The following is a 144179-nucleotide window of genomic DNA, read 5'->3' on the forward strand; positions in this document are numbered from 1 at the left end:
TCAACTATGTATTTCTCTTATAAAAAATTTGTATTGTAAAATGTTTTAGTAATTAGCGCCCTGAATAAATTTACTTATAAGGTTTTACTCCATTGAATTATAGCTCCAACTCATGTTAATATACATCATGAGCACATTACAGTGTCAAGTTGTTGATATAACAAAAAGAGTGAAAATGCTGATCAAAGAGCACAGAATGGAAACGTCACTGGCATAACCTATTAAACAAATCATGGAGGAGTCTGAAGGATAGAATAGAGTCCACTTCGTCCTCTTGGATATATGAATTAGTACCTTGAGGAGTCCTTCCCCTCTCTCTTCTTTTCTACTCCTTACTTCTCATACACTAACCCCCTTCTGCCTTTGAGAAATCTAGAGAGTAATTTTAGAAAGGTTCCTGACATTTTTATAACTAAAAATATTAGGCTTCAAGATGATGCTGAATGTATCACTTTTCATAAGTGCTTTTGATATTAGACAATGGGCAGCTAACTTTAACAGAAAGATAAGAAATTAGGACCCACCAAGATTATTTGTCTTCTCCAATCAGTTCGTTTGAATGGAAAAGCCTGTTATCTTTAATGGTTTCACAACTGATATATGTAAAGATAAGCTAATTAAACTCTAGAGGTTTGCAAACAGTTATTATTACTATCAGCCTGTTTAATTCTTATAAAAATGATGTGAGAAACCATGATCATTATCCCCATTTTACTCGTGAAAAAGAAATTACCAGTTCACTCTTCCTAAGATATTACATTATAAAACTAGAGGCTTTATAAAACTAAAGCCTCTTTTTAATATGTCAACCCTTATTAAAATACTGGTTGGCAACAAATTCAAAGAAAAGATCATTTTTCCGTGATAAGGACATCAATATATTAAAACAGCACCTCACATATTTTCTTCTAAGATGATCTTTCCAATGATGTTACCATTACACTTTTTGCTGTTTTCCCATGGCAATGTATATATTTTGTTTGTTTTATTTTTATTTTGAAATTTTTATACAATTTTAAAGATTACTTTCCACTTACAGTTATTACAAAATATTGGCTATATTCCCCGTGCTGTAAAAGACATCCTTGAGTCTTACATCCAATAGTTTGTACTTCCCATTCCCCAACCCCTATATTGCCCCTCCTCCCCACTCCACTGGTAACCACTAGTTTGTTCTTTATATCTGTGAGTCTGATTCTTATTTGTTATATTCACTAGTTTGTTGTATTCTTTAGATTCCACATATAACTGATATCATACAGTATATGTCTTTCTCTGTCTGACTCATTTCACTTAGCATGATGTCCTCCAAGTCCATCCATGTTGCTTAAATGGCAAAATTCTGTCCCTTTTTGTGGACAAGCAGTATTCCATCATATATATATATATATATATATATATATATATATATATATATATATACCACATCTTTTGTACTCATCTGTTGATGGACACTTAGGTTGCTTCCATATCTTGGCAATTGTAAATAATGCTGCTATGAACATTGGGGTGCATGTATCCTTTTAAATTAGTGTTGTTTTTTTTTGGGGGGGGTATATACCCAGGAGTGGAATTGCTGGGTCAAATTGTAGTTCTATTTTTAGTTTTCTGAGAAGCCTCCATATTGTTTTCCACAGTGGCTGCACCAAATCACACTCCCACCAGCAGTGTATAAAGGTTCCCTTTTCCCCACATCCTCGCCAATATTCATTTGTGTTCTTTTTGATGATAGCCATTCTGACAGGTGTGAGATGATATCTCATTGTGGTTTTAATTTGCATTTCCCTGGTGATTAGGGATGTTTAACATCTTTTCATGTGCCTGTTGGCCATCTGCATTTCCTCTTTGGAAAAATGTCTATTCAGGGCTTCTGCCTAGTTTTTAATCGAGTTGTTTCTTTTTTTGATGTTGAGTTATACTAGCTATTTATATATTTTGGATATTAATTCTTTATCAGTCATATCATTTGCAAATATTTTCCCCCATTCAGCTGGTTGTCTTTTTGTTTTGTCGATGGTTTCCTTTGCTGTACAAAAGCTTGCTTTTAAACTTAATTAGGTTCCATTTGTTTATTTGCTTTTATTTCCTTTGCTTTAGGAGATGGATCCAAAATATATTGCTGCAATTTATGTCAAAGAGTGTTCTGCCTATGTTTTCCTCTAGGAGTTTTATAGTATCTGGTCTTACATTTAGGCCTTTAATCTATTTTGAGCTAATTTTTGTACATGGTGTTAGAGAATGTTTTAACTTCATTCTTCTCCGTGTAGCTGTTCAGTTTTCCTAGTACCACTTGCAATGTACATATTTTTAATTCACCCTAGTTGGGAATATTTCTTTAAGGAGAAGGTGTCATTGATTGTTTTTTCTCCCCTTTGGAGGTAATACCCTTTCATTTGTCATCTTTTCTCATTTTAACAAAAGCTGAGAAGTTGATAAAACGTGAAACAAATTCTCACTTTTTTTTCCCTTGCATTCAATCTTTGTAATGCACACTTAATGAATGTCTGCCTACGGTTTAGTTTAAAAAAATAAAATAAAAGGGAAAACTTGAGCACGTTGTTCACCTTTAGCTTGCCAATTGATAATGGAGGCTATCAAAGTGGTGTTGGTTTCTTTGAGAGTGTCTTTCTGCTGTGAGATCATTGTGACAGTATGTTTCATACAGGGGCCCAAAAAGCCCATGGGAGTTTGAGAAGGTAGAACAAGAGACAATTTGAGTTTCTGAAAGACAAAATTGTCTTTCCACTCTTCTCCTTCTCTTACAGATGCTATTTTGTACATGAGATAGTCACAAACCCCTTTGGCATCAAATATAACCCTACCCAGCAAGAGAGTCTTCACACTCATTCTCAGATAGATGTAACTCTGATGAAGCCAACCATGGGACAAGAATGATCCCATAGCACAATCTTGTAAACTGAAAGAAAGTGTAGCAGATACAGAAAAATAAAATTACAAAGTACATGAAAATTTCGACTCCCTAATTCTGTATGTGTGTGTGGAAGTGTGGTAGTGAAGGTTGACTGAGAAATTAAATGCATTTGAGTCACCTCAATTTATACAGGAAAATAAAAAAAGTATGTTTTGAGGATAAGACACTTTAAAATCTTTTCATCTGTCCTTGTGTGCTAGCATAGTATTGGTGATAAAAGTAGTATAACTACTTATCCTCATGAAACATTTTCTGATTTATATAGATAGTTCATACTCCTTTGTGCACCACAGTTATTAAAAATAGACAAGAATAAAAATATGCCTAAGATTTTCCTGTTTATATGAAAAACAATTCTCAGGAAGAATTAAGTTAATTAGTGTACATTATATCATTTTGATTTATTCTATGCAATACCATAATACAATGCCATAACAAAGAGTGGGGATCATTTTTTTACACAAATAAAATAGCAAAAGGAAGGAAAATATATTAAATATTTGTTACCAAATAATCAAACTTCTACTTCATTTTTTCTCAAATTTTAGCTATTACAATTCAGTGACTTTGGAAAAATATAAAATGAGTGGCAGGTGGCAGTGAGAAATGGGTTTTCTATTTTCTTGAGCCATAAATCAGAATAAGAAATTTCCAAGGGAAGAACATTTTAGCTGTTTCATCTCCTCCATCCCGTACACACTCTTTTGTCTTAAGTAAGATAATAGGTTAAAAAAAAATGAAAATGATGCTTCTATGGAGGAATATTATTTACATTATGGACTGAGTGATAAATACCTAGGCTGGTTGACCCTTGAAAATATTGAGAAAGTTACCTTTCAATGATTTTTAACCAATTCAATCTTTTACAATTTTTCATACAATATTAGACTACAATTCTAAAATTTTCCCAGGCTGTTTCATAAAAGAAGAGGTAACTGATCTCAATAGGCATAGGTTCCTTGCCTGGAACCTGAAAGTTGTAAAATGCATGGATGGAATAATTGAGACCTTCTTTTTCCTTTCAAGCACAGACATTAAATGAGTGCCTGCTATGTGCCAAGCATTAGTACTGAACATGCAATGGCACTGACAGTATAAGGTTTCCACTCTAGTTCTTTATTCTGAGACTATCTTATTTCTGCTTTATATTTTCCACTCTTTTACTATTGTTTTGAGAGTATAGATGTCAAGAAAACTTAATTCAAAAAGCCAGTGAGTTGAGTTAATCAGATGATGCAGAAATTACCTAGGTTGCTGGAAAAATAGGTTTGACATTAGAGTAAACAATGTAGCTGCCTCTAAAATGAAACCCCACAATCTTAATGATATAACACAAAACTGTGTAGTTTTTGCTCATACCATAGTCAGATGTAGGTGTTGGGGCTTTCTTGTAGCTCTACGATATGGAACATATTGCTTCTAAGATTGTCTCAGAAGGACAGGAGAGGACTGTTAAGATCATACCTAAGGTTTTTTTTTTGTTTGTTTGTTTGTTTGTTTTTAATATCCTACAGCTTGGCTTGGGTTGTTATTCTTTTTAAATTTATTTATTTATTTATTTATTTTTGACTGTGTTGGGTCTTCGTTTCTGTGTGAGGGCTTTCTCTAGTTGTGACAAGCTGGGGCCACTCTTCATCGCAGTGCGTGGGCTTCTCACCATTGCGGCCTCTCTTGTTGCGGAGCACAGGCTCAACAGTTGCGGCTCATGGGCCCAGTTGCTCTGCGGCACGTGGGATCTTCCCAGACCAGGGCTTGAACCTGTGTCCCCTGCATTGGCAGGCGGATTCTCAACCACTGTGCCACCAGGGAAGCCCCAAGATCATACCTAATGTTTTTAATGGCCAGTTCTGAAAGTGTTTTGCACTATCTCCATGCAAGTTCCATCGGCTAAAATTTGTGAACTGGTCCCCACCTAACTGCAAAGGAGGCTGGGGAACCCAGATTTTTAGTGAATAGTAAAAGGCTCTGTAATAGTATATCCTTCTGCTCATCAAGTTTTCTTTTACTCCTTGCTTTTTCTGCCCAAAGTTCCATCCATTGACTGCAATCAGCTCAAGATCAAATCTCTTTGGGTGAAACGTAGTCTTCTCCATCAGATTTGCCTGTGGTTCTTCTTGGTGAAATGATTTACTGGCTAATAAAATTGATAGGTTATCCGTACTTTTCTTATGCACACACATACGCACATACATACTGAGTGGCGGAGTAGGGACTGAATAACTACAACTAAATCTCAGCATTAGATATAGAAAGGAAAGCAGACACATAATAGGCATTGCATAATGGTTATGTGAAAGTCATATAGTGCAGAAATAGAATGATTTTCTTCCATAGCAGTGGAGGAGTCTCGATGGTTTGATTCTTTGGTTAATAGTCCCTTTGAATTTGCTCCCATGTGCCCCCATGTGACATTTGTCGTTGTTTCTGTTGCAGGTGTCTTTTTGCTCAGGGAAGATATTTCTCACTAACTAGTTACATTATATATTTTGAATGACCAAATTTCACAGTTAGTGCAAATAAAGATAGCTTCCAAACAGTAGGGTATGTCTTCCATTCCTACAACTCCTTATTTTAATAATGGGGAAAAGCAATTATTCTGTGTTCAAAGATTTGAGGAATCGCTCTTGGAAACACCTGACTGCCTTTTGAATAAAGGATCACAGAAGCATCCCATTCATAACACATTCACCTCTGGGCAAGATGTCTACCAGACACTCTCCAACACAGGCTGTGACTTCTTGCCTTCATTTTTTGCAGCTTTATTCCCAGTGACCTATCCACCAGTTCCTAAATCTTTTCTCAGTGTGATCCAAGGCAATGGAGAACTTGAATCGAAGGGTTGTAGTAACCGCCAAGAAGGTCACAGAGATTTTGGACTAGGTAAACTGCAGTCACACTCTACTGGAGAGGAGGCATCTAAAGTCAGTGCCAAAGCAATCATCATATATTGGTGAAATTACCCTTGGGATATCTCTTAGAAAACCTTGTTGGAGGCTGACAATTTAGTGAGTCCAATGAAGCAATTTCTCTTCAGTTTTGAATTAGATCATTGTTTCATTGGTCTAACATCAGGTATAGTAGCTGGATTAAGATTAGGATATATGAAAAACTATATGTATCTTTAAACACTAGAAGCCTATTAAGGCAGTTTAAGATTCTATCCCTGTAAATGGTGAAAAAAAACAAGGTGGATTAAAGGAAGGCAAATTGGCATCCTCAACCCAGCCTCACTCAGGGAGAGAGAACAGCCGACAGAATGGCTTGCATGATTTAAATTTTTATTTATTTTTCTCTCTGTCTCACTTTGCAAAGCATATATAGTTGACTTTATGGGAGTTAAGTGAACATAGAATGGGACTTCATACAGATTAGGCTTCCTGCTTCAGAATGATTGCTCATTTAGAGACCATTTTGAAACATACAATATTCCTGTGATGCAACTACCATTCCATACCCCAAGTCATCTCGCAGTTGCCTTCTGAGCCTCTGCAAAATTTCAGGAAATATATATAATTTCTGGTTATATAAAGAATCAAGAAAAACAGATAACATTATATATATATAGATATAGATATAGATAGATAGATAGATAGATAATGCACACACATATATAGCTTGCTGTATTTAACCATAAGCACAATTGAATTGGAAAATGAGGATATAATGGCTCTATGGAAGAAAAGTGCTATATAAATCAGAGGCTATAAATGCACTACATGTAAAATGTCCTAGTGCAACTTTAAAATTTAATAACCTTGGATTAACCTATGGCAGAAGCAAATGGCAAGCATCATGTGAAATCATATTTCATAGACTCTAATGTGAATATTTAATACCCTTTTATTCGGTGCTTACTGGGCTCTCAGAAAGCAATGCATTATTGACCCATTACTTTTCATAAAAGCAGTGGTCAATGTTAAATTTACCTTCTTGTAGTTTTGTAGCATTGCATTTTTCCTGTTCTTTGATGGTGCCAATTTCTATTAGTGCTTTCTTCCAGTATAATGCTGCTTTTGCTACTTTGTTTGGAATACTTGACAATTGTGGGCAATTTCATTTTCAGGTCAGTTTTCATGTTGACCAGTTTCTTGCCATCTCATGCACCTATTCCCATGGAAATGTTTTATTTTGTTTGTTTTTGTTTTTGTTTTTTTTGCGGGACGCGGGACTCTCACTGTCGTGGCCTCTCCCGTTGCGGAGCACAGGCTCCGGACATCCAGGCTCAGCGGGCATGGCTCACGGGACTAGCCGATCCGCGGCATGTGGGATCTTCCTGCACCGGGGCACGAACCCGTATGCCCTGCATCAGCAGGTGGACTCTCAACCACTGCACCACCAGGGAAGCCCCCATGGAAATGTTTTTGGCCTTTAGTAGAACTTCACTTTGCTCATCAGACTGTATTATTTAGCATGTGTTGAGTATACCCCAGAACTAGAAACCACACTGATGACAAATCTTATCTTCATTTGTCCTATCCCATTATAAATTTTCATGAAGTTATTCTTTTTCTTGAAATTTAAGTGGAAATGGGTATCTTCTTAATCAATACTCAACTTTCTGGTAATCCATCTAGTGTTTTGTTTTGGTTTTGTGCATTGTAATTTGTTTCACACTAATCAATCTAATTCCTGTGGCCAGAACAGATGCTCATTGTACACATCTTTTAGCCTAACATACGAGGGGTAAAGAATAAAATATATTGGTAATAGAAAGCAAAAGAAAGATTTATCTTTTGTGTTTCCATGTGAACAATAGAAACATTAATAAAAGTCTACTTTACAGAGGTGTGGGTAGCATTAAGAGAACAAACAAAAATTGGTGAGGAACCAACGAATTAGCAACAGAGGGAAGTAATCACCACCTCATAGCTGAAGAGACAATGGAAGGAAATAGAATTACCAGAGTCTGGTGAGAACAGGACATTTGGAAGATGGAGCTGTAGCCATGTAGGAATGTAGCTACTGCTAAATATGTAACTTTGATGTAGCAAGGGAACAAGGAAGAAATGGTCCTCCTCTGTCTTTCCTCACCTTCCTGTGTCATACTGGTGCTTTTCAGTGTCCACTGTCCACTCTACCTTCAGAATATGCCCAAGATCGGTTAATAATCCCCATCACCTCTACATTTACCTCTCTGGTTCAAGCCATTATCACCATTTCTTTGTATTATTGCAGTAGCCTATGTGTGTGCACCAAATAGAAACCAGCCAGCAAGGGTATCTGAGGGCTGCAATCTGCAAGGCTCATCCCCCTATGTACTGAACAAGACAGAGAATTGTGGAGAAGACTCTAGAGGGACAAGATACTTACCTGGCAGTAACAGGGACTCCAGTGGTTATCTTTTCATCAGGGAAGTGTTACAATAATTATATGAGCTTATAATGTTCACATGAGACTACTTATGTACCTCACAAAGATTCATGACTAATGGATGGATTTTAGCCAATGGCTGAACCACACACAGCTATTAATTGGAAGAATAATTTAGGTCAACAAAGTATATATTCTGTTGTCATTTACTTATGATTATTATTTTATGTCAGTCAGTAATGATGTAGTTGAATTGCAACACTGTGCATATTTTACAGTTGTATTCAATATTTTTATAATTTTTCTGTCACTCAAAAGGATAGCATCTTATAAGAAATTACCCTTCATAATAGAATTATAGACATGACTTGAGAGTATGGAGCTAATAATAATTGTTACCCGTTTCAGGATTCCTCTTAAATGGCAGGTGGTAGTCATTGTGTACTTTTCCTTCATATCATCTGATGTGGTTATATCCATTCATTGCAGGATGATTGTTCCATCCACAAAACTTTAGGTTAAATACTACCCTACAGTTTTCGGATTTAGGTAGAGTACACACTCATAACTCTGTTCTCATTCTTTCATTCAACAAATATTTACTGAGCTGGTGTCAACTACTGTGTCAATTTGCCTGGACCACAGAGGTTTTCTGTGACAGGTAATTTTCAGTACTAAAATTGGACAAGTTTCAGGCAACCTGGAATGAGTTCGTTACCCTAAGCACCTATTATATGGCTGTTATAAGAAAAGTCTTATTCTTGGAGAGCCATGTGCTAGTAGGAGACAATAGTATGTTGGATTGTGCTAGGTGCTAAGTAAAAATATAATAGTTATGGAATGTGTTTCTAATTTGAGATAGGGTGGCTAGAAAGATTCATTGAGAAAGAGGAATTTAAGTAAAAGTATTAGAGAGGTGAGTTAACAAAAATGGTAATACCTGTAAGAAGAGAAAAGAGGTCAAAGAAACAGCAAGCCAGAGTCCCTGAGGTTAAGGTGTGCCTGGTGTGTTCTAGGAATAGCAAAGAAGGTAACCTGGTATGACTCAAGTGACTGAGGAGATGAAGTCAGAGAGGAGGTCAGAAAAGTAATGAAACCAGAAATTATTTGAGAAAATGGATCACTGTAAGTGCTTGGGCTTTGGAAACTTTTGAGGAGAGAAATAATACGCTTTCACTTATATTTAAGAATTACTGTGCTGCATTATTGAGAATAAATTATGGAAAAGGGACAAGAATTAAGAATAGAAATCCGTTAGGAGGCTACTGCAATAATACAAAGAAATGGTGATAATGACTTGAATCAGAGAGGTAAATGTAGAGGTGATGGGGATTATTAGTCAGATCTTGGACATATTCTGAAGGTAGGGTGGTCAGTGTTTCCTAATGAATCGAACGTAATCTGTGTAGAAAATAGAAGAATCAAACAGGAATCTAATATTTTGACCTAAGCAACTGAAATAATTGAGTTGCTTGTTACTGAGATGGGGAAAATGGAGAGGAATTAGGGCTACAGGGAGTGAGGGAGATCAGAAGTTCAATTTGGGGCACATTATATTTGAAATATCTATTAGACCTCCAAGTGGGTATATTGAATAGGCAGATGGTTATGCACATTTGGAGTTCAAGGGAGAAGGATGAGCTTGTTAGTGTTTAAAGCCATGAGTTCAGGTGAGTGTAGACATGAAAGAAAAGAGACAAGTATTGAGTCCTGGAGCACTCCATGTTTTAGAGGTCCAGGGGGGAAAAAGCAAAAGAGAGAAATAGAAAAGTAGGAGGAAATCTAGGAGCACATGCTGTCCTGGAAGCTAAGGAAGTATTTCAAGGAGGAAAGAGTGATCAATTTTATTGCATGCTGCTTATAGGTGGAGCAAGGGAAGAACTTAAGATAGCTTCATAACGGGCAGGTCACCTCTGTGATGTGGAGGTCGTTGGGGACTTTGAAAAGAGTAGTTTCAATGGAAAAGCCTGATTGAAGTGAACTCAAGAGAGAATGGGAGGAGATATATTGAAGAGAGTGAGGATATATAAAACCCCTAGGAGTTTTGCTGAAACAGGAAAGAGATCATGGAATAAGAAGCTTGATGTGGAAGTGTGGTTAAGACAGAAGAGTTTTTAAGATGGATTAACAATAGCATATATGTGTGCTGCTTAGAAAGATTCAGAAATGGAGAAAAGTTGATGGAGAGGCAAAGAAAAGGGAGAAGTTCTAGGCAAAGTCTTTAAGTAGGGCAGAGAACAGAAGTGTTGAGGTAGTACACCGATGTCCTTAGAAGCCAATGGTAGTACCTACCCTAGTTTGAGACAAAAGGGATTTACATGAGATATAAGGACAGTCATAGAATCTCTAGGCAGTACAGCAGAAACAACATCCAAATTTTAACGCAGGACTCCCCCACAAGAAACCCCACAGGACCCTGTTCCCACCACTGTGCTGGACCTGGATGTGATGGCTGGAACTTTTGCCACTGTGGCCCACAAACTGTCTACTTCTGCCACCACATTTGTGAGAGCGGAATCTGCCTCACTGTTTGAAACAAAGTCTGTTTGGGTGAGTTTGTGTCACATATAGGTCCAAACAACTGGAGAGGACATGAGAGAAATGCTTTTGGCTTCTAAGTTGGAGAGGTGTGGACTACTTAAATGTGGAGAATTCCCCACACATAGGAAGGATGCTCAAATATATCAAGTGGTCAAAAAGACATGACAAATATTTGTTCTTGTGTTGTTCTAATATTTCAAGGCTTAAAAATTCCTTGAATTTTTGAACAGGATAAAAAGAGTTTAAAATATGTTTCTCCAAAACATACATATTCATACAAATAGATTGGCCAATGTTAGAGATCATTTTTTTAAAGCCAGTGATTTGTCCCTCCTTCCCCTCATTTTACATGTATTACAGATATAAATTATATGTATACATAGATTTTATATCTCTCTATATATGTGTATATAGACACACATGCACACACACATGCATATATATGTTCTTATCTTCATAAGGCAGGCAATAGAATCCGCACTCACACATGAATGAATAACAAAGACCTTAGTAAGTTATATCCTGTCAGTCTACATTAATGGACTTAGGTAATTTTGGTTCAAAGTAAGCACACTATGTTAAACATATTTTCAGATTCAATGTTTGTGCTTGTTTGGTTACTTTATCTCTGAATCATGATTCTAGAACAGTTGGAAGAATCTGCAGCCCTGAGAGATGGCTTGCAAAAGCAAATATATATTAAATATTATATATATTTTTTAATTATATAAGTGTATATTTTTAAAAACCTACATGCAACTTAATCAATACCAAATAGCTCATTATTTTACTCAGTAATCCCTCAACATGAAATTCCTTATTTCTATTTAAAGTCTCCACACCAGCAACTGAATTAATATATTTGCATAATAGAATGTCTCTTTTTGGGATAATAAAATCTTATATTTTATGTATTCGAACTTTTAAAAAGTCACCTCTTATTTTTTCCCTCCTAACCTAAAATAAAACTCTAATTAGAATAACAGTGTACTTTTTGGTAGAATATTTAACATGATTTGAGCAGGGGATTTAACAGATCCTCAAATAAAATTTTGAAGAATCAATACAGTATACTATTCTGGGTTCTGACTTCATTGTTAATAACTTTTTTTGTGGACAAATTCACTCAGTAGCTTTGGTTAACTCAGACATTTCTACACAGAAGCAGCTGGGTGCTGTATGATTGAAGGAGTCATGTTAGCTCTGTAATCCCAGGTCTTGTTCCATGGACACATGAGAGTAAATTTGAGCAGGGTTTAGCTACTCTCATATCCAGTCTTCACTGAGGAAATTTCTGTGCTCAAAGACAAACCAACATCCACTGTCCCCCTTTCTCTTAGGGTTTTTGGAGTTTATGTTGTAGTTATGGTTACACCCTAAGCAGGATTAGTGACTTACTCCAGGAAAAAGCCTAGAGTAACAAAGAACAAAAATTAACCATGGGAGATAAATCCCAGCAGAACAAGCACCAAAGTGAGAATTGACCTAGGATGGATACATGAATAATAAAATATGGCATTTGGAATATGAGAAGCTTCATAGTGTCAGTGGTGGAAAAGGGAAATTAAGAAAGGTCCTTTGTGATCACCTAGAGGGATAGGGTGGGATAGGGAGGGTGGGAGGGAGACGTAAGAGGGAGGAGATATGGGGATATATGTATATGTATAACTTATTCACTTTGTTATAAAGCAGAAACTAACACACCATTCTAAAGCAATTATATTCCAATAAAGATGTTTAAAAAATAAAATAAAATAAAATTGATATACCACAAAAAAAAAAAGAAAGATTAGGACGGCCAGTGACCACTCAGAACTCTGAAAATTCCAGAGTCTGAAAAACTACAGAGATACGTTTGTTCACCAGATATTTCTGTTTCTGTATCAATGATAGAAAGGCCCCTATTACCCTCAATTTTTTCTAATACTAACTTACACACATGTACACACACACATTCCACAGATTTATCCATTGATATTTGTTTTTGGTTACCTATATATGTAAAATTGGTTATATATATAGATAGATAGATGGTTGGCTACTACTTGGTGTAAGAAGTAAATGATTTCTATCAGATTGCTTTTGTTTGTTCATTTTTGCCATATTTATTTATTAAATATAAGGTCCCTATTAGGGACTTTGCAGGTTCTTAGGAGTGCAAAAAGTGGCCTTTAGAGACAGAAGTTTCATGTATGAATCATGAGTCCACCAGTTCTTATTTGAGCAAGAGACAATCTCTTTGTGTCTGAAATTCCTTCTCTGAAACATTATGGATAATTACAACTTACCTAGAAAATGGGCAGAAGATGGAATTAGGTTGTGTATGTAAACAAGGTGACTGGGATGTAGTGGCACCAAATAAAAAATCAATTATCTTTCATTCAGTCTGTTCTCTGGATGTGCAAATTGTGGGTATGGGACATGTAATGAAAATATTTAATTACAGCATGATAATGTCTAATAGAGAAGTATGATATGGAAGAGGGGAGAAGTGCACAAAAGTTAGAATGACCATTTTCCCTGGGGAGAACAGAAGTTCATCAGGAGGATGAAGCTTGACGAGATTTTTCATGATTTAGGATTGAAGCAATGTTTGCTTTAATGAGGGATCTAAAGTGCAGGAGGGAAAAATAGTGACCTGAAACATTTTCTAAGTTTCACGAAGAGGCTGGAGTTGGGAGAAGGCATTCTATAAATGGATATCAAGGCTAAGAACATCTTTGCTTGTTCACTCATTCAGTAATTATCTGGCATCTCTCATGGTCAAGCATGTGTTAGAAGCTGGGGTTCTAGGAGAATGAAGCACATTAATGACTCTTGTTTAAGGCAATCAAGTCTGCCTAATGGCCATACATTTGCCCCTTAGAGCTTGGAATCTTGCAGGCGAGCACTGGTTTATGTATATGACTTGTATATACACCCATACAAATCACCCCCACATAACAGACTATTTTTGAATAAAGAAGGGAATCAAGGCATCAATTATAGAATATCAAGTATAGAGCTTTCATTATCTTTGTCTCTATAGGTCTAAGAACCTCAGGAGGTATCAACAGTTAAGAGAAAGTATATATATATATATATATATATATATATAGTCTAGAGTTGGTAGTGAGTCCAAAATAATGTGTTCAATTGAATAGAACAAAGGGAAGGGGCAGATTCTGAGTCCCAGGATGTTTACTCACTCCACACAGATCATAATAAATATACAGGTGAATAGCTAGAATCTCTTGTTAGCTTTTGAGTAACTGTGTTCTACATTCAGGAAAGGACCCCAAAACTGCTTTTAGGTATATTTGAAGGATGCTGTCTTGGCTTAGTCAGAAAGCTCCCAAATAAGATGCTGAAATAAGATGAGGAAAATCTAGTAGCTTAAGGACATAAATAACTTGATTTTGCATGACAACCTGGACCAATATTTCACTTTGCTAGCTATGAAACCATGTTTTCTTTTAACCTATCTCATAGTGAGAAAGTGGCAGTGTTATTTGCAGTAGCATCTTATTCTCTGTGATGACAGTAATGTAGAGGTACGTAAGGGCTATAGGGTACATACGTGAGTCCATAAGTGACAGTGTAAACTCTTCAATAAAGGAAATCATACAAAGAATAAAAGATTATTGACAGAAAAAAAGGGTTAGACAAAGTTAATCTTATATAGACTAACTATCCAGTCTTTTTGTAGTGAGAATAAAAGAAAGTTAGAATGTTCACAGCAAATAAATATTGCCTTACTGAATACACCAATTTGTCCCCAAGACCAACATTATCCAATAGAACCTTCTGCAATGGTGGCTATGTTCTATATCTATGCTACCTAATACAGTAAGACACTAGCCACATATAACTACTGAACCCTTTAAATGTGGTTAGTATGATGGTGGAACTGATTTTTAATTTTATTTAACTTTAATTTAAATATAAATAACTACATGTGGCGAATGGCTACCATTGAACAGCACCAACCTAAACCTTACAAACAGCTGATCAAAGTTTGTGCATGGGATCATTTTGAACACAAACATAGGGCAGCAATGCAGCTGCCTCATAAGTGCTCATGGGACCCAGACTTCAATATCATTTGGTCAAATAGAGAAACCATTATCCTTTGGTCCTAAATGAAAGCTAATCACCTGAATCTATATTTTTAGTTTATTTTATGGAGAAAGTTTAGATACAGAGCTTGCTGTAGTCAAAGAATAAGACAGGGAGAAGAGTGGTAGGTAAGTATAATAGAAGTTTTAAGTTTTATGCGATGATGATATTTGTTAGAACACTGTTTATCTAGAGTTTCATTTCTTTTACCCTTATTTCTGGATTCCTACTGAATCTCATAACTTGCATTTTTACCAAACAGCATGTGACCATTTTCTTTGCCTCTTTAGGCAGATAATACCCACATGGAGATTCTAAGGGTTTTTTCTCCATGCTGTTTAGTTTGTGGCTTTATTGATATTTTCATTATTACAAATAAGAAACCTGCACATCTCATTTTTATTTTTCTTTACAAAATGATGGTTGGCAACATTCATCCTTTGCTGTCTTTTTAAAATATTTTTTTGTGTTTAAGTCAACCGTCATATGAATGGAGCTTGAATTAAATTAGGAAGCATTGGTAAATATTAAAGTAAAAGAAATACACACCGCTGAAATGCAAGCTCTTAACTAATACATAATTAACACTTTACCCGTTGTGTATTTTTTGAATGAAGATGACATATGCTTCAAAGGCTTTGGAAGGAAGTTATTCCTATCCATTCAGTAGCCTAGGAAGTGTAGTGGAGAGAAGCATGCTGATATTCAATAAAAAATTTTCTTAGTAGACCCAGAGGACACCTGTACACTTTCAGATGGGTCTAGCACCTGAAATTTCATTAAGCTCAGATCCATTCATCCTTAAACTCCTCTTGATCATTACCTGTTCAAAGTGTTCTGCTCTTCTTTTCAATTACTTCCGATCAGATCAGGAATGACTTCCTATGTATGCTCTGAAGAAAAGTTGCTGGGGAAACATATGAGCCAATATACTATATGTTCCAATGTACCACACAGACCCACAATGAACTCCTGTTTGATTCATGGAAGAGCATTGTCTATGTAATGCCCAGTGGAGTCTGGGCTACTCAGCCATGATGGCAGGTTATCATAAACTGCTCCTCTGAGAGGCTGTAAACCAGCCTGGGACAATAATCACCAACAAATGAGCATTCTGAAAAGGTGTCTAGATCTGAGGAGTGCAGTTCCTTTGAGTAAATGGACTAGCAGTCATGCCTAGGATATGGTTCTAGCAGTGGCAGCAAATTTCAACACAGTATACTATCCTTGAAGGATAGATTAGTAGCATAGCAGGGCATTTAATGGCAACAATGGGCTTATTTGCAAATGGAAGCTTCTCCCAGTTCCTCTTCAGATTTGTGATATAAATACAATCATTTTTCCCTTCGTAGATGTACTGCTCCATTGGGAAATCACAACCGATGCCATCAAGTGGGTTCTTGCAGGAGGAATTTGAAGATATTCTCCTATATTGCACAGGATCCAAAGTTAGAGAAGGTTCTTCTCCAAGTTAAAATAGGAACTGAAGCAATGCCATACAGACTCCTCTGTTGGAATTTTGGGAAAGCCTGATGCATTTGTTTTAAAAAGTCAGTGGAGTCTGATATTGAAAGATAAGGATCACAATGATGAAGTTAAAGTCTCAAAATTCTAGCAATAACTAGATTTAGAAAATTAGATATCTTGGCATCCAGTCTTCAAGCTTCCAGATGAAAGTAATAAGGAAAATGAAGTAGGGAATTAAACCTTTATATAGCATCCCCTATTATATTACAGGATGGCAGTGAAGTGTTGTGTTAATAGAATTCTAGAGCCAGTTTCCACCTTCAGGTTTAACTAGGTACTAACTCTATGGGGCCCTGGGCATGACTTAATTTATAGAACTCTGTCAAAAAGGGTCTGATAAGAGAAATATCTACTTCAGAAGATAAATGAAATTATTAAATAAGTTAATACATGAAAATGCTTTAAAAATTCCCAGCACACACAATAACATTCAATAAAATATTTGTTATTAATATTGGAAACATATAGCTATACAAAGTCAAAACTGATCCTACTTGGCACTGATTCCAGAAAGTAATAAAGATGTGTAGAAAAAAAATATGATTTACCAATTCCCTGATCGTCTCTGAATGCTTTTGGGTTCTTCATTTAAATGTTTATACCTACTTGAAACATTCTAGAAGATAGCATATTCCTTTTTTTCTTAAATCCCCCATTTGATTCTCTGAAGATCTTGAAACTGACGGAGGTTTCATTAAGTCTTTTCGCAGCTATGGAGCCTCAGTCAACACCCTAGATTTTACATTATCCTTTTGTACAGTAAAGACTTTTGTGTCAGAATGCTATGAGTTGAATTCACATGATTTTCCTTGTTGAATTTGCTTTTCTCCCCACCGATTATACAAGAATGGACATATGTTCCCTAAATTGATTTATTAAAGAATATTTTTTGAAAGGAGGCTCTCAACATAAGATGAACACAGGCATGAAAATAACAAGGATTTTTTTTAATCTTCTTTTCATTGCATTCAGAAAGCAGCAGACTAAGGAAGTGCTGGTGGTGAGGCGGAAGGCAGTCATCGAAGGCAATGAATGCATCATATGGTTTTCAGCTTAGAAAAGCTGTTTTAAAAGACTTTGCAGAAGGAACCCTCATCTGCAGAAAATCAAGAAAACTTCATAGCTTTTATTCTGTGTTCTGTCATTTGAATACAAATGAAATCAATGGAAATATTCTTGCCCGACTAGAAAACTTTGGATCAACCACAGCGACAGTCTGCAGCCCTGGAGTGACAATTTTGAAGAAGGGTTACTGTCTAGGTAACTGTCCTGGGAAGAGTAGTGTGGGAAAGAGAGAAGAGTCAACATGTTCCTGTGGCTTTAAGATATTAAATAAGTACTCTGTCATTACTGAGACCTGGCATTATTTTACAAATGGAGAAAGTGAAGACAAGAAATATGAATGATTTGCCTCATGTCTCAATGCTATTTTATCAGTAGAACTAAAACTAAATCGTTTTGACCCATTAACTTAAAAATTATCTTTCATGAAATTTGCATTTAATTATTTTCAAAATCATTGCCAGCTCTTTATTCCAAGAATTTTTCGTTCTTAATTTTTTGATGCATACCTCAGCTACCAGGAGACTATTTTCTAGTAACATATTCAGGAAATATAATTTATTTTATGACTCTTTCTCCCATATTCTACATGAATACCTGTATATAGACTTCTTTTATCTTCTATCTGTCAAAATTCTAGAGATACTGCTTCATACATTTGTAGTTTTTTATTATTATGAATGTGATTCCTTTGTAGGTATTATGTGTTACTAACCAATGCTTGAAAAATTATTTTTTTCTTTTCCCTTAAAAAAAAAAAAACCTTCAGGCTGTAGATTGATGTTGTTACCGTTGCAATCATATTTAATGATAGTCTAGGATTTTTAAAAATCTGGACACAGTCTTTTCATCAGCTCAGGAAAAAATATGGTTCAATTATAGTTTTGAATAATGCTTCTCTTCCAATTGTCTTTCTTAACTGATGTTTTATTATATTTCCACTTATTTAACCCCTGTTTTGCTTCACACTCTAGAAGAGTCTAAGTTTTCATTTACTTTTTGAAAAGTTTTTCTTCTCTTCTACTTCTATCTTTTGCTGTTGTGGATAAAGATAATAAAAGGTTACTGTATTTTAATTTCCCCTTAATTTTTTCTTAATTCCTTCAAAACAGATTCTGTAATGTCAACTCTCTGCTCTCTCCTCGTAGTTTCTCCAAGTTACTTGATCATATTCTACTGCAACATTTTTCAGGATATCAGGCATATAGCCTCTCAGATTTTCATCACTATCATTTCAAAGACCTAGTGCAGCCTTGTCTTCTGTTTATTCATCCTTGAATGGCAGGAGGTCTGTTCAGCATTTGGCTGAGTGCCCTTAGTCCTCCTCAATGTTTATGTGAAAATCGGGTACTTTATCACCTTCATATTCTAATACTCATCTATTCAGGTTAGTTATCTGATGAATTTTCTCCAGTTTGATTTTTCCAGTCTTCTGAAATTTCCTTTTAGGTAGCTGTAGGTGTTCATTATCTAATATGAACTTTTGCTATGCCTATCTCCACCCCTGATTATAACACTTTCATGAGCCCCTAAGCATCAGAGAATAGTGTGCCTACATCCATTCTTTTCTAATTTTTAGTCTGTGTTGCATATTAAGTGCTATACTCTGGGGAAAGAAGGGAGGAGGTAACTTCAGTTTTGCCTCCTTCTCCCCCACTGATTTAGTTATTCAGTCATTTATATAATATGGTCTCATTATGTTTCTTTTATGCTTGGGTATTACAATACTATGTTATTTATTTTGTTGCTCAAAGTGTTCTAGCTTTACCCATTGGGACCTCTTTCTGTCAGGCTCTTGTGTCCCTTTAATATGTTCCCAACATTTTGTTTCTTTGAGCACTTTTTTACTTTCTGGTTGAAAATTTTCATCAGTTTCCTTTAGTAAATCATTTTTAGTGACAAGCTCTTCAGAGGGACATTCTTTAGTGGAAATATCAGGACACTATTTGTTAGTCCTTTTAGCTCACTATCATTTCAAAGACCTTTACAAAGACCATTCCCAAGACTCTTTTTGTATATTTCTAGCATCAGCCCTAGAATCAGCCATTTCTCCAAGGAGGCCTGGTTCCTTTTATTGGAAAATGCTCTTTAGAAACCAAGATACAAGTGCTAGATATAATCTTTCTTTAAAATAGTAATAATAATAAAAAAATCTATGATGATGAACTGATGCTTATTTTCATGAATATCTGAAACTCAAGTCAGTGCATACACACAGTTCAATGTGCTTTTATGTTAAGCTAGTTAATATTATGTCCTCACAAAGCAAAAATTATGAAAGATATAGCTTTTTTTTTATTTTCCACCAGAATTTGACATTTCACTATTTTATCTAATTCAATTTTTAACATTTCATATTGTGAGAACTTTTTGAACAAAATAACACCTTTAAAATATTTATCCAAACTGAAATGGAAAAGAGCCTAAATTTCACTTTAAAAATTTAATCCAGCAGATGATATAATTTTATTTATGAGATATGTCTCTAAAATATCTTTCTTCCTTAGTTTTGAATAAAAGATCAGAAACAGAATCTTTAAACTGGTAAGAGGTTATTGTTTCTTTGCTTGTTTTTTTTGTTTGTTAATTTGACATCTATAGCCTGACAATTATAACAAAAATAAAATAGCACAGCATTTTGGGTATCTCATAAATCCAATAACAAAATTACTGTAACGGAATTAGACAATAAAGCTCTGGAGAAAAGAATTAAAAGGGAATCAGTAGAGAAAAAGCTACTTCCATATAAACTTTAGAAAAATATATGAAGTTCTAAGGAAAACCATTTTGTGTTTGGAACATGAATATATGGGCTCAATTCTAAATCCATAGACAACTGTCAGTAACCTTGGCCCAGTGACTTAACAGATTTGACCTGCAGTTTTCTTACTGAAAACTGAAGAGAATTTCCCAACTCTGCTTACTTTCCAGCGTTCTTGTGAGATCAAATAACATAATGCACATGAGGACTATTTTTAAATTGCAAAATGCTATGCAATGTAAATTGCTTTTGTTAGTCTTAATGAATATGTGTCATGACATTGTAAATAAGAACTGGAATTCTTGGACTGAAAGGGAAAATATAGATAATGAAGTGATTTTAATGGTATGTCCATGAAACTCACAGCTCATTTTTGTAATCCTAACAGCTACCACGGTACAGCATCTATCCCAGTTAGTAAGTACCTGAATAAAAGTTAAGAACATCAAAAAAAACATGGTATTTCTCTTTCTGTTTCTAGTGCTGGTGCCCTCTTTCAGCATGACCTATTTTGATGGCCTTCAAACCAACCAGCTTCTCTTTGTATTCTAGCCAATTAGCCTAAAGTACTGCAGGAGTTATCTTTCTAAAGCCCAGTATTACCATGTCATTCCAGATCTGTAATAATTTCTCCTCATTACTATAAAAAAATTCTAAATTTTTCAACATAATATCAAAATATCCAACTTAGCTTTCTATACCTATTTCCACTATTCCGTCACACAAAAGTTATGCCTCAACTAAAATCGATTACTGCTTTTTTTCAATGAACATATAGTACTTTTTCCTTTTTTTACTTAAGAATGATAGGTAGTGTTCATTGAAAGCAATGACAAGTGGGTATTTGTCTCTTGCTAAATAGCATTACATTGACAATCTCACATGAAAGAAAAGGAAAGGAAGTTCAAATAAGTATTTTCAAATGACTAACTCTTGGGTTCAGCAGATGACAACTACGCAGAAGGAACAAAAGACTATAGTAATCACTGATAAAATATTGGTTTAGATTGTCAGAGTTATTGGGAATTTAAAGAAAAAGATTGCTGAGTATTGAGAGGAAGTTTTAGAGAATAAACAGGGTTTGAAATGACTCTTGATTGATGACAGGAATATATCTGTATGTCATCTGCATACAAGTGAACATTCTCATTCAGAAGAAAAATTGGAATCTGATGGGTAAAATTATTGTGTGATAAATACCCCAAGGTATTTTATTTATTCATCCTTTTATTTATTCATTAATTCAACAAATATTGATTGAGCACCTACTACGTGCTTGACACTTTCCCACCCCTTAGGAATAAAGCAGTAAACAAACAAGTTCCAGCTCTCAAAGAACTTCTATTTTAGTAGGGGAAGACTCACCAAAACAAAGAAACAAAAAGACATGATATGCCAGGTTATAGTAAGCGCTATGAAGAAAAATAAAGCTGAGGATGGTGTTGAAGAGTGATGGGGACAGAGGCGTAGCTCTTTTATTCAGGGAGTTTAGGGAGGGACTCTCTGATGTGTGTGTATCTGAGAGAGACCCGTGTACTTGAGGGAATGAGCCATGTGCATACCTGGGAGAAGGCCTGTCTGGAGGACAAGAAGTACCAAAGCCCTGAGGCAAGGGCACTCTTGAAAAGTTCTGAAACAGTCACAGGACTCTGTAGCTGTAGCAGAGAGAGCCAGGGAAAAGAGGGTTAAGCGACAAGGCTGGAGAGGAAGCTATGAACATAGCCATCGAAGACGTTAAGGTCAGCAGGTGGACTCCGGATGATATTCTGAGAAAGACAGGATGCTGGTAATTTACTGCGAGCAGACAAGTAACACGATCTGACCTGAGTTTAAATCAATCCCTCTGGCTGCTGCTGAAATAGACCTTGAGAGGGACAAGGAGGGATCAGGGAGCAGTGAAGAGAACAGAGTCATATTCAGGCGAGAGAAGATGGCTTAGGGCAGTAGCTGCAAAGATGGTGAGGCTCGCCCATCCATGATTTCCTGCTGTCTTTGGGATAAAGCAAACGTCTTTCATTTGGCGTAAAGGTGTGTTCCCGTCTTGTGTCGAAAACCACATTTGCCTGCTCTTTTTGTCCCCATCACTGTCCACATTACATTTCTCTGTCCAAACCGTCTTTCAGTGCGTGACCTTTGGAGGTTACTTTCTCTACCATAAATATTCTTCCGATCCTTATTCACCTAGTTGACTATTATCACCTTTTAAATTTCAGTTCTTCAAAAAAGTCCTCTCCAATCTAATACACTGGGTCAAATTCTCTTAACATAGTCTCTCATCACATGTGATATTTACACTTCAAAGCAGTGGCCATAATTATGTTTACATCTATTTATGTGACTTTTAAATTCTTTTTCTGTCTGACTGACTGTGAGTACAATTAGGGTTGCTCTCCATTAACCAGTCCAACACCTAATATATTTAGTGCTTTTACTTGTTGAGAAAGAGGGAGTAAACATCAAATAGGTAGTTGAACCAAAGTCTCATGCAAAGAGAACTGTGTTTGACATGTGAATACATGGGTTAATATCAGTTTCTCATGTTAAAACCAAAGGGCTTTGGTTTCTCCATGTATAAAATTCAGAGTTTGGGGATGACTAGGATAATAGACTCTAAGTTTTCCTGAGGCTGTAAGATTTAAGACAAATAAGTAGTATTACTGACAACATTAATTTCCTCTTTTGATTACAGCATGGTATTTGCATAACTCTAAGAAATTGAACAAATGCAGTTACATCTTTGTTTTATATTTTTTGTTTTTATGCTTTTACATCTTTGTTTTTAAGTTAAGGAGAATTAGTCTAAAAATACGTTTGCACAGTAGAAGTAGAAGAGGTTACCAATTAAAAATGACATGAACTATACAGAGCAAATTAAATAGGAAAACCTGAGAGAAGATGAATCTCGTGAAAATGTAGCTGGCACTACATACAGGCAGAGGGGACTGGGGCCTCTGTGTGGTGACTTGAGAGATGTGCACTCAGGTACCCGGAACCCCAAACAGTTGTTATTAGATAGAGCCTGAAGAATACACATGAGTTAAACATGTTTCTCAATAGCTGTCCCAAATTGGAGACTAGAACACTCTATTTATGGCATATTTGGTACTTAGGCAAGAAGTCAGTTTAGGAGCTTAATATCAACCCATTTCTTGAGCAGAAATGTCTACCTAGTTGTCATTGAACATATAGGATATCACCCTCAAAATATTTGATCAGAGGGGCTTCCCTGGTGGCGCAGTGGTTGAGAGTCCGCCTGCCAATGCAGGGGACACGGGTTCGTGCCTCAGTCCGGGAAGATCCCACATGCCGCGGAGAGGCTGGGCCCGTGGGCCATGGCCGCTGAGCCTGTGCGTCCGGAGCCTGTGCTCTGCAACGGGAGAGGCCACGACAGTGACAGGCCTGCATACCGGAAAAAAAAAAAAAAATTTGATCAGAGTAAAAACAAGAAGAGGAAAATATACACTGCAGATATTTATCAGATTAACATGCTTGAATAGGTAGTAAGTATTTGCTCTGGAGAGCTAATAAGTATTTGCTCTGAACAAAATTTTGACAAGTGCCAGGGCAATGAGGGCAATGAGAAGAAAAGTACTTGAGAATGCACACAAGCTGATTTTTTTCCTTCTTTCTTATTTAGAAAATAAAATTTTAATTGATGCACACTAATTTATACTCTAACAACATTGGGTAGAAAGAAAACGTTTCTTCTCTGGTATATACATGAGAGAAATTCCCGTCTTATCATTATCTGTCACTCCCAGTACTACCAGAACTTATTGGAAACACATGTAATATGATACTACGTTCCCTCATTTTAAGAAATGATCTGTGAATATGTCTGGGGAAACAAAGACAGGAAATGGGAGCAGAATAATTAAAGATGCATATACATGTATCATGTGTCACATTTGAGGACTAATGTGTATATAGGATATAGGAGAATAATATACATACATGTTACATTTAAAATGTGATAGTTTTGTGAGAAGCATCAAAGTTTAGTCTGAGAGTAGGGAAATCTGTGTATGTATGAATGGTGGTAACCAATCTATTTAAATAAAAGCATGTGAAAAGAAACAAATAACCACCTATTCTGTTCAGTTAGCAATCTTGAGGAGACAGATCACAGTCTTAGCTTGGAATCTGTCATTAGTTGCATCAGGTTTCAAATAAGCCCACCCAGCTTATTTGAAAGGAGTTCTTTTCTCTATTTGCTCCAATACCCAGCCTTTCTGACAAGTTACTTTTGGAAATTCAGCAGCATAAACCTTAGGAACAGTATCAGTGATGTTATTTAAATCCGGAGAAAAATAATCATCTTTGAATAATGCACACGCTCTTTGACATGCTCTCCATTTCCTTTTTTCTCTTTCATCACATGAAATATTTTCAATTCTACTGAATTTCCTGGGAAACAAAAACTCAATGAAATTCTCCATTTGACAGGATAACATTTTAAACTATTAGGAAACAAATCATTTTTAGTTTCCAAGCACATATCTTGTCATTGATGCTTTGCTATTGATAATGATAGTATTAACCACATGAAACAATATTATCCAGTACAATAAGGCAGAGTAAAGGAAGGAAATGTCTTTAGCTAGGGACCAAGGAGGGTTTCCTGTGTTTCTTTATAACCTAGAATCAAGCACATGGCATGCATATTATTGATTCTAGCCAAGGAGACATTTGCCTAGAGTTTTTTGTTTGTTTGTTTGTTTTGTCACAAGACTTTATTTTTACAGAGCCGTGGTGCAGTCTTGGATTCACAGCATATTGAAGGGAAGGTCTAGTGATTTTCCATATACCTTTTGCCCTGACACATGCATAGCCTCTCCCAATATCAACATCTCCTACCAAGTGGTATATTTGTTAACCATATATGAACCTACATTGACATATCATAATCCCCAAAGTCTATAATTTACTTTAAGGTTCACTCTTGTTGTTATACATTCTATGGGTTTGGACAAATGGGTAATGACATGTGTTCAATCACTGTCAGATACAGAGTATTTTCACTGCTTTAAAAATCTTCTGTTTTCTACCTATTTATCCCTCCCCATACCCAACCCCTGGAAATCACCGATCTTTTTTCTGTCTCCATGGATTTGCCTTTTCCAAGAAAGTTAAAAGTTGAAATCCTACAGTAGGTCATCTTTTCAGATTGGTTTGTTTCACTTAGTAATAAACATTTAAATTTTCTTCATGTATTTTTATGGCTTAAGAGCTCATTTCTCCTTAGTGCTGAATAACATTCCATTGTCTAGATATACAAGAGTTCATTTACCCATTCACCTATTGAAGGACATCTTGGTGGCTTCTATGTTTTGTCATATGAACAAAACTGCAATAAACATCCATGTGCATGTTTTTGTTGGACATAAGTTTTCACCTCTCTAGGGTAAATACCAAGGAGTATGATTGCTGGATCATATGTTAAGAGTTGCTTCGTTTATAAGAAACTGCCAAACTCTCTTCCAAAGAGGCTTGTAGTATTTTGCATTTCCACCAGCAATGTCTGAGTTTCTGTTGCTCCTTATCTGTACAAGCACTGGATATTGGCAATGTTCCAGATCTGGGTCATTCTGAGAGGTGTGTGGTGCTATCTTGTTTTAATTTGCATTTCTCTAATGAGATATGATGTTGAGCATCTTTTAATATGCTTATTTGCCATCTGTATATCCTCCATGCTACAGTGTCTGTTAGGGTTTTGGCCAATATTTTGATGAGGTTGTTTATTTTCTACTGTTGAATTTTAAGAGTTCTTTGTACATTTTGCATCAGTTCTTTATCAGATATGTCTTTTGCAAGTATTTTCTCCTAGTCTGTGGCTTGTCTTCTCATTCTCTTGACATTGTAATGGGAAAGTATTTTTATTTTGGAGAGTGCTAGTGTATATAGTATTGTGTTTTTAATTTCAAATTTCTCTTGTTTATTTCTATTATATAGGAAAGCAATTGACTTTTGTATATTAATCTTGTATCTTACAACTTTGATATAAACACTTAATAGTTCCAGGAATATTTTTGCTGTTGTTTATTCTTTTGGGTTTTCTACATAGACAATCATGCCAACTCTGAACAAAGACACTTTTACTTCTTCCTTCCCAATCTGTATGCCTTTTATTTACTTTTCTTGCCTTGTTGCATTAACTAAAACTTCCAGTACAATGTTGAAAAGGAGTGGTGAGAAGGGACATTCTTACTTTATACCTGATCTTAGAGAGAAAGCTTCAAGTACCTCACCATTGAGTATAATGTTAACTACAGAATTTTTTAGATTTCTTTTTTTACCTAGTTGAGGAAATTCCCTTCTATTCCTATTTTACTGAGAGATTTTATCATGAATGTTGGATTTGGCCAAATGCATTTTCTGCATCTATTGATAAGATCATGTGATTTTTCTTTAGTTGATTGATACAGTGAATTACATTAATTGATTATTGAATGTTGAACCAGCCTTACATACATGGAATAAATTCCACTTGGTCATGGTATATAATTATTTTCATACAACGTTGAAATTGATATGCTAATGTTTTGTTGAGGATTTTTGCATCTATGCTTATGTGAGATAATTGATCTGTAGTTTTCTTCTCCTGTAATTTTTGTCTCATTTTGGCATTTGGGTAATTCTAGACTCATATAACTAGTTAGGAAGTATTCCCTCTACTTCTATTCTCTGAAAAGATTGTTAGGGAGTTGGTATAACTTCTTCCTTAACTGTTTGGTAGAATTCAAGAGTGAACCCATCTGGGCCTGGTGCTTTCTTCTTAGAAGGTTATTAATTATTGATGCAGTTCTTTAACAAATATAGGCCTAGTCAGATTGTCTAGTTCTTCCTGTGGGAGTTTTGGAAAATTGGGTCTTTTAAGGAATTTGTCAATTTCATTTAGGTTATCAAATTTGTGGGCACAGTTGTTCATAGTATTTCTTTATTATCCTTTAATGTCCATAAGACTTGTAATGATATTCCCTCTTTCATTTCTGATATTAGCAATTTGTGTCCTCTTTTTTTTTTCTTAGAGGCTTATCAGTGTTATTGATCTTTTCAAAGAACCAGGTTTTATTTTCACAATTTTCTTTTTTGATACCCTATTTCCATTTTCATTTCTTTCTGTTTTACTAATTATTATTTATTTTCTTTTGCTTACTTTGGATTTAATTTGCTGTTCTTTTTCTGGTTTCCAACATAAGAACTTAGATTATTGATTTTAGATCTTTCCTCTTTTCTAATATATCACCCACTGATATAAATTTCCCACTAAGTACTGCTTTTACCTGCATCCTCCAAATTTTGGTATGTTGTGTTTTCATTTTTATTTAGTTCAAAATATTTTGAGATTTTTTTCTTTGACCCATGTGTTATCTAGATGTGTGTTTTTTAATCTCCATATATCTTGGGATTTTGTAGTTATCTGTCTGACATTGATTTCTTATTTAATTCCCTGTAGTCTGAGAACAGATATTGTATGATTTCTTTCCTCTTTTTTTTTTTTTTAATTTGTAAAGGTGTGTTTTATGGTCCATAATGTGATCTATTTTGATGAATGTTCCTTGTGAGCTTGAGAAGAATGTGTGTTCTGCTCTTGTTGGATGAAATATTCTATAGGTGTCCATTATATCCAGTTGATTGATGGTGTTGTTAAGTTCAACTATGTCCTTTCTGATTTTCTGCTCTCTGGATGTGTCCATTCTCTGATAGAGCAATGTTGAAGTCGTCAACTATGATAGTGGATTCATCTATTTCTCCTTGATGTTGTATTAAATTTTTCCTCACATGGTTTGTTGTTATGTGCACACACATTTAAGGATTGTTATGTCTTCTTAGACAATAACCCCTTTATCATTATGCAGTGTCCTTCTTTATCCCTGATAACTTTCTTTGTTTCAAAGTCTTCTGTATCTAAAATTATTATAGCTTCTCATGCTTTTTTTTGATTTTTGTTAGTGTGGAATATTTTTATCCATTCATTTACTTTTAATCTTCATGTGTCTTTATACTTAAAGTAGTTTCTTGTAGACAGCATATAGTTGGGTCTTGTTTTTTGATCCAATCTGACAATTTCTGTCTTTTAATTGGTGCATTTAGACCACTAATATTCAAAGCGATTATTGTTTATAGTTGGATTAATATCTATCATAGTCATTACTGTTTCCTATTTGTTACCCTTGTTCTTTGTTCCTATTTTTGTCTTCCACTTTTCTTCTGCCCCTTGCGGTTTTAATTGAGCATTTTATATGATTCCACTTTCTCTCCTTTCTTAGCATATTGGTTATACTTCTTCTTTTACTTTTCTTTAGTGTTTGCTCTAGTGTTTGCCATGTACATTTGTGAAAATCTAAGTCCACTTTCAAAAGCACTATACTACTTTATGGCTGGCGTGAATACCTTATAATAACAAAATGAATTTAATTCCCCTCTCTTGCCCTTTGTATCATTGTTGTCATTCATCTTACTTATATTTAAGCATACATAAACATATATAAAATAAACATGTATAATAAAAATATGTATATAATAAAATACATTGTTGGTATTATTATTTTGAACAAATTATCTGTTTATTCAATAACAGTAAGAAAAATACATTTTGTTATTTTACCTTCACTTATTGCTTCTTTGATACACTTCTTTACTTTATACTTCCAAGTTTCTGACCTACATTATTTTCCTCCTCTCTAAAGACTTTTTTAACATTTCTTGCAAGGCAGGTCATTTGCCTTGATATTATTCTCTGTAATTTCAGATTACTAGTTGTGAATAACCTATGGCTTGGAAACAGGGCATCATAGAATGTCAAAGTTCAGGAATTGATGTAGCAAAAACAATGGATAGCAATCCAAATGGAAATTAATCCCAGGGTGGTGAATAGAATTTTTTTTTTAATCAGAGGTAGTGGCCAACTACATATGGATCAGATTAGCATAGTGCATAAAGGTTGAATTATGGCTAGTAGTAGGCTGTGTAGGGTAGGCAATTCCATTAATTTATTAACATTGCTCTTATATAAAATCCCTGTGCTTTGGATAGTTAAAAGTTAAATTGAAAACACTAGAGAATCGTGATCTCTAAGGTCCTAAGAAGTAGCTTATGTTCTAGCAAATGAATGGGTTATTTCCCCCAGGATGAAATCCAAAGGGTATTCAGGAGACCCAAGTCTCACTAACATTTGCTGTTGTCAGAGTTTGGGATTTTTCCATTCTAATAGGTATGCAGTGGTATCTCACTGCAGTATTAATTTGTAATTTCCTTAATGAAATATGATATGAAGCATCTTTTTATATGCTTATTTACCATCTGGATATCTTCTTTGGCAAGGTGTATGTACAGATTTTTGGTTGATTTTTTAATCAGGTTGTTCATTATCTTATTGTTGAGTTTTGAAGATTCTTTGTATATTTTGCATAACAGACCTTTCTCAGATATGTTTTTTTGCAAATATTTTCTCCCAGTCTGTGGCTTGTCTTCCACCTCTTGATAATGTCTTTTGCAGAGCAGAAGTTTTATTTTAATGAAGTCCAGCTTATCAGTTATTTCTTTTATAGATGGTTCCTTTGTTGTTATTTCTAAAAAGTCATCATCTTATGTAAGGTCATCTAGATTTTCTCCCATGTTATTTTTTAAGAGTGTTATAGTTTGGTATTTTATATTTAAGTCTGTGATCCACTTTTAATTGATCTTTGTGCAGCCTGTTATGTCTCTAACTTCACTTTTCTGCATATGGATGTCCATTTGTTCCAGAACAATTTGTTGAAAAGACAGTCTTTGCTCTAATGTATTGTCTTTGCTCCTTTGTCAAAGATCAGTTGACTATATTTGTGTGAATCTATTCCTGGGCTCCCTATTTTGTTCCATTGATCTATTTGTTTATTCTTTTGCCAATATTACATTGTCTTGATTACTTTAGCTTTATAGTAAGTCTTGAAGTCAGGCAGTGTCAGTCCTCCAACTGTGTTCTTCTCTTTCAATATTGTGTTGATTATACTGAATCCTTTACATCTCCACTGCAACTTTAGAATCAGTTTGCCAATATCCACAAAATAACTTGCTGGGGTTTTGACTGGGATTGCATTGAATCTATAGATCACATTAAGAAGAATTAACATTTTGAGAATATTGGCTCTTACTATCTGCAAATTTGGACCATCTCTACAAACTGTAGTTTGTCTTACATAGATTTTATATATATTTTGTTAGATTTAAACCTAAATATTTTATTTTGGGGGCTGCTAATGTAAAAAGTATTATATTTTAAAATTTCTAATTCCATTTGCTCATTACTGTTATATATTTTAAAAAGATTGACTTTAATTTAGACACAGTGTTCCTTTATTCTCTGTTTTCGTGAATAGTTTATATAATATAGAAGCTATTTATTTAAGGAAGAAATAAGACTGAATTTTTTACTTGGATCTTGTGTGTAAATTGTTGACTACTGATACAGTCTCTTAAAACCATCAGATGTATCTAGGTGAGTTCTTAGTAATTTTTAGAACTTTATATATGATAATAATATGTATGATGATAATGTTTCCTTTTTTTGCTTTAATCTTTCTCTTTCATCATGTTTAGATGAAACTTTTGTTATTGTTAAAGCTGATTTTTTTTAAAATTTTTCTTTAATTGTCTTTGAAATGGCATGGTAATGTATCAGTTTTTTATTATTCTTATTGACAAATTTTAATATATTCTTCCATGTTAATTTGTTTTATATTTTCCATGTTTTTTCTTTAATTTATACTTATAAGCATATATACATATATATATATACACACACACACATTCAAGAATGAATTGATTTACTCAAGATTTTTTTATACCTCCATTAGATATATGTATTATAGTTCATGTTTTATTACTCATGTTTAAATGTTTAACAAAGACAAACTTTATTCAATATCTCTTCTCCTTACCTGAACAATAATGTGAGATTTGTACATTGGTTTAATCAATTTATCTTCCTTAATTGTTGATTTGTTTAGAGTTTTGCTTACAACTTATTTTGACATTTTCCAATTTATATATTATTATTTGGGTTATCATCAATGCTTACTTAGAGTTACCTAAATATTTGCTGATCTTTTTCTTAACATTGCTGTTTTACACTATCTTTCCATCCTTTAGCAATTATTTTAATAAAATTATGAGTTGAAAATTCAGACTTTTTTCTAATTTGTTTTTATTTTGTTTTCACAACAAGATTTTAACTGGACACAGAGCTAAGACAAACATTTTCTCTCAGCACTTAAAAATATCGTTATTTCCTGGACTCTATTATTTTTGATAAGACACCTCCTTCCATTCAAATTTTTATGATGTTTGTTTTTAACAGATAAACTTTTCTCAGTAGGTTAGTTAATGATTTTCAGTGACTTGGGTATTTCACATTTCAATAAAGTTTGTATAAAAAAGAATATTATTTATACTCCTGTGCACTTAGTGTGATTTGTGATTCTTTGGTATGAACAGTCATGTCTTTCATGATTTCTGGAGTATTTTTAATTGGTTAAATTTTATTTTCAAATGTTTACATTTGCCGATTCTTTTGTATCTCTCTGTATGAAACTAGTTTGGGGATACCCTTTTAAGTGTGTCTTCCATGTCTTTTAATATTTTTTCTATGTTTCAAAACAAAAGAAATCTTTGTAACTTTGTACATCTACATGGGTAATTTTTTCCTATCTATCAGTTCATCAATTCTGTGTTCAGCTAAGTCTAATCTTATCTTTAACTCATCTGTTGAGTTCACGATATCAAAGGCCATGTATTTAGTAAATATTCTAGTATATTTTAAATAATTTTTCTTGTCTTTTTACACTTTTTGTCCACTTTCTTCCAGTCTTGCTTTTACTTTTGGAATTATTTTTCATTTTTTCCAGATTCTCCTGTAATGTAAATTTATTTTGTGTTCTATTTTATGTTACATCTGTTATCCCAGATTCATGTACATTATTTCCTGACATTTTTGTTGTTTGATTTTGAGCTCACTCTTTTTTTCCTGAGTTCTTTTTCTAGGAAGTTTCCATCAACCATAGGTTGTGGAATTATTCCTACATAGTAGCTTTGAACATTTCTTTTTGATCCAGTGTTATCTTTACATGTGTTTTGTGGCTTGGAATTTCCACTTCCTCAGAACAATATAAATCTAGAATTTATACATAAATGTGCAAACCTATCTTTTTTGTTGTTCTCATTAGATACTTCATTTTTTTCTTTTTCCGTCTAGAATCCAAAGCAAATTCTTGTAGATTCAATGGCTTAAGAGCAGAGTTTTTCCTCGCACTCTTCAATGGAGGGGAGAGTAATTCTAGATTTCTAGTTAAGCAGAAATACTGTTTAATTTTGAAGGTCCAAACATATAAGTAATGTTTCTGACTGATCTTCTATATTCAGCTGCAACATTCCCCTACTTCATCATATTATCAGCTCCTGAGCTTATTTTATGAATTTTGTACCTTTTCTATTATGTCTTCATTGAGTGATCTTCCTTTGTTTTCTGGATGCCTATATATATTTTTAATTTATTGTTCTTTTATTTTATCAACTTTATCTGTGTTTCTAGCAGGAGAAAATATCTGTACTTTTTTAGCCCACATGTTGCTGAAACAAGAACTTAAAATAGAACTTTACCTTGGAAAAGTCATTTAATTCCTCTAGCCTTCATTTTCCTTATTTTTACAGTAAAAGTTTTGAATTAGTTGTAGTTTAAGAGTCTCTCTGCAAAGATCTATAAATTTATAACTATGTAGAGTATTAACTAACTACTGGAATAAAGAATATATGCCAGAATAAAAACAAAATTATACATTATATTCAGCAATTGGAAGTATATTTTAATGACTTTAATGTCTCTTACCCATGGAGAGAGAGAGAGAGAGAGAGAGAGAGAGATAGCTGATCCTTGAACAAGTTAAGGGTTAGGGACACAGATCCTCCATTTGGTCATAAACTCACATTTATGACCAACTACTTGAATGCCACTTTCAAGCAATTTACTGGGACTGTAACCAGGGAGAAGATTATGTAACCCACATTATTGCCCTATTAAATGTTGTTCCATGCTTCCTTTGTTTCTGTGGTCTTATACAAATAAATAAAAACATGAGCTTGTGCTGTCTCAACTAGTATGACAATTTTGGCTGTATATCTATGAGCAATCACAGCAGTTCAAGGAGCAAAATACTCACCACCCCTGCCCTTTTGTGGCAGTTGTTGTAGGCTGGGTGTTACAACTCTGTGCATTTGAGCCCATCATCAAAAATGCAATGTTGGGCTTCCCTGGTGGCGCAGTGGTTGAGAGTCCGCCTGCCGATGCAGGGGACACGGGTTCGTGCCCCGGTCCGGGAAGATCCCACAGGCCATGGAGCACTGGGCCAGTGAGCCATGGCAGCTAGAGCCTGTGCGTCCAGAGCCTGTGCTTCACAACGGGAGAGGCCACAGCAGTGAGAGGCCCGCATACCGCAAAAAAAAAAAAAAAAAAATGCAGTGTTTAGATCTCTTGAGGTCCTCAAAGATTCATATTTTTGGTGGATAGTTAGAGACACCATTACAATATTTGGCATTGAGTTTAGTAAGGTGCAAAGGGAGTGGAATTCTTTGATTAATTCCTGTACATTTTTGTAAATAATTCCCTCAAGTTGGATATAAATGAGCCAGTCTGTATTCTGGCCCAGGGACAGAAAGCAACTGTCAATTTGTCATACATTTAAGTCAATGATCTAAAGATAATTAAATATATACAAGGAAGAAATAAGTAAGAAGGCTGGTAAGTTAAGTCCAAAATTTGGGGCAGGTTAAAAGTTAGTGGAAAGTGAAACAGGCAGTGCAAAGCCTTTGAAGATTTGTTATACAAATGAACAACATGAATTCTGCTTTAGATATGAGAGATGTCAGTTACACATTGTCCATATTGGCATACAACTAAATATATCAATTACCAGGTGATAAGGGGGTGAGGGAAAAATTGGGAGACTGGGATTGACATAGACACACTACTGTATATAAAATAGATAGCTAGTAAGAACCTACTATATAGCACAGGGAACTCTGCTCAATGCTTTGTAATGGCCTATATTAATGGAAATATGGGAAAGATCTGAAAAAAGAGTGGATATATGTATACGTATAACTGATTCACTGTGCTGTACATCTGAAACTAACACAACATTGTAAATCAACTATACTCAAATAAAAATTTAAAAAAATAACAAATTACTTTTCTATTGTTCAGTTCAGCAAGCCAATAAAGTTCCTTGAACTCTGAAAAGTTATTAGTTACGTTAATAAAAAACTTATTAATATATGTGAAGAACTCAGAAGCTTGAGTGTATGGTAGATCTAGTGATTTTGAGTATGTAGGCATAACCCAGACTTGATTTTAAATGTAAACTTTTTGTTATTTTTGTTTCTATTCCAAGTGTGGAATTTTAATTTTCATCTCTTTTGTTTGTTGTGAAGCTTGGTTAGCATTCTTATCATACATAATTGAAGTGTAAATGTCACAGTATTTCTTTAAAAACAAATGCCAATTAAAGTGAGAGATGTTGGCAACAGGCACAAGCTCACTTCATTTATTGTAACATGTTCTGACCTTTTCATTATTTTGGTGGTAATTATTCCATGTTTTTGGCAACCAACAAAAACTCAGATAGATTCTTTGATACTGTTCTCTCATTTGATTCAGAGTTCACACTTTCCTTTTCCTTGTTCTCCTAAGGATCACTGGTGAATTTCTTAGCTATACTTCTAAGGTTTATTTTACTAACAGTTAATTTATAGGTCTACTCCTTTAATTCCAGAAAAAAAATAACAAGTTTAATGGTTTAAGTTCTCTATCTGAATTACCCATTTACTTCTATTAAAGCTTATTTTGATATTTACATTGTTGCATTTTTATTGGTGATTCTCTTCTCTCTTGTAGCACATGATGAAGAACTCCTTAAGGTAAAAGACAATTTCATATTCGTCTTGCTATCTTCAGCATCTAGTACATTCACTAGGACAGAGAGTTTTTTTTTTTAATTAGTGAACTTATGCTTACATCTGAAAACCTCTATTTAACAGCTTGTACAATGCTACTGGAGGTTACTAGAAAGTAGTCAAGGTTTTTTATAGTTTTTGCATTGCCTACAGCCTTAATGAAGTATTTTGCCTACAAATTTAATTAAAATAGAATTACTTAAAATACTTTTTGATTTTATGCTTGTTCTTAGCCTGACAATGGATAGTTATTTTGATGCGTGTTAGTTTGGGTAGAACTAGTCAGTATATTATATATTTAAAGCAGCAAAACTCAGCAGAACAAACAAACACACATGAGTCAACTCCTAACAAACAATTCTATCGTTTCTGTGTATAGATAAAAGGTTGCTTCAATTTGGTTTACTGATTTAATAGTCACTGTTTAACTGTAAGGAACCTTGGAAATGGGGTCAGTCCAAATCTGGAATAACAACAACAACAACAGCAAACAGTTGGCACAGAGAATTAGTACAATTTGTGATTTCCGCATGCGCTATTTGGGAAAGATGGCACAGAGATATTCATCTCTAAGCCAAGTGGAAAGTCAGTATTTCCAGAAGTCATTAGTTATCCATTCTAATAACAAAGTCCTCAAGGCAAAGCACAGTTAAGTTAAATCAGGAGAGAAGGAAGGAGCAACAGATGATTACATCAGTGGATATAACTGGTAGTGTGTGTGTGTGTGTGTGTGTGTGTCTGTCTGTCTGTCTAGAGATGTGTGTGTGTCTGTATATACTAAATGATGTACCAATGGCTGTAATATTACAGAAGCTGTGAGTAATGAATTGGCAGGTGCTTATCTAATAAGATTTATGCTGTAAATAACTCAGCCACAGAAAAACCACAAGGACTGAGAAATGACACCCAAGGAAGAAACAGAGGTATGGTGCACATGTGGAAAATGCAACTCTCTGATTAGAGCTTAGGAGAAAAAACATGAGATTGTTACCCAGTAAATGATGACTTTCTTAAATCAGTTGGGGAGAAAACTTTGCTATAGTCAAAGATGTGTTTAGAAGCACAGATATGACCTGAGAGGACCCAGAGTCCTATTTAAGGCTGTGACCATCTATGGCCAGTAGGATTGGATCTGAATGATGTTTGGGCTTCCTTTGGCTCTCCTCCACACAAAATGTGGGAAGGACCTCAATAACAGGTAGAGTCCTATAACACTTAGTCTAACAGGGTATTTTCATTTCATTATTCTTTCCTTCTGACTGGGGTAAATCTCACAACTCATCAAAGGAAGACATGGAAATTCATAGAGATCCCAGTTGAGAATCTAAGCCCAGACACTGAATTTTGGTTTTTGCAGCTTTACATCAACCTACTCTTAGAATATGAATGAGTGAACAAAGGATGTTTCAGTGATTCTGGTTTGTTACCATATCTTGGGTCAGTTCATGAACATTTTGACAAGAGTTATTTCATGTTCATTTCATTTTCAACAAACTATTCCCTCCCCTTTAAGCTCAAAGTAAATACAAGTTAAACATCATAGTGATGATGCCATTACCTTACACTGGAGTAGGCAAATGTAATAATGATGTCAATTATTTGCATGATTTAATCATTATCTACATACATTGTTATGTATTTCTAATTTTCAACCAATAATTTAGAAACAATTGGACATTTATAGAATACATATTTCTTTAAAAAGGGAGTTGGAGAACTTTTTACTGTAAAGACACCAATAGTAAATACTTTGGCTTTGTAGCAATATGATCTCCATGGCAACTACTCAACTCCACTATTTTAGTGAGAAAACAGCTATAGAGAAACTGCAAATCAGTCAGAAAGGTGGTGTTAAATTAAAACTTTATTTACAAAAACAGGTGGTGAGCTGGAATTGGCTAAGGGCCATACTTTACCAACCCCTGTCTTAAATAATTACTAAAATAAGCCATTTTCATCCACAGTCTTGAAACCCTTTGCATTTCTATGTAACCTTTCACAACACTGTTTTTTCTAAGGTCATAGCTACTTTTAGGTTAATACTCATTCTCCCAGCACCAGGGAAGGCTTAAGAATAATCACTGAGGCTGTCTACTCCAGACCGTGTGTGTCTTCACAGTTTCCCCATCAGAAGTAAGAAGGAGGGGGATCCCACTCTGGGTCTAATAAGGAAATAAGAAAGGAGAAGGGGCATTCAGACACCACTGCATGTTCCCACTTCTAATGAAACCACCTGATTTAAGTGGAAAGAATTGCCTTTAGTAGTCATAAATACTAGCATAAATTACTATTAAGCTTTCCATCTCTCATTCTTGTAATGTGTTCTGTAACATAAATGTATCACTTAAATAAATAATGATCAAATAACATATAATTTTATTAAAACTAAATTAGTCCATTATTAACAAAAGAGATTTAAGGAAAAATATAGTTTGTAAAAATTCTTCTGGATGGTCCATTTGATCGTGGTTATTAACAGAAACATCCTTGATGATGAGACCCTAAGTATATAATTGCATTTAGCATGCAGACAGATACTCTGCTAAGAGCTAAAGCATATAAGAATTCAAACCACATGAAATTGCTGTTTGTGAGTCACAAAACAAGAAAATATCAGCAATTTCATAAACCTAAAAAAATCAGTGAAGAAGACTGTCATTGACTCTTTCCCCTGGGAGTGGGGACAAGTAATCACAAGTACAATTAATGTGACAAATTAGTGTCACCAGTGGGGAAATGTAGGGTACAATAGAAATTTAGAATGGCAGGATCTAACAAGTGCAGGATATCAGGGAAGGCATCCTGAGTAGGAGCCATTTAAATAGAGACCAACAAGACAAGTAGGATTTAGAAAAACAAAGATGAAGAGAAGAAAGGGCAGGAAGGGCTACAGCAAATATCATAAGCCTTGAGAATCAATTACCTCCAGGCTCAGAGGCAGGAGAGTGTTTGGAAACTTTTGGTAATGGATAATATGATTTCAAGGAATTCCTTCATATGTATGTATGTAATATATATATATATATATATATATATATATATAAAATTTATATATATTTACATATGTATATTTTCCCCCAAAACATCTTAGTGTTTGTAGAGCCAGGTCTGAAAGGCTGCATTAAATCTCCAGCGCTATGAGAAGTGTTGGCCAAAAGCAAAAACTCATAGCCCCTTCTGGTTAATCTAGAAACTTCAAACATGGAAATTGATAGATAAATCTGCAAGGGGATGCACCTCCAAAGTACCCTTCAAAATCTTGGCTTCTGGTCAAGAATTCTATCTCTTCTGCCCTGATCTATTATTACAATATAATGAAAACTTTCTTCTCTGACATTCTGCCAACACTATGTTCATGGCACCACCAATTTACACTTTTCCCCTTCCCTTCTTTTGTCTGAAGAGTATATTTAAATATTCTAGTTTGTAGGTGCACCTGAGAATGAAAGTACATTCAGAATGTGCCCTTATGTGGAACACTCTTTGTGAGTCCTTGTTTCCCTCTTTGTGAAGATCTAATGAGCACTGGAGCATTGAATGCAGTGTTAGTTCTGTCCAGATGTGGGGTCTTCCTCAAGCCTGCAGAACAGCTCTTATGAACTATTTTCATTGTATGTGTTTGCCAATAATTTTCAGAGAGTAAATGCCTATGTGCATAATATAACCTAGTAGTGATGTGTGGATGTGGTTAGCTAATGCTCTCCCACAAAATTTCTGGTAGCTACCATTTACCAACAGTAATCTAAGAGGTGTGCATTAGTAAATTGAATCAAGGGCAGTTGAGAACAGTGTGATACCTGTGATGACAGTGTGCTGTATACTGAAAGTTTGGGCAAAGAAGTATCATACCTCTGTCATCCTTTCAAAAGTAAGCATTGCAAAACATTTTTAAAGCACCTTTACTTTGGAGGAATGAATTATAGCAACTCCTAACTTTTAATTTTCACTTTTACAGTTTCGCAGAGCCCCTTTACACACATTCCTTCATTTGATTCTTGCAGTGAGTGTTGCCATTGTCACAGACTCTGGCATTTAGTTAAGGAAGAGCCATACACAAAGATGCAGTAATTTGCAGTTAACCCCACACCTCTCCTTGACTCCTACTCCTATCCAATCCCCCAAAACCTGTTTAGGAATAAGGGCTTGATGTGAGACACCTCTCTCTTGGCAACAGTACCTATTGACATTGTGTTGCTTTGGGTTAAAAAAAAAATACAGAGAGATGAGACAGGACATCTGTCATCACGTTGCCCACTGATGAAGGGAAGTGATATCCACTCTGAGGTTAAATCAAGGGCAACTTATGTCTATTTGTTTCCAGGAAGTTCAGGCATTGAGGGAGCTGTTAACATCCTATTCTATTAGAATCAAACACCTGCATTTACTTGCCTTGGATAATGAGGAAAAATGGGCTCTCTTAAATATAGCCCTTTGCTATAAATAGACAATCCATCTTAAATTTAATTATTGTCATTGTCAAAGTGTAGACTTGGAGAGGCAGAGCAATGTTGCAGAAATATTCCCTGACTGGACATAGGCACCTGGTTCCAATCACAGCTCTGGTACTCATTAAGTGTGTGGCCCGGGTTGATTAATTTCACATCTTCAGGCCCCTCTGTTCTCTAGAGCATCCATTTTCTACCTTTAAAGTTTTTCAGTGCATCTTGCTTTTCCATTCTTACTGAGGCTGCCTTTACTCCAGACCTCATCTTCTCTTACTTGGATTATTATAAGAAACTTCTTTCTGATCGCCATTTTCCCAGTCTCACCTCTTTAAGCACCCCAACCTCTGCTAAATCTACTTTTTATGTGCTGTCAGCAGCAGCTTATGAAAACCTAAATCTCATACTATCACTCCTTCAATTAAAGTCTTCCAAGGCTTTCCCTTAGTTTTCACATGAAGGTCCAACTCTTTAGCTTGGCATAAAGAGAACTGCAGGAGTGGGGATACCTTTTTATTGCCCATTCTCAGGAAGTTTCCTACAGTCCAATCATTCCAAAACTATGATACTTTCCTGAATATGCCCATTGTATTCAGCTCTGTATTTTATCCTTTTGAGTCTTATATTACCCTCTGACCTCCTTCTGCATTTTCACTTGGCTCACACCTTCTTGTCATTCTCCAACAGGATCAGACATTGCCTCCTTCTGGAAGTCTTCCTTAGCTTTCCCAGTCTGGATCCTGTCCTGCCTATTTGCAGATGTCACACTCTGAGAGACAATCCAGCATAAGCCTTTTCAGTGGACATCGATGATTACTATTTCCCTTTCTGCCCTGAGCCACTCCTAATAAATTGTGAGGTTATCTGAGGGGAAAACCCATGCTTTCATTTCTATTTCTACTGCAAAGCACCTGATAAGTGGCTGGTGTTCAATAAATGAAAACAAGACGAATAGATAAGAAAACTGGACCCTACTAGTGCATCTATTTGTGACATTCCATGAATGTATAATCATTAGAAATCATTTTGCATTCTAGAAAGTCACTGGTATGGTGTTTTATCTTCCCCTTTGATCCAAAAAAACAGAAGTGTGAATTAAATAATCTTTGCAGAATACAGAAAATGCTAAATCGTAAATCTACACCTGATATCAAGTGACAGCCAACACCACTGCCCCACACCTTCCCCCTTGAGTTATATTCAACGTCCAGAAGAGTCACATTGCACAAGGATGTAGGTTAATAGGTGCCAGTTGAAGTTCAGTGAAGATAAAAAGTAGAGAAATGAGCTTGAGAGCAAAGATGAAAATTAGAAACTGATAAATGGAAAATACTTTGGGCTGACCAAAAATTAGATTTATGAACTATCCATTAAACACTTTTTTTCTCAAAGTCAACAATAAACAAAATTTTTAAAAAAGAGAGTGAAAGCATGAAAGATGGTCCCATATTTTAATACAATGTTTGGAAAACAGGGATGTTATAATGTAATCTGTGATAAGAAATAGATTTACACAGTGGTAAGAAGAAGGGAGCAAGTAATTTGGAAGTTAGGCAATGTGATTTCTGTTCCTAGATTTACTGGTAACTGCTGTGTGACTCTGTTGCTTCCTTCATGTCTCTGGGCTTTATTTTTACTTGGCCATGGATTAAGGGGGCTGATTTACGGAATTCTGATTTCCTAATTTCACAGATTATCATTCTGTGAACCTGTAAACACCATGTAGCAGTAAACAATGAATCTAGGCACCTACATAGAGAATGGCTGATTCTCTCTCGTGAAAAGAGATGGAGGAGTCAGGGTAGGACCAGTTACCCCAAAGGATGCTTGGGGAAGAAGATTGAGAATATAAACCACAGTTATTTGGGGATGCAGACAAACTTCTTATGAAGGAAATCTAGCTAGCTTCCAAAAGGAATGGGCTGGGAATTAACAAAGGAAGCCAACACCCAACAAACCCCATCCTCCTTCTAGCCCCTCAGAAGTCATGAGCTTGACCAGAAATCATGAATCTTTCCCTTGCTACAAAATCCTATGATTTGGTAACTGGTAGAAACCTTATAGATCATCTGGTGCAATTCTCTTGTTTGATTCATCTAAGGCTCCAAAAGATAAGTGAATGGCATGATCTCACAAGCAGGCTGGTCTGTTTCCTAAGGGCACCTTTTCTCCTGCCCTCTGCCTGTTCCTACTGGTGGCTATTTTCCCCACCCCATACCTTCCCAAATTACCTTTCCAATACTCCTTCTGAAAGGGAACAGAATGAGTTCTCTGAAATCTTAGATGGTAAATTTAAACTCTATGTCCCCACCTTATCTTATTTAAATTGTTTTGATCAACTCTCTCTCCCTTAAAGGTACCAACTTATACAGCACAGTCTTTACTCAGCATACAGAAGAAATTAATATTTTGCAGAATTAAATTTCTCAGCCCTTTTGTGGCCACCATTTTTATTTGCGAAGACCGTTTTTTTTGTTTTTTAAGAAGGCAATGGATGATTTGATTTGAACATGCCAAAAGACTGATCTTTTTTATTCCCAGGATTGTAGATAAACATTAATTCTCATGTTAAAATCTAAACATAATAATGGAAACTACAGTCATTGGCAGAATAGCATCGTTTGAGCCATCACTAAATTACCTATTTGTGCTACATGTTCTCTTAAATACTTTTTCAGTCTAGCCTATTGTAAGCGTCTCACCATCTGTGGTGCGTGCCTCCCTTTAACAAACTGTTCTCTTTCTGGTTTTCTGCTTTTGAGTATTTGAATGCTGTCAGAGCAAGAAGTTCTGATTTCCCATCAGTTCATCTTCCTACGATAAACAGCTATGAATGAGATGCACAAGCTTTTGTGTGATGTTCCTTGTACTACTAAAAGACATGTTTTCTTGATTCCCACTTTTTATTTATTTATTTATTTATTTAATTTATTTATTTTTTTTGCAGTACGCAGGCCTCTCACTGTTGTGGCCTCTCCCATTGTGGAGGACAGGCTCCGGATGCACAGCCCACTTTTTAATAAAAATGTAAACAAGAACAAATAAATAAGAGTACCTACTTATTATCAAGTTGTTTCATGTTCTAAGCGCATAATAAGAAGAAACAGAGTTGGTGATATGTTCTGTATTTGCCTTAGAATAATAAGTAAATTGAAGTCTAAGATGAAACAAACAAAATGAAAGCAAAAAGGTAATAGAACAAGTAGGAAGAAAGTAAAAGATTAACAAAAGTGTGAATAAAAAATGAAGTTGCTTTATTTCTACAGTTTCTTAGTTATATTTGAGTCCATCTGTTTGTGGCTCTGTAGCACTCTGTTTAGCTCAACACTTAAACACCCATAGAGCTAGGAGAAATGATTTGTAAATAAAGACTTAAATATTTTAACAAGCTACCCCAAAATGCTTCTGAACAAGTGTTACTGTAGTGGGATAGTCATGTAGCAGGCTTTAGTTTTTCATTTGTTAAATGTTAGCATATATTACTTTATGTTATACTGTTAAAGAAGACAGTATAACAATTGAAATTAGACACTGCAATCTAGGGCTGGTTTAAATTTATTTTTAAATTAACTTTATTGCATATTTTTACTAGAACTTTGACAGAATTCACTTCTAGCTGATTCTGAATTATTTTAATAATAAAATCCTATTTAATTGCAAAGCACAAGTTATTTTAAACTTTCCTCTGGAGGAAAGAAATCTCTGCTGCTAAATTAATATTGTTATTACAGAGAATTTTCTGAGAAAGACAATAATGTTGAGGTTTTTACATGGTCTGTGATCACCAAGAAAACTTCATCTCTGGACATCACTACTAAAAACCATCTGACAATTTAGACTGAGCCCACAGGAGATTCATACTTTCATTCTATTCAGGATGCTAAATGAATTAATGACATGCTAATGTTTCAAGGGGAGCATTAGCACTAAGTTAAGGATCAGTGTTGAGGAGTATAATTAATGTGTAATAGTTAAGGATCAGTGTTGAGGAGTATAATTAATGTGTAATGAGTAGTTCCAAATTCATGTTATCAGCTCCCATTTTAAAGAGATCACCCCACATTTGATAGTGTATTTGCTTCTGTATGCAATTGGAAGTAAATGGTGAATACATCTTCCATTTCAGAGATGTTTATGACAACTTTATTGAAAGAATGCAGGAATATTTAAAATTAAATCTTGGCTTCACCAGTTGCAAGTTGTGCTATCTTTGACAAGTTACTTAACATCTGGGAGTCTGAGGTACCATTTGTGAAATGAGATCCAGCACAGCTATTTTGCAGGATTTCTTTGAGAATTAGTGTAAATAAATACAAGGACATAGAACAGTGCTTGAGAGGTAATAGATATTTAAAAAGCCCTATGTCTTTTTCTGTAATTACTATTGTTCTTCCACAGTGCATCTAAATTAGCTTGATTTACATGCATCATATTTTTGTATTGAATTGTATCATTCAGGGGAGAGTATATAATAATAATTTACATTTTTATATTATTATGTGGCTTACAAAGCATTTTCACAATGTTTGTGTAAAGAATTTTACACTCTGTTGCTTATTATTGCTTATTTTGGTAAAGTAAATTTTATATCAGAGGATAGAAAAATCTGAGAGATTTTTAATTTTCCCAAATTAAAACAAAGATATATGAATGTCATTTATTATATGTATTTTATTGATAAAAAAATTACTTCATGCAAATGAAAATATTCACTTATCTTTTTTTTAATGTAGGAAAGATTTGACCTGGGTATTGAAATGTACACATTTCCTAAAACAGCTATTCTCTCAGAACTTTTCTTGAAGATCTAGTACATAGGTAAATAATCAGGCTCTGCCACCTGATAGAAATTTAATCACTTTTAACAAGGAATTTTAAACTTAATTCCACATGTTGTGGTTGATAATAATTATATTTGCACAAAATTACTTTCAATTTTTTATTTCAATGTTTCTAAATATTTTCAATTCTTAAATCCTTAAGTGAAGCCCCTTGTGTTGATGGGCACAACAGGAAGCTTAATTTTCTGTTCCTCCTTTATAGGTGGTTTATTTGGCTCTCAATATATGTACCAACCACCGCTTCCTCCCCTTGAACTAATTTTAATCCTGACCATTTTACACACAAGCATTCCCATATCTCTTCTCACTCAGGGACTACCAACTCCACTGTCAATGCCTTTCAAATGATTATGAAGGGGCTGTAGACCATCATAAATTTTCAAAACTGGAAACATTGACTTAACATTGACACCACTTCAAACCAGCCTTTGTCTTCTTCAAATACTGATACTCTTCTCCCTCTAGCCTGGATTTCTAGTCTTGTATTATCAAGATACTCAGAGCAGAGACATTTTGCAGTGGTTCTCAAATTTTGCAGTGCTGCTTCTAACTACCTGAACTGGAGTTATCTGTGATGCTTTAAAAAAAAAAAAAATTACATTTCTTGATCACACTGCCACCACCTGAATCAGAATCTCTAAGGTAGTTTGAATTTGCATATTTGGTGAGCTCATGTGTTTTTATTATGCACACTCAACTTGGGAACCACTGCAATGAGGGGATGCACTTTGTAAACAACTTTTCACCAACCACAACAAAGTAGGAACCCCTGCTCCTTCTGAAGCTTCCATGAAAAAAATATGAAAAGCCAGGGCTCATGTTAGCATAAATTATAAACTTGTGCAATTCCATACTTCGCCTAGGATAACTGCAAAGTTGCAAGTAGGGCTTAATTTTGAATTAAAAGGATTAAATTTCATTTAAACTTATTTGCTAATTAAAAAATAGGACTGCAGTTTTTGAAGCATTAAACAAATTTATTTAAGCTAATATTTTTATGAATTTTCAGGATTTTCATTATAATCATGTTTTTTCCATTAATTGAAAAATTCCATGTAATTTTCCATTAATGTTATTAAAGAATAATACTTATTAAGCATTTACAACATACTGGAACTTCTCTTAGCATTTTACATATATTAACACACTTGATTCTTCCAACAAACCTATCCCATTGTTCCATATAAAACTGAAGTTTGGTAAGATCCAGTAAATCTTAGATAGTACATGGCAAAGCTAAGACTCTCACTCAATTCCATATAATTTCATGCCATGTTTCGTGTTTTTATGCATTAGATTATTATTTCTTCTTCAAATGGTAAGTTTCTAAAAGCAGGAGCTCTGTCTTCCACAGCTTTGTATCCTCTTTCCGTCATTAATATTAACATCACACATGCCACACAGTAGTAACACCATAACACCAACAAGGCAAACATTTACCAAACCTGTTCAGCATAAACCTCTCCTCAAATCCTACCTTGTAGATATAATCAGATGACAGTTTCAGTTAGTGTAGTTTTGGATCTATAGATTTAGTGTATGGGAACAATGACTGCCAATCTCATCTATTTCCTCTATATAAATAATCCTATAATAATAGTGACAGTAAGATGAAGGCTGATACACTCAATTCACAAACTAGCAATTCTGGTTAAAAGAAATGTCAAGATAAATGCTCATAATACAGTAAAACCTAAGTCAATTGATTCAATATGATTTAATTAATTGTGTGGTTAATGCTCAAAATCCCACATGCTTTCTCTTGTTTAATTTCTATGTTAATACACATTTTAAGTACACAATACATTTTTGTTAACTATAGGCACTATGCTTTACACATTGAACAACATAGCCCTCTTCCTATCTTCTGATAATCACCATTCTATTCTATTCCTATACCTTTGACTACTTTAGATGCCTTATATAAGAGGAACCATGCAGTATTTGTCCTGTGACTCACTTATTTCACTTAGTATAATGTCTTCCAGGTCCATCCATGTTGTCACAAATCATAGAATTTCCTTCTTTTTTAAGGCTGAATGATATTCCGTCATATGTATATATCAAAATTTCTTTATCCATTCATTGCTTGATAGACTTTTGGATTGTTTCCATATCTTGACTATTGTGAAAAATGCTGCAGTAAACTTGGGAACTCTTAGAGATCCTGATTTCAATTCTTTTGGATATACATCCAGAAATGGTATTGCTAGATTATGTGGCAGTTATGTTTTTAATTTTGAGGGGAAGCTCCATATTGTTTTCTGTAGCTGCTGAATCAATTTACATTTCCACCAACAGTGTGCAAGGGTTCCAATTTCTCTGCAACCTTGCCAACAATTAATATCGCTTTTTTTATAATAGTCATCCTAACAGATGTGAGGTTATATCTCATTGTGGATTTGATTTGCATTTCCCTAATGATTGATGATGAACATCTTTTTGTATACCAGTTGGCCATTTGTATGTCTTCTTTGGAGAAATGTCTATTCAAATCCTTTGCCCATTGTTTGATTGGGTTATTTTATTTATTTATTTATTTTGCTATTGAGTTACTGCTATATTTTGGAAATTAATCCCTTTTCAGATACATAGCTTGCAAATATTTTCTCCTATCTCATAGGTTGCCTTTTAACTTTATTAATGGTTTCCTTTATTGTGCACAACTTTTTAGTTTGAGGTAGTCCCACTTAAGTATTTTTTGCTTTTGTTGCCTGTGTTATTGTTGTGTCATGTTCAAGAAACTGTTTGTGAAGAGGGTAGATATCATGTTCAGTGCTTTTAACCACAAAACAAACAAACAAACAACAACACAAAAAACCCCAAAGTGACAGGGAAAAATTTTGGAGGTGATGGATATGTTTATTACCTGGATTGTGGTGATGGAAGTGGGTGTGGATACATATGTCTAAACTCACCAAATTGCATATATTTGTTATGTGCAGTCTTTATATACAAATTATACCTTGATAAAGAAGCTGGGGGAAAAATTAAGAAAATAGCCATTAGAAATTAGTCAATTTTACCTAAAAGTGCTCCTAGTTTTGACATCCTTTTTTCTCTACTCAGATCGTATCTAACCTACCAAGTTGCCATAGGAGTCAATTCATTCAACCTGCTCTAGCTGGTTATTGTAGAGGAGGACATCTTTTCCCTTCTTCCCTTCTAGTTTCTTTGGCTGTACAAATAATTAAATTGACTTAAGACAGAGTAAAAAGAGAAAAATAAATTTAATTTCATACACACAGGAGCTCATAAAAATTTGAGACTCAAGGAAGTGACCAAAGCAGGTAATTTTTATACTTTTAGAGAAGGAAACAATAAATATGCCAAGACACAGGGGTATGAGCTAAAGCATAGTGATTTAGGAAGTAACAAGTTTTGTTTATACAGGCTCCTCAGTCCTAAATTCTCTGTCTCTGGTGGTGAGGTTACCTTCTACCCTCCTGGTACAGGGAGGGTATTTTACACATGGGAGATTTATTTCCTACATTCAGTGGGACAAAAAAGAGTCAGAGTGTCCTTCTTGCATTGGCTGTTTCTTAAGTAACTTTAATTCAAAATAATCAGTATATCAAAGTGGCATAATTTGGGGTGGCATATTTTGCTCTTCATTATATGTGCAGCAATAAGAATAAGGTTATATTGATGACCAGCATTGAATTGCTTAAAAATATTATCAGAATTTAGCCAATAGCATATACATTTTAATTAATCCATCAGATATCTGACATTATCTGGTATAGTACTTGCATTAATGGCCTCCCTGTAATCATAATGTTTATCCTATAAGTTTTGCCCTGTAGTCCCCTGTACTCTGAAGCTGGCTCAACCATGTGACCTGCTTTGGCCAATAGGATATTAGCAGGCTTGACACAGAGACTTGAAAAATCTCTTGCACATTTACACTCCTAGTTCTTGCTTCTCTGCAATCACTGTTAAAACAAGGTTGAACAAACCTGGTAACAGCCTGAGCTAACCTCCTGGAGGATGAAAGAGCATATGGAACACAGGCAAATAATTTTGGCCAAAGCCTTAGACATGTGTGAGAACACAGCCAGGATCAGCAAAGCCACCTAACCAGCCCTCAGCAGATTGTGGACAACAGTTAAGATCTTCTAGCCCTGAGGATCATGAGAAATAGTAAACAGCTGATCATTGAAGCTGCTATGTTTGGGGGAGCTAGCAGCAATAACTAACTGATATACATGAAAGAATATTTTATGAAAGCTATTTAAATTATACTAATTACACAAACTCTCTGTCTTGTTTGTGAATGCAAATGTGGAGGAGGATACCAAAGTGCATATACTTTAATACAAAACTTGAGATTCCCAGTGCACCTAAGGGGTTGTGAAGGGTTGTAAAGCATTATAAATCAGAACAACCAGAGTAACTAAATTGTTGAGATGAATCTCCCCCAGTAGCAATCATAGATATATATATGGATTGAATTTACAAATCAAGTCAGAAAACGATAATTTCATCATTAAATCTGTTCATAATGAAACAATAGCAGCATCAGAGTAGATATTTGTATTACAATTAGCAGTACAAAAATAATTTATGTTCATGCTCAGTTGATAAATGATTTTGCATAATTCTTTCAACCTTAGTAACAGAAATTATAAAAAAATTTGAGTGCTGTCTTTTAGAACCTCCTTAGCCCCTGTCCGCTACTGAAAACAGTTACTGGAATTTTTTTTCCTTCTAGTTTTAACCCAAGTTGAAAGCAGATATTTAATTATGCTTTTGCAGTTTCCTATGTCTTGTAGCCAAAAGCAAATATGGCATCAGATTTGTTATGAATTATTTTAGCCACAGCTAACAAAGTTTTCTTTTGCCTCAGTTACTTCTCTTTTTTTTACTTGAAGTATAGTTGATTTACAATGTTGTGCCCATCTCTGCTGTACAGCAAAGTGACTCAGTTATACACATATAGACATTCTTTTTTTATATTCTTTTCCTTTATGGTTTATCACAGGATATTGAATATAATTCCCTGTGCTATACATTAGGACCTTGTTGTTTATCCATTTTAAATGTAATATGCTTCAGTTACTTCTTGATTACAAATTTATAGAAGACAAGTGCAGAAACCCAGTTGCAAGCCTTGATATAATCAAAGATGAGCTGCATGACCTTGGGCAATTAACTTCATTTCCACTTGATGCTATTCCTCATCAGGGAGATGAGAGAGCAAGAACAAATAATCTTTTAACTCAGTGACTTTAAGAAGCAGATTGCAGATTTAAGACTATGGGACTTATAGATAGGCAGACCCTGTTCAAAGCCTAGCTCTACCATTTACTATGTGGCATTCAGCATTTTAATTATAAAGCTTCTGATTTCTCATTTGTAAAATGAGAATAATAGATATTTTAAGAGCTACTGAATGGATTAAATGGATTAAGACACTCTTCAATGTTGTAAACCTCGAGTCTTCAAAAAGACCCTTGATGAAAAACATTTCTCTTCTCTACTAGCTTCTGATATTTTGAGAAATAAGACAAGGAGTAGATATGGAGACCAAAATATACTTAATGTGAATGGAAAGAAGGTAGCTTTGAGAGACAGCCAAATGAGTCTCCTAAGTAAACCCCCAAATTGGGCAAAGTTTACCCACCAATCACAGCCAGAGTTGGAGTGGAGTATGAGGTAATCACAAATGAGGGTCCAGATAACATTAGCACAGGGTGGAGCAGAAGGAAACTCATGCTTTCTGGGAGCAATCTTGCTCCCATATAAAATAAAGGGCAGAGCTGAGCCAAACATGGACACTTCACAAATTACTAATCAGAGAAGTCACATTCTCTCTCCTTGGTCAGGATGAGGAAAACAGCAGAGAGACCAATGATTGTAATCACCAAATTCTCTATCCAGGAGGAAAGATTTAGCATGGGTTAGAAGTATGGCCAGCCAATAACAAGAGATCCGCATCCAGTAGTTATTGTGATGATTTTTTTGAAATGTTACACTAGTGTTTTTAGATCACCAGAATTTTATTTAGATCATTTTGATCTGCAGTTACTTTCATTTACATGAGGAAATGGTCAGTTGAGTTTTGCTGAGTTAACTTTTATCATGCTGAATTCTGTCTTTCTACATAGACATACTTCTTTCCAGAATACTTGGTAAAGTTCTGTCCAAGGTACTAAAGGTTGCATAATGTATTTCTACACTTCCAATTTTAATTGGAAAAACAGTCATTATGAGACTATTTGTATAGGTATTGTATGCTAGTGTATCTCAAAAATCTATAACGAAAATAGAACCAATGACAAAGGATTGGGATGGTAATGAAATGTGGTCAAGAACAATGGAGTCAAACAGATTAAAGGTTATCAGAATTTAATGTGTGTTATTCTTGCATATGAGACCAAGATTTCCTCAGCTTTTAAATTTTATGAGACATAAAAATTCACAAAAACAAATTCTCACATTCATAAAAATAGTATTTGGAATTGTCATTAGTCACAGTAAATGTAAAATGAATTTGCTCCAGAAGAGTCCTAAAGTTTTTGCATACTTCCTCAACAGAAAAGTCTACCTGAAGTCATTACACTATAGCTATATTCATTATTGTTGGAGAAATGTCTCATTGGATCCCTGACTTAAATTCTCCTTGTTTCATTTCCTGTGAAGTTAAGTAACATCTTCTCTTCCTACTGCAAGAATGTGTCATGAGGCTACATTAAGACAGTGAGTAGGGAAGTGCTTTAAATAGTATCAGTACTAACAGACACTTGAAGCTACTTTTGGATGTGTTTTCAACCTTTTCCTGAACATAAGTCCCAAGTGCCTTGTGCCCTGTATCCTTCACTGACTTTTTCCCTTCATCACTACTTGAGATGATATAAAGACAATCTTATAAACTCATACAAAATGTGATAGGAAAACTGTCTAATGTGAATATTGATGAAGAATCCACATGAACAAGTTAGAAAGGAGCATATAAGGAAGCATCTTTACCTAGTCTACTGGGCATATGTGTGGGGGGGTTGATGGAGTGGGGTGGAGAGACCCTGATTCAACAACACTCAAATCACTGATGTGGGTAGAGAGAGAATAAGTTTATCACTCACGCTCCAATGCCCAAGTGAGCTTCCTTCTTGTGACGTCCTATGAAGGAGGAGAATGCGGCCCCACTTCTTCTGTACCCGATGAACTTGACCTCAAGTCTTACAAAAGCTGTCATAAGAAGAAAGTGAATACTTTAAGAGAAAAGAAAATTGAGTTGTCCTAACAAGAATTATTTTAGCAAGAATACACCAGGGTTTCTAGTCCCACACAACTACAACAGCCCTAGGCAGAAGGGGGAAGGGGGAAATAAAGGTATTTTCTTCCCTACTCTATGTTAAAGCTACAAAGATGCCTTCCGATAGGAGGACATGCTGTAATTTTGTTTTAATGTCTTCAGTAGAATGGTGCCATTTAGTTCAGCTTTTAATGTGGCCTTAAATTGCTATTTTATTACCCTTGTTGACATTCTGGAAGCATGAAATTAGCAAATCACATTAAAGAAGCAAACAAAAAAAGCAAGAAACCTTAGCCTAGTTAAACAATGCCAGCATAAACCACATATTTGAACAATGTTCTTACCTTAAAACATTGAGCATATATTTATTTGAAAGTTTATTTTTTCCATAGCCAATGAATTAGTTTTATGAATAATTGTATATTCCATTATGTTGCAAATGCATGCACTCATGGTGACCTTGAACAATGCTTTGTGCTGTGTGGGAGAAAGAAGATAGTTTGTGATTCTTCTGCTTCCTTCTGAGAAATAGGATTCCTCTTGACTCCACCTGAAGAAAGAATCCTGTTCTTAAAACACTTGTCAATACCTTTGCTGCTCCACCCAGAAGGCACTTCCTTCTGTTATATTACAACACTGATCATTTTATTTCAAACAAAAGCAATTTCACAGTTACAAAGTAAAAACTATTTCAACTGAGATACCTTCATTCTGTTAGAATTTTAAAAAGTAGCTTAATCATGTATTTTTTTTCTTATCAAACTAAAAGTAGTAATATGAAACACATTAGCATGTTTACCTGCTCTTGTCTTACAAAATAAAGAAGACAATGTCATATATTCATTTCAGTGGAGTGTGATGAAGGGCAGGCTTTTTATAGCATTTTGAAAATTTTTGGCTCTTTGACATCCATTTCCCCTTTCTAACCGTGCCCTAATTTCATTACGAGAATTAGCCCTTCCTTATTGGAATTAGGCTGGTGAGACTGTAATTAGGGTTTCTTTTCTGCTAGCCAAAGGATGGAAAGAAGACTCAAACTAGGCTAATCTGATGACCTTATCAGTCAATTTGAATTTTGAGCAGAAAGTCAAAGAGACTGAAAAATCTTGGCGTCCTCTTATAAAAAGTGGCATCAGTGTACTACAGAACATAAGAGCCAGGCTGCCTGGGCTTTCATCCTGACTCTATCACTAACTAGGTGTGTGATATTGGACAGGTAGCTTAACGACTCTCCCTTAGTTTGTTCATTTATTAATGGGGAGAATAACACCAATGTCATAGGATTATGATAATAATTAAATGAGCTAGCAGATATAAACACATAGTAGTTGATGCATGTTGGCTATTAGCGTCATTTTTTTTCATTCCAGCAGTGATTGCCTTGACCATTTTCCTTTTCTGTGGCACATTTTTGTGGGTCCTGCTTCCAGCCTCCAAATCTGCCTTCATGCTCCTCCTTCCCAAGTTGGTTCTTCATCTTCCTGTTGATTCTGAGTCTCCTGTGATCTTCCAATAAATTATTTTGTATTTAACTTATTCAGAATAATTCCCTGATTATTTCTGATACACACTTATATGGAAATGATGTAGCTTATAGACAAATCCAAAACAGATTATTGGTTTTAATAGTTAAAAATTCAAGCTGTAAAAATTGGCAGATTAAAAGATTGATATTCAACCCCTAACAGTAGGGTATAATTGAAGTCCAAATGTTAAAAGTTGGAAGATATTCCTTTAGTTAAATTCTCTCAAAATGAGAAAGTGGTTATAATTCACATTTAATGTTAAATGGTTCTTATGACTTTGAGAATGGTCTGGAGTGTCTGTTTCAGCTGCATCCTGTGGAAAATGGGGATAATAATAAGGGCTTATTCTGCATCACCTTCTTTAGAGAGTTATTGCGAGTAATGAGAATACTGAGGTAGCCAGATCTTTTAGTCTCATACAGCATCCTAAACATCACAGTTAAGATAAATAGTATGCAAAGATACTTTTTAGAATTGAATCCTTATTTGTGCTAATGAAATACTCAAAATTTATAGTCTAGAATAAAGACAGTTCTTTTAAAAATACTTACATAGTATTTCTAGTCACCTTAAAATATTTAATTTAGTCATCACAGCAATCTGTGAGGCAGGTCCTGTTATCACCTGCATCTTACAAATAGCTTATCCAACGGTACACTGATATAATGAGGTGAAGTCAAAGTTGGATCCAGGAATTCTGGCTACAAACTCTGTTCTCATAACCACTACATAGTCTGACTCACTGCATAGAAATTATAACTCCCAAAAAAGGGAAGTTTTAATCCAAAAGATGTAGTAAAGCTTTGACCTAGTGCACATCTTTTCTAGACAGCTTCTAAGATTTCTTTCAGACTGTAATTTTGTGATGCTCTCCAGTTGACAAAGGAGACACTGAAAATACTATACTGGGTGACTGATGTGAGCAAATCATATCCATAAAGCTCTTTGATGGCTTTTTCCTCCAGGAGCTCACAGTACTACTCATACTTCTATCTCCTGGAAAATAACAAAGTCGAGATGGTCTGATATTGGCAGATGAGTATTTGAATTGTCAAGTTGTAAGTGACAAAAGAGGTTCTTTCAGGAAGCCTGTTACAGCTATTGACATACCAAACCAAAAATCCAGGTTGCTGCCCAAGGGTATTCCAGATGCAAGAATCTGAGATTTTTGATATCAAACAGGTATGTATGTAATGGAGATGGAGAAATCAACCAAGGAAATGAGAAGAAGGAAGATGACTCTAGTGGAATGTATCTATTTCTAATGCTAGTGTATAGATAGCAACCTTAGGTGAAAATACAGGATTGAATAAATTCCAACTATAGATGTAGTTATTTGGGTTAAATCACAAAGCACTCTTAAGATGCTTTCCCAATTATTAAGTGCTAATACTCTAAAAAAGGTAAATGTGTGCCAAGTTCTATATTATAAATTTCTGTTTCATAAAGTTATTTTGTACGACCTTGCTGAAAAGGGCCAAGAAAGGTCAAACCATGTTATGAATATATATTTCTGGAAATCTCCCTATCTCAGAAAAATAAGCACCATTATATACCAATAGGGTTGGTTCTGCAAACATATTTAGACCACACTATGAACCAGATACTATTAGGTATTACATCCCCCCCAATGCCCTTCACTCAGGAATTCCTTACTGGAGCTTACAGTCTAAGCAAAGGATATAGGTATTTGAAAGAACTGAAGTTTAATTGAAGAATGGGAGAAAATATTTGTAAATGAAGCAACTAACAAAGGATTAATCTCCAAAATTTAAAAGCAGCTAATGCAGTTCAACATCAAAAAAGCAAACAACCCAGTCCAAAAATGAGCAGAAGACCTAAATAGACATTTCTCCAAAGAAGATATACAGATTGCCAACAAACACATGAAAGAATGTTCAACATCATTAATCATTAGAGAAATACAAATCAAAGCTACAATGAGATATCATTTCACACTGGTCAGAATGGCCATCTTCAAAGAATCTACAAACAATAAATGCTGGAGAGGATGTGTAGAAAATGGAAACCTCTTGCACTGTTAGTGGGAATGTAAATTGATACAGCCACTATGGAGAACAGTATGGAAGTTCCTTAAAAAGCTAAAAATAGAACTACCATATGACCCAGCAATCCCACTACTGGGAATATACTCTGAGAAAACCATAATTCAAAGAGAATCATGTATCAAAATGTTCATTGCAGTTCTATTTACAATAGCCAGGACATGGAAGCAACCTAAGTGTCCATCAACAGATGAATGGATAAAGAAGATGTGGCACATATATAAAATGGAATATTACTCAGCCATAAAAAGAAATGAAATTGAGTTATTTGTAGTGAGGTGGATGGACCTAGCATCTATCATACAGAGTGAAGTAAGTCAGAAAGAGAAAAACAAATACCGCATGCTAACACATATATATGGAATCTGAAAAAAAAAAAAAGGTCAGAAGAACCTAGGGGCAAGACGGGAATAAAGACACAGACCTACTAGAGAATGGACTTGAGAATACGGGGAGGGGGAAGGGTAAGCTGGGACGAAGTGAGAGAGTGGCATGGATATATATACACTACCAAATGTAAGATAGATAGCTAGTGGGAAGCAGCCGCATAGCACAGGGAGATCAGCTTGGTGCTTTGTGACCACCTAGAGGGGTGGGCTAGGGAGGGTGGAAAGGAGGGAGGCACAAGAGGGAAGACATACGGGGACATATGTATATGTATAGCGGATTCACTTTGTTATAAAGGAGAAACTAACACACCATTGTAAAACAATTATACTCCAATAAAGATGTTAAAAAAAAAAGAACTAATGCAGCCAAAAATAAGTAAATTTATTTTAAAAAAAAGTTTAATTGCAAATTTTGAAAAAGTATTACAAAAGAAGGAACAGTGTTCTACTTTGAGAGTAGTTTAGGAAGGGTGGTGATTGAGGACAGAGAAGGCTTTTATCAACAAACAACAGCTTTCTATTCGTGAATATTTCCTAGGTCAGGGATATCCTTACACATAATTAAGCAACACAGTTTAATAGCAGGAACAAAGGCATTAAAATTAAACAGTCAGGAGTTAAAATCAAGCTATGTTAAAATCAACTTATTTCACCTCCTTTATCATCAGTTTCCTTGTCAGTAAAATGGAGTCATTACCACCTTGAAGGTTGTTTGGAGAAGTACAATAATTTCAAGTGCCCGGTACATAGTGGAACTCAAGAAATTATAGAATTATACTTGCTTTCATTGTTATTTATGTTAAATGCAGCAATAAAATATATTTTGTTAAGCTTTGGGCTATTTGCTTCTTTGAGAACGTAAACACGTAAATCTTTAAGCTAACATATGGATTTATACTGGAAAATCGTATTCACTGCCAAATAACTTTAGGGCATACACAAATATGGAAGCTGTCATTGACATAGTCTGTTCATTGTAAAATATGAAAAAAAGGCAGGAAGACTGACAGTCTCATTGGGAAGTTGGAAGACAAAGTAAGTAAATATGATTTCAATGCTTTATTAGGCTCAGTGTTAATTGTCTATGGAAGTGTGGACATGAAAGATAATGTCGTTGTCATCACATAAGTCCCCATGTGATTTCATTGAAATAAAACATTTCAATCAAGTCTCATGCATTGATCTGTGCACAATAGAATCCAAAACAGCTATTCTTTTCTTGAGAATTTCCATCAGAGAAGAAAAGTTCTGGCAACTTCTCTATCATTCAAAGATTAAAATTAGGGATTTTTTAAAAATCAGTATTTTTAAGGGAGAATCTGTAAGTTGCTCTAGTCAAATGTTTACTTTTAGGCTTTAGAAATTAGCTGGAAGGATTAAAAGGAGAGTCAAAATTATTAAATTAGAAGTAGGAACTACCAAATGTCTGATTCCCCTTCCTAGAAGTGATGGAAGACTAGGGACCTGGTGGCAGGTAATCTGGGTATTTGGGCTGATCATGAGGATGGAGATCCTTTGGGGACAATCTTGTAAAAAATTGGAGTATGGGAGCAATTACCAAGGACTAAGTTCTGAGAATTTCTACTTTGCAGGGAGCCTAAGGAGATTTGTCAAACTGTGGTCCATTATAACCTGCTTCAAAATTACTCATAGTGTCTCTTAAAAATTCCAGAACCTCACCGAGAACAATGGAATTTGCCTCTTGGAGATAGATCTCAGAGACCTCTTTTCTAACAGGTTCCCTCAGTCATACATTTGCACACCAAAGTTTGGGTGGCACTTAGGTAGGTGATCTGGGCCTAGGTAACCAAATCCATCCTGTGCAATAAAACATGGCCCAGGGGTCATGGAGAGCACATGTGCATTGGTTTTGGAGCAGGTTTTAGATTTAAAGAGACTGAGTAGATCTTCCTGAATTTGAAACCAAGCAACTTCCTTCAAAATGTATGATGTTCTGTAGTCATGGTCACACATTGAGTGGTTAAGTGTCCAGTCCTAGAAAGACAACAGTAAACTGTATTCATAAAAAGCTTTTCAGCTTTCATCTAAGATGTTTTTCCCTGTCCTGCATATTAAATTCCACCCAAGCAGGATACTAGTGGAGTAAATCATGTCAGTGACTTTTTTTTTCCTGCTAATGTGTAATTTTAAAAGTATCTTGTTTAGAAACATATATACCAAAATTAAATTCTATGTCTGGCATATTCACTGACAATTTTTTTAAATCACAGGTATAGAAACAATGCACCAGATACTTGTTAAAAAACGGCAAGGAAGACTCATACCAAACTACTTCCATAAAGGTCAAGACTATTGCAATAGGGGAGAAAGAATGAGCTCAACTTTGCTGAAACAAAAGGTGAGACAGATTGTAAATGCTGGTCTGTGCAAATAAGAAAGTACAGGATGATTTAGAGGGGAGTGTGGTCCAAGTGATTAGGCTGTCCGTTTTTGCCAGTCAGTTACTTATGGAAGTTAGGCTCCTACCCTCCCACAGAGAATAGGAGACAGGGGCTCTATATTCCTTGCTGATTATATTTCAAAAGGTTGACTCCCACCTCTTTTACCTTGAGAAAGACCTTTCTGGATTATCAGAGATTCGCATTTCAAAAAGGCAGAGAAGGAATTTACAATTACAGGTTTCCTAATGCAAATGCTCCAAGGAAAGAGAGGTCAAGGGCTTGAGGTCAGGAAGAAGCCTGTCCAACATTTAATCAAGCTGAGGGGAAATTTAAGGCCATTTTGGTCACAGAATATAGACTAGGAAATGCTGTTTTCTTAAAGACCCATGGAAGTTCTTCTGCTTTTCAGATTTTTCTGGAATGATCCTGCTTTCAAATAGTATTCCCCCATTTTCCATCTTATGTATCTTTATGCATATCAGAATAGGAACCCCAAATCTATTATCACTACTATTTGTCAGTGATATATGGGAATATGCTAGTTACAATTGCTTCTTCAGTCTGTTTGGGTTCAAAATTATTCAATATAGAGATCAAACCTGATATATTAGCCATCTTAATGTTCAAATAAAATGCATATTTAGCTTTGTATAGACTAGTGATTGAGGTTTTCCATTTTCATCTGGAAGTTTAGTAGGATATGTACACAAGGGATCTTTTCTTTAAGTTTGTGGATGATGATATGTTAAAGTAGATTCTCAGTATTTGATTATTTTTTGTATCTTATACCCTCTAACATGCCAGAGGTGTTATTTTTCTTCAGAAGAATCTAGCACTGAGTGTGGGCATGAGATTGACATTCAGAATTAATGAAAGGTATACCTTAAATAGAAGTCCATCATACTTTACTGACATTAAAATTATGGGTCCTAACTGCATATTTTCTCATATTTTCTGATAGTGTATATCTCACCCATACCACTAACAAATGCTCTGATATGCTCATCTCTTTCTCAAGTGTTTGCATGTTACAACACCTTTGCCACTTAGTGTGAAGTGCTGTCAGTCCTACAATGTGCTCTATGCCTGTTCCAACTTTCTACAACATCCTGCAGAAATCAATACAAAGCCACCAGTTTGTTAATAAATCTGCAATTAAGATGTAATGAATTTTGAATGAGAAATGATTTCTTTTAAGTGTGACTGCAGACTATGCCTTCATAGTGAAATGAGAGAAGGACAGTTAAAAACTTGACTTCAAGCTCTAGCTCTTGGCTTTGCCTCATAGTTTCAGTGACCTTGGAATTTTCAAGTATGAATTTTTACATTTCTTCCTACCCCAGGTTCAGCTAGGCAAGAAATACCTGGTGGATTAAATGCAGCATGCATTTGAGAAAAATTTTAAAGGTCAAAAGGTGTATTTAACTATTAAGAAATGTCTTGGGATAGTTTACAAACCTGAGGGTGTATCACCATCCTAAACAAATCTTAATTAGGGTAATGTTATTCTTGTGTTCCTATAGTACTTTCTCTAGGAACAGAGATCTCAGCCCAGTCTTTAATTAAGGCATCAAATGTTACTGATTATTTTCAGTTTAGTGAGTAACACTTAACATTTATATACTTCTGTAAAGAGGACAGAAGAGAATTTTTATACCTCCAGAGCAGGACATCATTTTATGAGTTCAAGAGTAGCTGTTGTCCTCCTTGGCCACCACATGAAGAGCTACAATGCATCCCATTCCAAGGACCATGTGACATATTCCCAGATTGGTCACTTCATCTCCCACAACATACCAGTTATTAAAGTAATTCAGTTCTGTAATATTAACACATCTAGCTGCCGTCTCTTCTACTTCCTCAGCTCCTCCTCTTATTTCATGAAGACTAAAATATTACCATAATCTCCTCACTAAGCATTTTTACCTTCTTTTTCAGCCAACTCCAACTAACCATGCCATTCATCTTCCCAGAGTGCATTTTCTTTTATTTCCCTATTTAAAACATTCAGTAGCTTCCAATCATTTAATAGATAAAGTGTTGTTAGATAAACCTCTGCCATCTAGTCCAAGCCTATTATTCCAACAGTTTTACCTGCCATTGCCTTCAATTAAACCTTTAAATAAAGAGTGTTCACTGCTATTCCCACCTGTGGCATCCTTCAGAGCATCATCATTTTGTGCAGGTTTAAATTGTAGCTGTCTTTAAATTCTCTATCAAAGCGATAACCTCTGATACCTTCCCTGATGCCTCCGACATGCCATACCAAGCCCAGCTAGAAGTCATCTTTCCCTCCTTTGAACCCCTGTAGAAGTTTAGTTGTCATTTTCTTGATGACACTAGCATATTGTATTGTTTTTAGGAATGTCTTATTTCTCTTAATAAATTATAAACTCCTTAAAAGAAAAACCATGTCAGATTTGTTTTTCTTTTCTGTATTCAGCAAAGTACTGGGCACAGCAACTTTGATATAGAAGGTGTTCAATAAAATTGAGCAACTTTTTGATGGTAAATTACTTTGAAACTTTTCAATACTTTGATAAAATATTGAAAAACAATAAAGTAAATGTAACAAATTTTGGTGTTGTTTTGTAGGGTAATCTTCCTATAATTGCTGATTTTACTTATATGTTAACCCTAACTTATCATTATTTATTTTTTAAGCATTCCTTTTATATTAAAATTTATTTCAATACTAAATCAAATATATTACATTACCTTAATGTATTAAGAATTACCTTTATTCCCCTCAGTCTCAAATCCCAAACTCTTAGTTTCCTGACCAATTTTCAAACTTTGATTAAATTTCCAACATAAACCACTGGAATTACATCACATTTCAAGAATGGCAATACATAATTCTAAAACATTCTCATAACCTTCAATATTATACTAGCACCCAATTATATCAATTTATGAGGACAATAGACAGACTTTATCATTTCCAGAATAGTGTTCTACTCACATAACTCAGAGCATTGACTTCTATCATTCAAAATATTTCCTAATATACAATTAGTGAAAGTTACATTCAAGGAGGAAAAAAAAAAAGAAAAGTAATGCAAGGATACTCAAGTTTCCAGTCATTTAGAAGAAGATGTCAATTTCTTGTGGCTGTGATAGAACATGCACATATGAAGTAGATGATTTATATTGCCTATTGCACAACCATATTGAATCATTTCTAAAATATAATAAACTGTAGTTAAATGCAAACCTAGATTTGCTGACCTCTTTATTACCTGTTTCATTGTGCTACACACACTTTGGAGGGAAAATGAGCTCATCAATCAGATGTTAATGTATACCAGCACAGACCTTTCTTCTGAGCTGATGACTTTCAGTAGCAAAAATACATGAATAGCTTTGTAAGCTTCTTTGGGATAAAGACTTTGCCATTTCCAAATGATTCACTGCAAATAGTCTTTTTATTCTAAACACCTAACCTTTCTGCTAGTCCAATCTGACCAATCACAAATGCAGGGGGACTTGAAAAGGTCTTCAAAGTTATTTGAAGCCTAAACCTCTTGTTGAGGAATTCACCCTGTTCTATTGGTGGAGTGTTCTATACTGAGCTGTGTAATAACTTCCTTTAGAAAAGCATTTCTTTTGAATTAAAGTAGGTGCATGTCTTTGATTTGGAGTATTACTTTTTTGTTACATCTGAAAAAGAAAGTGTTTCTTATGAAAATAAAACCTCTGGAGATATATCCAAGTGCTGGCTGCCCTCAGTTCAGAAAAGGTTCCCATTAGAATGTAACTCTCTGGTAAGAATCAGTTCTAGCCTTCCAGCCCACTCTCTGCTTCTTCTTGTCTTGTACTGCTTCTCTAAAAAACAAACATCACCTAGATTAACATTTGTATTATATTAGTTTTCATATTGCTCCTTCATTCCTTCAGTCCTGCTCAAAAAAGGTTATTAGTATCCTCTTGTTTGAAAAGTGAGGTCCATATTACATATCTTGGCATTCCAGTTTCCCTTAAAACCTTTCTTAACCTTATGTTCAACATCTGTACTGCAAGAACTTGAGCATCTTTCCAAATTAGTTTTCCAAAATTTATATCAATTTTCACCTACCACCATCCTCCCAAATAGACACTTAACCTCTCTTTTATCCCTGTTATGTCTGCCTTCTCTCTATGTGGAGGACCTGCCTCCCCATTTAGACTATAAGCCAAGTCTCACCACCCCCCTCCAGGAACCTCAGCACTGAGCTGAGGGAGACCCTGAATAAATATTCAAGATCATGATTATAGAGTTGTAAGGTCAATTCTTCTTCCAGGAAATGCAAGATGAAATAGTCATTTGGTGCATCATTTAATTTTAGATGCTAGTGTGTATGTGTGTATGGGGGAAGAGGGCAGTGGGAGAATGGGAAGGACATATTAGCTTCTAACTCAATTGAAAATATATAAATCAAATGTTTACACAGGGTCCAGAACTTAGTAAGAATTCAATATATGATGTATCAAACAATGTAGGTTGGCAATGTTACTTTCTTGCTACCTTCCAGTATAGTTGGAAAACATAGAACACTCATTTTTACATCTTGGTACAGTTTTGGAAAAGAATTATGAGGTGAATGTTAAAATAAACAGTAACTATTAACATAGGTCTTGTGTGAGAAATGGGAGGTAACTTATACCCATTTTGTGGTATTAGAGATTCTTTTGAATTATCTCAGCTGAGACTTGAAGGATAAATAGGAACAAGGCAGTCTAAGGGAAAAGTTAAGATCCTTCTCAGTAAGAAGCATAACTCGTGACATTTAAGTGAAAGAGTGGATATAGATAAGATTTAGGAACCAAACTGTAGTAGGACATGGGAGCTTTAATAAAGAATTATTTGTTTATGTGCCTTTTTAAACTAAAAGAAATAGAATTTATTGAAATAAGCTTTAAGTGTCTGAATAACATGATCAGATTTGCATTTTAGAAAGGTCACTTTGGCTTATGGGGTGGCAAATAAATTAGAGAAGCTTGTCTGAAAGCAGCGAAAATTTCTATTTATTTGAGTATCTTTCTCAGGTTAGCCATTCAGAAGCATTTGCAACATCCCATGTGAGAAATGGTGGAGAACACCTGACTTGGATGTGGACAAAATAGTCTGGAAATGCTAGGGTCAATGGTGACCCTGTGTGGTTCCCGGATCTCAGGTTGGCAAGACTTGGAAGATGAACCAGCCATTACCTTTGCCCATTTCAGAAGTGATGCTTTCAGGAAAGTTTTCATACACAGAGGTGGTGGAAATCTTTTATAAAACTTTTGAATATGTGAGGGTGGTGTACTTGTATAATGTGAGTTTAATTGTGTAGGTTGTGAGTATTAGGAAGACAAAAGAAAGAAAAGAGAGAAGCTCAGTAGAGGATGGGTCAAACTGAAATAAATGAATGAATAAACAAACAAACAAACTGCAGTGCTTTGGGAGACGGGAGCCAAAGAGTGTATTGACAGTTTATGGGGCGGGGGTTAGGATTCTGTCTGTGACCTTGGGAATTAGGGGTGAAACTCCTAATAGATTTTTAATTAGGTTATTTGTTTGCTGTATGTTTTTCCTTACTAAAATGTAAATTTATGAGGGTAGGAAGTTGTCTGTTTTGTTCACTACCATATTCCCAGTGTGAAGGAGCTGAAGGAGCTCAATAAATATTTGTTGAGTTATTTAATATATGAATGAATAAATTCTGCTCAAGCTGACTGCTTTGAGTGGAATAATTCTGAGTAGGCAGCAATGGATAGGATCAGATAGATTGTGATAACAGATTCTATAAAAGCTTGGTATCCATTTTCCATGACTTACGAAAGAAAGAACAAATTTCTTTAAATGTGGTAACTTTACCTAATCACTAAACTCCTAAATCAATGGGAATGGTAATTATGCACCATGTTCCAAAGAAAAGATCCCATAAGCACATGTTCACCCCCGGATGACCATATGCCTCGGAATCTCAAATATAATAGAGCAGTTCAGCATATGCTCAATAAACCACAGCAGCAATTCCAAAAGCTGCCAGGCTAAGCAAAAAAGACAAGGAATCAAAACTTCAAATGACCCTGATGTCAACATTTCCTTTGCTGATCTAATTCCCAAGAAATATAGTAAGAACTCGACTAATGATGTGTCTGTAAAGATCGTACCCATATGAAGGGTAAATTCACTTGTTTTTAGTTTTTATTATTGTGTATTTTTTTGCCTTTTCTCCTAGTAACAGGGACTTAGTTATTACATCTCACATCTACTCCAGAAGCTAATGGCATCATAGAATTTTCTCTCAAATATAGGCTATATTTTTAGATATGAGAAAGGGTAAATAGACACAGACACATAGCTAAAATCTAAAAAAATGTTTTTTGTTTTTAATTTCTTGCTACCATATGCAAATAATTGCAGGATAACACTTCCGTAGCTTTACGGAAGTGGCTTTACGGAAGTGTTATTCTACAATTATTTGCATATGGTAGCAAGAAATTAAAAACAAAAAAACCCCACAAAGACTAATTGAAAAATATTAACATTCTCATTTTAGTTTGCTAGTCAGAGTTAAGGAGGTATAGCTTGTTGAAGGGAATAGAGCATCATTGTCAGAAGATGGGGACTCAGGTTCTGACACAGCCAATGATTGGGACCTGACCTGAAGGTCATCCTAACTTCTGTGGATCTCTGTCTCTTCAAACTCCAAGTGAAAGGATGCCTTCAGGCTCTAAAATGCTCATTAATTTCATAAAATAAATAATCTAAATATGATGGATTGTGGAACTGCTACTTTTTGAAGAACATCCTGAATGTCAAAGCTACAATGAGCTAGAGGTAAAAGGATCAGCAGAATGTCCAAATCCTTCCTTGAGGAAATGGAGAATTTCAAGAATAGGACAATTTAATATGTGTCTGAAAACAAATATAGTATTTCCCCCTTATATGCAGGGGATATGTCCCAAAACCCCCAGTAGACGCCTAAAACTGCAGGTAGTATATATACTATGTTCTTTTTTTCTATACATACCTATGATAAAGTTCAATTTATAAATTAGACATGGTAAGAGATGAACAACAATAACTAAAAATAAAATAGAACAATTATAATAATCTACTGTAATAAAAGTTATGTGTTTATTCCAGTCCTGCCCTTAGGTTCTTCATGGCCATTTTTTTTTCTTTTTTTTAGATTCCATATATATGTGTTAGCATACGGTATTTGTTTTCCTCTTTCTGACTTACTTCACTCTGTATGACAGATTCTAGGTGCATCCACCTCACTACAAATAACTCAATTTTGTTTCTTTTTATGGCTAATATTCCATTGTATATATGTGCCACATCTTCTTTATCTATTCATCTGTTGATGGACACTTAGGTTGCTTCCATGTCCTGGCTATTGTAAATAGAGCTTCAGTGAACATTGTGGTACATGACTCTTTTTGAATTATGGCTTTCTCGGGGTATATTCCCAGGAGTGGGATTGCTGGGTCATATGGTAGTTCTATTTTTTTTAAGGAACTTCCATACTGTTCTCCATAGTGGCTGTATCAATTTGCATTCCCACCAACAGTGCAAGAGGGTTCCCTTTTCTCCGCACCCTCTTCAGCATTTATTGTTTGTAGATTTTTTGATGATGGCCATTCTGACTAACACCATTGTAAAGCAATTATACTCCAATGAAGAAGTTAAAAGGAAAAAAAAGTTATGTGAATGTGGTCTCTCTCTTTCTCTCTCAAAATATCTTATTGTACAAACGTAATGCCTTTTCCATCTTAACTAAGCACTCATCATGCACTGTGGTCACAACTTTTGCAGTTTGAGGTATAACAGCAAAATTAACATGAATTTATTTTTCCCTCTTCACAATTTCATGTACAGATGATTCGTTTTTGTCATAGGTCTTAGCAAACTTTGCATACAATTTTTTTTCTTTCCTTATTAAGTCAAGAACTTTCACCTTTTCACTTATAGGAAGCACTTTTTGTCTTCTCTTTGGCATATCTGAGTTGTCAGCATCACTTCTCTTGCACCCTATGTCATTATTAGGTAAAATAAGGGTGACTTGAACATATGCCCTTGGATATCAACAGTCAATGTTATGACCCAGAGGGTTACTAAGTGACTAACACTGGACCAAGGGATGCATCATGTCCCAGGCAGGATGGAGCTGGAGAGCGCGAGATTTCACCACACTATTCAGAATGCCATGCAATTTAAAATTTTTGAGTTGTTTATTTCTGGAATATTCCATTTAATATTTTCAGACTGCCGTTGATCTAGAGTAACTGAAACCAAGAAAAGTGAAATAACATATAAGGCAGGACTACTGCAAATTAGCAGGAGAGCTAAGCTTCCTAGAGGGCCTGGCTTATAAACCAGAGTTCCTTCAATATGTTCTCTTGTTTCCAGAAACAAACATTCATCAATTTATTTCATTCTTTCTAAAACTTTTTTGAATGGCAAAGCTTCATTCCAAGATCTTCAAAATATTTTTAAACAACTTATTTTACAGAAGACCCTCAATTTTTAAATCCTTGGTTGTCAGACTATGACAACTAAAATGGAAAACTGCTAAGAGTCACTTGTAAAAGTGTCAAATGAAATCTGAGTACAGACAAGACTATCAATTCCCATTTGCATATGAACTTATATCTCAGAAATAGTTTTTCAGGAGACATTGTTTCACGCTGAGACTTCTCCTTCTGTACTATTTTCAATTTAAAAATCTAGTTAGTTGTTAGTTACCCAAGCCTATTTCTCCAAAGATGTACAGATTGTCAACAAACACATGAAAGAATGCTCAACATCACTAATCATTAGAGAAATGCAAATCAAAACTACAATGAGGTATCACCTCACACCGGTCAGAATGGCCATCATCAAAATACCTATAAACAGTAAATGCTGGAGTGGGTGTGGAGAAAGGGGAACCCTCTTGCACTATTCATGGGAATGTAAATTGATACAGCCACTATGGAGAACAGTATGGAGGTTCCTTAAAAAGCTAAAAATAGAACTACCATATGACCCAGCAATCCCACTCCTGGGCATATACCCTGAGAAAACCATAATTCAAAAAGAGTCATGTACCACAATGTTCATTGCAGCACTATTTACAATAGCCAGGACATGGAAGCAACCTAAGTGTCCATCAACAGATGAATGGATAAGGAAGATGTGACACATATATACGATGGAATATTACTCAGTCATAAAAAGGAACAAACTTGAGTTATTTGTAGTGAGGTGGATGGACCTAGCGTCTGTCATACAGAGTGAAGTAAGTCAGAAAGAGAAAAATAAATACTGTATGCTAGCACATATATATGGAATCTAAAAAAAAAAAAAGTTTCTGATGTACCTAGGGGCAGGACGGGAATAAAGACGCAGATGTAGAGAATGGAGTTGAGGACACAGGGAGGGGGAAGGGGAAGCTGGGATGAAGTGAGAGAGTAACACTGATATATATACACTACCAAATGTAAAATAGATAGCTAGTGGGAAGCAGCTGCATCGCACAGGGACATCAGCTTGGTGCCTTTTTTTTTTTTTTTTTCGGTACGCAGGCTTCTCACTGTTGTGGTCTCTCCCGTTGCCGAGCACAGGCTCCAGACGCGCAGGCTCAGCGACCATGGCTCATGGGCCTAGCCGCTCCGCAGCATGTGGGATCTTCCCAGACCGGGGCATGAACCCGTGTCCCCTGCGTCGGCAGGTGGACTCTCAACCACTGCGCCACCAGGGGAGCCCAGCTTCGTGCTTTTTGACCACCTAGAGGAGTGGGATAGAGAGGGTGAGAGGGAAACACAAGAGGGAGGGGATAAGGGGATTATATGTATACATATAGCTGATTTACTTTGTTATACAGCTTAAATTAACACAGCATTGTAAAGCAATTATACTCCAACAATGTTGTTAAAAATAATATTAATGTATTTCAAAGGGCTGTTTCTCAAGATTTAACCTAGCTAGTTCAGATACAGTGGAGCACGTGATAGGTTATTTTGTCCAACTGGATAAGAAGAGATGCAATGTTGATTTCATGTATTATGCCACTTAGTGTAATAAAGCCTCTTAAACTTTCGAATGTTGATTTATTACAAAATGTTACTGCAGGAGAAATATTTCAGTATATTAGACTTAAGCCACCCATCTGTCTCACTTCCAATACTAGTTGGCCATGCCTTGTTGCCTGTATGTTGGAATGATTACTTGAAGGCATCTGTATAAGAGCTTACATATTTTAAAGTAGTGCTGCCAACAGAACATGAAAACTATAGCAACACCAATGTACCCAACTAATTATCTTCCTTCTTTCCCCATTAGGCCTCCAGAAAACTTGCACAAAGTTGCTAACATGAAAGACCATCTAAGAAAATTTGAGTAGAAAGTTAAGAGAAGATGAAAGACACAGATATAGACACAGAAGCAAAACTTTGTGGAAAGATTGAAAGAGAAAGCTAGAAAGAACACATTCATTCATTTATCATTTATTCAGTAATTAATATAGGATGAGCACTACACAATAATGGGAATGCGGGAAAGAAACTGTATACCCTCTACCCAAGAGAAGATATGATGGAAGTACTAAACTGGAGCTTAGTAGAAGGAAAAAGCTGTGTCTTCTGGGGAGATCAGTACAAATAGGTTCACAGACAGAGGTGACATATGGACACTTGGCTAATGAAGCAGTAGGTATAGGTAGACAGAGGAGATCTGAGGCCTAAGCGTCTTTGAAAACTAATAGTAAGATTAACAAAGAAGTACTCTTGTTTGTGTGGCACGTTCCTTTTTTTCTTTAATAATAAATGCCAAGTGTTGGATCGGAAGGTAGAAAGGTCCAGGTCTTAAGAGGTGAAGAGTCCGTGGCAGTTGCTGAAGTGACATAATAAGATTTGTTTAAGAACCAAAGACCAAGTATGTGACAGACAGGCAACACAGAGACTAGACGAGAGGATTTTGCAATAGTCCAGGAGTTATTCAAGATGTCAACAAAAGTATGAATAGTGAGCACACAGAGGACACAAAGATGTGGGCAGGCAACTGCACTATTCAAGTGTTGTAGACTATCACCTGTATCACCTGTATGACACACTATGAACGTGTACCAGGACAGAACATTAAGCATGAGTAGCACTTCACTGAGCCAGCATGAAACCCCTCACTAAGGACATCTCGTGAGAACTGGCAGCTCCATGAAACCTGTTCTCTGTCATCCCTCTCCCCCACACCATGCTCATCCCAGCTTTATTTATTTCTCCGTATAAATGAAAATTCCCTTCTGCATAACATTTGCAGGTCTTATAGTCAGAGTGTTCTCCTTGTTGCTATAGTCACCTTTCCCCTATTGCAATAATCCTTTCCAATAAACTCCCTACTTAACTTTACATTTGTTTTTATTTGATAGCTTAGCGATTCTTATTTGTTCAGATTTCATATTCCCCTCCCTTTTTTATTCTCCTAGCTCTTCCATGTACTATATATTATACTTCTGGAATGTGGACTTACTTTAAGGAAAATATTCTCTTTAGCATCTATTTAAAGTACCAACATTTTCAAATAGTACGTCTATGTCAAAGCAGAAGTCAAAAGGCATAAATGAGATGATACACCTAAAGCACTCAGTATAGGGTTTGGCACAGAGTAAACTTTAAATAACTGTTGGCTGGTTGATGTCATTGTTATTATTGTAAATGTTATTATATAATGCACTTCTTAGCTCATCATTTTCTCTGATAAAATTCTCTTTTGTTCCCTAGGCCTAAGATAAAATCTAAACTCCTTAACATAACTCACATGGTCTTTTATGACAATGATCCTATCTATCTATTAGCCCCATGGCTGGAATGAATGCTTCATTTGCTTTGTTAAACTTCCAAGTCCTGTAAATATCAGGGCTTTGTATTCTTGCATATGATATTTCAACTGCCTCAAACCCTCACCATCTCATCCCCCAATTAATATGGAAAAGAATTATTGTATATTATTGATATTCAAAACTATAATGAAGCATCAAGAACAAGTCTAAAATTACTCTTCTTAGAGATCATTATTCTTAACATTTTTTTCAGTATTTCTCTTGTTTGGATCATTTTATCCCATTTTCTTATGAATACAATTCTATTGAATAAGTATTTCTATGTAATTAAAGTATTTTATAAACATACCAGTGGTGGTACAATAGTTCATTTTACAAATAACCTATAATTTATATGACTAATTTAATAGTGTTTAGCTTTTTATGTTTTATCTATTTTCTGGCTATTATTAATAAGATTATGATGAGTATTTATGTACATGTATCAACATTTTTGATAATTACCCTAAGTTTCATTATGTTCTTAGAATCATTTACCAGAACCAGATCACTAGATCACGTAAGACTAGACACTATAAAAATTATCAACATTTTTGATAATTACCCAAAGTTTCATTATGTTCTTAGAATCATTTACCAGAACCAGATCACTAGATCAAAGTATATAAATATTTAACAAGTTTATACTCCTAGAAGTGGATGAAAGTTCTGCTTGCATTGCACACTCACCAAGATTGCATAAGTTAAAATTTTTATCTTTTGCTAATTTATTGTCTTTCTGTATCCTACTAAAAACGATTATAGTAATGATTTTTGAACACCGATTAGATGCCAGACTCAGTAGGAAGCATTGTATTTTTAAAATTATTTATGTAATACTCAGTGTGATTTTTTTGAATTTTATTTTATTTATTTTTTATACAGCAGGTTCTTATTAGTCATCCCTTTTATACACATCAGTGTATACAGGTCAATCCCAATCCCCCAATTCATCACACCACCACCCTCACCCCCGCCACTTTCCCCCCTTGGTGTCCATATGTTTGTTCTCTACATCTGTGTCTCAGTTTCTGCCCTGCAAACCGGTACATCTGTACCATTTTTCTAGGTTCCACATATATGTGTTAATACACAATATTTGCTTTTCTCTTTCTGACTTACTTCACTCTGTAGGACAGTCTCTAGATCCATCCACATCTCTACAAATGACCCAATTTTGTTCCTTTTTTATGGCTGAGTAATATTCCATTGTATGTATATATATATATATATATATATATATATATATATATATATATATATACCACATTTTCTTTATCCATTTGTCTGTCAATGGGCATTTAGGTTGCTTCCATGTCCTGGCTATTGTAAATGGAGCTGCAATGAACATTGGGGTGCATGTGTCTTTTTGAATTATGGTTTTCTCTGGGTATATGCCCAGTAGTGGGATTGCTGCGTCATATGGTAATTCTATTTGTAGTTTTTTAAGGAGCCTCCATACTGTTCTCCATAGTGGCTGTATCAATTTACATTCCCACCAACAGTGCAAGAGAGTTCTCTTTTCTCCACACCCTCTCCAGCATTTATTGTTTGTAGATTTTTTGATGATGGCCATTCTGACAGGTGTGAGGTGATACCTCATTGTAGTTTTGATTTGTGTTTCTCTAATAGTTATTGATGTTGAGCAGCTTTTCATGTGCTTCTTGGCCAACTGTATGTCTTCTTTGGAGAAATGTCTATTTAGGTCTTCTGTCCGTTTTTGAATTAGGTTGTTTGTTTTTTTTAATATTGAGCTACATGAGCTGTTTATATATTTTGGAGATTAATCCTTTGTCTGTTCCTTCATTTGCAAATATTTTCTCCCATTCTGAGGGTTGTGTTTTCATCTTGTTAATAGTTTCCTTTGCTTTGCAAAAGCTTTTAAGTTTCATTAGCTCCCATTTGTTTATTTTTGTTTTTATTTCCATTACTCTAGGAGGTGGATCATAAAAGATCTTGCTGTGATTTATGTCAAAGAGTTATATTGTGAAAATGACTATACTACCCAAAGCAGTCTACAGATTCAATGCAATCCCTATCAAATTACCAATAGCATTTTTACAGAACTAGAACAAAAAAAATCTTAAAATTTGTATGGAGACAAAAAGGACCCCAAATAGCCAAAGCAGTCTTGAGGGAAAAAAATCAGATCTGGAGGAATCAGACTCCCTGACTTCAGACTATACTACAAAGCTACAATAATCCAGACAATATGGTACTGGCACAAAAACAGAAATATAGATCAATAGAACAGGATAGAAAGCCCAGAGATAAACCCACGCACCTATGGTTAACTAATCTATGACAAAGGAGTCAAGGATATACAATGGAGAAAAGACAGTCTCTTCAATAAGTGGTGCTGGGAAAACTGGACAGCTCCATGTAAAAGAATGAAATTAGAACACTCCCTAACACCATACACAAAAAAAAACTCAAAATGGTTTAGAGACCTAAACGTAAGACTAGACACTATAAAACTCTTAGAGGTAGCATTCTTTTTAAAAACTTGGAATCTAAAAAAATGATACAAATGAACTTATCTACTAAACAGAAACAGACTCACAGACTTTGAAAACAAATTTATGGTTACTAAAGAGGAAAGGTGGGGGGGAGGGATAAATTAGTAGTTTGGGATTAACATATGCACACTATTGTATGTAAAATAGATAATCAACAAGGACCTACTGTATAGCACAGGGAACTCTACTCAATATTTTTTTAAATTAGTATTTAATCAACAATTTGACTCCCTTTTTAAAAATATCTGTTCATACCATTTTCTCATTCATCTAGTTGGGTCCTAGGATTGTTTTGGTTATTTGAGATGAGCTGTCTGTATTGTAAAATATTAGTTTTTTGTTTCTGTTACCTTTGTGACATTTTAATTTATTTAGTATTATTTGAATGTTTAACTTATGTTTACAATTAAAACAATTAATGACTATTTTAGACAATTCATAATATATATAGTTATTAGTTAAATAATTAAAATTATTATAAGCCCATATATGAACAATTAATAACTTAACAATAAGAAAATATTTAATAATCTTTTTAACATAAGAATTTAGTATATTGTTTAGATTTTCCTTGTAGTTATAATATATACATTTTTTCAAAAGTAAAATGATTAAATATATAATGTTTTTAGCTAGCAAAATGAATATATCTTCATTTTCTTTCAAAGAGATAAATGAATGTAACTTCATTTTTACATTTAACAATTACCTTGTTAGACATTTGTATGAATCCTTTATATATATTTTACTTTTTAAAATGATGTTATGATAAACATCCTTGCATGCAAACATATGTGTTGTTTTCCAATTGTATCTTTAGGTGAAATTTTGGGAGACTGAATTGTGAATTTATATGAAGGGATTTGCTACAGAGATCTGTCCTTAAGCAATTGTTGGAGCTGGTTAAGCAGTCTCTATAAGGCTGTTGTCTGCACGTCTGATGCTGGAGCTTGAAGTCTGAGGGCAGGTAATCAGGAAGGGAAAGTGGATATAAAGAAAGTGAGGAGAGCAAGCACGAGCTGGAATCCACAACCTCTGGGATATATATATATATATATATATATATATATATATATATATATATATATCCTGGTGAGTCTGTTTCTATCATTGAATCCAAACTGACACACAGAAAAAGATCAGAGAAAACAGAAATGCAAGAAATATGATGAAAATGATAGCTAACCTTTGCATAACATTTACTATATCCAGGCATTTTTCAAAATGTTTAATACATAGTAAAACTTTTAATACCCATAGTAGCTCTATGAGATAACTACTACTATTGTTTTTATCCAAAAGAAAAATTGAGGCACAGAGATATTAAGTAACTACTAAAGGATACTTAGATAATATATTTGTTGCCTAGAAAATTTTGAAAAAAAACAAAAGGGTGATAACCTTTATTTGTTACTATGTTTTTGTTTGTTTTTATTTGTTCTTGATATTTCCTCTTATCCAAACTTGACCCCAGGTGAATATCTGCTGCTAAGCAATTGTGAAGTAGGGTCAGCAGGAGGAGGTTGGAAAGGTTTATAGTCATTTTGAATTTTCCATTTCTAATGTGACTTTCAGCAACTCAATGCTTTTGAGCTTCATTTTCCTTATTGTTAAAATATTAAGTGACTTATTGTACTGGCTCCACTTTGTGTTCATTGTGTACTGCTGTTGTTTTCTGAGTTTAATTTTAAATTCTGGAAGTTGTTTTCAAGATGAAGAAAGCTGCCTGGTAAGGTAGTAAAATTTGAAAGAATTAGGATAGGAGGAGAGAAGGAACTTTTTTTTTTGGCATGCATAAAAGCACTTAGTAAGCTTTAGTAGATATATTTGAACCTGCTTTGTCTCAAAACAGACAATCTACAGAAAGAGTGTTAAAATAATCAAAAACAATTCATTTTTATTTAACACAGAATGATAAATTAATTTTTCCTGAATGCAGAGAAGCAGCCAGACTAGAAAGAGCAATAATAGTGCAAGTGGTTTAGGTGATGCCTAAAGATTCTAATTTAATAGGTAGAGGTGGTGGTCAAGCAATCTGCATTTCCAAAGTGCCCAAATATATCCAATGTGCAGCTGATTTGGGAACCCTCACTGTAAGCATAAAGAAAGCTCTCTGAAGTTTTAAATTAGTGATAAAAAGGTTCAGATTTGTATCTCAGAATGACCTCTTTTTTGTCATATTAGATAATGGATCAGAATGAAAAACAGAAGAAAGCCTAAACAACTTCATAAATTAAAGGTTTATAATATTTCCTGAGGAAATGAGATAGAGCAGGTTGATTCATATTTAAAAAAATAAATTAATGTGAAACATAAATATATTAGAGTGGATTCTCAAAATTGGGCAAGCTAGGTCTTTACATTAACCTCACTTTCCAAATGAAGAAGCCAGGCTTTCTGCCTCTAAGACTTGCTTCGCCACAGAAGACTACGGCTTCTTCATTAGTAGGAATGTTGTAGCCAGAAAAGCCAAGTTTTTATATTACTATCATGACATTCAGCTTGTATTCCAAGGAAAGACACTTAAACGTCTCAAGTACTCAGTTTCTAATTTTATAGAAAAGAGATAATAAAATAATACATTTTAAATTACATATAAGGATAATAGCAATAAAATGGGGAATGACTTCAGCAGGTTTTTGATACATGTTAAAAATAGTTACTGTACTCGACACAAAATCAGATGGTCACAAAAAGCAACAAAAACAATTTTTTAAGACTTTATTTTTATCTCAGTTTTAAGCTTGTAGCAAAACAGGGAGAAAAGTACAGAAATCTCCCAGATACCCCCTGTGCCCATATATGCATAACCTTCTCCATTATCAACATCCATCCTTCACCAAAGGGTGCATTATTTAAAATTGATGAACCTACACTGACACATCATAATCACACAAAGTCCATGGTTTCCCTTAGTGTCCACTCTGTGTTGTACATTGTATGGGTTTGGACAACTGTATAATGATGTGTATACATTCTTATAGTATCATACAGAGTATTTTCACTACACTAAAAAGTCTTCTGCATTCAGCTATTCATGCCATTCCTCCTTCAGCTCATGACCACCCAAGGCAACCACTGATTTTTTTACTGTTTCTCCACAGTTTTGCCTTTTCTGGAATTTTATATAGTTGGAACTATACAGTATGTAGCCTTTTCAGATTGGCTTCTTTTACTTAATAATATGCATTGGAGTTTCCTTTATGTATTTCATGGTTTGATAGTTCATTTCTTTTTAGTGCTGAATAATATTTAATTGTCTAGAAACTAAACATCAACCAGTGTTCTTTTTTTTTTTTTTTCTTTTTTTTTTTTCGGTATTCGGACCTCTCACTGTTTTGACCTCTCCTGTTGCAGAGCACAGGCTCCGGATGCACAGGCTCAGCGGCCATGGCTCACGGACCCAGCCGCTCCGCGGCGTGTGCGATCTTCCCGGACCAGGGCACGAACCCGTGTCCCCTGAATCGGCAGGCGAACTCTCAACCACTGTGCCACCAGGGAAGCCCGATTCTTATAATCCTTTTACTTCATTGTAGGAAATTCTTGCCTAAGATAAAACAAAATCATGTAGATTAATGAAACCCCAACCGTTTTCTTTGGGTAACATCTTAGAGCTGCTGATGGTTGATCCAGATTCAATTGTGGTACAATTCAAAAGGAAAAAATAAATTGAGATAGGAACAAGAGTAAAGAAGAGGAAGGAAATGGGAAAGAGGAAAAAATAAAGGAATAAAATGAGAGTGAGTTGGGGCAAAGGGTGACAAAGGAAATGAATTTGAAAATAATCTTGAAGGAAAGAACCAGAAACAAGCTAATCTTGTCTCCACTGTGTCCATGACCCACAATGGCTGTTACTGACACATTTCACATAGATATCATTCCACTATGTTGTAGAAAGAAAAGAAGTGTTGGGGACATTTACATTTAGATCACAAATGCATATTTTTCAGATAATAGTAGATAAACTTTCAACTGAAAGTAATAAAAACTCAAAATCACATGACATGATTTGTAAATATGCAAATTGTAAACAATTTGGCTCAGTAATATAAACAGTGGAATATCCTTACTTCAGTGTTCATCTTGGCTCTTGAAAATGATTACCTTTATCCAAACCATGTATTACTGGAAAGCAGGACAGATCTAGAAATCCTCCTAACTTTTCATAGCTAATGAAAAGGACTGCTCTGCTATCACATATTTTGTTATCAGAACCACCTCCATTCTTCCTCAATGACTCCTATAAAACTCAGTGATGACTTTCTCTTTTACCTGTCTCTATAAAACCCTGAATCATATTTCTTTTCTTTAAAATAGTCCTCATTAATGAAACTCCTGCCTATTGCAATAACCTGCATATAATTATTTCCTCAATTTGGGGTAAATTTTGTCTTCTATACTCTCATCTATCTCTTATACTAATATTTTTTGGAACTCCTTACCATGTCATTAATGTGCACCATTTACCACTTCATAGATTATTCTTTCTTCAGGGGGGCAGTTTGTTCTATTTATTTGGGTTTAACATCTATATTTTTGTAGTATGCATTTTCACATGTCTTTTACTCCAATAGAATCTGAACTCCCTCTTTCAGAAACCAATACTACCTGTATCTCTGAAAACTATCATAGTGCCAAAAACATAGGTGCTTTATAAAGGTTTTATTAGAAATAAATCTATGCATGCATACATGCTTCAATGCAATAAAACAACCCATGTAGTTGACATGAAACATTTGGCAATAAGACATGCACTGCCTATAGGATTTTTCAAGTCTCCTTTGGGAGTGTTGGCTAACTGCAGAAGAATTTGTTATCCCTGCAAAATCTCTTATTGGTGAATTTTAATTAAAAGCATTTTGATGTGCTCTGTAGTTCCTTTAGATAATATGTATATTCCCAGCTCCTAACTAAATTGGTAAGAGATCACAGAAAACAGTCTGAAATCATACTCCCATCCTCATGTACTGTTTATATATAGTTACATAATGAATTAATACAAAACATAATGGACGCTTCCCTGGTGATGCAGTGGTTAAGAATCTGCCTGCCAATGCAGAGGACATGGGCTCAAGCCCTGGTCCAGGAAGATCCCACATGTCACGGAGCAACTAAACCTATGCATCACAACTACTGAGCCTGCACTCTAGAGCCCACGAGCCACAACTACTGAGCCCACGCACCACAACTACTGAAGCCCACATACCTAGAGCCCATGCTCCGCAACAAAAGAAGCCACCACAATCACAAACCTGCACACCATAACAAACAGTAACCCCTGCAACTATAGAAAGCCTATGCACAGCAAAGAAGACCCAACTCAGCCAAAAATAAATTTAAAAAAATAATAAATTTATTTAAAAAACATAAGGGCTTAAAATAATAATATTTATTCAGTTCAGGTATCTATGAGTCCGTTGGGCACTTCTTGCTATCAGGTATGAACTCAACCATGTATCTGCGGTTAGCTATGGGCCATCTCAGCATCTTTGCTAACTGGCCAGTTCTGGCTTCTGCTGGGGCTTATTCACATGTCTGATGATTAACTTGCTGTCATCCGAGCATGACTGGTGACTAGGCCACCTATCTTACATCCTTGAGTAGGCTGCTTTTGTTTTTATTCTAACATGGCAGGAATACAAGAGGGAAACAAGAAGCGCATAGGTTTCCTGAGACCTAGGCTTGGAAAAGGCACAAGGCTGCATGTTATTGGCCAGATTAAGTCACAAGTCCAGCCCAAAGTCAAGGGTGGGAAAAGAGAACCATCTTTTGATGGAAACAGCTACCAACTCACATTAAACAGGGTATTCATACAGGGAGGAGTGAAGCATTGGAACTATTTCTGCAATCAGTCTGTAACACACCATTTGTATAAATTCTGCTCTCCCCTTAGGATAAGTAAATAAAATGTCAATCCTAGAGAAGTAGTTTAACCCAAATGATATTTAAGACTACAAGGGTGACACAGAAATGAAAAAGAAAATGAACACTAATATTTTTGATTGCCTACTTTGTATGAGGTACAGGGTGTGCTCAGCATGTTTATTAGGTCATAAGATACTCACTATAAAGCACCCTAAAAAAGATATTATCCCCATTATTTCTCAGATGAAGAAACTGAAGTAAGACAGTTTAAATTTCTCAATGTCACATTACAAGTGTCTGAACCATGATTCCAATCCCGTTACAAAATTCATGTTCTTTAGTTAACCCATAACTGCCATTGAAGTGCTGCTTTTCTGTCTTTTTGGTTGTTTATTTAATTCCTCAACAGTACAATAAGCCTTAGAAGACAGAGACCTTGCATCCTTCAATCAACCACTACTTCTAGCAGAATGATGCTATTGGTTTACAAGTTTGAATATGTTCAAATGTCTTATTGTTAAAAGACAAAAATCTCAATTAGTTGGACTTTATATAGAAAATAGAAGTCTGTGCCAATAGTACTAAAAAATATATTGAAATCTTCTTGGAATCAACAAGGACACAATAATAATATTTTTTTTCTCATGATTATAGTTCCAAAGCCCATTAACTCCCCTACAAGTTCCATGAAATAAAAGCAAAGACAGTAACCAGGAGGGGTGGGGGACTGCAGGCTTTCACATTAATCCCATACTGAACAATTCTGTAATAAGAAAGTGAATAAAAAATATGTTTCCATCAAGTAATCCTATCCACAAAAGACAGATCTTTTCCATGCGGTCCCCAGGAGGATGAAGTAGCTGTAGGGAATCTCTGCTATTCCTGCTTTTTCCCCCTTTTGTTCAAGAGGCAGAAATAAATCTTCACAAAATGAGCCCTTTAAATATGAAATGATCACCAGAGGCTAATTGAAACAACAGACAACTGAAACAGATTATGCATTCATCCCTTAGATAAGAAACTTAAATTATAAATCCTTCAAGACTAGAAAGTGTGAAATAAATTGAAATACAATTAAGTGTCAGAATTAATGACTTTTTCAAGGTATTTCTTATAGAATCTCTTGAAATGCTTTGAGGTTTGGGGAACTTTGTATTTATCTTAATCAAGCTTATCTCAAGTTTTGCTTAAAAAAAAAAGAAACAAGTTTTGTTTAAAAGAAAAAGGTGGACCTTAAGATCCACTCCTTAGTCTCTACCTGAAAATGCAAGCTCTGTAAATTTTTTTTGCTTTGCTTTTGATCCACCCTCTCCACTCTTCCTCAGCTAGCATTTGATTGAGCATCAGGCAGCCTGGACATCATGACTTGTTTCAAATCGTCAAGTCAGCTGTATCTTCCTTGGTTATTATTTTGTAAAGTTTATTGAAACAGATAATTATATTGAGTTTAGTTTTATGCTGGAAATTGTACAAAGATGATAATCTTGTGAGGACAATTGCCTCCAAAAGCTGAGGGGCTACTCCCGTTGATGAATTCAATCTGAATGACTATCAACATGATTTGTTTGGCTGGCAATTTTTTTTATTAAGCCTGTGAGTGGTTAAAATGACCTAGTTAATCCAAGGGCGGGAATCTGTGATAGGACCTAGTGAGGTAAATTATACGTTTATTCCCAGTGTCTTATTCAGCAGGTTAAAAGTTCCCTAACGTAAATGGATACTGAATAAATAAACTAATTTCCCTACCATTTAAGAAAGCATCAGAGCTAATGAATGGTGTAAAGTGCCAACATCTTCTTAGACAAATCAAGCTATGTTTCTTTTATGAAATTCTGGTTTGGACAAGACATACACTGAGAAAAGTGAAACTTAACTATGTAGATGTCAAAAGCTCTGTGGGACAAAATAAGTCATTATAAAAGGAAGACAGGTCATCCAATATCAGAGTCTAAAAATCACTGCCATTATTATAACGACCAAAAAACTATGTAAAAGAATTCATTAAAAAAAAAAAAATGAGAGTACTCATATTCCCAAATTTCAGTGAAATTAAATGAACTTCTTTCTTTGAGGAGGACTTGCACTGTGTGGTTTGGGTTTTACTTATCACAAATTAAAGTGCCTCTGATCCCAAGACTACTTAATAGGAATCTAATTATCTAAAAATACTAGAAGAAATAAAGAAAGGCCATATAAAAAGGAAAGAGTTTAATTTAGGGCTGGAAGCAAAGAATGTAGACTTCAAGGTCTATACTCAAGGGAATTCCTGTATTTCCATGCAAACATTAGGCAAGAGTTCTTTTGAGATAAAAGCTATGACTTTCTATGAACTAGTGTCATGTCACACTATGTGTAAATCCACCAAATTAATGTCATGATAAAGCTGTATAACCTCAAAGGAATTATATAAATAAACACTATCATTCAGAAATGTACTTCCCTTATGCATTAGTCAAGATCAAATCCTGTGGTTGGAAAAATCAGTTATTTTCCATGTTATAAAAACTTGGATTACATTTTTTTTCTAAATCATACTATTAGGAAATGTCTGAGTGGGTCTGTCTGGATTGTTGATCATATATTAAACCATCCTGACTTCCTTGTATGCATTGTCTAGACAATATTATAAATTCCCCAAGAGCAGGGACAGTATATCATTGCAAGTTGAAATTCTAGGCCGTCCTGCACATGTTTAAAGAAAAGAGCCTTTCTTAATTACAAAGTAAGCAAATGTCCCATTGGCATATTTGATTTCATGCTTTCCCCCTCCCGAGGCCTCCTTCCCCTTTACCACCATCATATACTCTCATGTAGGGGATGCCTAAGCAAGTTTTATCTCTGGCCCATGTCTGCCTTATACTTTAATAAGCCACTCTTACTATTACAGAAAATCAGAAAGAAAAGAACTGAGAATTGAAACCTTTACATTATGTCTTCAGCTAACATTTATTAAAACTTTATGATGACTGAATGTAAAGTCTAGTGATAATCAAATAAGGTGTAATTTTCTTAAAAGCCTTTTTCCAGTTTTTCAATTTTCTTTTTTTTTTAAATATTTGAGGCCATCTGGGTGAAAGGTACAGGGGAACTCTGTATTCAATTTCTGTGAGTTTTAAATTATTTCAAAATAAAAACTAGAAACATTAAAAATAAAACAACCTTGCTGTGTGGCAGACATTGTGTTTGATAGTCATATAATATTACATCATTTAATTAAATTAAGGAAAAATAAAATGTAATTATTTTCTATTATTTTCTATTCAGACGAATTGTGTGTGTGTGTGTGAGTGTGTGTGTGGTAGGGTCACACTTGAATTTCTAAGTATACTAGGCCATAAATTAAATGAAGGAATCTACAGATCTAAATCCATTCTAACAACAAGCAGAGTTATACTCCAACATAATATCATCAATCAATCCAAAATTAGGGGATGTATTTCCATTCACATCTATCTTATCCTGCTCAATATAGCACAGTTCTGTTCTAATCTATCATCAATTCCTCTTGATTTCAACTATTAAGACTTTTCAGATCCATCCATTTCCCCACCTTCTCTGTAGCTAACCCTTAGTCTGTTACCATCAACTTTGCCTGGAAATTGCCTCTGAACTGACCTCCACATGTTTTGTCTTTCTTCCCTCATAGTCGCTGTCTCTTTCAGGACATTGTAAATTCCTTGAGGATTAAGGATTGAGCTTATGTGTTTGTTTTAGCTTGGGCTTCCCCAGAAACAGGCCCTGAGACAAGAATTTGAGTTTGAGGTGGTACATGGAAGCACCAGTACGGGAACGGAAAAGCGAGATAGGGGAAGGATGAAAGCTGTTAAAGGGTCCATACAACAATCTTTCTGTGGAGGGAGCAGTATGGAGTATGTCTCAGAGCTACCTATGGGAGAGAAAAGTAGAGTGCTTATTTTTTAAAGTTCATCCAGCATTTTCTCAGGGCTGCTCCTAAAAAGTGGGGGAGGGAGGGTGTAACTGTTCATACTCCCAGCCTGCTGTTCAGTGGTCTGGGTGGTAGAAAGCCATCAAGCAGCATCAAGCAGAGCTGTACAAGTTCTTGCAATAGGCTGCTGTGGGCAAAAGTTTTGCTGGTGAGAACTGAGGGGAGAAAGGCACTTCCACAGTAGTGTTTGCTCTCCTTTTATTTTTGCCCACTATCGTCTATTTAATATTATGCCTAACACAATGCATAGCATAGTAGACAGGAAAAGAATACTTAACTCAAATTGTAATCTTTATATAAAAGTAGCTTAGAATACAGTAGAAAAAATAATCACCTTGGCTTGCCACAACAAAACAGACTTATTACAGTGGCTCTGATCATTAATAGACACATTTCATGGCTCTGAAATAGCTAACGTTCATAAATTTCCCCCTTATTAAGAAGATAAACATTTTCCAAGATGGATGAGTTCAAGGTTTGTTTTTAAGCATGGAGTTTGTAAATAATATAAGTAATATTTTACTTCATATATCTCTTTCAACCTCAAGCATTATTTCTTTTAATTGTGCCTATTTTTGCCTCCAGTTTTATACTGAAGTGTTATTTTTGACAAAGAGCTGTGATGATAGGTTATCGGTTTCTCACAGGTAAGAAATGCATCTTGTTTCTTATAGCTGCAATGTCATGTACAGACTAGGTGTTCAAATAAATGTGCTTCAGACTAAGTTGTTAGATGTGGCTAACTCTATATTTTTGGCTTGAATTGGATTCAATTAAATAGAAAGTATTTAGGACTTCCCTGGTGGCGCAGTGGTTAAGAGTCCTCCTGCCAATGCAGGGGACATGGGTTCGAGCCCTGGTCTCGGAAGATCCCACATGCCGCGGAGCAACTAAGCCCATGTTCCACGACTACTGAGCCTGTGCGCCTAGAGCCTGTGCTCCACAACAAGAGAAGCCACCGCAATGAGAAGCCCGCGAACGCGATGAAGAGTAGCCCCCACTCACTGCAACTAGAGAAAGCCTGCGCACAGCAAAGAAGACCCAACACAGCCAAAAATAAATAAATAAAATTAAAAGAAAAATAGAAAGTATTTATATCAGTCAAAGACAGAAAGAAAAAACATAGTGGAAAACACTCATATTTCTCTTTCCAGTCTTTTTTTTTTTTTTTTTGCAGTACGCGGGCCTCTCACTGTTGTGGCCTCTCCCGTTGTGGAGCACAGGCTCCGGACGCGCAGGCTCGGCGACCATGGCTCACGGACCCAGCTGCTCCGCGGCATGTGGGATCTTCCTGGACCGGGGCATGAACCCGTGTCCCCTGCATCGGAAGGCGGACTCTCAACCACTGAGCCACCAGGGAAGCCCTCTTTCCAGTCTTATTACTCTGTGATTGACTTCAGCAAAGTGCCAACTACTTTTTTTTTTCCCCAAATACCTAAATACCTTTGCTTTTGAAATATATGTATCTAACTGAGCTTCTTATTTCTTCACAAAACCTCCTTCTATTCCTGACAGAATAAAAGAAGGGCTTCTGGGAGAACAGGATAGTAATGTACAATTTGAAAAGAAATTTCTGAATCATCCACTCATCTGGGCACGTAACTGGGCCAATGCAACCAGAGAAATCTGCACTTTTGCCTCTGTCTGGGATTGGCTCAAGTTGTATCCCATTAGGGTCTGTGGGGCAGGAAGAAGGACACATGCTTTGTGGCATTTGGTTCTGTCTTTGACATGGTCTTCACTATTTAATGGTTTCATGGCTGTCAGATTCCTGATCCCTAAGTGTCACCTTCTTATCTGTAAAAGGCACATTAATAACCATCTCAAGGTGTTGCTCTGAGGAAAAGTGGGAAGATGCATGAACATTCACAAAGCATCAGAATTGTGTCTGGTACATAAGTGATAACTGATACACATCAACATTTCCCTTCTCTTCACTTCGTGAGGTTGTGACAGTGTATTTCCAAGTAACCTTGCATCTGTCCTAAATCATATTCTTATTTGCTTACTCCTGCAGTTTCACCTCAAATCCTCCAATAGTGGTCCTTTAAGACCATGACTCATCCACTTATATCTCACCTCAGCTTTTTCAGAAAATGCCTTAGAAGTTGCTGCCTGTCTGACCTCACAGGAGCCTGCCAGAGGAGGCTTCATTCTTTCACCTTCACTTTTCTCTTGGGGAAGGCATCATGAATCCACTCATTGCTTGGAAGTGAACTCAACTTGAATCATTGTATTTTTGAGTCCCAGATTTCTTTAGCTGGATAGAGAGCGTTGGCAGCTGCTAGCAAAACTCCCTTTTGGTTTCGTTGACTCTGTGTACCCACGTGACTCATAGTTCAGCTAAGGCCATGCTTTGTTTTGTTTTTAAATACCCAGTTCCATATCATACATTCTATAGAAAAATGTTCTTCTGGACATTTATGGCAAAGATTTCTTTCTTTTTCTTTTTTTAAAAATTTATTCATTTATTTTTGGCTGCCTTGAGTCTTCACTGCTGCGCGCGGGCTTTCTCTAGTTGCAGTGAGCGGGGGCTACTCTTCACTGCAGTGTGCGGGCTTTTCACTGCGGTGGCTTCTCTTGTTGCGGAGCATGGGCTCTAGGCCCGTGGACTTCAGTACCTGCAGCATGTGGGCTCAGTAGTTGAGGCGTGCAGGCTCTAGAGTACAGGCTCTGTGGTTGTGGCACATGGGCTTAGTTGCTCCACGGCACGTGGGATCTTCCCAGACCAGGGCTCGAACTCGTTTCCCCTGGGCTGGCAGGCGGTTTTAACCACTGCGCCACCAGGGAAGTCCCATATGACAAAGATTTCTGACTGTCAATAAACTCTTGACCTCTCTTTTATCTTATACCAAATTAGCTGTCTCTTCTCTCTTTGTGTCAGTGTAAACTCAGAAGTCAACCCTCTTTCTGTGAATTCTCACTGCAATAACTCCCTACTCAGTTGCCTTTGGGTCTCACAGACTTTACTTAAGATTTGGCGTATTTGAGGGATTACACATTTCCACCTGACTTGCTCCTCTCTCCCCTTAAATACTTTACATTTCTTAACTGGCCAGGTTATCCACATTTCTGCTTCTCAGGAAACACAATTCTCAGATCTTCTTAAGCAGATAAGCTTAGCTTTGCACTATCCATGGCCTGGGGTGCCATTTACACATGTAAGATTCATTAAGGAGTTCTAAAAAACCATGGATCACTTTCTCCAACTTGAGAAGTAAATGAAGTTTTTTATGGATTAAAGCTTATATGATGTTACAGGTCCTTTTTAAGAAAAAGAATTTAAGAAATATTACTTTTGCAAAATTTTTAAAACACAAGAACATATGCACACCCTGTTATATCTCTCTTCCAAGGGCCATGTAAATGAGAATCTCTAAAGCTTAAAATTTTTTTAATTTCATGATAAGCCATCTTTGTCCAAGATGCACCCACTTTTTAGGTGAATAGAATAACTGGTAAAGGATCTGAAATTTCCAACTCATCTTATTCTTCTTCCAATAGTCTTTGGGAATAAGGAGAGGTTAGTAGTGTATTTATTTCACTTTGGATTTTAATTGTTAAACAAATTTGAAAACAACTATGGTCAATATTGTTTCTAAATTATTATTATCTTGTTGAATATTTCCTTAGACCTTCATTCAATGACTTCAGCATCCTCAATTATGATAAAACGATTCAAAATTTGTCCAATGTCTTGGGCCAGCTCCTTGGAAATTACCCAAAGTACCCTTTGAACTCTAAATCAAAGTACATATTTGAAATGACACAACCTATAAACTGGTGCTCACTATAAGAATTTTGCAAATGTTTTCTTGTAGGAGCAGAAACATTTGAGAATCTGATCTTGACATTTCAGGAGACCTGACCTTGCTCTTGCAATTTCAAGCTACTTTCCTATGAGCTCCAAAGTTTGGGGATAAAATAAAGTCTCCTGATGCACATGGATGACACTGCTGTCCATGATCTGTTGATGAGTTGTCTTAAAAATTTAGCTGAGATATTTCAGTGGCCTTATCCTTTTAGAGAAGAATTAAGAGTCAATCATTCAGCTCCAGATTAAATGCCTCTGATTTCACATTCACCATTACTCTGCCAACCTCCTTGTCTACCTAGACCTCTAAAATCAAAACAGATATTTCTTCCTTTTATTACCTGCCCTGGGGCGCATTAGGGGGCCTACTGTAATGTAATTAACACTGCACTGGGAATCAGACACCTCCTGATTCTACTACTTTCTCCTAGGAGAATTTAGGCTGGTGCCTCCATTTTTTAATTAGGTCAAATGTAAATAATATTAACTCTATAAACCTAAACTAATTACTATGGGAATCAAGTTAGATAATTTATAAAGGCAATTTTAAATATCAGTGATCTAATCTGGCATGGAGTTAGCTTTTTTTTTTTATTCTTATTATTTTTAAATAGTCAATGCCAGAGATTATTAAAAATTGGAAAAAAAAAAGGATATATTTTAAAAAGTAAGTATCTCATCCTATCTGTTCCATGTTCTCCAGCCACATTATTCTCCTATCCTATATGTATTGGTTGGGGTTCTCCAAAAAACAGAATCAGTAGGACGTGTGGGTAAGTAGATAATAGATAGATAGACAGATACAGAGATACAGAAAGATAATGAAAAAGATATTTATGTTAAAGAATTGTATCACATGGTTATAGGGACTGGCAAGTCTGAAAACTGCCAGGCAGACCAAAGCACTGGAGATTCCTGCAAGAGCTAGTGTTATAGTCTCAAGCTGGATGTGATCAAGAGGCAGGGTTTCTCCCTTTTTGGAGAACCTCAATGTTTTCCTCTTAATTATTTCAACTGATTGAATGATGCCTATCCACATTATGAAGAGTAATCTGCTTTACTCAGGTTACTGAGTTAAATATTAATCATGTATAAAAAAGTATCTTCATAGCAATATCTAAACTGGTGTTTGACCAAAAAACTGGGTATCATAGATTAGTCAAGTTAACATAAAATTGTCACACCATAGAACAATTTTTTAAACAAACTTTAAATTTTAGAATAGTTTTAGATTTATAAAATATTATAAAGAGAGTATAGAGAGTTCCTATATATTTTATATTCAGATTTCCCTATTATTGACATCTTGAATTTGTATGGTACATTTGTCACAATTAACAAACCAATATTGACATATTATTGTTCAATAAAGCCCATACTTTATTCAGATTTCTTTAGTTTTATCTATGTCCCTTTTATGTTCCAAGATTCCATCCAAGATGCCATATTGCATTTAATCATCATGTCTCCTTCAGCTCCTCTTGGCTGTTACAGTTTCTCAGACTTCCCTTGTTTTTGATAATACTGACAGTTTGAGAAGAACTGGTGAGGTATTAGTTTAGAGGAAGAAAACCACAGCAATAAAGTGTCATTCTCATAATATTATATCAAGGATACATATTTATCACATGACTTATCACTGTTTATATTATGTATTACCTGACTGAAGTAATACATAATTGCTTTTGATTTTTTTTAATGTCCTTGGAGAGCTACTCTATAAATATAAATGTTAATGTGTATGTATACATATGTGTGTTTTAAAATATATACATACAAATGCATTGTGTGTATATACAGGTTTATATTTGTATATTATTTTACTTACTCTATAATGGAGACCATGCTATGGAACCATATACAGAGAAGGAAATTGTCATTCTCAAAAGATGCATAATATTCCATTATATAGATGGATTAATTTTTTTTAACTTTCCTCTATTGAAAGATATTTACCTTGTTTTCATTTTTTAACTCTTACAAACAGTGCTATATTGAATATCTTTGTATTGAGCTCATGGTGGAGATAATCCATAAGGTAAATTCTGGGAAATGGAATCCTACAACAAATGTGTGCATTTTTTGTTTGATAGGTATGGCAAAATTGAACTCTTTAAAGGTTGTAACAATTTATATTCACTGTGTGTTTTTTCATACATTTGCACACACAGTATATTATCAAATCTTTTTATATTTTCCAACCAATAAGTAAAAATATATTTAATCATAGTTTAAATTTGTTCTTCTTACTAGTAAAGGCAAGTATCTTTTCATGCGTTTGAAAGACATCTGCGTTTCCTCTACCAAGAAATGTCCTGGTCTTTTGCCCATTTTTCAGTTGAATTGTTGATAATTTTCTCATTAATTGAATATAGAAAATCAGCACATTGTAACATAATCTGCAAACATTCCCCAATGTGTCAATGTCTTACTTTTTAAGGTCTGTTTTTAAAGGTTATGCAGATTTTTTTTTGTATTTGAGTTCTTAAAATAATTTTAAACTATTATCTGTGTTTTGCAGTACACTTTGAATAATCTTTGAATGTTTTTCTCTTAGACTTTTTTTTTTTTTTCGGTACGCGGGCCTCTCACTGCTGTGACCTCTCCCACCGCGGAGCACAGGCTCCGGACGTGCAGGCTCAGCGGCCATGGCTCACGGGCCCAGCCGCTCCGCGGCATGTGGGATCCTCCCGGACCGGGACACAAACCCGCGTCCCCTGCATCGGCAGGCGGACTCCCAACCACTGTGCCACCAGGGAAGCCCCTCTTAGACTTTTATGAATTACTTTTTATAGTTAAAACTTTGATTAGACCAGAATTTATTTTGGAGTAAGGAATGGGTAAGGGTTCGTTTTCTACCAGAAATGGCTGCATAATTGCTGTCCCTTTGTTGACTACTCCATCATTTCCCTACTGATGTGTAATGTCAATTTTATCATATTGTTTTCAATTCTTCATTATGTTCCATAGTGTTTCTACCATGCAGGTCTTTTTTTTTTTTTTTGATTGGCTATCACTTAAGCAGTTGCCTCATTTGTGAAAGCCTAGTTGGCTGTTTGTGATTTGTTGTTTGAATTTCTTAAGTTTCAATTTCTTAACCTTGAGGCATATACAGACTGAGGTTTTGATTTGCTTACATAGGTACTAAGGCATTAGAACCACTTCAGTCTGATGACCTCCTTGTTTAATTAACACTAGTAAGAGGCTGTGCTGGGATTTGAACCCAGAAAGTTGAACTCCAGGACTCACATTCTTAACTATGAAATGTTATGTATTAAATCTAACTCCAGGGAAATAATATTAGCTGAGGACATATGAGTATCATATTTTTCTGTTCGGGTTGATATTGACTCTGTGCTTTTTGTTGTTGCTGTCCTTGAAAGTGATGATAACAATGTCAATGAATGCAGCTTTATTATACAGATAATGAGAAAACAGAAAGAAAGTTATGCTAGATTATCCAGCAAATTATCTTTATGTGGTTTCTATCAGAGATGGTTACTAATAGAGGGAAGTATATATTACATATATATATATATATATATACACATATATATTAAATATATATTACATATATATGTAAAAAGACAGTAAAATCTTTCAAGTCTGATACAGCAATCAGAAACCTCTCCTAACATTTTTCTTGTGTTAAGCTATTTAACGCATGTTTTTCAACTTGTGGAAAGAAATTACATAGAATTTTTGAGCTTTTCCTTGTGAGTATGCTAGATGAAAAGGACTTTTCTTTCTTGGGTACTATAAATAGAAGGGTGAAATGATCACACACATATGCCCCAAATTGTCACTGGTTTCACCAAAAATGCAGTGAATTTACTCTCTTTTCATCACAGAAATATGACTATTTTAACAGTACTTTCATGCTTAAAAATACACAAAATAATTTCTAAACAACAAAATAAACTTTTTTTACATAAAACTGGAACTTTCCTTTGTTTCTCCGTTGATTAAATATACTCCCAGAAACAAGTGATTGCCTATAAGGGTAAGAGCTTATCTGCAGTAGACAGAAGGATACACAGAATAGGTTATGTGATTCTTTTTTTTTTTTTTTTTTTTTTTCCATACGCGGGCCTCTCACTGTCGTGGCCTCTCCTGTTGTGGAGCACAAGGCTCCGGATGCGCAGGCTCAGCGGCCATGGCTCACGGGCCCAGCCGCTCCGCCGCATGTGGGATCTTACCGGACCGGGCCACGAGCCCGTGTCCCCTGCATCGGCAGGCAGACTCTCAACCACTGCGCCACCAGGGAAGCCCCCGATTATGTGATTCTTTACAAAACGTCCCATACTGACTGCCGGAAAACTTTCCGGCAAAACTTTCCGAAATCTTTCACAGCCGGAAAACTTTCATTTTGGCTTTATATAAATATTCTAAATGGCCAGCACTTGATTCTTCTTCTTCTTCTTTTTTTTAAGGAGCCCAATTATTCTTGGATAACATCTGTGCAAACTGTGAAGTAAGTAAATCAATCTTTGGAGCTTTTGGTAAAAGTTCAAGATCTTACAGTCAGCATGGTATATACACAGTTCTGTTCTTTGCTTAACATCCTTGTGCTCTGGTCCATTTTAAGCAATCTTGAAAATGTGGTTACGGCCCAAATTGGCTTTATGTCTTTTTCCTTTCAGCATCTATGTAAAATGAGCCCCTTATTTAGCAGATATCTTCTTGTATTCTGTGTTTTAGCTCAAGAAAAATAAAGGGCTTAGCTATCATTAGAACTTTGGGTTACTGAGAGTAGATGAAAGGCCAACTGGCTCCAATTTTACCGCCTGCATCATTAAAATATATGCCAACTGTAGAGATTTTTCCAGCAATTGCCTACTACTGGTTAACATACTGATCTGATATCTTAGAGACCTTCATGGCTGGGACTGCCAAAGCCTTCCACAGATGTATGCAACTTACACCAAGGATTACATCACCTGCCACTGAAGGGCAGCCACCTCCCTGATGAGACACAGACACCTGTACTTTTAATGGAGAACAGCAAGAATATGGAATAGGTATGTTTTTCAGTTTGAGAGTGCAGGAAATTAACTCAAGTTTAGAATAAATTTAGTAAAAAGAAATTGATAGATTCTGGGATAAATAGTTATATATATATATATATATATATGGTGTTGTTTTCTAGATCTTAAAAGGAATGATTCTTTTAAAAAAAAAACTAATGTCTAATCAATTTAAGAACGAGGAAAGCATTCAAACTTTCACATAAGAATGGATTCAGAGAGTAAAGAGAGAATGAGAGAGGGAAGAAGGAGGCCTGGAATTTTATCTCATACATTTTTTTATTCAAAAACACTTGTTGATTACCTCCCTCAAGCAGTGTAATAAAATTTTCCTGGCACCACAGGGAGACAAAGGTAAGAACTACCCAGATAATCCATCCCAAAGTTGAAAACCAGTTCACTTAGGAAACAAAAGAACTATACTTTTCTAATCGCAAATAACTCTGCTCTGGAGCTATTTTCCACCTCGTTTATAAGTGAATCGCCTTAGCTCTTAAACTAGTTGATATTAAGTGTGCACTTTCAAAAAAATGTAATGCTTTTGCAGGGGTATAGAAGAGTTTATTATTATTATTAATTTTATTTGAAAAAAGAAAAACATTAATTTGTGATCTGTAAGTAAACGCTATTGCTTGCCTCAAAACTGGCGAGCAAAATTCTGTTCTTTTACAATGAGAAGTAGATTTACATTTTGTCTTTGAGGAAGTTTTTTAATGTCCTCGAACCTCACTTTTCTCACTTTTAAAGTAAAGAAAAAGGAAAACCTCTGTGTAAAGTTGCTGTAAGAATTAAAATCATACTTTCAAGGCAGGAAGTGCAATTTAAAATCCATCCATGGTCTCTCCACGAAACGAGATATTCTCATCATCAGGATTTATCTACATCTCCATTTCTCTGTTTACTTTCATCCAAGACATGATGGTTAATTTATAGGATGACTTATTTTTAACATCTTAATTGGAGTATAATTGCTTTACAATGGTGTGTTAGTTTCTGCTTTATAACAAAGTGAATCAGCTACACATATACATATAGCCCCATATCTGCCCCCTCTTGCGGCTCCCTTCCACACTCCCTATCCCACACCTCTGGGTGGTCACAAAGCACCAAGCTGATCTCCCTGTGCCATGTGGCTGCTTCCCACTAGCTATCTGTTTTACATTTGGTAGTATGTACAAGTCCATGCCACTCTCACTTCGTCCCAGCTTACCCTTCCCCCTCCCCGTGACTTCAAGTCTATTCTCTAGTAGGTCTGTGTCTTTATTCCTCTCCTGCCCCTAGGTTCTTCAGAAGCATTTTTTAATTTTTAGATTCCATACATATGTATTAGCATATGGTGTTTGATTTTCTCTTTCCGACTTACTTCACTCTGTATGACAGACTCTAGGTTTATCCACCTCACTACAAATAACTCAATTTTGTTTCTTTTTATGGCTGAGTAATATTCCATTGTATATATGTGCCACATATTTGTTATCCATTCATCTGTTGATGGAAACTTAGGTTACTTCCATGTCCTGGCTATTGTAAATAGAGCTACAATGAACACTGTGGTACATGACTCTTTTTGAATTATGGTTTTCTCAGGGTATATGCCCAGTAGTGAGATTGCTGGGTCGTATGGTAGTACTATTTTTAGTTTTTTAAGGAACCTCCATACTGTTCTCAAAGTGGCTGTATCAATTTACATGCCAACTAACAGTGCAAGAGGGTTCCCTTTTCTCCACACCCTCTCCAGCATTTATTGTTTGTAGATTTTTTGATGATGGCCAATCTGATTGGTGTGAGGTGACACCTCATTGTAGTTTTGATTTGCATTTCTCTAATGATTAGTTATGTTGACCATCCTTTCATGTGTTTATTTGTAATCTATATATCTTTTAGGAGATACGTCTGTTTAGGTCTTCTGCCCATTTTTGGATTGGGTTGTTTGTTTTCTTGTTATTGAGCTGCATGAGCTGCTTATAAATTTTGGAGATTAATCCTTTGTCAGTTGCTTCATTGTCAAATATTTTCTCCCAGTCTGAGGGTTGTCCTTTCGTCTAAGTTATGATTTCTTTTACTATGCAAAAGCTTTTAAGTTTCACTAGGTCTCATTTGTTTATTTATTTATTTTTTTCCATTTCCCTAACAGGTGGATCAAAAAGGATCTTGCTGTGATTCATGTCATAGAGTGTTCTGCCTATGTTTTCCTCTAAGTTTTATAGTGTCTGGCCTTACATTTATGTCTTTAATCTATTTTGAGTTTATTTTCGGGTATGGTGTTAGGAAGTGTTCTAATTTCATTGTTTTACATGTAGCTCTCCAGTTTTCCCAGCACTACTTATTGAAGAGGCTGTCTTTCCTCCATTGTATATTCTTTCTTCCTTTATCAAAACTAAGGTGACCATATGTGTGTGGGTTTATCTCTGGGCTTTCTATCCTGGTCTATTCACCAATATGTCTGTTTTTGTGCCAGTACCATACTGTCTTGATTACTGTAGATTTACAGGATAGTGTGAAGTCTGGGAGCCTGATTCCTCCAGCTCCATTTTTCTTTCTCAAGATTGCTTTGGCTATTTGGGGTCTTTTGTGTTTACATACAAATTGTGAAATTTTCTATTCTAGTTCTGTGAAAAATGCCATTCGTAGTTTGATAGGGATTGCATTGAATCTGTAGATTGCTTTGAGTAGTAGTCATTTTCACAATGTTGGTTCTTGCAATCCAAGAACATGGTATATCTCTCCATCTGTTTTTATCATCTTTACTTTCTTTCATCAGTGCCTTATAGTTTTCTGCATACAGGTCTTTTGTCTCCCTAGGTAAGTTTATTCCTAGGTATTTTATTCTTTTTGTTGCAATGGTAAATGGGAGTGTTTCCTTAATTTCTCTTTCAGAGTTTTCATCATGAGTGTATAGGAATGCAAGAGATTTCTGTGCATTAATTTTGTATCCTGCTACTTTACCAAATTCATTGATTAGCTCTAGTAGCTTTCTGGTAGCATCTTTAGGATTCTCTATGTATAGTATCATGTCATCTGCAAACAGTGACAGCTTTACTTCATCTTTTCTGATTGGGGTTCCTTTTATTTCTTTTTCTTCTCTGATTGCTGTGGCCAAAACTTCCAAAACTGTGTTAAATAATAGTGGTGAGAGTGGACAACCTTGTCTTGTTCCTGATATTAGAGGAAATGGATTCAGTTTTTCACCCTTGAGAACAATGTTGGCTGTGGGTTTGTCATATATGGCCTTTATTATGTTGAGTTAAGTTCCCTCTATGCCTACATTCTGGAGGGTTTTTATCATAAATGGATGCTGAATTTTGTTGCAAGCTTTTTCTGAGTCTATTGAGATGCTCATATGGTTTCTCTCCTTCAGTTTGTTAATATGGTTTAACACATTGACTTGCGTATATTGAAGAATCCTTGCATTCCTGGGATAAACCTCACCTGATCACGGTGCATGATCCTTTTAATGTATTGTTGGATTCTGTTTGCTAGTATATTGTTGAGAATTTTTGCATCTATTTTCGTCAGTGATATTGGCCTGTACTTTTCCTTTTTTTGTAACATCTTTGTCAAGTTTTGGTATCTGGGTGATGGTGGCCTCGTAGAATGAGTTTGGGAGTGTTCCTCCCTCTGCTATATTTTGGAAGAGTTTGAGAAGGATAGGTGTTAGCTCTTCTCTAAATGTTTGATAGAATTTGCCTGTGAAGCCATCTGGGCCTGGGCTTTTATTTGTTGGAAGATTTTTAATCACAGTTTGAATTTCAGTGCTTGTGATTGGTTTGTATATATTTTCTATTTCTTCCTGGTTCAGTCTTGGAAGGTTGTGCTTTTCTAAGAATTTGTCCATTTCTTCCAGGGTGTCCATTTTATTGGCATATAGCTGCTTGTGGTAATCTCTCATGATCCTTTGTATTTCTGCCATGTCAGTTGTTACTTCTCTTTTTTCATTTCTAATTCTATTGATTGAGTCTTCTCCCTTTTTTTCTTGATGAAGCTGGCTAATCATTTATCAATTTTGTTTATCTTCTCAAAGAACAAGCTTTTAGTTTTATTGAAATTTGTTATTGTTTCCTTCATTTCTTTTTCAATTATTTCTGATCTGATCTTTATGATTTCTTTCCTTCTGCTAAATTTGGGGTGTCTTTATTCTTCTCTCTCTAATTGCTTTAGGTGTAAGGTTAGGTTGTTTATTTGAGATGTTTCTTGTTCCTTGAGGTAGGATTGTATTGCTATAATCGTCCCTCTTAGAACTGCTTTCCTGCAACCCATATGTTTTGGGTTGTTGGGTTTTCATTGTCATTTTTTTCTAAGTATTTTTTTATTTCCTCTTTGATTTTTTCAGTGATCTCCTGGTTGTTAAGTAGTCTATGGTTTAGCCTCCATGTGTTTGTATTTTTTACAGATTTTTTCCTATATTTGATATCTAGTCTCATAATGTTGTGGTTGGAAAAGATACTTGATGCAATTTCAATTTTCTTAAATTATCAAGGCTTTATTTGTGGCCCAAGGTATGATCTATCCTAGAGAATGTTCCATGTGCACTTGAGAATAAAGTGTATTCTGTTGTTTTGGGGTGGAATATCCTATAAATATCAATTAAGCCCATCTTGTTTAATGTATCATTTAAAGCTTGTGTTTCTTTATTTATTTTCATTTTGGATGATCTGTCCATTGGTGAAAGTGGGGTTTTAAAGTTCCCTAGTATGATTGTGTTACTGTCAATTTCCCCTCTTATGGCTGTTAGCTTTTGCCTTATGTATTGAGGTGCTCTTATGTTGGACGCAAAAATAGTTACAATTGTTGTATCTTCTTCTTGGATCGATCCCTTGATCATTATGTAGTGTCCTTGTTTGTCTCTTGTAATAGTCTTTATTTTAAAGTCTATTTTGTCTGATATGAGAATTTCTACTCCAGCTTTCCTTTGATTTTCATTTGCATGGAATATTGTTTTCCATCCCCTCACTTTCAGTTTGTATGTGTCCCTAGGTCTGAAGTGGGTCTCTTGTAGACAGCATATATATAGCTCTTGTTTTTGTATCCATTCAGCCCGTCTATATCTTTTGGTTGGAGTATTTAATCCATTTACATTTAAGGTAATTATCGATATGCATGTTTCTATTACCATTTTCTTAATTGTTTTGGGTTTGTTATTGTTGGTCTTTTCCTTCTCTTGTTTTTTCTGCCTAGAGAAATTCCTTTAGCATTTGTTGTAAAGCTGGTTTGGTGGTGCTTTAGCTTTAGCTTTTCTGTAAAGGTTTTAATTTTTTCAGTGAATCTCAATGAGATCCTTCCTGGGTAGAGTAATCTTGGTTGTATATTTTTCCCCTTCATCACTTTAAATATGTCCTGCCACTCCCATCTGGCTTGCAGAGTTTCTGCTGAAACCTCAGCTGTTAACCATATGGGGATTCCCTTGTATGTTATTTCTTGGTTTTCCCTTGCTGATTTTAATATTTTTTCTTTGTATTTAATTTTTGATAGTTTGATTAATATGTGTCTTGGTGTGTTTCTCCTTGTATTTATCCTGTACTGTACTCTCTGTTCTTCCTGGACTTGTTTGACTCTTTCCTCTCCCATATTAGGGAAGTTTTCAACTGTAATCTCTTCAAATATTTTATCAGTTCCTTTCTTTTTCTCTTCTTCTTCTGGGACCCCTATTATTTGAATGTTGTTGTATTTAATGTTGTCCCAGAGGTCTCTGAGACTGTCCTCAATTCTTTTCATTTTCTTCTTTATTCTGCTCTGCAATAATTATTTCCACTATTTTATCTTCCAAGGTACTTATCCGTTCTTCTGCCTCAGTTATTCTGCTGTTGATTCCTTCTAGAGAATTTTTAATTCATTTATTGTGTTGTTCATCATTGTTTGTTTATCTTTAGTTCTTCTAGGTCCTTGTTAAACGTTTTTTTTTTTTTTTATACTTTCTCCATTCTGTTTCCAAGATTTTGTATCATCTTTACTATCATTACTCAGAATTCTTTTTCAGGTAGACTGCTTATTTCCTCTCCATTTGTTTTCTCTGGTGGGTTTTTACCTTGCTACTTACTCTGCTGTGTGTTTCTCTGTCTTCTCATTTTGCTTAACTTGCTGTGTTTGGGGTCTCCTTTTTGCAGGCTGCAGGTTCGTAGTTCCCATTGTTTCTGGTGTCTGCCTCCAGTGGCTACGTTGGTTCAGTGGGTTTTGTAGGCTTCCTGGTGGAGGGGACTGGTGCCTGTGTTCTGGTGGATGAAGCTGGATATTGTCTTTCTGGTGGGCAGGACCATGTCCAGTGGTGTGTTTTTGGGTGTCGGTGACTTTATTATGATTTTAGGTAGCCTCTCTGCTAATGGGTGAGGTTGTGTTCCTGTCTTGCTAGTTGTTTGGAATACGGTGTCCAGCACTATAGCTTGCTGGTTGTTGAGTGGAGCTGGGTCTTAGCGTTGAGATGAAGATCTCTGGAAGTGCATTTTCCTTTTGATTACATGGAGCCAGGCGGTCTCTGGTGGACGAATACCCTGAACTAGGCTCTCCCACCTCAGAGGCACAGGCTTGACATCCAGCCATAGCACCACGACCCTCTCAGCCACACAGCTCAGAAGAAAAAGGAGAAAAAAAGACTGAAAGAAAAAATAAAATAAAATAAAGTTATTAAAATAAAAAAATTAATAAGTAATAAAAAAAAGATAGAAAGAAGAGAGCAACCAAACCAAGAAAACAAATCCACCAATGATAAACAGTGCTAAAAACTATACTTAAAAAAAAAAAGGAAAAAACTGACAGACAGACCTTAGGACAAATGGTAAAAGCAAATCTATACAGACAAAATCACACAAAGAAGCATACACATACACACTCAAAAAAAGAGAAAAAGGAAAAAATATATATATATATTTTTTTAAAAACAAAAAGGAGGAAGAGAGCAACCAAATCAATAAAAAAATCTACCAATGATAATAATCTCTAAATACTAAACTAAGATAAACATAAAACCAGAAACAAATTAGATGCAGAAAGCAAACCCCAAGTCTACAGTTGCTCCCAAAGTCCACTGCCTCCATTTTGGGATGATTCATTGCCTATTCAGGTATTCTGCAGATGAATGTACATCAAGTTGATTGTGAAGATTTATTCCACTGCTCCTGAGGCTGCTGGGAGAGATTCCCCTTCCTCTTCTTTGTTCTCACATCTCCTGGGGTTCAGCTTTGGATTTGGCCCCGCCTCTGTTTGTAGATCGCCTGAGGGCATCTGTTCCTGCCCAGACATGAGGGGGTTAAAGGAACAGTTGATTATGTGGCTCTGGGTCACTCAGGCCAGGGGGAGGGAGGGGTACGGAATGCGGGGCAAGCCTTCGGCGGCAGAGGCCAGCATGACGTTGCACCAGCCTGAAGCATGCCATGTGTTCTCCCGGGGAAGTTGTCCCTGGATCACGGGACCCTGGCAGTGGCGTACTGCACAGTCTCCCGGGAGAGGAGGTGTGTATAGTGACCTGTGTTTGCACACAGGCTTTTTGGTGGCTGTAGCAGCAGCCTTAGCGTCTCATGCCCGTCTCTGGTGTCTGCTCTGATAGCTGCGGCTTGCGTCCGTCTCTGGAGGTCGTTTAGGCAGTGCTCTGAATCTCCACTCTTCGTGCACCTATGGGATGACTTTTAATCTGTTCCAAAATATCCTGCGATGAACAATTGATTTGATAGAGGCCATTATATTTGTCTGAGGTAAATTTTCCCAATTTTCTAAGTGGTCGGCATAATCGCAGGGACAAATATTCTATAATACAGTCAGTGGGAAGGATGTGTTTGGAATTTATAGCTATGCAATGAAAGTTTGTATGTTTAAGTGTGATTTCTCAAATATGTTTACATTTTAAAGTTGGAGATAAATTCTCACATTAAAAAGAAGCCTGATGTTCAATATCTACCTCATTTCTCTGTGGTCTGTCACAGGCAGGCTCCCCAAGTTTCCTCTGAAGAAAGGAAGGCTAAACCATCGTGATCATTGGCTAAAGAGAATGTGTAATGATTCTTAATAACAGAATTTTGAAAAGCTCATAAGCATGATGATACATCTTACAAGTACAAAAGGACATTTCATTTCAATGGTATTTTTTCTCAGAAGTACAATTTTTCACTTCTCAGTTTTTAAGGAGTGTGAATTTCTAAATGATTACCATTAAAATGACTCAGAAATAAACAAAACTCAAATCTGAAAATTACTTTTTCTTGATCTGACTAGTTTCTCCACATTTTGAATGTTCTCTCCCTGTTGAACTTCATGTTTTACTACTTATCTTTGTATTTTCCTATTCCTTATCAAATAACATACGTTGGGTTCTTACGACATCACTGTTGGGCTGCTAAAATATCATGGAGGTTTAGCATTAATGAAGCTCTTCCAGCTGTGACAATTGCCTTTGAAATATTCTTTAAAAGTTGTTCCTTTCATCACAAAGGACAAAATTTCCCCATAATTACTAAAATTATTTACTCTTCTCTGTTTTTCCTATTGATTCATCAGGAGAAAATGGTTCGATGCAAATTTTATTCCTTTGTAGATCATTCTAATTTGTTTAACTTTCACTTTTGAGGATGAGCTTATTTTAAATCTTAAATATAATAAAAGATAAAGTTATCCTGGCTATTGGATAAGGCTGGATCCAGACAGAAGAGAATCCACACATGTGACATTTTTGGTTCAGGAAATAGTCAATTGCCCTGTTCGTCATTCCTGTCTCTACTATTCTATGCCTCAGAGGCCTAACAATTAATTTTGAAGAGATGTTGAAATTTCACATAATTGTGGTTTCATTGTCCATCAGCCTTTCCTTTCTTTCTGTCCAGGGACCATTGCACATTCTCCCTTTCATCATCCTCTGCAGTGACCCAGGACCAAATGACTGATTATATTTTAGTGAGCTGGTCCCTGCATTTCTGGAGCCACTAAATTCTCCATTTAAAAGGAAGACTCTTGCCCCATTTTTTATCGTCATTGTGCTGATGTGGGAGCCCTCTAAGTGTATCTTTTGAATAGTTTAGCATCCTCAGGAGTATGCCAAATTTCTGTAATGCTTCATATGTCATCTGCTCCTTTGTCACACACATGGCTCCAATTTTAGTACTTTATTTCTAGTTGGTCCAACAATTTAGTTTATTTTTCCCTGATTGTATCAATTTATTTTAAGTCTCCTATTTCTGTGTTTGGATTTCTACCCCTGTCATTCCCACACCCTTTGGTTTGTAACTTTGTTTTTCTATCAAAATATTTGATCTGATTCCTCCCTGTTCTTTTTATCCTCATCTGGGTTTCATCTTAGTATTTCTTTTTTTTTTTTTTTTTAGCCCTACAAAATATTTTCAATGCCCCATAAGCATCAGCTGGCTCTTTTTGAACTAGCCAGTTTGAAGCAGGCTTTCAGGTTTTCACATTACAGTAACTCCTTGAAAAAATTCATGGTCCTTGTAATGTAGGTTTGGACTGGGAAGGAAGACTCTGGTCAATTTAAGTTAGAGTCACTCTCCAGCAATGACCACTCTTACATTCTGTCATACTAAAGGGTAATCTTCCTTACATGGACAGCAGTCTCAGGATGCTCACAAAATAGAATAAAGAAGGAAAATCAGGGAAGAGGGAGAACATAGAGACCAGGAGCAGCTTGATCTCTCTTTAATAATTTTTGGACTCTGTCTTTCAAAATCCTGGTCCGGGGTATCTTTGACCCAGAGAAGATTAAAGAAATAGTATCATTCATTCTGGAGTCAAATATAAGTCAGCTTAAGTTATATATAAAATGGAATAGTGATATTGTTTGCTTGAATATAATTAATATGAATGATAGCATTCTTTAGCTGCTGCTGCTGATAATGATTTTACTTATGTATCTCTTATTGTGTACAAGTTTTAGCATGGAAACTGTCAACATATGAACAGAAATGGATCAAATCAGAATTATTTATTGTATTCCACTTTCAGTTCCATCACTAATTCTCCTCACCTACAGCTTTAAGAACACAATCTATTTTTATATACTTTTAAAACACTCTAATATCTTAATTTTATATCACATGTATTTAGGAAATGTCTTTGTTCTTATATATACCATAAACTTTAATTGTAAATTATTTGATTTGTTCCATTTTGGAACACATATAGCAATAATAGATTTAAATGCAATTCAGATTAGAAAAAAATGCATAGTCTCTGTCTGTCTGTCTTTCTCTCACACACACATAGGCAGAGAGGCAAAATAGCTACTCAGTTATAAGCAAAGTCAAAGTTCCAATGTATAGTATTCACTCAGTTAGCCTCACTACAAAAATGATCCAACATTCATTTGGAGCTTAGTATCAGATCCTATGGTATATGTTGGTGATATCCCAAATAATAAAAACTAGTTTTTGTCAATAATGAAATTTTAGTCCAATTTGGGAGGCATCCTGGTACCTTATCTGCTTGTGTGTCTAAATGAGAGAGTATTAGAAATGGTCAAGTGTCCAGGGAGCAGAGAGTAGAGAATGGCATATCGTCTATGGGAGAATTCAGGTAAAGAATAAACAAAGATGTGCAATTTTGTAAAGAACTTGGACATAGAATCAAATTGGCCTGGATTTTTGTACAATATTTTCAATACAACATTTGCGTCACCTTGAACAAAATATCTCGTTCTCTAATTTTCTCCTCTGAAAAAATACAACAATAACTACCTCCAAGGAGTTTCTTTGAAGTTTAAGTGATATGATATAGAGAAAATATCTAAGAAAGTTTTGGAGCATGGTATCTTTTTATCTCTTTCTATTTTCTTTCTCCCTTTATGTCTTCTCTCCATTTCTCTCTCTCTCTCTTTTCTCTGTTTCCTGTAAAATGATTAGCAGGTGGAGAAGCACGTGGTTATGGCATAATATTTTACTCATGGCTCGAACAGGAGGGAGCAATTCCAGTGATACCTGAATGCAATGATGAAAATTTGGACAGGACTAGATTATCTAAGTCTCACTGGTCATATAAGAAATTTTGGACTTGAGAATTGAAACCACCAATAACCACTCAGGTTATGGTCTACTACATAAGCAAGTTTTTACTATTTCAGGAAATTTTTGTTCAGGGAGAAAGAGCTTCAATAACTTTATTGTTTGCTTCAGGAAACTCCTAAAAATCCATTTATTTGAACAACTTTCATCTGTCAGCGTAAACAGCACCTTCTCAAAGCACTTGACTCATACAACTGTTTACATTTCTAAAGCTCACTTCAAAACATTTGTCTCCTGTATCTTCCAGTCCTAAAGTATAATATCATGAACTTTGGTTGATGCCAATCAGATTCCTGTATTGGATAATTCACCTTAACACTCCTCCAAGTTTATAAATATTCTGTCTTTGACCTCCCACTTTGGAGATGCTACTAAAACTGTTAAAATAGTGACCTCCCTCACTGCAGCAAGCAAGAAACTTGGCTTGCCTTATTAATAAATTAATTTAGTGTTTTGTTTTGTTTTTTCTAGGAATTGGCAGTCAAAAGACTTTAATTACTTTTAAAGTTGTTTTGTTTTATATTTGCATGGTTTCATGAAACATGAATCATTAAGAGCATAAATGTGAGAGCAGTAGAATAATAAACCAAAACAGAGAAGAGAGGTGGAAAAATAAGGACAAAGCCTATCAAAAGCATCTGGGTAAAAGCCAATAAACTGAACTGAAGTAATGGTAATGCAACTGCAAAGAAGTGACTAGATTAGAGTGATATGTCTGATGGAGGGCTTTGCAAGAGATAAGGGTTAAAAGTAAGGAATAATTAGTATCACAAGACTCCAAGGTTTTGCATCTTTGAGACTTAGTGAATCAGTGAACTCACTAATTATAATAGAGAATAAAGATGTAAGATTCATTTGGTGGGGTGGAGTGGGCAATGGGATTGATGTTTAATTGCCGAATTTGAAAAAAAATGTATAGCAGTGGATTTCAACTGAGACCACTTACCCATACCTTCAATCCTATAAAAGGGACATTTGGAAATATCTGGAGACATTTTTGGTTGTTACAACTCAGGATGTAGTGGTATCTTGTGTGTCAAAACCAGGAATGCTACTCAACAGGCTGCAATGTACGTGAGTGTCCCCACATAACAAAAATTATCCTGTTTAAAATGTAAATAGTGCCATGATTGAGAAAACTTGGTCTACAGGCACAAATAGACAACAAAAATTATTTGTTAAAACACTTGTTGAATTAATTACTTCCATACCTAAAGGTATGTCCAAGGCAATTTATTATAACCAATAGAAAAGTGGTGTCAAAGACAAGAATAATTTATCAGGAGGAAAGAGCAGATTGTTTGTTCTATCTGAGCCTAGTCTTCTCACTTTCACTCTTGCCCTTGCCCTCAGAGCTTTTGTTACTTGCTTGACCTCTTTCTCTGAATACTACAGGCTGAAATCCAGCACACCTTGCAAGGGGCTTATACAAAGCCATGTGATTCAAGAGCGTGTTCACATACCTCAGCTCTATCCAGATGTGAAGTAGTAGTTCTCATAGTGCTTTATTTAAGCTTCTAGTTCAAACCCTCTTTCAAAATGTAACCATCAGCACTCCAATCTCGCTAGTCTGTAATGTTTTCAATTTCTTATGTGAGACACATTTATAACTTAATTCTTTGTCCCTTCACTTTCTAACAGGTAGTTTACTTCTGCACACAGAGTAGATGTGCAACAAATGAATGTGGGATTGAGCACCTCTTCCTCAGACTGATAACTGAGTAAAGTTGCATTATTCATTGCATGTCTACATAAGTTCTGTTAATGTTGATTTTTTAAAAAACAAGTCAAATCATGACTTTCCCACAGATATAAAGAGAATATGAACTCAATATTTTATTTAACTAATTAATTAGAGAACCGAGTAGATGTTATAACTGGTTCAAAGAAGAAGTCAAAAATGTATAAGTTTATATGGAGAAAACTGTTGAATGTGCAAATCGATGAACACTGGCTTTTCCAAGGGGAAGGGGAAGTCAAGTCAACTGAAATATCCACTGGCCAGAAAACATTTGCATGTCTAGAGACAAGAATTATTTTGCCTTGCTCTCTGTTATCCACAACTTTCAGACTTGTAAAATAGCTCCCAGAGAATCTAGTCAGATAACCCTGAAGGGTTTGCTCTAGACAATACATTGCTTTCACTTGAAATACATTTTCCCTTGCAGTTATAATAATTCACCCCCATAAAGATCTAAACCTCTTAGATCAAAAACAAAAGTTTTCAGAGAGAATAGCAATTAGGTCTATTCTGATCTATCGTGTGTTTTCATCTAACTTTCCCTTTTAATTCCAATGCAATCTTGTCCAGTAGAACTACTTTAAAACCCACAAAATGCCACTTCAAGTTTTAAATTTTATGTAATAGATTATGCAATCTTGTGGTATGTAAAAAATATCACTATCAAAGCTGTAATTTCTCTTTGTTTGACAAATTATGTTATGGTACATGAAAAGTAGGTTGCTACTCATTTCTTCAGAAAATGATTTTCTCAGAAAAAATGTTGTATTGATATGAGAAAAGTATTATAATGTATATATATATATATATATATATGTTTGTACTAGTACCGCTGCCAGTGCATACTTATACTTCCCATTATATAAATAATAGTTTTGAAATAAGTAAAAAAAAATAGTGGACTAAACTTCAAAACTATTTACAATGAAAAGTTTATTTTATTCAGTTTCTTAAAAGATTCTTAAGTTCTACATTAGGTACCATCATATTTCCCTTCTAAATGTTCCCAATTATTTTTTGACTTGACAGTTTCATCTATTGCCTACATTAATTTCTAATTTCTCAGACTGTGTCAGACAATGCTCTGATACTACTGCTTGCCCCAGTGGTAATTTCCTGCAGATTTTGTGTTCTAAACCAGGGACCACACAAAAACTTTACATCAGATTTTTTTTCAAAGCTTCCAGTACTTACAAATTCCAGCTTTAAAAATCCCTTCCCAAGGTTGGTATTATATCTCCCTGCACAGTAATCCTCCTTTTACCTTTCTACATTATGCTTTTCATCTTGAGGATAAACTAAAAGCACTGGGAAGATTACATTTGGACTTTAAAAAATGTCACTCCTTTATTTCAGGAGGTGCCAAATCCTTTTAGGTGATTATACTAGTTTATGATCAACGTTCCTAGAAAAATCTGAAACAGAAATTAAGGAAACACTCCCATTTACCACTGCAACAAAAAGAATAAAATACCTAGGAATAAACCCACCTAAGGAGACAAAAGACCTATATGCAGAAAACTATAAGACACTGATGAAAGAAATTAAAGATGATACAAACAGATGGAGAGATATACCATGTTCTTGGATTGGAAGAATCAACAATGCTTTATTTTTGAGTTTCAAGTAGACACTTAAATTCTTGGCACAGATTTTGTATCAAAGAAAGTGTTTTAGAGTAATTTTTTTTCTCCTTAGAATCAAAATCCAGAGCCTGAAATGACTGAAGGCATAAAATTTATGCCATAAAGAGTAGGCATCAAAGAATTCCTAATCAGTAATAGCCAATCTTCCTGCATACTCAGAGAGAAAGATGAAATGCACCACACAATTAGGAGATGATTTTATTCAGACCATTGCAATAAGGAACTTCATTAATGAGAAACATCTTTTAATAAAAAAAGGAGGCTTGGGTTTTATAGAGGCAGGTAAATAAGTGAGTCATGGGAAAAGGTGAAAGTGACTTTTATCTGGGAATATGGGAGAATATGGTGGTCCTTTGCTATTAACCTTTTCTGAGAAAGAAAAAGATGGAGGGATTTTTTTAAGCTTAATTGCTTCCCAGCAGCACAAAGTTCAACATTATCGTCTGGTGAGAAAAATATCCCATGGGCTGGGATTAAGAGGTAGAGTCAGACAGGTGAGCAAAAGAGTTAAATGCCAGTGTGGACTTTGTGAAGGCACCTCTTCCTTTGATCTCACACCCAACCTAAGATACCGTTAGGTTAGAGTCCAAATTTGAAAATCTGGGAAGGATGGGACAAAGATGAGTGTAAGGATCTGCGAGTAGGAGAGATGTGTACCATTGCTGAGTGTAGTCTGGGAATGCAACAGGTCTCAAATCCACACTTGACCCTCCACTCCTCCTCTCCCTCCCCACTTAACAATCTCCACTCTCTGTAGGGCTCAGCAACAGTGGAATGGACAAGCAGCACAGTGTATCGACTGGAAAGACCAGACACAACCTCAGCAGCCTCATCACACTTCCAAAGAGATTCAGAAAGGCATGCAATTTCCTAGCAAACACTAGCATCTTTCTTGTTGCAGCTGGGAGGGCTCTTTAGGGTTACTAGATTCCTCTGGGCTCTTTCTCTCTCATCTTAAGGAACACAGGAATGATATTCAACTTTATATGTCGGTATAGCATTAATGTTCAGTATATATTTGAATACAAAACTCAAAAGATCTGTGATAAAGTTCATGATTCACTTATCATGGCTTCTTGACTTCAGAATTATTGACATTTTGAGCAGGATAATTCTTTGTTTTGACAGAATGAAGGGTTGTCTTGTTCATTGTAGGATGTTTCCACACATCTTTGAACTCTACTTATAGATGACAGTAATACTTTTCCCCTTCTCCTGAATTGTAAGTTATGACAATCAAAATAACTTCTCCAGCCATTGCAAGTTGTCCCCTGGAAACAAAATCACTCTCAATTGGGTGAGAGCCACTGGTTTCAGCTATGGATCGCCCTTGAAAGTAACTGGCATAGAAGTGGTCATGTGATATTGTTCTGGCCAATAAAAACAAGGAAGAGTCTTCTGGGGAGACTTCCTTCCATCTTAGTTTGCTCAGGCTGCCCTAAAAGAATGCCATAGCCTGGTTGGCTTAAACAATAGAAACTTACTTCTATTTGGTTCCTGGTGAAAGCTCTGTTCCTGACTTTCATGTGATTGCATTTTCATTGTCTTCACATGGTGGAGACTGAATGATGAGGTGGGGGGAGAGAGAGAGAGATTGAGACAGAGAGAGAGATTCTTTCTTTTTCCTCCTCATTTTATAATGCCACAGTCTAATCAGATTAGGGCTCCAAACTTATTTAACCATAATTTCTTTCTAAATATTCTATCCTCAGAGAGAGTCACATTGGGGATTATGAGTACAACATATGAATTTGAGGGGAACACAATTCAGTCACCTTCTGAGAATGTTTTTTTCCTACTCTTACAAGGGACCACAAACAAAGTGGCCTGTTCCCTATTTCTACCTTTTAATATGGCCAATTGAGGAGTTGATTCATTGATCTACCTCCTTATGCCACCTTGAGGGGTATAACTAACCCACTAATGATTACTGAAGAGTAGAAACAATTTTTAATTTCCCTGCTTGAATAGATTTGTTTCAGCACATTACCCCTTGTACACTCCTCAAGCTTCAGTTCTAACCTGTTCTGACTCTCTGATCAATAATTGAGTCCATAAGCTCCCAATGTACATTATCAGACAAAAAATTAAACCAACACAGCAGAGTCCAGATATCCTCAAATACTTTGTTCTAGGGTTATCTCCAGGAAACTCAATTTAAGTTTTTTTTTTTCCTCGCATTTGGCTGCAGAAAGAAATCTTCAGTAGTAAAGAGTAAAGAGTAGTAAAGAGAGGAGGAGACCTTCACTGAGAAGGAATGAAATGTATACCTGTGTTCTTCACAGACTCAGAATAGATTACCTTTTTCAAGGATCAGCATATCTTATTGTGTCATAAAAGAGAGAAAATGAAAGGAAATCTATATGAGGAAGTGGGGGCAATTGATTTTCTGTATAGAAAGAGCTTAAGGGAGAGGTTTTGCTGGGAAGAATGTCAAGAAAAAGTGTGGAATTCATCTTGAAGCTCTACTGTTTGACCCCATGACTGAGGACAAGATGTATGGGGAAGAATCACCCTAGGCAACCCTACATAAAGGTCCAGAAGTAAAGCTGGACAAAATGTCCAACCTTAGCACAGCAACTTGAGAACAGTTCTACTGATCTAACAATTTAGTGGGGAGGTATCACTGCCTAGGATTCAAGACCTTGCAGTCTCACTTGTCTTATCACCACAGAAGATGCTCCAGAATGGTCATGAGGTCAGGAGACCACTGTAAGTCTGTATATATTTGTGTGATGTTGGTGCAGATTCATAAATTATTTAGTGTGGAGTGAGCAGAGTTTCTCTTCTCAAAAATTATGACCTCCAGAGGAAAGAAGGAATTCTTTTATTTTTGTGTCCCCCATACTTACCTGAGTAAATGAACAACTAAATCTTTCTGGAGGCAAAAGAAGAAATTATTCAAGTGTATCAGTCACCCTCAGTTAAGTTGTAGACAAAAGCACAAAACTCAAGCTAAAGGAGTAACTAACATTTGGACATTTGGAAGAATAAGGATGTAAGTTTCATAAAAGACCATGCTTGTCTTGGTCATCACTCTATCCCATGTGATGTGAACAGTGCCTGGCTGGTATACAGCTGTCACTTCATAAATATTTGTTAAATGAATTAAAGTGAATTTTTCCTTTAACCTATGGCTGCTAAATGTGAGATATTTTTATTTATTTTTAACTTTTCTCAAATAAGTTGTTTCAAGTTTTTTTCTTTCATGATTTATTTAGTTAGACCTGCCCATGGAGTTAATTCTGTTTTGTTGTTCTTGTTGTTGTTGCTTTTAAACTCATTCTCCTTATTTGCCAGTCAACAAAGTTATCTGAAAATCTTCTGTAATGAAAATCCCACTCATTCAGAAGCAATGAAGGCAAAGCCCTTAGGGAACCTGGATTCTGGATCAAAGGCAAATTTAAAAGAAAGCAAAGATGCCTGGTTCCAAACTGAATAAGGTAAAGCATATAACTCTCTGCCTGCTTTAATTGGTGAAGTGGGCAGATAATCGATATGGGGTATTGTTGAGAGCAGGACATTCATTTCAGTGCTGATTACTACCAGACCTGCCTCAGGGGATAGAGATCCCACTAAAGCTATGTCACCTGCTCCTAAAACCACTTCAAAAGGAAAGGAGGAGGGAAGTTTTTTTCACACAACATAAAGCTGATTTCTGAGAAAGTAAATATGTATAAATTGATAAAAAAGACATGTCAATATTTCCCCCTAGGCATCCTGGCTGAGAAAACTCGCTGCATTTTATCTAGAGGTTTTCTAGCAAGTTACATACATAAAAAACAAAATAGAAAATATTTTTCTTAATTTAATTTATAAAACTTAAAAATGTTATTTAGGCAGTTTAAAGCTGTGAAAAAGGACCAGATACAATAATACCATATGGCTGTTTAACCCTTTACAGTATTGAAAATGTTGCCACATATTAGCATTATTTGATTCTTGAGAGCTTTGCCAGGCAAATTTGGTGAGTATGATTGGACAAGAACTGTTATTCCCATTTGACAAATAAGGGAAATGAGACTCATAGAAGTTAAATGATTTAAAAGAAGTTGCAGAGCTAAAATTTTAGAAGTAAGACAAAAAAGTAATGTTTTCTCACTATATTAGGTAAGAGAAAATGTTTCAACTCAGTGATGTCAACTTAACCAAAAACATATTAGAAAAAGAAAAGCAAATGAAATACACAGTAAGCATAAGGAAGGAAATCATAAAGGTCAAAGCAGAAATCAATGAAATGGGATACAAAAAATAAGAAAATCAATGGAACAAAAACTGACTCTTTGAGAAGATCATTAAAATTAATGAGCCTTTAGTCAAAATCCTCAGGAGAAAAAGAGAGAAGACACAAATTACTGAAATCAGGAATTAAAGAGGTGACATCCCTATAGACTCTACAGATAATAAAAGGATAATATGTGACTCTAATGAACAATGTTACATGAATACATTTGACAAGTTAGATTAAATGGGAAATTTTATTTAAATACTAAAGCTTACTCAAGAAAACTAGATAAGCTAAAATCCACTATATATGAAAAGAATGACATTTGTAGCTAAAAACCTTCTGGCTATAGGAAAATTTCAGGTGCACATAGTTTCACTGTGAATTCTATCAGACATGTAATGGATAAATAATACAAATTCTATGTAAACTCTTCCAAACACTTTAAGAGGAAGGAATACTTCTGAATTCAAGCAATAATATGCAACTATTATTACCAATAACATGAACATAGGTGCAAAAAAATTAGATATATGTTAGAGATAAAAATTTAAATATGACCAAGTGGAGTTAATCCAAGAAATGCAAGGTTTGATTTACTATTTTAGAATCAATCAATGTAATTCACCACACTGGAACAACTAAAACAGAAAAAAAAAATCAATAGACACAATAGAAGCATTTGATAAAAACTAAAATCCATTCATCAAACAATCTCTCAGCAAACTAGAAATAGAAGAGAATTTCTTCAATCTGATAAAAAGCATCTACCAAAATGTGCAGCAAGTATTATACCTGTTGGTGAAAAACCAAATACTTTTCCCCTATTATCAGGAACAAAAGTAGTATGTCCACTCTCAATACTTCTATTCAACATTATGCTCTAAGTTCTTGACAGTGAAATCAGTCAAGATACAGAAATAAAAATCTCCAGATTTGAAAGGAAGAGGTTAAATGTATTTATCTCAGATAGCATGATTATTTATGATTTATTATTATTTATGATGATCTGATGGAATCCACAAAAAGCTACTAGAACTAATAATTGAGTTTAATAATGTGGCATGATGTGGAGAAATAGAGTTGGGCACAATAAATTTACTCCAGAAGAATACTTGGCCAAGTTGTAAATTTCTGCTGGGATAGGAAGTTAGAGTTTCAGCTTCCCTTACTTTTGTTGTGCCCAGTAAGTCACCAGCAAAGTAAATGTCTGATTTCATCTTTCACTTTTGAATTTCTCCAAGTGCACATTTTCAGCGAAGCTGGAACAAGATGATCCTTTGTCTTTTTTTTCAGCTCTAATATTATAAACCAGTATCCTGTTTGTGGTATATTTAGGGCCACATTTTTCACAATTTTGTGTCTTTTGGTGGAGACTGCTGTTTAAAATGGCCCTCAGTGGCAGTGATGAAGTTCTGTCTAGTGTCGCTAAGCACAAGAAAGCTGTGATATGCCCCAGGGAGAAAGTACATGTCTGAGAAGCTTCACTATATGAGCTATAGTGCTATTGGCCATGATGAGTTCAGTGTTAATGAATCACCAATACGTTTCCAATAAGGTGCCTTTATTCAGAAATACACAAAACAAAGTTATGTATTGACTTGTTGATAAAAATGTTGTGACTACAGGTTTGTAGTATTGTAGTAATCTAACCCTGCATTACCCCTAGAGCAATGGTGCAGCATTCACTAATTCAGGATTTGTGGTGACTTTATAGAACACAACTACGAAGAATAATGATAGCTGACTGTGTCTGATAAATGATTGTGTCTAGTTTACTGAAAATTAAGAAACTCAAACCTCAACAATATACAAAAAGAAATTAAAATGAGTAAATTATTTGAACAGATATATTAACAAAAAAGATATATGGATAGCAAATTAGCATATGTAAAGATGATCAACATCATTAGTTATTAGGGAAAAGGAAATAGAACCACAATACGATATTAAAGCATACCTGTTAGGATGGCTAAAATTAGAAGAATATGGAGGAACTGGAATTCTCAGGCACTGGTGGTGGGAATGTAAAATAGTAGAAGTTGGGAAAGTAGTTTGGCATTTTTAAAAGTTAAACATACACCCACCATATGATCCTGGCATTCTACTCTTAGATATTTTTCCAAATGCCGAGAAAACATATGTCCATACAAGGACTTGTATATGAATGGAAGTTTTCTTTGTATTAGCCCCCAAATGGAAATAATCTAAAAGTCCAACAACAGATGAATAAATAAACTGTGGAATATCCCCAAACAGGATATCATTCAGTAATAAAAAGGAATAAACTATTGATACACAGTATGGCATTAATGAAACTTGAAGTAATAAGCAGAGTGAAAGTAAGCCAGATTAAAAAAGAGTGCAAACTATGTGGTCCTATTTATATAAAACACAAAGTAATCACCAGTGACAGAGAGATGATCAATGGTTACCTGAGAACTGGAATGAAGGGTAGGGAAAGGGAAAGGATGGGTAGGAAAGATTAAAAGGGTGGCAGGAGACCTTGGGGTGATGGATAAGTTCATTATCTTGATTAAGGTGATGGTGTGAGCAGCATATACCTCTGTCAAAAGTTATTAAATTATAAACTTTAAATATATATAGTTATATTAATTATAACTCAATAAAAGTATTTATTTTTTTAAGTCAACAAGCCCTAAAATTAATAGTTTTTTTAAATCCCTAGTTTAGTGCTTTCAACTACAACATGTGTAAAGTAACAAGATGTAAATATAAAAGATATATTATATATAATATATAGCTATATAATATATAATTTCTCTCTTTGTATATATATATATATATATGCTAAATAACCACATATTATAATTTTCATTCATCACATAACATATTAGCTACTGGTAACATATGATTTATACATCATTTATTCCTCATATTAGGTGTTTAGAGGCAGGGACGATGTTGTTGTGTAGTGAAAATAATATTTATAGAGCAACTATTATCAGCCAGCAACGTTGAGCTCTTCAGACATGTTATTTGGTTTCATCCTTACAAAATTCTTTAAGGTATAAAAGATTTTCTCATTTTATAATTGATAAAACTGAGGCATAGAGAAAAGTTTCTCAATGTCACATTTTCAGTGAGATGTTGACTTGCAATTCAACCCCAAGTTTTGGTGACTCCAGAGTTCCTGTTTTCTTGACTTACATGATATATATTATATTACATTATGTTATATATATTTATTATATATGTTAGATATTGTAAATATCATATTATTGTGCTCATACCTCTGAAATAAATGATAAAGCTCAGAAACTTTCAAGGTAAGCTCTCCGGTGCCATGATTCTATATGAATTTTTTTTTTTTTTTTTGCGGTACACGGGCTTCTCACTGTTGTGGCCTCTCCCGTTGCAGAGCACAGGCTCCGGACGCGCAGGCCCAGCAGCCATGGCTCACGGGTCCAGCCGCTCCGTGGCATGGGGGATCTTCCCGGACCGGGGCACAAACCTGTGTCCCCTGCATCTGCAGGCAGACTCCCAATGACTGCACCACCAGGGAAGCCCTCTATATGCATTTTATCTAGCCTTCCTATAACAATATAATAAACACATGTTATGTAATATACTCATAGTAACACCTGTTTTTGTCAACCAATACAAAATATATATCTGGGAAAAAAATGCGCATGTTCCATAGTTAAATACCAAACTCCAGCTGTCTGCATCAGTGAAGAATATGTTTACACTCCAATTGTTAAAATTAATTATTTGTTTATGTAAGACATTCTGCCTTCATTAATGTACATGATTAAATAGAAAAGCTTCAAAACACAATAATTATTAACCTCTCTTCACTAAAAGGAGTCTCACATTCAGTCAAGAGCCTTATAAGTACAATTACAATAAAGGCAAAGGGTCTTTCTTAAACTAATTCAAGGTTTGCTTGAAAAAGAAAAACATAAATTCCACTGCTGTGCTTACCCATTGCTCTTCACTTGCACAGGCTTCAATCATTGTACCATCTTCAGTTATAAAAGTGTATATATGCATGTTTATACCCACATGTCTACAAATGCATACAAAACCCAAAGCAACATCAGATATTAATTTAAAATGGAGTAAGATTCTCACCTGTGGGGCTCAGGCTAGGAGCCCATTATTGCCGTTCTCTACAAAGAAAAGTTCAACTAATTGAATAGCAATGAAAATGTAGTTTCCTACAACAAACCTGACCAATCCATCTTAACCTGAAATGCTACACATTGTTAAGACCTGACCGAACTAATCAATTCTGATGAAAATGTCTCAGTCTTACTAGTAGGCTGATATACAAGTAGTTAAATTAGATTTGGCATTTCAATAGAAAAGTATTCATGTAAACATGGGAATGTACCACAAGGAGATGAGACATAGCAATTATTTTATTTCCAATACAGATAGTTTGAAACTTTGTTGTTAAAGACACCAAAAGAGTTGAGCATATAATCTGGGTCTTGTACTAATTTTGGAGAATTAATAAATCACGTATTTGTATTGTGTTACCCAAAAAGTCATGTTGAACCTACAGAAAAGCAATTTTTTTTCTGTTCTGCTCTACATGTTCTTTACATCATCATGTTCATCTGAGAATATGGTTATATACATATGGGGCAAATAATGAGTATGCAATATATTTTCCCCTGAAGAGATTAATAGGTTGGAAAATAGGGAGAGTTTTTTGCCAATCATGAATTAAGATAGAGCAATGATTTTCAATGTACAATCTTTGGCCTATTGTTAGGTCAGGAAAATCCTTCCAATGGACTGTGAAACTAATTGAAAAATGTCAGTCCTTTACACTGTTCTTACTGGTCCATGACACTTAATTCCATGGACTTTTTTTATATAAATAAATAAGAACTACTTCCTGATAATCGATTAACTGAATTATTACACACTCTTAAGATTTGGAATTCACAAGTTTAAAAAGTTCACTGAGGACAGTAAACATTTTTCTAAAAAGTCTGATTGCCATGTAAAGATGGAAAATGCTGTGAATTCTCCTTCTGGGCTTGGACACAGATGGTTTTCCAGAAGTATCACTGTTGTCTTGAGTTGCACATTTTTAATTGCTGCTCTTCTTTGCTTGCAGTAATTACTTACTACAAGTATATACTTTAGTTTGCTATGGAGTCTACAGTGAGTACTGCTGTATTTTTCTCTAACTAGTATTTGTAGTTGGTGCTTTTCCAAAAACTATATATTAATGTGTTTAGATAGATGTGGATTAAACATGAAATCACTAGTAACTCCTAAAATGTGCTACTTCAGAGCCACTTCATTGGAAACTGGTGATGTAGATAAGCCATGGGTTAAATTGTCTTCCACCTAAACATGTTTCTATTTAAAAATAATGAGAGGCACTGGAATGAAGAAGGTTGCAAATGACAAACATAGTCTGAGTTTAATTTTGTCTTACATTGTATTTTTTCTGTATATACTCCGTGTGGTGTATGTGTGTTTGTATGAGAGAAGGAGACAGAGGGAGACACTACTGACAGAAAGACCGACTATAGGATAATTATGCTGCTTCAGTGCCTAGCTATCTATTCATCTATCTACAAAATGTTAACAATGTTTCTCTCTACATAGGGAGATTATAAGTAATATTAAATTTGTTGTATATATATTTATATTTTCCAAAATTCTGACTTTCATATGTATTAACATTAAAAAGAAAAATTCATTATGAATAAATTTGTCTTGGATTAAGTATGCTCAGCTGCCTAATTTGGGGTCCAGAAAGCTGGGGGCAGGGAGGGAAGGGAGGGATATAAACATACATATATCCACACCCGGATGCTTCCTGGGTGGAGTTTCAATAAGACAAGTGAGTACAGACTGAGAATGAATGAACTTCCATTTCAAATACAAAATTATCTGTGTTCTATTCTTTAACATCAAGCACAGCTGTGTTCTGTGCTTGATGTTAATTCAGATATTAACTTCTGCTGGCTCCTAATAACTTATGCAAATATTTTCACCTCTTCTCAGACTGGACTCTTCTTCTTCCAGGCCCTTCACTTCATCTTATGTAATTCCTATGGCATCTTGTACATACAGTCTCATTCTTGCTTCAGTGCTCATACTGATATTTGAAGTCTCTTTTTTTTTTTACGATTTAATTTTTTTTTTAATTTTTTATTTTTGGCTGCATTGGGTCTTGGTTGCTGCACGCGGGCTTTCTCTAGTTGTGGCGAGCGGGGACTACTCTTCATTGTGGTGCGCGGGTTTCTCCTTGCAGTGGCTTCCCTTGTTGTGGAGCCTGGCCACGGGCTCTGTAGTTGTGGCATGTGGGCTTAGTTGCCCCGCAGCATGTGGGATAATCCCAGACCAGGGATCAAACCCGTGTCCCCTGAACTGGCAGGCGGATTCTTATCCACTGCACCACCAGGGAAGTACTGAAGTCTCTTACTTTTGATGACACTTGCTTTTCTCACTGTCTTTACATCACAAACTTCTTGTTAACTGCTTTCTAAGAAATCGTAGGCTTCTCTCAATAGCTCTGCAAAACTCGCATTTATAGGTATATGACTTCACTTTTACCTTCACAGAATTCCTGGGTACTTGTGTGTTCTCTCAGTGGCTTCTCCATACCCTAATCAGTATCCACACAGTGGTATACTAAGAAACTTCTTAATCTTTTCAAATCAGGAAGAATCACTGCCTTACTTGGGGTCTGAGCTAAAAACAGATTCTACAGCAGGCACCCGTGTGACATTTGCCTTGTAGCACCCTCAAATGATCACAACAGCAAGCTTTCAATAGCTCAGGGAGGGCTTCCCTGGTGGCACAGTGGTTGAGAGTCCACCTGCCGATGCAGGGGACGCAGGTTCGTGCCCCGGTCCGGAAAGATCCCACATGCTGTGGAGCGGCTGGGCCCGTGAGCCATGGCCACTGAGCCAGTGTGTCCGGAGCCTGTGCTCTGCAACTGGAGAGGCCACAACAGTGAGAGGCCTGTGTACCACAAAAAAGAAAAAAAAAAAAAAGAATAGCTCAGGGAAATTAGTGTTTAATGGCCACAAATCCTGTTTTGATATAGCTGGATAGAGTCTTGGAGTCTCACTTTTCATGTGGCTTTGTAACTTTGACCACCCTTAAGTGTTTTTACAGTCTCTGTTGTTCAGTAACTGAATGTTTGACACTAGCGTGGACACCCTAGATAGAACCCTCTGCTGACCTCCACCTACCTTAGAAATCCACCACCTTTGGGAGTGGTTGAACCATGAATAGCAATCCCAAGACTTTATAGGAACCAACCTAAGGTACATTAAGTGGACACCAGAGTTCATATAAACCCAGCCACTTCTTAACTGCTGCACTTTTATAGTGTTCTTTTAAAAAATGACAATACAGTTATACCAGCCTGATAATTTAAACCCTTCAACAATTTTCCAGCATTTGTAGAATGAAGGCTAAAATCTTTAACATGACGTTTTAGACCATGTATTATCTAGTCCTGGCTTCCATGTCATCATGGAGTGCTATTTTCCCCTCACTATCTTTCTTCAAATCACATTAGCTTTCTTTCTATTTCACAAAAGATACATTCTGTTTCTCATCTCAGGAGTTTTACACACGCTGTTCCTTGTACCTGGAATGATCTTATCTCCCACACCTTTTTCTAGCTAATTCTTACTCACCTGTCAGAGCTTAGCATACATTTCAGATCGAAGATGACTCACTCCTTGATTTTCTAATATGAAGTCAGGGTGTACTCCGATTTCTCAAATCACACTGCACTTTATTATTTTTAATAATAATTGTCTAAAAAATAAATAGTTGGAATAAATTAATGGACTTTATCTAATAAGAATGTATCAGTATTGGTTAATTTATTGTAACAACTGTACCACACTAATTAAGAGGCTAATAAAAAGGAAAACTGCCTGGGTGTACAGGACCATTCTATACTACCTTTGCCATTTTTCTCTAAATCTAAACTTGTTCTAAAAATAAAGTTCATTTAAAAATAAGTGGATGGGGGTGGTGCTTCAAGATGGTGAACGTGGAAATCACCTTCCTCCCCACAAACACATCAGAAATACATCTACATGTGGAACAACTCCTACAGAACACCTACTGAACGCTGGCAGAAGACCTCAGACTTCCCAAAAGGCAAGAAACTCCCCACGTACCTGGGTAGGGCAAAAGAAAAGACAGAGACAAAAGAATAGGGATGGGACATGCACCTCTGGGAGGGAGCTGTGAAGGAGGAAAAGTTTCCACACACTAGGAAGCCCTTTCACTGGCGGAGATGGGGGTGGGCCGGGGGGAAGCTTCAGAGCAACGGAGGAGAGCACAGCAACAGGGGTGCAGAGGGCAAAGCGGAGAGATTCCTGCACAGAGGATCGGTGCCAACCGGCACTCACTAGCCTGAGAGGCTTGTCTGCTCACCCGCCGGGGCAGGTGGGGGCTGGGAGCTGAGGCTCAGTCTTCCGGAGATCAGATCACAGGGAGAGGACTGGGGTTGGCTGCACAAACACAGCCTGAAGGGGCTGAGTGCACTATAGCTAGCCAGGAGGGAGTCCAGGAAAACGTCTGGACCTGCCTAAGAGGCAGGAGACCATTGTTTCAGGGTGCACAGGAGAGAGGATTCAGACCACTGCCTAAATGAGCTCCGGAGACAGGCATGAGCCGCAGCTATCAGCACAGACATCAGAGACCAGCATGAAATGCTAAGGCCACTGCAGCCACCAAGAAGCCTGTGTGCAAGAACAGGTCACTATCCACACCTACCCCCCCTGCCCCCCCTCCCCTGGGAGCCTGTGTAGCCTGCTACTGCCAGGGTCCCATGATCCAGGGACAACTTCCTGGGAGAACACACGGCACGCCCCAGGCTGTTGCAACATCACGTCAGCCTCTGCCACCGCAGGCTTGCCCTGCATTCTGTACCCCTCCCCACACCCCACGGGCTAAGTGAGCCAGAGCCCCCTAATCAGCTGCTACTTGAACAATTTAACACCCTCCTTTCTGTACAAAGAACAGATGCAAGAGGGCGACATACACGCAGAGGCGGGGTTAAAACCAAACCTGAACCCCAGGAGCTGTGTGAACAAAGAAGAGAAAGGCAAATTTCTCCATGCAGCATCAGAAGCAGTGGATTAAGTCTCCAGAATCAACTTGATGTACCCTGCATCTGTGGAATAACTGAAGAGATAACAAATCATCCCAAAATTGAGGCAGTGGACTTTGGGAGCAAATGTAGACTTGGAGTTTGCTGTCTGCAACTGACTTGTTTCTGATTTTTATGTTTATCTTAGTATAGATTTTAGCACTTGAAATCATTGATGGATTTGTTTATTGGTTTGGTTGCTCTCTTCTTTTTCTCTTATTACTTTTTAAATTTTTTATTTTAATAATGTTTTTTCTATTTTAATTATTATATTGTATTTATTTTCTTTCTTTCTTCTCCCTCTTTTTCTGAGCCATGTGGCTGACAGGGTCTTGGTGCTCTGGCCTGGTGTCAGGCCTGAAGCTCTGAGGAGTGAGAGCCAAGTTCAAATCATTGGACCACCAGAGACCTCCTGGCCCCATATAATATCAATCAGTGAGAGCTCTCCCAGAGTTCTCTGTCTGAACACAAAGACCAGCTCCACTCAATGGCCAGCAAGCTCCAGTGCTGGAAACCACAGGCCAAACAACTACCAAGGCAGGAACACAGCCCCACTCATTAGCAAAGAGGCTGCCTAAAATCACACTAAGTTCACAGACACAAGAAAACACACCACTGGACGTGGCCTTGCTCACCAGAAACACAAGATCCAGCCCCACCCACCAGAACACAGGCACCAGTCCCCTCCACCAGGAAGCCTACACAACTCACAGAACCAACCTTAGCCACTGGGGAAAGACACCAAAAACAACAGGAACTACGAACCTATAGCCTGCGAAAAGGACACCCCAAACATGGTTAAGCAAAATGAGAAGACAGACAAATATGCATCCAGTGAAGGAGCAAGCTAAAAACCCACCAGATCAAACAAATGAAGAGGAAATAGGCAGCCTACCTGAAAAAGAATTCAGAGTAATGATAGTAAAGATGTTCTAAAATCTTGGAAATAGAATGGAGAAAATATAAGAAATGTTTAACAAGGACCAAGAAAAACTAAAGAGGAAGCAAACAACGATAAGCAACACAATAAATGAAACTAAAAATTCTCTAGAAGGAATCAATAGCAGACTAAATGATACAGAAGAATGGATAAGTGACCTGGACGATAAAATAATGGAAATAACTACTGCAGAGCAGAATAAAGAAGAAATAATGAAAAGAATTGAGGGTAGTCTCAGAGACCTCAGGGACAACATTAAATGCACCAACATTCAAATTATATGGGTTCCAGAAGAAGAAGAGATAAAGAAAGGGACTGAGAAAATATTTGAAGAGATGATGGTTGGAAACTTCCCTAACACAAGAATGGAAAGAGTTAATCAAGGGCAGGAAGAACAGAGAATACAGTACAGGATAAATCCAAAGGAGAAACATGCCAAGACACCTATTAATCAAACTACAAAAAATTAAATACAAAGAAAAAAATATTAAAACCAGCAAGGGAAAAGCAACAAAAAACATACAAGGGACTCCCCATAAAGTTAACAATTGAGCTTTCAGCAGAAACTCTACAAGTCAGAGGGACTGGAGGACATATTTAAGTGATGAAAGGGGAAAACCTACAACCAAGATTATTCTACTCATCAAGGATCTCATTCAGATACGTTGGAGAAATTAAAACCTTTACAGACAAGCAAAAGCTGAGAGAAATCAGCACCAACAAACCAGCTTTACAACAAATGCTAAAGGAATTTCTCTAGGCAAGAAACACAAGAAAAGGAAAAGACCTACAATAACAAACCCCAAACAATTAAGAAAATGGTAATAGGAACATACATATCAATAATTACCTTAAATGTAAATGAATCAAATGCTCCAAGCAAAAGACACAGACTGGCTGAATGGATAAAAATATGAGACCCGTATATATGCTGTCTACAAGATACCCACTTCACCTAGGGACACATACAGACTGAAAGTGAGGGGATGGAAAATGATATTCCATGCAAACGGAAATCAAAAGTAAGCTGGAGTAGCAATTCTCATATCAGACAAAATATACTTTAAAATGAAGACTATCACAAGAGACAAAGAAGGACACTACATAATGATCAAGGGATCAATCCAAGAAGATATAACAATTGTAAATATTTATGCATCTAACATAGGAGCACGTCAATACCTAAGGCAAATGCTAACAGACATAAAAGGGGAAATCAACAGTAAAACAATAATAGTAGGGGACTTTAACACCCCACTTTCAACAATGGACAAATCAGCCAAAATGAAAATAAATAAGGAAACACAAGCTTTAAAGGACACATTAAACAAGATAGACTTAATTGATATTTATAGGACATTCCATCCAAAAACAACAGAATACACTTTCTTCTCAAGTGCTAATGGAACATTCTCCAGGATAGATAATATCTTGAGTCACAAATCAAGCATTTGTAAATTTAAGAAAATTAAAATTGTATCAAGTATCTCTTCCAACAACAATGCTATGAGACTAGATATCAATTACAGGAAAAACAACTGTCAAAAAATACAAACACATGGAGGCTAAACAATACACTACTAAATAACCAAGAGATCACTGAAGAAATCAAAGAGGAAATCAAAAAATACCTAGAAACAAGTGACAATGAAAACACAATGACCCAAAACCTATGGGATGCAGCAAAAGCAGTTCTAAGAGGGACGATTATAGCAATACAATCCTACCTCAAGAAACAAGAAACATCTCAAATAAATAACATAACTTTACACTTAAAACAATTAGAGAAAGAAAAACAAAAAAACCCCAAAGTTAGCAGATGGAAAAAAGTCATAAAGATCAGATCAGAAATAAATGAAAAATAAATGAAGGAAACAAGAGCCAAGATCAATACAACTAAATGCTGGTTCTTTGAGAAGATAAACAAAATTGATAAACCATTAGACAGACTCATTAAGAAAAAAGGGAGAACACTCAAATCAACACTATTAGAATTGAAAAAGGAGAAGTAACAACTGACACTGCAGAAATACAAAGGATTATCAGAGATTACTACAAGCCACTCTACGCCAAAAAATGGACAACCTGGAAGAAATGGACAAATTCTTAGAAATGCACAACTTTCTGAGACTGAACAATGAAGAAATAGAAAACATAAACAGATCAATCACAAGCAATGAAATTGAAACTGTGATTAAAAATCTTCCAACAAACAAAAGCCCAGGACCAAATGGCTTCAGAATTCAGGCAAATTCTATCAAACATTTAGAGAACAGCTAACACCTATCCTTCTCAAACTCTTCCAAAATGTAGCGGAGGGAGGAACACTACCAAATTCATTCTATGAGGCCAACATCACCTGGATACCAAAATCAGACAAAGATATCACAAAAAAAGAATACTACCAGGCCAATATCATTGATGAACATAGGTGCAAAAATCCTCAACAAAATACTAGCACACAGAGTCGAACAGCACATTCAAATGATCATACACCATGATCAGGTGAAGTTTATCCCAGGAATGCAAGGATTCTTCAATAAATGCAAATCAATCAATGTTATACAACATATTAACAAATTGAAGGATAAAAACCATATGATCATCTCAATAGATTCAGAAAAACTTTCAACAAAATTCAACATCCATTTAAGATAAAACTCTCCAGAAAGAGACATAGAGGGAACCTACCCCAACATAATAAAGGCCATATATGACAAATCGACAGCCAACATCATTCTCAAGGGTGAAAAACTGAAACCATTTCCTCTAAGATCAGGAACAAGACAAAGTTGCCCATTCTCACCACCATTATTCAACATAGTTTTGGAAGTTTTAGCCACAGCAATCAAAGAAGAAAAAGAAATAAAATGAACTGAAATCAGAAAAGAAGAAGTAAAACTGTCACTGTTTCCAGATGACATGGCAGTATACATAGAGAATCCTAAAGATGCTACCAGAATACTACTAGAGCTAAGCAATGAATTTGGTAAAGTAGCAGGATACAAAATTAATGCACAGAAATCTCTTGCATTCCTATGAACTAAGGATGAAAACTCGGAAAGAGAAATAAGGAAACACTCCCATTTACCATTGCAACAAAAAGAATAAAATACCTAGGAATAAACCTTCCTAAGTAGACAAAAGAACTGTATGCAGAAAACTATAAGACACTGATGAAAGAAATTAAAGATGATACAAACAGATGGAGAGATATACCATTTCCTTGGATTGCAAGAATCAACACTGTAAAAATGACTGTACTACCCAAAGCAATCTGCAGATTCAGTGCAAACCGTATCAAACTACCAATGGCATTTTTCACAGAAGTAGAACAAAAAATTTCACAATTTGTATGGAAACACAAAAGACCCTGTATAGCCAAAGCATTTTGAGAGAGAAAAACGGATCTGGAGGAACGAGGTTCCCAGACTTCACACTGTACTACAATGCTACAGTAATCAAGGCAATATGGTACTGGCACAAAAGCAGAAATATAGATCAATGGAACCGGATAGAAATCCCAGAGATAAACCCACACACATATGGTCACCGTATCTTTGATAAAAGAGATATGAATATACAATGGAAAAGAGACAGTCTCTTCAATAAGTGGTCCTGGGAAAACTGGACAGCTATATATAAAAGAATGAAATTAGAACATTTTCTAACACCATATACAAAAATAAGCTCAAAATGGATTAAAGACCTAAATGTAAGGTCAGACACTATAAAACCCTTAGAGGAAAACTAGGAAGAACACTGATATAAATCACAGCAAGATCCTTTTTGACCCACCTCCTAGAGAAATGGAAATAAAAACAAAAATAAACAAATGGTACCTAATGAAACTTAAAAGCTCTTGCACAGCAAAGGAAACCATAAGAAAGATGAAAAGACAACCCTCAGAATGGCAGAAAATATTTGCAAACAAGCAATTGACAAACAATTAATCTCCAAAATATAGAAAGCCGCTCATGCAGTTTAATATCAAATAAACAAACAACCCAATCCAAAATTTGGCCAAAGACCTAAATAGACATTTCTCCAAAGAAAATATACAGATAGCTGACAAACACATGAAAGGATGGTCAACATCACTAATCATTAGAGAAATGCAAAGCAAAACTACAATTAGGTATCACCTCACAACAGTCAGAATGGCCATCATCAACTAACACAACATTGTAAAGCAATTATACTCCAATACAGGTGTTAAAAACAAAAATCTATAAACAATTAATGCTGGAAAGGGTGTGGAGAAAAGGGAACCTTCTTACACTGTTGGTGGGAATGTTAATTGATACAGCCACTATAGAGAACACTATGGAGGTTCCTTAAAAAACTAAAAACAGAACTACCATATGAGCCAGCAATCCCACTACTGGGCATATACCCTGAGAAAACTATAATTCAGAAATAGTCATGTACCACAATGTTCATTGAAACTCTATTTGCAATAGCCAGGACATGGAAGCAACCTAAGTGTCCATCGACAGATGATGGGTAAAGAAGATGTGGCACATATATATACAATGGAATATTACTCAGCCATAAAAATAAATGAAATTGAGTTATTTTTAATGAGATAGATGGACCTAGAGTCTGTCATACAGAGTGGAGTAAGTCAGGAAGAGAAAAAAAATACCATATGTTATATATAGAATATATATGGACTCCAAAAAAAAAAAAAGGTTCTTATGAGCCTAGTGGCAGGACAGGAATAAAGATGCAGACGTAGAGAATGGACCTGACATAGGGAGGGGGATGGGTAAGCTGGGACTAAGTGAGAGAGTAGCATTGACATATATACACTACCAATTATAAAATAGGTAGCTAGTGGGAAGCAGCCGCATAGCACAGCGAGATCAGCTCCATGCTTTTTGACCACCTGGAGGGGTGCAATAGCAAGAGTGGGAGGGAGACACAAGGGGGAGGGGATATGGGGATATATGTATACATATAACTGATTCACTTTGTTATACAGCAGAAACTAACACAACATTGTGTTAGTTATACTCCAATAAAGATGTAAAATAAATAAATAAATAATAACAAATATTATTATAATAATTGTACTCCAATTATACTCCAATAAAGATGTAAAATAAATAATAATAAATGGATAGTTGTATAGTTCGTCATTCCTTCAGTTTGTGCATTCCATACTTAAAGCATCCCATGTTTAGTTCTCCACCGTGCCTACACATCCCTTGCATAGAGTAAGCATTTTATACATTTTTGTATGAATGAATAATAAACATGTAAACATACTGAAGTCTATCAGACAATGTCAGGGAACCTTAGCACTTTCAGCACGTCTGTTAGTGTCATCATTTTTCATATACTCAGGTCTGTTTCCCCAGCTGGCTCTGGGCTTCTCAAAGCCATGAGCCATAACTAAATATTTATCTTTGTATGTTAGGCATTTAAATAGCACCTGACACATACAAGGCACTCAAAAACAGCTTGTATATTATGGTATATATACCATATGACATTTATATGGGAAACTGTATAAACAATGCTTAATCAGTTTATTTGGAGGGTACTTTTTTCCTTTGTATTCAACCTTACTGTGAGGTCTACCTTTTAAAAACAGGAACACAAGAGTTTCATGGCCGGGGGTAGAATTTCGGGAATATATTCATTGATTGTCACCATGCTATCAATAATGTATATAAGAAAATTCATGAAAAAAATGTGTTTAGTGGCATTCAAGAAACTCTCTTTTTTGTTCTTTAAAAAAAGAAAAAAACAGCTTGTTTGTTGATTAAATGTAATGACCTGAAGGAGAACAATAGTTAGATAATCTATTCCTCAGTGGAGATGCTTATTTTTGTATTTGAAGTTCTACATATATTTTAACATATGTTTCCTTATATTGTCCATATATTGTTTTGTATATGAATACCAAATTTTAATGAGGAATTTGCAATAAAATAGCCACAAAGCATTTAAGAGTGATATTTTAAATTTATTAAATGTTTCTTCAAATAAATGACTGTCACAGTTTTCTATCTATACCACATTAATTCAAATTAAATGCATTTACAAAATAATATTAAATGCGCTCAAAGAACTCCGGAAAGGAACTTTTGGAAATTAGTCTTAATAATGACAAAATTATAAAATCTCAGAAGTTAAATTTATATATGGAAGTTTCTGCTCAAAATAAAATATGAAAAGTTCATTAGAGGAAATTTTTGCTAGGTTTCACTGAAAATAACTTATCTGCCCCATGCAAATTATCAAAATGTAATCAAATGTATAGAATTGTCAGAATCTGGTATTTGTAATATCAGTTCCTGCTAGATTATTTTCTTTACTAATAACCTAATACATTAAAACATTAAAAATGGTCACATGTTTTATACCCACTCTTTATTCTTATGTGGCTCAGGTGGGCATTGCTCAGTTAGGCACGGAGATCTCATTGACCTCCGAAGGACTCTGGGTTTGGTCAAGTCCCTAGGATGTGCTACAAAATGAGAAATTATGCCTCTTGACATTAAGGTCACAGAAGAGAAAAAATTTCTTTAGCAAAATAGTGGGAAATAATCTCCCTAGTGTCAGAAATCAACAGAGTTAGATATATTTCTAGTTGGTTTTGAACTTGGTGGAAAAATGTGGGGCAGAGTAAAAGAAATGCAGTAACAAAATTATTTCTAATGTCTAATTATGAATGTTTATCTTGTCCATAAAGCTGGCTCCAGAAATATTACATGTTGAATGACTAAGTTTTAGATGGGGACAAAATATTCAGAAAGGGATTTTTAATATTTAATTGAGGAGACATTAAAAACAGGAAAAATAGTAGCTTTGTCATTCTCACATTGCATTAGAAACACTACAGAATAAATTTGGAGAAATTGGGGGATTGTATGGGTTTCCTTAATAAAATAAGCTGTCTTGTTAGGTTGTGATTGTCGCCAGTATAACACATAATATCTTCTAATTTACCTCCTTCCTGTCTGAATCTTCTACCAGTCAAAGAGTTTCTTGAAGTCTCTTACTAAATCCAGATCTTTTTTATATTCCTGGTTCTTGGCATGTGGAATGAAGATCAAAGCCTTCCTAAATGAAACCCTACTCTGTTTCTCTCTCCTTTCCTGAAATCAACTATGGCTCAATGTACTTTCAATAAGCATCTACGATGTTACTGATTGAATTGGAATTGGGATGATCAGAATCTAGGAGCCTAGAGGAGGAGCCCTGCAAAACACAGAACAGGATTCTGATGAACAGGAACTGATTTTGCAGCTCTCATCTCTGATGGGACAAGATGAGCTGCTACCATCCTTATGAGCTGAAACAAATTGGAGGCTGGAGCCAACCACTGGGGCTACTGTTGTGTGCCCTGCTGGAACAGTACTGTCAGGAATGACAAGTAAGTTAGAAAAGTAAATTATTTTTTTTCCCTCTTCTTCCTGCCTTCCACTCCCTCTAATAACTTCTTGGGGCAGAACAAACCAGGAAGCCAGTTGACAAAGAGAAATTTATTTTGTAAAGTCCTATTCCCAACATGACAAAGTAGCAAATAGAAGAGTAGAGTTCAGAGCTAATACGTGGTGCTATATTAGATAACAAACTCAATTACAAACTCTTTGAAAGCTAAGGGCTTCTCCAGTGCCTAACAAAATGAATGGAAAACTAAAGGTGCTTGAAACTCTTTGCTGAATTGAAATAATGTATTCACATGTAAATTAACTCTAGAAATCTTTATTGAAAGCAAAGATTTATTACAGGCACTGCTGAATACTTCAGATATAAACATGAATTAGACACCATCTCTCCTCTTAGATAATTTACAGCCTACAGAGGAAAATAGATTGTTAACAAAAGCAATTGTAGGCAGTCAGTGTGGTATTTGTACCATGGGGACCAAGATATTGGGAAGGAGGGAGAAAAGGACCCGGTTACTGAAAAGATGGATATTTATTCCATTTGGTCAACAATAAACATCATTCCAGCTACTGCTCTATGCTTTGGGAGTACAATGAGGACCTCGATGAACATATTCTCTGCCTTCCCTGTGCTTACAGATGAGTGGAGGCAAGAGACAGTAGGGAAGAGCTTAGCCTCATCTGTCGCAGGATGGGTTTAACAGGTCAGTGTAACTGAGCAGGTAATCTTCAGTGCCTTTTTGCCCCAGGTGAAGGAGTGGGCATCCACAGACACCATCCATGCTTTTGACCTAGCCTCAGACATAGCATAAAGACTCAAGGGCTCTGCATGTTCCCAATAGACAGAAAAATGATCACTCCCAAGAATAATATTCTGTGATGCAACTGATCCATCAGTGATGTCACCACCTCCAGACCTGGCAAGGAAATCAGGGAACTGCTGCACAGGCAGATTAAATAGCACAGCACTTTTAAAACCACAGCAATTTTACTGCTAATGCATGGTAGAGTGGAGGAGCCTGGGCTCTGGATTTAGACTGGGGTCTGAATTATGAATCTCTCACTTAATAGCTGATATACTACAAAGAAGTCATTTAAATTATCTAAGCCTCACTTTGTGACCAGAAACATGAGAAATACAGCACCCACTTTGTGTGGTTATTTTGGGACTAAATGAATACTTTTACAGCCCCTAATGCCCCGCCTGGGCTATTGTAGATACAAATATAAAAAGCTCCCTACTGTCTGATCCCTTACACTTTTCAGATTGCTATAAGGTTGCATTCCACTATCAGGGGAACTCTAAGAATTACATGTGCTTGGACTACTTACTAATCCCTCTGTACTGCTGAATAAAAGAAATAGAAAATGGTTTTTTTCCATCTTTTTTTGCTGATGTCCTATTACAAATAGGTGGCAAAATGCAGCCTACGAACCTGGTCCCCTGATTATTAGTAGCATTAATTATAGATAGAAAAGATGGAAAGCACACACAGTTTAGAATAAATGTGTGAACAAAGAAACAAATAAATAAAAAGATAATAAATGAATGAATACATTAATAAGCTGGTGTGTATCTACTAGAGAAAGGCTTAATAACTTTGGTTAATACTATGTGAAATTATAAGACCTTAAAACTAAGGCTCATCAGTAAGAAGTCCTTTACAATTGCTATTCCACTGCACACCAACACATAAGTGAACGTATTCAGATCTTAAAACAGACACTATGACTTTTTAGAGATATCTATAGAAACTCAAACACACACCCACACTCTCACACACAAAGTGAATATCTTCCAACACTAAAGTAACCATTATGCACATATTCTCAGAGAAGCAAAACAGAGCCCAAATCAAAAAGAAGCATGATGTCAGGGAAAGCTGGTCCTCCAACTCAGGTTGCCTACATTTATAAACAGAGAGATTTGAGCCTCCAGGGGTTACTTTGTTTAACTTTTATTTTTTGAAGAAAGGAATAAAAATGCAATAAACTCTAATAGAAACCATGTTTCTCTTCTGGTTCCAGAAGGGATTACAATATTATTCATTTTTCTATATGCCTCGCTCTATGAAAAGGGAATATGAGTAAGAGAAGGAAAAAAGAAAACAACTATAGATTTGTTTTAACATTTCAGAGCAGAAAATGGTAACAAAGAAATCCCCGTTTGAAAAGAAAAATGCATGTTTCTCCCAATGGCTAAGGAAAACCACATTATTGAACTTTATATTTGTAGAATGCAGCTGGAGAAGAACCAGTTGGTGGAAACTTTTTAACTTGCTAGTAGAGGGTCCTGAAAACTCCAGAGGATGAGTAGGGTCTGTGATGTCTTAAAAAGAGGGCAATAGTGGACAGCAACAGGGATTGATAGTCTAGGATGAGAACAATCACAGAACGTAAAGAGGAAAATTTACATGCATTCAAGGTTGCTGAGCTTTGTAAAGAAATCAAAAACCTTTAATTATGTGAGGCAAGTCTTAATTTTTGAGAGGGCCATTGTAAGCTGTGTAATGCTGCCCATTAAAAATGATGAGATATAGTAGTAGGTAGCTGTGCTCTGAGATGTCACCATCATTCACTGTCTCATTCTATTTGGCAGTAGCAGAACCCACATAGCTTAAAAAAATACATGAGATATAGTAGTAGGTAGCTGTGCTCTGAGATGTCACCATCATTCACTGTCTCATTCTATTTGGCAGTGGCAGAACCCACATAGCTTAAAAAAATACAAGTTCCATGTCGTCATAACCTATACTAGAGGAATAATAGTATTAGCTTAGGTCAACATACCCATTATCTTTTCCTTAAAGGATAAATCTAAGAAATTGTTTTACCTTATGTGTTTTTCTTTCTGTTTCTCCAGACATGAGGGTTTGGTTGGAAAGTCTGTTGTGAGCTAGATGTCTGTTTCCAGTGCATCTTGAAAACCAAGTCACCTTGGTCCTATCGAGATCGACTTCCTCTGAAACTAGCAGATCCAGTGTGTCCTTCTACTTTTAGGTAGAAACTTGCCTGCATGCATACCATGCAGACATCTCAAAATCAACATGTTCAAAATTTTAGCCATCCTCTTTCTCTTCTTCCTACTCTCCCTGTACTTCCCATATCAGTCAACATGACCAATAGTCTACAGAATTACCCAAACCATGAAACTGGACAGAACCATTCATTAATCTCTCTAAAACCACTCAGGTATCTACTTATATTTATTTTACCCCCTACATATCTCTGAATGGCTATTCTCTCTTGATTCCCGCTGCCAATATCCTTGTTCAGGCCACCATCATCCCAGTCTCTCTGTTATTAAAACAGTGCCCTACCTGGTCTCCCCATCTGCCATCCTATGCCCTTCCTATCTGGTTTCCACCAGGTCAGATTTTTAAGTGCTCATGTGATCACATCAATTCCCTGCTTAAAACCTACTCATTGCTTGCTGTTGATTTCTTGATAAGTCCAAACACTTTAATGTAGTTTGTAAGGGTTTCATATCTCACTATTATTTCTTCTTAGTGTCTAATAGAAGCCTGTGACCACCCATCCCATTCTTGAGCAGATTCTAGCACAAACAACCAAGGATTTACGGGTCTGGCACAAAGAGCATGGTGAGGGGAAGGGAGGCCAGAAAAGAGAAATGGAGCTTACGTTTTCTATTATAAGCTTGTTATTTCTAGGTATTATGCTGAGTGTTTTCACCATATTATCTCCTTTAGTTTCACAAATGTTCAGCAAAGGTGGTTATTATTCCTCTTTCATACTTGAGGAAAGTAAAAGTCTAGGAGAAAAAAGATCTAAAATCACCCATAGCTCATTATTGCCTGGACCAGGATTTAAATCCAGGTCTGTCATCATCTGGTTCCCATGTTTTCTTCACTATTCCAGACCACAGTGGGAGTGGGTCATAGCAAGTCTGCATACATTTCCTATGCTTTGCAGCTAGGGCTTCTACCCTGTTTTTCAGGGTCCTTCCTCCGCTTCTTTCTATTTCCAGGGAGGAGAATGGACTGTAAAGCTAATAAGATAGATTATATGATTATCCCATCTTAGAGACAAAAAGAATGAACTCCTGAATTATTCTCTTCTTCTTTCCTCAGTAAGGAAGTGTCCCTAGAATTGGAGTTAAAATCTTTCCTAGAAAAGACAGTACTATAAAGCATAAACAAAAAGCTTCTCTCTATGGGGAGATATTGGGCCATGTTTTGCATAGAGAGTGGAGTTTTGGAAACTGATGACTTTTGGAGATACCCTGGACCCCAGGAGAGTAGACAAGGCCTGGCACAGCCAGTGGCCTCTGGTTGGTTTATGGAGAAGTGCCCATGGTGACCTTGGGGTTTCTTTCTACTAATATCTTCTGTTTATTGGACTCTGTCTTAGTCAGCCTGGGCTGCCATAGAATGGGTTACTTAAACAACAGCCATTTATTTCTCAAAGTTCTGTAGACTGAGAAGTCCAAGATCAAGGTGCTTGCCAATTTGGCTCCTGGTGAAAACACTTTTCCTGCCTTGCAGACAGCCGCCTTCTGACTGTTTCCTCACACAATGAAGAGATAGCTCTGGTCTCTCTTTCACTTCTTATATAAACACTAATGCCATTATGAAAGCCCCACCTTCATGACCTCATCTAAAGTTAATTACCTATCAAAGGCCCCATCTCCAGATACCATCACATTGGGGTTAGGACTTCAATATATGAATTTGGGGGGTAACACAAACATTTATTTCATAACAGACACTCACCATAGGTCAGTCAGGTATGAGGCTGTAAATGTCACATATATTATCTCATTTAATATTCACAAGCCAGCCACTGAGGTTAAATATATAGACATATCCAGCAGTATGATCCAACTCTCCTGGGACCCAAACAGAACACCAACAAAGGCAATAACATTTTCTCTTATGGTTAAGCTGCTAGTAAGAATGATGTTTTTTGCTCAATTGATGCCCTGGAGCCTTTTGATGTATTGGGTTGGTGAAAAAGTTCGTTCGGATTTTTCCATAACCTATTACAGAAAAACCCGAATGAACTTTTTTGCCAACCCAATACTATAGCTCACATCAGAAATACGTTACCCTTCTCTCCTCCATGAGTACAATTTCAATCACATTTGCTCATTTGCAGTTGGCCGGTGCCTCAGTCCTCCCTGTACAACACTTCTTGGATGAGTGAATACTCTAGTCCCTGGTTGTCCCCAACCTTGCCCAATTGTGTTACAGGCTTTGAAATATGTCACTTTAGCACACCCTTCTTTCCATCACTAAGGCTACTACTTTAATAACTCTATTCCTTCTTCTCTTTTCTGGTATTCTTACGGAGTGTATACACATTTTCATAATCTCTTCCTTCTGCCTCACCTCCTATTACTGGCAGCCCTATCATAAATACACTGGTGGTAGACTGAATAATAGGCATCAAAGATGCCCACATCCTGATGCTTGGAAACAGTGAACATGCAACCTTCTCTGGCAAAAGGGACTTTCCAGATGTGATTAATTATCTTGAGAAGGGGATATTAATCTGGATTCTCCAGCAGGGAGTAATATAATCGCAAGGGTCCTGGTAAGGGAGGAGGCAGGAGCATCAGAGTCAGAAGTAGGTTATATGATGACAGAAGTAAGAGGCTGCAGGACGAGAGGAAGGAACCACAAGCCAAGATATTCATGCAGCTTCTAGCGCCTGGAAACACAAAGAAATGCATTCTCCCCTTCGAGCTTCCAAAAGGAACCAGCCCTGCTGATACCTGGACTTTAGTCCAGTGAGACTGAATTTGGACTTCTGACCTCCAGAACTACAATATAATAAATCTGTGTTGTTTTAAACCACTAAGTTTGTGATAATTTTGTACAGCAGTAATAGGAAAATAATACACTTCTCCTTCTCCATTCTGAAATATCTTCCAGTAAGTCAGTCTCAGAGAGGATTTACTTAAGAATTCGACATGTTCTGAATGCTTGAAAATATTGTTTATATGTGAAACAGGACTAAATTTAAAAATGCAGATGGCCTGAAAAGATAAATAACTTAACCATCTTTCACATAAATGACTCTCATGTTGTTTCAACACACATTTAGTGAGGTGAAACTGATCTTCGGATACAATATATAATTTATTTTCATCAAAGACTCCCAAATGTCTAGCATGCAATACCATACATGTAACACACCAGCAATATTGATTTGTTGAATGATTTTATGTGATATTTTGAAATAAAGATGTTATTTACATTTAAGACTCTGAAATATAAATAATGAAATATGCCACTCTTTCCCAATAGTCAGTACTGTGCATGTCTTATTTTGTTTTAGAATTTCAACTACTAACTTTCAAGTTCAGGAAGCAGTTAGCTGACTATCTCAGAGTTGAGGTTATAGATCTGTACCATACAACTTGTGTAGAACCACCAAAAAATATCTTCTCAATACAAATAAGTTGGATCTAAAATTTAAACATAGTTTTTATTAAAGGATTATATTGAATTAGTTGAAGCAGAACCAATGTTTCATCAATTAGAAGGGACTGCAGTTGGAAATCTATGCTAACTGGATTCATGTCTCTGATTTACATCAATGATATTTTGGTGCTCCTTACAGAATAGTTCAGTGGAATATCCAGCTAGTTGCCCTTAATCTGTCTCTGACTCCCAAATGCTGCTAAAAAAAAAAAAACAAAATCTAATTCTCACATCTGAGACAGCAAAAGAAAGGGTTCATCAAGAAGCACTTAGTGTTACTTCATATACTGAAGAAATAAAACTATTTTTAATCATTCAAAATTGTTTGAATTTAATTCAAAATGTCCACTTCTATACCAGTTTCCTCCTACTCTCCAGGGTATCAGTGAGATTTTGTAAATTTGTATGGCATGAAAAGGAAAGAAAAAGGAAAAACCTTTGTTCTGAGAGCCACAAGACAAGGTTTCTGGTCTTGTTTTGGTAAGTGACTTGCTCATGTGAGACGAGATAGAAAAGCATGAAGATGAAGGCTAATTTGCAGAGGTGCTAGTCTAACCTTGGTCACCAAATTTCATAATCTTTAAGTAAAATCTTTATGGTTAAGAAAAGTATTCCTGGAGTCCAATGGACTCATGTTCATTCATTGCAATTTCAGGATAACCTGCTTAATAGCTGAGTAAATTTGCGTAAATAATTTAGCCCCTCTAAGCTTTAGATTTTATTTATAAACTGAATTAAAGCAACGATAATAGTGAAAAATGTTTATTCATGCATTGAAATATTGATTGAGTTCTTATTGTGTGTTGTAAACAGTCTCCAATTAGAGGAAGGGTTACTACTTGGTCTCCTGGGATTAATGTATAAATTAATGAGAAAATTCTTGGAATGTCTTAGCACAGTACCTGGAATCTAGTATGTTCTTAATAAATATTAACTATTAGTAGTAGCTGACCTAGCAATGCAAAATAGGGGACATTTCTAAGAACTCCTCTATTCTGTGTGTCTTTCTCAGGTCTAATGAATGATGTGACAGTGATAATTATGAAAACATCTTAGAAGTAGATATGTTACGTAAAGGCAAAGCATTAATGCTCACAATTGTTACAATTTGCCCATGCCAAATTGAAAGACCCAAAACACTCAGTCTCCACATCTGGCATCCTCTTGGCAGCCAGTAAACAAGACACATTTTCAATTTATATGAGGGCTTATGCTTTACCATACCAGCTCTAACACGTTGTAAAAGAGAAAAACTCACTCTCCCTTAAGGATATACATCTTGCCTCATGTGAAGATTCTGTTAGCTTTCTAAAGAAATTGTTACTGCCTTGGATTGATGCTAGAAAAGGGCCATTGTATTTGGCATTGTGCTGAGTACTATTGAGAGAAACTATACAGGATCCTTAACTTCTGACATTTTAGAGAGTGAAGCAGAAATGAAAGAGCAAACCAGTGTAACTGAATATAGATAAAATGTTCTTACATGTGAACAAATGACTTGAAGAGTGGAGATAATCCACTGGGGGAAAACCTTAGTAATAGGAAATTTCATTGGATTTTAAGCGGTTGTCTCTCAGGAATCTTGATCAGGGAAAGAATTCACCACCCTAATCCTTTTTACTCCAGGGCATAAGCAATGATAGTGTGTTGATCGCACAAAATTCGAGCTAAGGAAAGAAGGTTTTAGAGAATCAGAATGAATAAAGAATCTCTGTTCATAGCAACATGCTCCTGTATTTTGGTTTCTTTCCTGTTTCTTTCCTTTCCTCCAAAGGCCACTCATCACATGTATTGTTTTAGATCTTTCTCTTGTCACTGATCTCTCCTACATTATAAAATCAAATATCCTGCATATATTTTCCCCTGCTCAATGAATCCTCTCACTGTATTCTAAGCTATTAAGTTTAAACTCTATTCTTTTACTGTAAGGTGAGGTTAAGAATGCTTTTAGAATACTGTTAAAGTGATGTGGCACAACTCAATGATGTATTTTTGTCTAGTTCCTAAATCTGTTCTGATTTTTACTCATTCTTTGGGAGAGATTAATCTGACTTAATAGCAACACATACAAACCTTAAGAAGAATTATATTAAGACCATGGGCTTGGTTCTCTTCCTAAGCTTGTCATATCGTCTTCTGCCTTGTAGCACAGGTTTCCTTCTACCTAATCTCCTCTATTCTATTTCTCTTCCTCTTTTCCTGTCTTTTGACTTTCAATCATTCATAGTGAAGCCCTAGCAGTTTTACAGAACAGACTCCATTTAACGCTTTATAAATATTTTCCCATCAATATGTTTTCTCTATAAAAGCATCCAGGAAAGAAGTGAAACAATCAAATGTCACTTATCATTTGTCTACTGTAAACTGACATAGTCAATAAAGTTTGACTGAAAATTCCTTGAGAAAACCTTGCAAATTGATAACTTTTTAATTTTATTTAAAGAATTTTAAATCTCAGCCATCTGAACAGACTCAATCTAAAATCCAGCTTCGTTCAGTTTTTCCAAGGTTCTTTTCTGTTGCCTTTTTAAAAGATCCAGGGGGCAGTAAGGGGAAATATTGGACCAACTGAAGAGTTTTGAAGGAGGAATACAATCACTACCACAGAATAAATGAGATTGTAATCATACAATTGAACTGTAATAGAACATCCTTCCAAATAGAAATTAACATACCACAAATGTGCAATTAGTATACAATAAATCACACTAAGAAGAGTGTCAATACAGTAAGGTGTACCTAGTCATCACAATTAATGCCTGTGTCCTGTATTGGAGAAGGCAAGCTGTTTTCATGTTACAGTCATTAGGGATGAGATCCTTTCTGCTAAAAGCAGTTAAGTACGTAATAAAGATGCTGCACTTTGAACAAGAACTTATAAATTCCACAAACTACAGGAATTGCTAAACCATTTTAAAGAAAAAAAAATAGTAAGAACTGCTATTTTATTTGGAATACAGCAACTTTGTAAGAGCACTTAATTAAAACAAAAATATATGGTTCGGATGAGAATGGCTTTGTTTTTCTTCCTATTGCTTAATTTTCCAATCAGAGTCAGAGATATCAGTCAAACATAAAATATTCAGTAAAATACCATTCAAAACAAACAGATGTATGATTTGCAAATGAATTCTAAAGAAAACACAAACTGAGGAGGTAGTGTTTTCCTTCCTAGGATTCTGGAATTTTCAACTGTGAACTGAAAGATGGGTGGTTTAAAATGGAAATAGTTGCGGTAGGAATTAGGAAATTTGAGTTGTAATGTAGAATCTTCTACAAATGGTCTGTCTGATCAGTCTAGCTTTAGATGGGCATTTAATTTAATTATTAGTATTTCTTCAGTTATTTGGGGAGGAAAACAGAAGAATTGGGTGAAGAATAATTCATGGATGCACTCAGAAGAATCCTTCACAGGTAACAAGTACAGTTTGGAGACAACAATGAATTGTATTCTATTTTGGTTATAATAAAAAACCAATGAAAAACTTAAAAAGAAGATTCATTATGTATTTTAGAACTATTACTTTTCAAACTGGAGTATAAAGTACAGACTGTGGGGCAGTTAGGATCTTCTGGAAGATGACAGATAATGAATGACTTGGACTAAGATTGTAGCAATGGAGATGGTGAGAAGTGTTTGAACTCAGGTTACATTTTTTAAGGGACAACTGGGCTTAATAAGAGGTTGCAAGTTGGGATTTAAAGAAAAGAGTTAGCAATCAAGTATAACAGCAAATCACTGCAGTGGCTCAATTTGCTGGGATTAAAAGGTTTAGGGTGGGAGTGGAGATGGGAACAAGTGTTTTAGTCATATTAACAATTAGATGCTAGTAGAAATCCAAATAGGAGAAGTGAATATATAGTTAAATATGAGTCTAGCACCCAGAGTAAGATATCTAGGCTAGAGTTGGAAATTTGAGGGTCATTAACACATAGTTGATATTTAGAGATTTGGGACAGGCTGAGATCATCTGAGAGGAGTGTAGATGGAGAAAAGAAGAGCTGGAGGAGAACAGCCCTGGAGCACTTAAAACCCTGTAAAGTAGTATAAAAAATGACAAAGTATAAAAAATGACAAATATAAAGGCAGAAAAGTACCATCGGAATGGCGGGGCTGGGCCAGAGAAACAGGAGGTTGGTGTCATACTTTGGTTTCCTGTGACTGGTATTAAGGCTTATGTTTGTATGTCAATGGTAATTATCTGGTAGACAAGAAGAAACTGATAATTCAGAAGAGAGAGAGAAATTCAGGAATTAAGTCCTTCAGAGTGAGAATAGGATCCAAAGCACAAAAGGAGGTCCCAGGTTACATGTTTGATTGTAACAAGGATGTCTTTCTTCCTTTTGATTCAATGTAAAATTATGCTTTCTGATTGAATTTAATTTTTTCATTAAGTTTGTAATGTTAAGGTAACTAAACAAGGTGGCCATTAGATTGAGGTGGCAGCCTATGTAAGCAAACCAAAATCCAAACCCAAACGTGTAAATGCCTCAGGGTCATGAAATCAAAATGCTAAGGAAAACCAATTCTAGGCTTTAAACTATGATTATTAAATAATCTCCTTTCTCTTCTTCCACAACTTTTTTATGTAAGTCTTTCTCCTAGCTTCTTTTAGCAAAACACTCTTAACCACTTCCAATTTGGTGCTGTTGGATTGGAATGGATTTTTGCTCAAATAAACTCTTAATTTTTTTTTTTTGCGGTACGCTGGCCTCTCACTGTTGTGGCCTCTCCCGTTGCGGAGCACAGGCTCCGGACGCACAGGCTCAGCGGCCATGGCTCACGGGCCCAGCCGCTCCGCAGCATGTGGGATCTTCCCGGACCAGGGCACGAACCGTGTCCCCTGCATCGGCAGACGGAATCTCAACCACTGCGCCACCAGGGAAGCCCAATTTTTTTTTTTTTTATGCCTCAGTTTATCTTTTAGCCGTGGCCAAGTAATCTGCAGAGAGTGAGGGAAAGAAAAGGTTTTAGAAATTAGAGGAGAGACTAGAAAGGATGAAATAGTTGTTTCCGGGAGTAAAAATGAATTCACAAGGGAGGTAGTAAGATTGTCTGGCACTAGAATGATCTAGTTGAGAGTTATGATTCTAAATTTCAAGTGAAATTAGCACGGTTGTTATGTGATTTTTCTCCAATAATATTCAGCTACCTGGATGCAGGTGAAAAGTTAAGGGGAGAGTTGGTTTTAACCAGGAGTGGAAGTTTGTCATAAGGGTACATCATAGGAAGAGGATACTGGCAGTTATAAGTATTAGCAAGAGAGTGGCTATAATGTGGAATGATAGAATCTAAATTGGGCTAATAAGAAAGTGAGGACCTGAAAAGTTTAAGGACTAGCAAAAAGCATTTGAGTCCATGAATTAGATGTAGCAAGGAGGTCAGGTCTTTTTACCATCTCATAGTTTTGCCTTTTCCAATATGTCATGTAGATAAAATCATACAGTATGTAGCCTTTTCAGATTGGATTCTTTCACTGAATAATATGCATTTAAGGTTCTTCCATGCCTTTCATGGCTTGATAGATCATTTCTTTTTAACACTAAATAATATTCCATTGTCTGGATGCACCACAGCTTATTTAACCATTCACTCACTGAAGAACACCTTGGTTACTTCCAAGAATTGGTAATTATGAATAAAGCTGCTATAAACATTCATGTGTAGATTTTGGTATGGACATCATTTTCAACTCCTTTGAGTAATTATGATGGAGCACAATTCCTGGATTCTATGAATGAGATTGCATTGACAGAAGAACTGACATTTTGATAATATTGACTATTCCTATCCATGACCATAGACTATCTCTCTAGTTCTCCTTTGATTTCATTCATCAGTGATTTAAATTTTTAAATTAATTTCATGAAATTTTGAAGATAAAAGTCCAAAGATATTATAAGGTATATACTAACCATTCTAAAATTTTTTAAAAAGAGAGATAATTCCTGTAATATCTCAAATGCAGAGATTTAATTATATCTAAAAACCCAAGATCTTTAAACACATTATTTCTTAAATCTTCATAAAAGATTCATTCCAAATTTCTAACGAAAAAGTGTCTTTCCACTTCTCCCTAGAAAGCAGTAAATAAGCATGGAACACAAGACATTGAACTAAGTAAAATTATAAATGCCTACTTTCTTTCAGAAGCTAATAATCATGGGCAGCCTAATTACAATGGAAAACATTTCAAGTGTGTATAGGTATTATTATTGCATTAAAAAATTACTTCAGAAAAATAGCATCTTGAAACAACAGACACTTATTTATTTCACCAAACTTCTGAAGGTTAAGAATCTGGGAAAGCTTAGCAAAAAGTTCTGACTCAGGATCTTTCATGAGTTTGGAGTCAAGTTGTCAGCTAAGATTAGCATCATCTCAAGCCTCAATTTGAGGTAAAGAATCCACAGCTAACCTCACTCACCTGGCCTGGCAAGTCTCAGTTCCTCACTGGCTGTTGGTTGTGGACCTCCATTCCTGGCCAAGTATGCCTCTGCATAGGCTGCATTAGTTAAATACATGCAACTGACTTCTTCCAGTCAAATAATATGACAGAGGGAGAGAGAGAGGGAGAAAGATGCCCAAGGTGGAAGGCTCAGCTTCCATAGCCTAATATTGTAAGTGACACATCATCACCTTAGCTATATGTTATGCTTCACACACTAATTCTAGTACAATTATGATTTCAGGAAGACTACACAGGTTGTGAGTATCAGGTAGTGGGGATTGTGAGGAGGCATCTTGGAGGCTGGCTAAAACAAAATGTAAAATAATAAAGACAGCTTTTAAATTATTTATTTAAAAAATATAGGAGAAAATTTAGGTTTGTTTTTTTTTTCACGTTCTTATCTCAGCTTTGCAGTATACATGGAAGGGACCTCCTACCTCAGACTAAACCATATCACGAGAAAGCTCAGTAGTAGCACAAAGAGGAATATAAGTTAGTGTTAGATGATGATGAGCAAAGTTTTTGCTGAGTAGGAGTTCAGAGAAGTGAAATAAAACCACCAAATGTCTTTAAGCTATGGAATGAACTTTTTTCATACAGACTTTTCTTTTTATTTGCTATATTTACTTTAAGTTAGATTTAGAGATCTTCCTGGAAAATGTGTTATGCAGAATTAAAATAAAATCCTCCATCCTTGTAGCCGTTATTATGTAGAGACATTATTCTAAACAGTGGACCCATATCATCTCAATTCTTACAAAAGACCCTCAATGTATAGAAGGCATTGAATCCAAATATGTCTGAGTCAAAGTCCATATTATTTTTCAAGCCAAAATTATCTTTAGAAATCATTCTAGTGCAAATTTGCTGTTGTCCTAAGAATAGAGTCTAGGAGCCAATGAGATTAAGATACCCACCCAAATATACAGAATTTAGTAGTAGAGCTACTATAAAATATTAGATTTTTTGGCATCCTACCTGAGTACCCTTGAGAATGTATAATAAATTCAACAAAACTCTCATTTGATACCGCAGCAAATGAAACCCTATTGATTGGCATTTTGTTTGAAGTCTTTTATGTCTGCAATTGTATATATGTAGTTTGAAGAAAAAATATCTTAAGCACACAAAATTGAAAATGGAAATGAGACATTTGGACTAAAATCCCTCAACTCCTTGTTGATTTTGTCAGCTGAAAATTACAAATATCTAGAATATTGTTTTTTGTGCTGTTTCAATGGTGGGATCTGAAAGCACCAAGTTTAATACTTTAGATTAAATGGCACTTTGATTAAGTACGGGATGCCAAAGATTATTTCTCTTAAATATGCATGTGGACTTAAAAATATATTTTTAGAAAGATAAAATGACAAGTAATTTGAAAATTTGAAAAATTTAAGGAAATATCTAAGCTGCCTTCCAACTCTAGCACTTCATAATTCTGTAATATTGATTATAACTTCTTTGATTTGATTTTAAATATATAAATCCTACAAAGAGATATATATGCGCATCTATGAAACTTCAAACGTAATGGCCTTATAATGTCAGGTAAGTTAATATGTATGAATAACATGTAAAGTATAATGCTGCTCATTACACATTGTTACAATGTATATAATGTATATATCATAGGAACACAGTCATAAAAATGTGTGGGCATGTATGCATGAAAATTAAATTAAACTGTATGAAATTGCTGTTTTATAGATCAAAACAGTCAAATATAGAGAATTTTGTATGGATCAACCTAATAGTAGTTGCTAGGTGTTGGAGCTACAAGATATTTTAAATTATTCTTATGCTCTCCTATATTTGATAAAAGATCTTTGAGGAGCATGTATTCTTTTTATTATCAGCAACAAGTAAAATATACCTGAATTTGAAAAGGAAGAGAAATTTAGGGAAGTTGACTTGTAAATATGATGAGCCTCCTAGAACCATTTCACAGAGGAAGCACACAGAGGATGCAGCGGATATCAAAGAAAGAGCAATATTTGTAAATAGGACTTCCCCTGTTGCTACAGTGTCACAGTTGGGTGATGATCATAAATAAACCTTTAGGAATCTCCAGAGATCTCTCATTCAGAATGGGAGGGCAGAGAACTCTCACCTCTTTAAGTACTGGTTCTCCTTTATTTCTAAATACACATCTTAAATAATTTCTACTTGGATGCAGTTTCCATTAGATGTAGACAACCAAAATAATTTGTTATACTCACAAATGTTAGTGTACTTGCTAATGGCTGCGGTGAAGATAAGAAAGGTTTCAGGTTGTAGGCAACTCCACTCTTTCCTCCTTGCAAGAAAGAAGAACAAACACGAGTTGACATTGTTACACAGGTAGATTTCTATCCACCACATCCCTTTTATTGACTGAACAAGACTCCAGTTGGTATAAGTAGATTATCCTGCTGGAAATCTCCAGTTGCAATTTCCATGACGCTACCAGCTGGCTACATAAAGCTTCACTGCTCAGTGCCCAAGCATCTGGCAGTACATCCATACAGACTCTCTATCTTAGGGTTCCACTCTCTTGAACAAAAGATCTATGAAGATGGTGCCAAGCCTGCTCTCTTTAGCATAGGCTCTGGTCCCCAGGACACACTCATCCTTGCCATGACCTTGGTAGTTGTTTAAAGCTGTCCCAGTGAAGGCATCTTCTATGTGCTTGGCTAATGCAAGGCGATAGCCACAATTCTCAGGCTAGAGTTGTGTAGTCCACTGTGTCTAACAAGCTTTGGGTGACACATATTGAGTTCTCATTGTGGTACTTGAAGCCCAACTCATAAAGCATGAAACAAGCAGGAAGCCCTCTCTTCTCCCAAAGGATGAGGGCAGAGCCCAGCACTCCAACAGTTGACTGCAAAGCATATTTCTCTTAACCTCTTCACCTTCAGTCCTCTGACATTCTCTAGAGTGCTGTGCCAAAGGTCAAAAAACCAGATTTTTTGCATCTTCTTGGTAAACCCTCCACACGTAGGCCAGTGTCTCACCTAGGGGTGTGGGGTATCTAGCACAAATGTTTTATTTTTGTCCTTTGGGGCCTCAGCCAAAGAAACAAAGAACCCATTTTGGCTTCCTATTAAATACATTAATTGATAAAAGAAAAATAAATGTTCCTTAGACTTCAGTATTCTACCTCTTATTCTTAGCAACTTGGCATGCATATCACAGACAACTGTGGTACAATACTTGGTCATATCCTAACTTAAAGATCAGAGTTCTGTAAAAGGAAGGGCCTTTCCTGAGAGAATCTGGGGCCCTGCAAGGCAAGGGGTTGCTACAGACCTCTCTCCATTCACAGGTTCATGCCACAGTCCCTTGAAGTTAGCAGGGACTGAATTTCCAGCAGTAGATGAGTCACTGTGGTTTTGAAGCCCTGATAAAATAGTATCGGTATTTGTTAAAAGAAAATCCTGTCTTTAAAAGTCTATAATTTTATCTTGGGCAGATGCCCATGTAAAAATCTTTTAATGGTCATTATTTTTGAAAATTTTGGTTTAGTTGGAGAAAAATATTCTAACAAAGAGAAATATCCAACTTTGCTAATCTATAACTTCTGGGGCCTTTTATAATAGAAAAGATTAAATAGCAATGTCACTAAACATGGTAATTCAGAACAGATTAAAAATAAAAATACAAATGGTTGAAAATAAGGCAATAATATTAGATAATTCCATGATTATGGTGATATCATTGCGTGTATTTATGGTCGAATAAGCCCATCTGATTATTCTGACTTCATCTTCTCTTGGCACGTGATAATTTCTGTCAACTCACAAAAAAATCTAATAGCTACATGAGAGGAAAGTAATGGCTGAGAAGGCTAAGCAGAGAAGTTATGCTAGGCAGCAATGTTTGTAGTTAAACCCTGTAATTATTTGCTCTGCAACCCCTGGCAACCCCCCAGAACTCACCAGTTTATTCCCATGTGAGGTGGTAAGGTTCCTACCAACAGTTATTGATAAACTGATGGTAGATCAGCTTCAAGGCAAGGGAGAGGGAGAGGTTCCACAAGGCATAGCTCTAAATACAACAGCTCAGTGCTTTGTGTCCACCTGGAGGGGTG

This window comes from Monodon monoceros, unplaced genomic scaffold, assembly GCF_005190385.1.
Source record: "Monodon monoceros isolate NGI ecotype Baffin Bay Population unplaced genomic scaffold, NGI_Narwhal_1 Super_Scaffold_21, whole genome shotgun sequence".
Taxonomy (NCBI): Eukaryota; Metazoa; Chordata; class Mammalia; order Artiodactyla; family Monodontidae; genus Monodon; species Monodon monoceros.